The sequence below is a fragment of the Pipistrellus kuhlii genome, unplaced genomic scaffold, assembly GCF_014108245.1.
Source record: "Pipistrellus kuhlii isolate mPipKuh1 unplaced genomic scaffold, mPipKuh1.p scaffold_m20_p_6, whole genome shotgun sequence".
NCBI lineage: Eukaryota > Metazoa > Chordata > Mammalia > Chiroptera > Vespertilionidae > Pipistrellus > Pipistrellus kuhlii.
Window position 1 is genome coordinate 26,445,891 of NW_023425562.1, and position 112,873 is coordinate 26,558,763.

The 112,873-nt window shown below is 38.3% G+C and overlaps 2 protein-coding genes and 1 non-coding gene across 7 annotated transcripts; 1 reads left to right on the top strand and 2 right to left on the bottom strand.

The window, feature by feature from the left end:
- Positions 1-205: 205 nt before the first annotated feature.
- Positions 206-76,944, bottom strand: CEP192 (centrosomal protein 192). 3 transcript variants are annotated; one of them, XM_036419336.2, is made up of 47 exons: positions 76,755-76,944; positions 76,033-76,191; positions 71,202-71,369; positions 70,404-70,532; positions 69,229-69,392; positions 68,096-68,148; positions 65,185-65,305; positions 63,659-63,807; positions 62,483-62,624; positions 61,706-61,839; positions 59,170-59,263; positions 58,728-58,958; positions 55,839-55,982; positions 55,109-55,173; positions 54,215-54,424; positions 51,160-51,286; positions 50,111-50,241; positions 44,164-44,983; positions 43,948-44,074; positions 42,623-42,794; positions 39,303-40,227; positions 38,239-38,387; positions 36,261-36,491; positions 33,722-33,847; positions 33,285-33,428; positions 33,106-33,169; positions 32,540-32,679; positions 32,353-32,445; positions 31,456-31,574; positions 30,426-30,602; positions 28,680-28,770; positions 28,348-28,524; positions 26,169-26,429; positions 25,149-25,264; positions 23,071-23,180; positions 21,385-21,535; positions 17,253-17,422; positions 16,502-16,625; positions 14,861-14,966; positions 14,219-14,426; positions 10,736-10,815; positions 10,061-10,156; positions 6,805-6,924; positions 6,235-6,356; positions 3,320-3,446; positions 2,581-2,639; positions 206-664 (listed from the first exon to the last, which is right to left on the bottom strand). In XM_036419336.2, the coding sequence occupies exons 3-47, from the start codon at positions 71,363-71,365 to the stop codon at positions 523-525; spliced, it is 7,605 nt and encodes a 2,534-aa protein (XP_036275229.1). In that variant the 5' UTR covers positions 71,366-71,369; positions 76,033-76,191; positions 76,755-76,944; the 3' UTR covers positions 206-522. The 3 variants fall into 3 exon arrangements, with proteins under 3 accessions (XP_036275229.1, XP_045430678.1, XP_045430679.1); XM_045574722.1 differs by lacking the exon at positions 59,170-59,263 and having other exon boundaries at positions 3,320-3,449; positions 58,728-58,788; positions 76,755-76,943; XM_045574723.1 differs by lacking the exons at positions 71,202-71,369; positions 76,033-76,191; positions 76,755-76,944 and having other exon boundaries at positions 3,320-3,449; positions 70,400-70,532.
- A 1,900-nt stretch (positions 76,945-78,844) lies between these two features.
- SEH1L (SEH1 like nucleoporin) lies at positions 78,845-102,331 on the bottom strand. 3 transcript variants are annotated; one of them, XM_045574724.1, is made up of 9 exons: positions 102,069-102,331; positions 97,932-97,982; positions 94,066-94,212; positions 91,746-91,957; positions 89,436-89,534; positions 87,337-87,477; positions 84,430-84,587; positions 82,236-82,386; positions 78,845-79,662 (listed from the first exon to the last, which is right to left on the bottom strand). In XM_045574724.1, exons 1-9 carry the CDS (start codon positions 102,177-102,179, stop codon positions 79,449-79,451), a joined length of 1,284 nt encoding a protein of 427 aa, XP_045430680.1. In that variant the 5' UTR covers positions 102,180-102,331; the 3' UTR covers positions 78,845-79,448. The 3 variants fall into 3 exon arrangements, with proteins under 3 accessions (XP_045430680.1, XP_036275264.1, XP_036275265.1); XM_036419371.2 differs by lacking the exon at positions 78,845-79,662 and adding an exon at positions 79,785-81,285 and having other exon boundaries at positions 102,069-102,330; XM_036419372.2 differs by lacking the exons at positions 78,845-79,662; positions 87,337-87,477 and adding an exon at positions 79,785-81,285.
- LOC118708539 lies at positions 85,468-85,727 on the top strand. The gene has a single exon (XR_004984614.1). It is a non-coding gene; the product is annotated as a small Cajal body-specific RNA 13 (non-coding RNA).
- Positions 102,332-112,873: the final 10,542 nt, after the last annotated feature.

The window sequence follows — 112,873 nt, forward strand, 5'->3', positions numbered from 1 at the left end:
GAAAACAATTTCATTAAAAGTAAGTTTCTCTCTTTACTCTGGGAAATGAGCTAAGAGGCAGGAGGAAAACAGAGGGAATTCGTTAGGGGAAAGGAAACTATGCAATGAAAGAGAAAAATCACAGAACCAACCCAGGATCTTGGAAGTAATTAGAATAAAGCGATATTCTGATTTCTGCATGACATCATATAAAAAAAAAGACAAGTTCAGTGAAAATTAACTTTATTTCTAGATATAGCACATTAAAATATATACCATCTTTATTCAGAATATCATAATCAATTCAAAAATAGAATTCCCTTCTCCCGTCAAAAATTAACTATTATACAATACTGTAGGCTAGGTACATGATATTTTAGTCACATCTTCAGTATTAGCTTGTCAAAACAACAAAAAATCTGTTTATACATATCTTTATACATCGAATTTATCATACAAAATATATACAAAAGCATAATTGTAGTGTAGAAAAATGAAGTTACCAAAATATAACTTAGGCATTTACTTTACACAAAATGTATTCTAGTTCATTTTTTCAAGAGCTTCACCCATTAGTCGAATAGCTACACTCTTGCCTTCATCAGTCTGAACAACAAGCAAAGCTTCAAACGTGCCCACGGCCTTTGGTTTGAACTGCACGGGCATGTTGATGTAATGCTGGGCTCTGCAAAGAGAAAGAAAAATGTCAGCAGCTGATGCTGCGGCAACAAACAAATCACATGCATAATGCCTGGCAGAGAGAACTAGTCCAGTTACATTCAACCTGAATTTATTTCTCATTTCTTTGATGTTATTATTTAATGCAAAACTGGCACAGAGAAATCTAAAACCTGATTCAAAAAGTTCTGCATATGTATTCCTGCCTAACTAATAAAAAATAGGAAAGAGGGAATCAGAGGTCTGACCATTGTGTATAAACATTTAGAAATATTTTTAAAAGATAATTTATTGATTTTTTTACAGAAAGGAAGGAAGAGGGATAGAGAGTTAGAAACATCGATGAGAGAGAAACATCGATCAGCTGCCTCCTGTACATCCCCTTCTGGGTATGTGCTCACAACCAAGGTACATGCCCTTGACTGGAATTGAACATAGGCTGATGCTCTATCCACTGAGCCAAACTGGTTTCGGCTAGAAACATTTCAAAGTAATATATTCAAAGAGTACATGTTCAAAGCAAACAAAATTTAAGTTTTGATACTCTTTTAAATGCTACTGTATGTAAATTGCTCAAATTTTACTGAAATTAAAAATATTTCCCCATATTTCTAAGTTCTTTTAGATGCTATTAACATGACTACACAGCTAGGGCTGCACAGAAAAGCAGTGTTTTAATGTATGACAGCTTAAAATTTTCTAGCAATGGAATGGTAAGTACAACCCCTTTGCAGTTCCTAGCTCTATGTGTAAGCTCCGAGTACAGCACTGCTGTCTCAGGGACTCAGTCCTAGAACCTTTGCTGAGTGGTTGGAGTTCTCTTAGAACACAACGTGTATTTCAAAGTCTCCTAATGCTAAAATGAAATACCGTATAATAATTAAGTGGCTTAATTAAAGATGAAGATAAAATTACTCTTCAGTACTAAGTCCAACAGAACTTAAATAACAGGGACAAACAAGTTTGAGATTTCAACTTAAATGTACAACATGTAGAAAAAGAACATTAGCAAGGACAATTAGGAAATGAGGCCCTGATTTAAGAATAATATAGGGAATTTGAAGAATGACAACTGAAAAATACCATAATGAAAGTTTTCCCAATTAATCTGGAATACTAATTTTTGTCCAAAGTAGTGAAAATTTAAATTGCAGATTCTCAGCATAGTAAAAATAATATTTGAAGCAGGAATCATTCTAAAGTTACTCACAAGGTAATTAAGGTTGCATGTATGTGGGTAACAGGAATCATACGTAAAGTCCCAAACACAAAAGGAAGTCTGGGTAGCCACAGTGTGAAGCACACTAGGAGTCAGCCATGAAGTGCTTTCCCTGCAGCCCCTCCCCCTTCTTTTTTTTTTTTACATTTTTTTATTAAATTATTATCTGTGTACATATTTTAACACTGCTCCCCCTCCCATACAGACCCTCTCTCCCCAGAGTTTTGTGTCCATTGGTTGTACTTATATGCATGTATACAAGTCCTTCGGTTGATCTACAATATTATCTCCTCCAGATCTCCCTACCCTACCTGCTGTAATTTGACAGTCTGCTTGTTGCTTTACTGTCTATATATCTATCTTTTGGTTTATTAGTTTATAATGTTCTTTATTATCCATAAATGAGTGAGGTCATGTGGTGTTTCTATTTCATTGACTGGCTTATTTCACTCAGCATGATGTTCTTCAATTCCATCCAGGTTGCTGCAAATGATGAGAATTCCTTCTTTTTTGTGGCAGCATAGTATTCCTCCCCTTTCTATTTAAGAAGACCCGTGTGCTCACTGCTCGCTGTGCTGGGGATGAAGATGAGGGGCTGCCAGAGAGGGTGGCCTCACAAGTCCTCGCTCCCAAGAGAAATCCTGATGTCCTGACAACAAATTCTTGCACTAGGACAGGAACGTTTTGAATTATGATAAACTCACCTCAAAGAATATTTTGAATGCTTGACGTAGAAAGGCTCTCTTGGACTTAAAAACTTCAGCTGCAATTTAATATAAAACACTTTTATAAAGTTATGCAAGTTAGATATTTGAACTTAAATTTACATTTGCAAATTTAAGTATAGCTACAAAATTAGGTAAGACAATAAATGCTCATAAAAACGCAGACATGGAGCCCCGGCCGGTGTGTTAAATGGTTAGAGCACTGCCCGCATACCGAAGGCTCACAGATTCGATTCCCGGTCAAGGGCATGCACCTGGTTGCAGGTTTGATCCCTGGCTCGGGAACAGTTGTGTGTGGGAAGCAACTAATCCATGTGTGTCTCTCACAACGATGTTTCTCTCTCTTTTTCTCCTTTCTACTCTCTCTGAAAATCAATGAAAAAATATCCTTGGGTGAGGATTAACAAAAACGCTTAAAGGGGAATTTTAAAATGTATTTACTCTAGTGTTATCCAGAAATATGTTGGTCTGATGGTACAGAACAAAGAGAAAGTTTTTTTAAAAAGGATGAAAGCAAGTGCTAATTTTTTTATTTTCAGAAAGGGTCATGAACTTTCTGAGTTTCTTTACAAATATGGTATCAAGGCATTTTAAAAAATAACTCATTATTACAATTTAGCTATAATCTAAAACATAAGCTTCTAATTATCAAGAAAATGTTTATCCAATAATCGGATAACTTCTTTTTCTAAAACCCACAATAGTATTTCCAACTTACCACGTGTGTAATAAAAGAATTATTTCGCAAGTTGACTTTTAAAGTCCTTGATTCCCCAACTCTAGTTGGTAGAAACTGATACACATCTTCTGGGGCATAAACTCCACGGCAGGTTGAGTCAAGGTGTCTGCTTTAGAAATAGGTTTAAAAATCACCAATTTAAAATCAAGTTAAACAATTCAGACATATTAAATTATGGAGTAGTACTTTAATTTGTGGTTTCTCCTACAACTCACTTAAAAAATAGTTTTGTAATGGGCATGTAGCTACGTTGTGTAAAGATAAAATGCTGGCAGCAGGCACTCTTACAGAGCTGTTGGGATTAGTTGCTATACAACACAGGATGGCAGCACATCTCTAACCCTCTTTCTCACTTAGCTCTCCACTTAGCTCAAACCCAGCTTATGAAGGTGGCACTCGTCTATTTCACTGACTTCTCACAGTGTAGTCCGCTGATAATCTTTATTTTTACAAGAACACAGACTACTCTAAGAGTATGACAAGCTCTGGCCTCTCACCAACATTTGATGGTAGTGACTTCCTCTTGCCTAGACTTCCAGATTCCACACTGCTGACTTTCATTTCTCTGGCCCCTCATCAGTCTGTGCAAGCTCATCTCTACTGCCGCTGTCCCACAGGCTTGGCCATGAACATCCTGATCTGCTCACATGGACTCTTACTAGACAATCCCAGCTCAGGCCATTCACTGACCTCACAGCTATGACTCCCAGATTTGGTTCTCAGCTCAGATGGAATCTCTGGGCAGCATATCCAAACACCTCATAATTATCTTCTTACTAGAGGCCTGGTGCACAAATTTGTGCACCAGCCGGACTGCCCGATAGGATCAAGCGGTTGGGAGGGCTGGGGGAAGGGGCCATGGGCAGTTGACCAGCCAGCCCCAACCCCTGGTCAAACACCTGGTTAAAAACTCCTGGTCCAAGGGACAATTTGCATATTAGCCTTTTATTATATAGGATGGCTCCATAAATACAGAGTAAATCTGATCCTCCAGATATTTTCTGCTAGGGGAACAGTATCTGGGAGCTGACCTTGACTTCCTTTTTTCTCACGCCTTTGTCAAATTTCCTTCCTATATGCTTAAAAAGTGTCCTTATCGCCAAAACCAGTTTGGCTCAGTGGATAGAGCATCAGCCTGTGGACTGAAAGGTCCCAGGTTCGATTCCGGTCAAGGGCATGTACCTTAGTTGTGGGCACATCCCCAGTAGGGGGTGTGCAAGAGGCAGCTGATCGATGTTTCTCTCTCATCAATGTTCCTAACTCTCTATCCCTCTCTCTTCCTCTCTGTAAAAAAAAAATCAATAAAAAAATATATCTATTTTTTAAAAGTGTCCTTATCTCATCAATTTCCTTGACACTATCTGAGCCCTGGACTGTGTAAGAATACCCTCTGACTTGTTTCACTGCCTGTATTCTTTCCTCCTTCAAGTCAGTCCATACTATACAGCCAAAAGGGTTTTTCTTTTAAGTACTTGAATCTCATCATGTCATTCAATGGTTTCTAGCAGCATTCCAGATAAACACCTGACACTTGAGGCCGTGTGTGGTCTGCGTGCGCTCTGCCCACCTCCCTCTGGCCCTCAGCTCATAGCGCACCCCCTCCTCTGTGCTCGAGGCCTGCGGGCTGCTTCAAGGGCCAACAATCCCGCCCCACTGTTGTTTACACAGTCCTCTTCACCTAGGACGTTTCCATGTATTCTCATCGTAAAGGTCCCGTTTTAGGGAGGTTCTCCTCAGATATATACCCCCGTGTTTCCCATTTATTTCCTTCCAGTCCTTTCCATAGGTTGTACTCAGGCCTGTTAAGTGTGATTATTTGTGATGTGACTCCCCACCAGACGGTGAAGTCTGTGGAGGCAAGAGCTAGGGTAGCTTTGCTCACTGTCTCATCTGCACCACCCAGAATGCAGTGAGCACCCACTCAATAAGCATGAGATGAGCAAATATTATGCTCACATGGACATAAATAGCACATGAAGCATATGAAGCATAAATAGCACAGAGACTGTGATAAGAACACATCCTTTAAAGGATTCTAATTTCTTACAAATTCCATTACTTACTCCTACTAGAAATAAACGACCACATTTATTTAGCAGGTATTTATCATATTCTTACAAGCATCTTCCTGCAGAACTAACTTAGACCTAAATATCAGTTAAGGATTATTAGAAACATTTTCATTAGGTAAAACACTTAAATATTATCTTTCAAGTTGTGTAAGCTGCAGATATAAAATATACATCCTTAAAAGTTTTTAAGAATCTCCTTTTATAGATTTTTAAAAATCTTTTCTGGAAAATGGTACAACCACTTTACAAAAACTACTTGGCAGTTTATTTTAATGTTAAATACATGTTTATCATATGACCCAGCAATTCTATTCTTAGATATTTTTACCTCCACCAAAATGAAAAAATATGTCCACAAAATACACACACAATGATGTTCACAGCACCTTCATTCATAATGGCTCCAAATTAGAAGTCACCCAAATGTCAACAGGAAAATGAATAAATAAATTATGATACGTTCATACAATGGAATACTAAACAAAAAGGACCAAACTACAGATATATGCAACAACACGAACGAATCCCCCCAAATGTATGCTAAGTGAAAGAAGCCAGAAAAGAAGTGGATATGTATATATGAAATTCAACCAACTAACCTATGGCAATAGATTACAACAGGACAAACCTTGGGGTGAGGGTGGAGGTTAACTGCAAAAGGACTCAAAAGAACTTTCCACTGGACAAAAAAATAGTCTCTATGGCAATTGGAGTGGTAGTAACACATGTAAACTCATAGGTAAAGTCACTGAGCATTTTCCTGAATGTAACTGTACCTCTATAGAGTACCGGGAACATTTGTAAGAATGAAAAACGACATACCCAGGTATGGGAGCAGGAGCTTCTGACACAGCTTGTCTTCGGGGCTTAACTAAATTATCTATTTTAATAAGAGTATTTGTAGAAACACATGGATTTTCAGGCTCATTTTCTGCTTTGACACTCTGTATAAAAATAAAGCATGGGGTATGGGAGAAGAAATAATAGTCTAGGAAAATATAAGGACATTTATGTTTTTTAATTCTACTATTACCTTCACAAATTTTTAAAAGGAGACAAGATTTTTAAAGTCCCTAAATCACAAACCCTATATTTTACTTTCCACTGTTCAGATTCTTACACACACACACACATACACACACACACACACACACACACACACGATCTTATCTAATCAAGATAGAGATTTTATAAAGTCAAACCCAGACTTCAAACATGCCAATCAATAAAGATAAATGAAAAAATTAAGATAAGGCTATACAGCAGAATTAATGAAATTAGAGTAATACCAGGAAAATATTCTGCATTTTCAGGCCAGTTTTTCCTGTCTGTTTCACTTATACTTTCAGAATACACACACAATAATTTAATTAAATTTAGTGTAATACTCACTTGTCCAGAAAGTTGAAATCTCAAGGTATGTTTCATGTGAGGCTCTCTAAGGGGGTGACATTCAACATCCCAAAACTGGGCATAATCCCCTTTATCTCTCGGCAAAAATGTAACAGAGACCTACAAAACAATACATCCAGGAGAGAAGTTTAGACACTGAACCTCACACACATGTAGTTAGATTAGCAACTCAAAGTATTGGCATGAAAAATTAAAGGGAAAAAAGGTTGCATTGGCTAGTTTTTCCCATAATTAAAAAAATTTTTTGAATAATTCTGCTTTTAGTAGGCTTTTTACTGTACCAGATCCAAAATATATTATTCTTTAAGGCTTTATGTAACATACTGTAGCCTGGTACACAAAATTTGTGCACATTAAATGGGAATTAGAGGAGCCGAAACCAGTTTGGCTCAGTGGTAAAGCATTGGTCTGTGGTTCGATTCCAGTCAGGGGCATGTACCATATATTGGTTGCGGGCACATCCCTGGTAGGGGGTGTGCAAGAGGCAGCTGGTCAATGTTTCTCTCTTATCGACGTTTCTAGCTCTCTATCCCTCTCTCCTCCTCTCTGTAAAAAAAAAAAAAAAATCAATAAAATATATATATATTTTTTAAATAATAAAAAATGATAATAAAAGGGAATTAGAGGAAATATTTTAATACTGCTATTTGCCCTTTCTCAGTGTCAGAGATGAAAGAAAATTAGTAAAATGTACATGACAATCTTCCTTCTTTCAGAATCTGGGGCGTCTGTGGGACACAGAGTCAAGTCCCCACCCACCCATGCGCACCTCAAAATCACATGAGACCCAGACCTGGCTGTCCCCATCCCCACTGGGCGAGATTCAGACCTGGCCAGCCCCACTCCTGTCGAGCCCTGCTGGGCGGGGGGCACAGTCTCAGGTCCCCTGGCCTGGCGCCAGGGCAGGGGGTGCAGCCTCAGGTCCCCCGCCCCCACCCCAGGTGGAGGGGAGCAGCCTCAGATCCTCCGTCAAGCTCCACCAGGTGGGGGGCACAGCCTCAGGTCCCCCGTCAAGCCCCGCTTAAGGCTGGGTGGAGAATGCAGCCTTAAGTCCCCAGGTGCATGCTGGGCGGGAGGCACAGTCTCGGGTCCCCTGGCCTGGCGCCAGGGCTGGGGGCGGGCCTTGAGATCCTGTCAAGCCCTGCAGGGCGTGAGGGCATGGCCTGAGGTCCCCTGGCCCCGCCTCAAGGTGGGGAACACAGCCTGAGGTCCCCCAGCTCGGAGTGGCCTGAGGTCCCCTGCCCTGGCCCAGGCCGCGCAGCCTCTGCTGGTTGCTCGTTAAGGTTCATTATGGGAACTCGGCCTCCGCTGTGGCTGCTGCCAGCTTTGTGATGGTGTTGACAGTCAATTTGCATATCCCTTCTTTATTAGATAGGTAAGGTTTTCTTTATTTTGTATGTGATCAATAAATACCTTTTAAAGAGAAAAAATTCTAGAGATGTACATCTAAATGAGGAAGGTCCAACTCCAGACACATAACTGTGTTCCACTGTAATGCTTATGAACCCTCTGCTGGCCTAGTGGAAAAGGTCTAAGCCCAACACACAGTCACTAACTAGGGAGGAATGAAAGGAGACAGAAAATGCAAAGGAAAGGTAGGTGCATAACAGGAGGTAGAAAAGACAAGCACCACTATGCTACATGTTAGCAGCTTTTCTTATGATTAACTTCTGAATATCAGTCACATTTACACTGACCATACAACTCAAAGTTAGAGATATGAACTGTATGCATACAATCTGTAAAAAGCTCAATAATGAAAAAGTTGTAATATTTAAAAATGGTGTTTTATGAAGCTTACCAGCATTAACAAGGAACGTTATCAAAGATTTCAGTGTGAAAAATACTGACTACTAGTCAGGGTGACAATGAATCAGTATTTGAGTTTGAACTTAACATTAAAACATTTACATGACCTAATTTCTGTCACTATAGAACATAAGAGACAATGCAGCCAGAAAGCCTGAGAGCATGAAGGCAAAGGCAGAACACTGATCAAAATGAATCAAGATTAGTGAGCTATACTGTTAAAGATGCTTTCGGCCCTGGCTGGTTTTGCTCAGTGGATAGAGCATCAGCTTGTGGACTCAAGGGTCCCAGGTTCGATTCTGGTCAAGAGCATGTACCTTGGTTGTGGGCACATACCCAGTAGGGAGTGTGCAGTAGGCAGCTGATCAATGTTTCTAACTCTCTATCCCTCTCCCTTCCTCACTGTAAAAAAAAAAAAAAAAAAAAAAAAAAAAAAATTTTTTTTAAAGATGCTTTGGACATTTATTATAGAAGATTAAAAAAGAAAACAACCATGTCCTAAATGATGAAAATATACAAATTATCAGGAACTACTGGGGGACAGTACCATCCATGTATTAGACAAATCCCACTTACACCTCCTTCCAACCCCCAAAAATAGAGAAACCTAATATTATTGCATGTCACACAGTGGAAACATAATGGGCGCTTTAACATTCATTAGCTCATTTAACCCATAACAAATTCTGATGCTTCAAGAAATTACTGTATATATCTTCTAAGAATTAGGTTGTAACTAATTTTTCCCTCTTCTGGAACACTATTATATGCTGTACATCAATAATTGTGCTATTTGGTAATGCTTCCATAAGTGGTCCCAGAATGATGTGCCTGGTACCCTGGCCCCACCTTGAATTAAGAAACCAGACTAAAATTCATTACAAATGTGATCTGACAAGACGATATGTGTTGCTCTGGGCCAGGATATACAGTATGAACACAACAAAAATCATGGAGGTTACATTTCTATGTTAAGTACTGTGTGAAGAATTCCTGGGAGACAATCTAATCCTGTACGCTCACTTTTCTTTATTTTTAGTTTTTCTGAGATGTAAATCCACATACCATACAATTCAACCATTTCAACAGGTTTTTAGTATACTGGTACCTCCAGAACTGTTTAACCATCACCACAAATCTATTGTCTAGATTAGCTCTACTTGAAGTAAGTTCTAAGTACCAGTAGCCTGAAGTGCTTATATCAGAATGTGAATCAATCACATAACTAAGCATGGTATTTTGTTTTGCTGTTAAGAGAGCAAGACTTTCTGCTGCAGGAAGCAATCCACTGACTGGTGTGAGCCTCTTCTCCCGTGGCAGCCATGTGAGCAGCACTGGTCTTGGTGAAGCAAAAGGCTCTGGTGGAAACAAAGGAGACACTCCTGGCCAACAACACGAGCTGGCGTAAAACAACATCAAGACTCACCTTTTGGGTGCCATGGCTTTCCATTATTCCCGAAATAGGAGAACATCTGAATGCTGCATAAGTAGCTCTAAAAACATCTCCACTTTCATCGACTGCCTACAAAGTAATCATTTAAACAATCAAAGGAAAAAAGGTTAAAAAAAAAAAAAAAAAAAAAAAAAAGGCTGCGGTGTTCTAAACAATATACATGACAACACTCAGTTCCAGCATTGCCCACTGGCAGAGATTACTTGCAGGACACAGTAGGCTAACACTCAGTGGCAAAGAGCATTCAATTCTGCCTCCTGCACCAGCGCCCACTGGTGGCAAACACACAATGATATGCAGAACCTGGGAGAGAAAAATGTGCGTGCACACGCACACACACAAAGTTCCACTCTATAACAAATGTTTTGTATTTTTCAAAATAAACTTATTTCAGATAAAAATCAGGCTGTTGGAGATAGCATTAAATGGAGCAAGTACATTTTTCACGTACATTCTCTAATTTGACTCTCACACCACCTTGCGAAAAAGACAGGGGCAGGTATTAGCCCAACCTCTAGAGAAAGTCAAGTAAATGAATTAGGAACAGAAAGCCAATAATCTCAACCTACATTCATAATTCAACTTTTAAAACACCCTACCTAAAGTTTAAACAGTAAAACAAATGTAACAGCAGCAATGATTACTGACCTTGACATAAGGTGGAGCTAAAGATGACAGGTACCACTTTACTTCTGTGTTACCATGATTCTGAAGTTCCACATAATTTTCTAAAAGAAGCACATGTACAACAACTCAATCTCTTGGAGCAGTAAGTAAACAAGCAGATTACTGTGATAATTAGTATGATTGCCTCATCATAGAAAAAAAAACATAATCATTAGATCCCTAGAGAAGCCCTACAGGAACTATAGTATTTACTAACAAAATCACGTTTCACAGTATCTTAACTTGGATTTAATCAAGGTGCAATGCCAAGCTACCGAAAGGCTTAATTTTAAGCAAAGGAGCAATAAGGTGACTTCCATGATTAAGAAATGACTGCTGCAGTGAAGGAGAGACAATGCATGAGTATCTTTCTCAGACTTGAACTGCAGCAATGAGAGGAAAAGCAGTGAGCAGATACAAGATTTATTTTGAAGACAGATTGTAAAGGACTAGCTTATGGACTGGACAGGAGGGAGGTAAGGAAAAGATAGCAACTTCCACCCGGCCAGGGCTCAGTGATTGAGTGTCGACCTATAAATCAGGAGGTCAGGGTTCAGTTCCCAGTCACGGCACATGCCCAAGGTTGTGGGCTCAATTCCCAGTGTGGGGCATGCAGGAGGCAGCCAATCAATGATTCTCTCTCATCATTGATATTTCTATCCTTTCTCCTTCTCCCTTTCTCCCTAAAATCAATAAAAATATATTTAAGAAGAAAAGAAAGCAACTTCCAGGAATCTGGCTCAGCAAAATGAGTAGACAGTGGTGCCATTTACTGAGAGACATGGGTATGGTTGAAGCAGAAGCAGGTTTCACGGGTGGAACAAGAGCTGATTTTGTGAGAGCCTCACATGTGGAAGCTGAGCAGGTGCCTGATGTGTACATCTGGGGCTCAGGGAGAGCAGAGAAAAAAGGGAACACAGGCAGGTCCAGGAAAGTTATCAGCAGTGAATAAAGTGTGTGTGAGGCAGGAACAAACCAAAAGAGCTTCCAATGAGGAAGTATTCCAAGGAGGAAAGAGGGTTGACAGTATTGAGAGGTCAAATGAACAAAGTCACGTGGCAGAGACCCTGGATTTGGCCTGGATAGGAGTGTGTTCAGGACACGGTGATAGCACAGCTAAACCACCTGAGGAAGTGAAGGCAGGAACATAATCACTCCTCCAGAAAAGGGTGCTGAGGAAGCAGGCAGCTGCGGCAAGACTGCAGAGGGCACTTCTTAAATAGGTCAAAGTAGAGCGCGTTGTGTGCTAATGGCAACGGATCAGTAAAGAGGGGAAAACTGATGACACGGGAGAGAGAAAGGGCTGGAGGAAGTCCCTGAGGAGGCGAGAATAGATGGACCTAGATTCCTAACAAAAGGGCTCCTCTGTGATGGAAACAGAGGCCTTTCAATGATCTGTGAGGCCAAGTCAAGAGTCAGAAAGAGTGAGAGCAGGAATAGGGAGGATAGCTGGAAGAGGAGCTTTAAGAAAGGAGCTGTCGGTCAGGACTCTATGGTGCTGCTCCCCCTTTCTCCGGGTCCGTGGGTCCGTCCTCCAGGTGTCCAGGTGTCCAGCCTGCCTGGTGTTTACAGCTGGCCTGTCTCCTCTCCTCCTCCCCCCATCTCCAGTAAAAGGTCCTGGTCACGCGGGGCTGCACTTCTGGCAGCAGCCAGCAGAGGGCAAAAGAGAAAGAAAGAGGAAAGAAAGGGAAGGAAGGGAAGGGAGGGAAGGGAGGGAAGGGAGGGAAGGGAAGGAGGGAGAGAGGGAGGGAGGGAGGGAGAGAGGGAGGGAGGGAGGGAGGGAGGGGGAGGGAGGAGGGGAAAGAAAGAAAGAAAGAAGAAGAACGAAAGAAAGAAAGACAAGAAAAAAACGAAAACGAAGAAAGAAAGAAAGAGAGAAAAGAAAGGAAAGAAAGAACGAAAGACAAGACAGCCAAACCATCCAGAAAGAAAGGAAAGAAGAGAAAAAGAAAGAAAGAAAGGAGCTGTTGCCCAGCTGGTTGGTTGAGTGTCAACCTATGAACCAGGAGATCAGGGTTCAATTCCCAGTGGGGCACATTCCTGGGTGCAGACTCGATCCCCACTGGGGGACGTGCGAGAGGCAGCCAATCAATGATTCTCTCATCACTGATGTTTCTGTCTTCTCTCTCTCTCCCTTCATCTCTGAAATCAATAAAAATATATTTTTTAAAGGAGCTGTTAAATACTGTTAGAGATGATGACGGATGCATACTAAGGAGGGCTGGGAAAGAACCTAGTGTTGCTGATCTGAGAGCTGAGCTCCTGAATCAGTCGGCATGTCGTTTTCTCCAGCAATGTTCTGCTGCTAAGGCATGAACATGGATTAGGTAAACTACTGGTTTTAACATGGGTTAGGATTTTGCCAGGTAGGAATGTAGGGGGAGAGGGGCATAAGGAAGTTAAGAATGTGAAGCAGTAATTACAATGCTAGACCACAGAATTCAAGGAGGGTTATCAGAGAAGCGGGATGTGAGCAGGGTGATGGAGAGTGGAAAGGTAGTAGGATCAATAGCCGGGAGGTCTGAATGAGGTCAAATAACTGCTGTAATTTCTGGAGTAAATGAGCTGGAAAGACAGGAGGGTAATGTTCAGAAAATGACAGGCTTGAAACGGAGAGAGAGAAAATATGGCATAGCTATTGGTGATGACAAAATCTAAGAGGGGACTGAAAGTAGGAAACTGAGCTTAAGTGGAAGACAAAATCAATGAAAGAGACCAGGAGCAAGAGGGAAAAGTAACAGATGGTCCCAAATTCTTTCTATAGGTCCCACATATAATCCTAGTCCTTTAGACTGAAGAGAAAGAAAAAGAGAGAGGCACAGACATACACACTGACTCTCAAAGTGATACCAGTAAGTGACAGAGCAAGGCTCTTCCCACTTTCCTCTCTTCTTCAGCTAACTTATTTGCAATTCTAGTAAAAAAAATCTAGTGAGAGTTGGAAAAGGATGCTTCTGACCATAAAAAATCAAATAAAGTCAGCATGTAGTTTCCTCTAGCAATGTAAGACTCCTGGAATACACAGATTTATCAAATGCCTTATAGTGACAATTTTTTTTTAAGTATATTTTATTGATTTTTTACAGAGAGAAAGGGAGAGGGGGGAGAGAGCTAAAACATCAATGAGAGAGAAACATCCATCAGCTGCCTCCTGCACACTCCCCTACTGGAAATGTGCCCACTACCAAGGTACATACCCTTGACCGGAATCGAACCTGGGATCCTTGAGTCCGCAAGCCGACGCTCTCTCCAGTGAGCCAAACCGGTCAGGGCTTATATCAATAGTTACAATTTTTAAGCTCCCCCAAGTCTATCTCATCATTGAAATGGTTGCCAATAGCTACTTATTTTGTCTTGAAGAGGGTAAAATTTTGTACCTATCACTAACATATGGTTAACTAAGAGTATTACACGCACTCAGTAAGTCAGTAGACATTTGAATTAAATAATCTTGTGATACAATACCTGAAGTTTCACCGGGTTCTGTTGTAGGAAAAATAACAGTCTTATTTCTTATCTCAACTTTTGTGGACGGTGGTTTTGTCATTGGTTTTACAAGATGTCTAGTTAAAGGCTCAGTAACTGAAAAAGGGATTCCCAATGGGTTGGAGGCCAAACGAGTGAGAAGTTCTGCTTGAGTCAAGTTTTCTCGAATTTGAACTTTCACAATTTTCTGAAATGAGCCAAATAAAGGGATAAGACACAAATATAGCTGCAACTTTTAAAGAAAACTCTCTTATTTTTAAGTCATGGTAGAGAATAGTGCCATACAAAGTACTTGATGAATTTATAAATTAAAATTTATTCAGATCAAAATAAATATCTAGCTTTATGTCCTGTCTCGAAACTCCTCATTTTTTCAAAGCAAATTTTATAAATTAATAATGGCTTCTAGGCCCTACTCTCCTTTCCTGCCCCCACCCAGGAAAATCATTCAGATCACTAATGGAAAATGTCTGCACTAAACGCTCTATTTGAATAAATTTAGTTGGGCTGAAAGAGCAGACTCCTTCATTTGACTTCTGAAATGTAAGTCCTAATAAGAACTACAACACTTAAGATACAACACAAGAGAAATGTTGCTTCAAAAAGAACTTTAACAAGTACCTTCTGTCCATTGTCACAGTGAACATAGATCAAACCACTCCATGGGAACATTGACTGTTTTGTGGATGAGGAGCAATTAGGACTCACAAGAATCTGTAGCTTACTCCTTAAGAAAAGAATGTAGTAATGAAAACCAAGAATAGCCTATACTTTAATAGTAAGAACAAGAGTTATAAATACTATCCTATCAATAACCAACTATTTCCTTATTGCTCAGAAAGAGCAGATAACAGTGGTGAGCTCCCATACACATCTGATTTCGCATCAACTCCAACTCTGTGACTAACAAAAAGTTAAGTAGCATGAAACCCTGAACCGAAGGGCAAGCTCCCATGAACATAGACCATACCATAGAAATAGCATTTAAAAAGCAATTCAAAATTAAAGTATCTAGAGAAAATAACATATCTAGAGCAAAAAATCAAAACTACAAAGTTCTGAGCCACTTAAAAATAAAGAATGATTCTGTCACAGTACAAAGGAAATGTAATGCAGGTGGGGAGAAAACTGGAAGGGAGAAGACAAAAAGGAATGAAAACAGATTGTTTCTCCCCGCGCCCCCCAGCACTAAAATTTTCCGTGTTCATTGTTCTCTTCAAGAGCTATGGGATGTCAAACAGCAAATATGGACAATATAGCCAGACTTGTGACTTAAAAAAAAAAAATCCCCAGTTTCAAGAGCTATTTTGATATAGGTCAAAAATGGCAAAGGAAAATTATTCCCACTGCTGATAGCTAAACACATGAGACAATGGAAAAAGTTGTTTGTGAACAACCTGTCCTCATTTCTCTAAATTTTCAACCATTAATTAGTAAATGTTTAGTTGACTGCTTTGGTCCTAGGAATGTTTCTCTGAAGTGTCCCTAACCATATCTCACCTCAGGTCTCAGTCAAGATAGTGTATTCTCCACCATTTTTGCAAAGTACATAAACTTCATGTTGTTGTTCTGCAAAGTTGCTATTGCTAAATATGAAGCAACTATCAGATGTGAAGGTTCTGTGCTGACCCACACACAGTCTCTAAAAAGCTACGGAACTATAATGGGCTTTACCTTCTCTTATCAATAATTAAGCTACAAATAGAGGGTAGTTGCTCATCAACATTAGGCCCTCAAAGACTTCCTTCTATCTCAGAATAGTCTTTGCAGAAAACGGCAAGGTAAGTTTGTGGGTCAGACATATTAAGCCAGAAGAAGCTTTGTCTATCACATGCCCTTCAGACAAAACCAGCAGAATGAGTGAAATCCACGGTAATAAAAGGCAGAACATCTGGGCTTTAGAGACCATCACCCCTCGTCATAGCCCCAACTGTATCCCTTGCTTTGTAATTCTGCAGCCAGAGTAACATGCCAGAAAACATTCTCACGTCTTCCCTCCGGAACGCTTTCCCACCTCTCACGTCTTTCTGGACCTTTTAGGCTGTATACCATGTTTGGCTACAGGCATGGTCTTTATTGCACTAAGTAGCATGAGTCTTAAACCCACTCTAAGTCCCACAGAACCACACATGGCACACTGTACAGAGTCAGCATATGGAAAAATTCTACTAATAAGCTGAAACAGCCTATTATTTGATCCTTAAAAGATTACCATGCCAGTATCTGAATAACACACCCAGAGAAAAGAGAAGGCATACTTACTCTGGCTCAATAAATCCATGTTGTGGTGTGACCGTAAGGCAATGTGCTGGCCAGTATAGTTCAAATTTCAGTAACCTAACAGAATTATTTAAAATCTGGAAACATCCAGTTTTTGCCAGGTCACCTATTATATCAGATAAATAAATGTTACTTTCATTTAGCATTAGTGAATAAGACCCCGTTAATAACAGTAAGAATAAGTCCTAAATAAGTACACTAGTAAACCAGCTTATTGTGCTTTCTCAATTGCCCAGTTACAGGAATTTCAAATTCCTGGTAAAGCAAGGCCATCTATCTGTTTACTCTTGGAAACGACAAAGATACTGAATAAAGGGAGAGAGAAAAGGAAATCTGGAGATTGTTATTACAGATTATGTCTTATCTTGGGCACATATACAGGTACCAGATTTATTTCTAATCTGAACCAACTATATCAATGTTAAGGCTAAAAGAGACCAAGTGCCAAATGACTTCCTTGGGGCAGAAGATGTGCTGAAAGGAAGGGACCATGGATCCTAAGTGGCTCTGCCGTACGGGAAACTGGGAGCTTGGGCTGAGGGCCATGGCCTTTGTCAGGATGATGCTGTGGTAGAGTCTGAGCTGGGTCTCTAGTAGGTGAGAGAAGGACCTAGGAAAGCCAGTGGCTGCATGTGCATAAAGTCCACATACATGTCCTGGATGAGCCAAGGGCACCGTGTAGGTACAGGAGGGTTTCAGAGGGCATTCCCAGATGTTGTGCGGACATACTCACACGCAGAAGGGGCTACCAAAATCAAGTGTTCAGGGCGAACAGCCCACATTTCTTCAGAGGGTGATTCATCTTGAGATGGATGAACAACTTGTGAAAGTGGAGAACTTTGAGGACCTTTAACTGGTAAAACATCCAAAGAAACATTGCCACCATGTTTCCCAAGACTGTCACTACGGAAAAAATAAGAACCAAAAATGATAAAAAGCCAGATCGTGTTATGTTTTTATATTAATTCTGCATTTCAAAACATTTAGATAAAGCTGAAATTGCATTACATACTATGTATTTTTCAGTGAATTAGAATCCTTCATATTGTGTATTCTTAAAAGTAATGTAAAAAGAATACAGAATAGCTGAAACCGGTTTGGCTCAGTGGATAGAGCATCAGCCTGTGGACTGAAAGGTCCCAGGTTCGATTCCGATCAAGGGCATGTTCCTTGGTTGCGGGCACATCCCCAGTAAGGGGTGTGCAAGAGGCAGCTGATCGTTGATTCTCTCTCATCAATGTTTTTCTCTCTCTCTCTCTCCCTTCCTCTCTGTAAAAAATCAATAAAATATATATATATTTAAAAATACAGAATAGGTCAAATACTATTATACTAATTTTTACTAAGAATACTCAATGATTTAACTCTTTCTTGCTTTGACTTCTGCATGCCATCTAAGGTCCCTTAAAAGGATTTACTAGAAAATGAACCAATATTAAGAATTAAACACACACACACACACACACACACACACACACAATGAAACACTTAATATATCTGTAACTGTTTTCATGATGCTTACACCAAACACTTTAAAATAAGAAAGTCCTTTGGAAAAAATACCACAGTAAAAAATGCTAATAAAATTTAACAAGTTTTTAGTTAAGTGTTGAAGTGGTGTTTTCAAATAAGCCTTATATTACAAAAAAAGTAATTCAGAATAAATTCTGTAATCACAAAAACACATGGCTTAATTGAAGTTCAACTGTGCAGAATCCAAATTCTCCTGCTCTACAGTGGAACGTCTTTAAGCCAACACTCAGCACAGAGAAATCCACTTTACCTTTGCCCATTGCCCTCTCACCCCTCCTTTTCAAAGCAGGCCTCTACTGCCCTAGGGAGATAATGGAGGCACCTGCCCGATGTCAGAAATAATTTTAAGAATAAAAACATTTATTCTTGGCTTTTTAGCTTCCTAAGAACCAGTACCTTATAATAAGTAATTTTCAAGATAATTTTTCATACATGTAACTATCTTTAATTCGTTCTTTGACTCAATATCTTAGAAGAAAATTAACATTGCAAGTATAGGGGAAAGCAAGCAAGCTGGCTGAACTAGAGGCATTGGGTGATTAAGGTGAGTGCGTGTGTCAGCAGTGAACTTAGTAAATCTGGGACTTGCAGGGAACTCTTGGGCAAAGTGAGTTGGCAACACTGGGCCCAGGGAGACAGCCATATGATGAGAAGATTGGTTAAAAACAGAAGGATTGAGTGAAATGTAAATATACTGAGGGCCAGGATTCTCGGTGTTAGAGAAAAAAAAATATACAATTAGAGAAAGGAAAAAAGAAATACATTGTATTTTGTTAGATTAGAATTGGAGGTATAGTGTATACTCATAGTTTTAACTTATTAACAGACATGGGTACATGTGGATTTATATATAAAAGCTTTTGTCTTTTAGCTCTGTCTACTGAGGAGGCCAAGAAGTAGTGACATCTGAAAAGCAATAGCACACCAATTACCCATATCCTGGTTTCAATTCCATTCTCTACTAAAAGGAACCAAGACTTCTAAGCAAAGTCCCAGCTATTCTAGGGCTTGGACAGAGGAAGTATAAGATGAGCCTAGAATATCCTGTTGTGCCACTGAATAAGCAAGTGCTCAAAGAATGCTGTGGGCACATCAAAAAGATCAAGAAGCCAAATTAAGAGACCAAACAATGACAGTAAAGGATCAATACTGAACCCATGAGTCTGTCCTATATAAGTGAATAAATACATAAAAGAGGGAAAAATAAATCTCTTCCTCATAATGGAAAAACAACTAATAAATGTAGGAAAATGAAATGAGGAAATCACTATTTGGTAAATAAGATAGTAATATGTGATTCAGATAACAATCATTAGTAGGTGCTAAAAGTTTGATGAGGAACTAAGATAATTCATCATCTCCAGGTATTCCCCTACAAGATATTAACTACCTTTACAGTGGAGAAACCTGGCAGAAACCATTTTAACTAAATGATAAAAATATTTCTAATACTGGACCAAATCAGCACTGTTTTACCACTCAGAGAGGATGCACTGTGAAAACAAACTATCATTTCTGTGATGTTTGAAATCTGCAAATTGAGGAATATTTTATAAAATAACTGGCCTATACTCAAAAAAACATCAAGGTTGCTGGTAAGAAAAGGGTTAGTTAGCAGCTGGCCTGCAAATATTTTCTCCTTTTTACGTGGAATGCCCAAGAAAAAAAGAAAAATGTCTTGAAATCCTCTAAATGTCATCTTGCTAATGACATTTGCTAGCAAACACACTAATGTCCTTACCTACAGAATGTCTAACAGTATATTCCTAGTCTGTCTGGAATTGTTTATGGTAAAAAAAAAAACAAAAAAACACCCTGAAACATGAATTTATACAGCATAACTGTTAGCAAAAATATAACGTTATAATTACTTAAATATCAGAGGCTTAGTGAATGACATTCATGCAGTTGGGAGGGGGTGTCACTCAGCCCAGCCTGCGCCCTCTCACAGTCCAGGACCTCCCAAAGGGATATCCACCTACCAGCTTAGGTCTGCTCACTGGAGCGGGCCTAAGCCGGCAGGTGGACATCCCCCAAGGGGTCCTTAGTGCTGCCATGGAGGCAGGAGATGCTCCCACTACCACCGCTGCCCTCACCAGCAGTGAGCCCAGCTTCTGGCTGAGCACACTGTCCACCAAGGGGCAGCTCCTGCGTTGAGTGGCTGCCCCTTGTTGGTTAGTGCGCAACATAGTGACCAGTTGTTCCACAGTTCGGTCAATCTGAATATTGGCTTTTTATTATATAGGATAGCAAGCTTTCATGATTAAGATGGCTCCATTTTCTGTGTTAGTGATGTATCACATGTATACTTTGCATTAAGTTTGAGCCAGAATGGAGAATTAATGTTGTAAAAAAAGACTAGGAGGCAAGATTTGTAATCCAGATTCTTTCATGTTTCACCTAAAATAATTAGTAAAGCTTAATTCTGGCTAATATCTTTGATTCTGTGGATCTGATTTGATAATTCAACCTTCTGTGTTATCTCAATCATGGAAGATAAGGAAAGAGGAACTCTTCTGTATTAAAAGAAATTAGAAATAAGGTAACCAAATGCAAGGTGTGACCTTAAATTCTGAACTAAAGAGGAAGGGAAAAGGAAAAGTTTCTTGTTTATATGCTTGATTTAACTATACATGACATTACTGGGGAACCGGGGAAATTTGAATGGAATCTGTGGACTAGATGGTAGTCCTGATGCTTTCAATGTTACTGTCCTAATTTTGATGGGTTTACCATGGCTATATAAGAAAGTGTTTGTGTTTTTAAGAAACTTAGGGCAAAGCCGAAACCAGTTTGGCTCAGCAAATAGAGCATCAGCCTGTGGACTGAAAGGTACCAGATTTGATTCCGGTCAAGGGCATGTACCTTGGTTGCGGGCACATCTTCAGTGGGGGGTTGTGCAGGAGGCAGCTGATCGATGTTTTCTCTCTCATTGATGTTTCTAACTCTCTATCCCTCTATTTTTCTCTCTGTAAAAAATCAATAAAATATACTTTTTTAAAAAAAGAAAAGAAACTTAGGGCTACTTGGTCATCATCCCTGCAACTTACCCTTAAATGGTTCAGAAAAAAGTTTTGTATACATAAAGAACAATAAAGTAAATGTATTAAATGTTAACAACTGGGGAATCTTAGCAAAGGTAATATATGGGAATTCCTTGAATGATTTTTTAACTTTTCCATGAATTTGGAATTATTCAACTGAAACAAAAACAAAAAACAAAGATGAAATAAACATTTGAGACAAATAAATTAATAAAGTACAGGAAAAAGACCAGTTATACTATGAATCAAGTAATCTTGAAGTCTGTTGTGACAGATGTTTTGTTTTACCTTTTAAATTCTAAGTTAGCTTTGGAAGAAGATGGAAGAAATTCTCTGCTAGAAGTGGAATCTCTGAATTCCCCAATCACTGAAAGCACAATTTTACGCATGTTCCCATAAAAGAGTTGAACATCATTAGGCCGCTGGGGAAGATCATACACTGAAATAGAAATAATGTTTGAAATATATGAATCCACATAACCACACTACAAATACCAGGTAAATTTATGCATATATTTACTAGCCACAAAATATTACTCTGGCTGAAGCCAGTTTGGCTCAGTGGATAGAGCGTCAGCCTGGGGACTGAAAGGTCCCAGGTTCGATTCCGGTCAAGGACATGTACCTTGGTTTTACGCACATCCCCAGTGGGGAGTGTGCAGGAGGCAGCTGATCGCTGTTTCTCTCTCATCGATGTTTCTAACACTATCTCTTTCCCTTCCTCTCTGTAAAAAATCAAAATATATATTTTTTAAAATATCACTCTGTTAGGTTGGGAGTAGGTGACAATTTGATTTTTAATACTACTGATGAGCATGAAATTATAGGCAGCTCAGCATCAATGATTAGCAGCACAGGCTTTGGCCTTAGTTTGAACTAGAACCTTCCCAATCATTAGCTCTGTAACCTTTGGTAACTTAACCTCTCTAAGACTAAGCTTTAGTCTCCTCGTGTACAATACGGAATAACAAACTATCTCAGGGATTGTTGTGACCATTAAAATAAAAATTTTAAAAGATATACCTCTACACAAGCATAAGTATCCTTTTCCTTTATCATTTCATATTTCAGGAGCAATATATAGTTCATCATTTAAAAAACAAAAATGGGGAGGGAGAAGGAATCTACCGACTGAAATTCTACCACCAGAACATAACTACGGTTAATATTTTGGTGTGTATAGTCCTGCAATTTTACCTACATAGCTATATATATTATAAACACTAAATTATTTTTATGCCAAAATTAGATCTTACTATGCAAACTTTAAAAATAAATTTTCTCAATAAAGAGCTTTTCATGTAATTAATACAGAATCACATCACTGTTTTAATAGCTTCAAAATATTATATTGCATAATTAAACAATCCACTATTCTGGGCATCTAAGTTATTTCTAACTTCTTGCTATTGTAACAATATTGTGGTGAAAATCTGTCCATTTTTACAATTTGTATATATGAATACATATCTTTTGTATCAGTAATAAACACCATTAAATCCTTCAAGTGTTTATATCAGACAGATATAAACATCTAAGTTACAGTCACTTCACCACTTATTTTGGATACTGCCATGACCACATTATCCAAAATTGTACAGTAGGCACAAAAGCACAGAAATCTCAAAATGAGCACAAGTTTGTAATCATTAAATCTTAAATAGTAATTAATTTGAGTTTAATAATAATCACTCTCCTCCTCCTTCTTCAAAGTCTACCCACAGAATAGGTGCAATAATACATTAATGACATCTAAAACATACACTACATGGATGAGATGTTAGATATTATTAGTCTCATTTTACAGAGAACACTGAATCTCAGTGATGTAATATTTCCAAGTAATATAGAAGAACTGTGCCTCAAACTCAGCCTAACACCATAATCATACTAATACACTTCCTCCTTATTACATCAATGGATCTAGATAATGCTACAAATAACACAAAAGATTTAAGACGATGGAATTCTTACCTTCAGTTACTAGTAGCTCATCTTGAAATGTTTCAGCAAAATCAATACTCTGAAGCACACTATGCTCTGGAAGTATCTGTTCTAGAATCCCCGGCTTATGCAACAGAGCTCTGGCAGGAGAGATTTTTATTCAGAAGTGGTTTTGCATATGAAGTGACCTTTTTTATCAGTGTGTTTGGCAAATCCAACTAACTGCATGATACATTAGTACACAGACCTCATAAGAAGTTATAGCAGTACAACCATGAGTTCCCGTTAAATACTAACATCAGAACAAGAACTCCCTAAGATAAAAGTACAAAGAAGCATAAGATTATTTTCAGGTCTTACATTTTCATTATTTGTGATGACTTGGTGACAGAAATTTGTCTTGGGAAAAAAAAAAAAGAATATGCCAAGAGATAAAACAAATAAGACATTTAAATTAGCCAAACTGGTCTACAGGGGTGGACAATGGGAAGACTGGCATTTTGGCGTTGGATCCAGAAATCAAGCATTTACCTAAAGTTTTCTCTGTAGTCCTGATCTAAACATCCTTCTCTTTTAACCTCTTTATGATGATTTTATTTTTAATAAAAATAATTATCTTCCTATGCTGATAGGTAAGCACACACACACAATAAATAAATAAATAAATAAATAAATAAATAAATAAATAAATAAATTAGCCGAACTGGTTTGGCTCAGTGGATAGAGCGTTGGCCTGTGGACTGAAAGGTCCCAGGTTCAATTCCAGTCAAGGGCATGTACCTTGGTTGCGGGCACATCCCCAGTAGGGGGTGTGCAAGAGGCAGCTGATCGATCTCTCTCTCTCATCAATGTTTCTAACTCTCTCTCTCTCTCTTCCTCTCTGTAAAAAATCAATAAATATATATATTTAAATTAAAAAAAAATTAGCATGTAACTGTTTTCCTGGCCTCTTCTAGAGAATCTTTAATGTGTGAGAACTGAAATGAAGTTTCTCTGTAATACCCAGATGTTCACAAACAAAACTCGTTATTCTAAATCTGTGGTAAATTGGAGTTCTAAAACAATATCTTTAAAAAAATAAATAAATAAAACAATACCTTGACTTCTATATTCCAGTGGAAAGGAAAAAAAGCTGGGAATCTAATTTCTCCAAATGTAAGTTTCTATCTCTAAAATACTTAATTAAAAAACACCAGGTTCAAAGTTGAGTTCTTCAAATTGGGTCTAACATCATGTAGCAACTTATCACTATGCTCTCTCTTTTTAAACATTCCAATAATCTTTAACAGATTAAAAATAAAACAAAATTTTCTCAATTATGCCCCAGAATAAAACACAGTCCAGAATACAAGAGTTGGAAGAAGAAAAGACAATATATCATATATGCATATACCCCTTCCCTACTGGGTGTTAATGATTTCCTACTAACAGATGAACTTCACATTTTTTTAATATTTAATCTTCTTGCCTAGGAAACAAAATTTTATAAGAACTCTGAATTCAGCCCTGTTTGGCTCAGTGGATAGAGCGTTGGCCTGTGGACTGAATGGTCCCAGGTTCGATTCCAGTCAAGGGCATGTACCTTGGTTGCGGGCACATCCCCAGTAGTGGGTGTGCAGGAGGCAGCTGATCTATGTTTCTAGCTCTCCATCCCTCTCCTTTCCTCTCAGCAAAAATCAATAAAATAAATATATATATTTTAAAAAGAACTCTTTATTCAGCATACAAGAATGTTACCTATGTTAAATCATACCTAAACTTAAGTACCTAAATTTGACATTTCAGCATATGTAAATTATATGTAAAGTAGATATACCAAATTTTCTAGTAATACATACCTCAAGTGGTTAGCCATGTTAAACATCACTCACATTTCTAAAATTCCCTTCAAATAATTCACAACATTGTCAGAAATATTCTAAATAAGTCAGATGTTTTTAAACAATATTGCAAATACATATGAGTTTCCCACAGGCATTTCTTCTTATCAGCTACACAAATTTTACCAAGTGAAACATGTTCTATAAATTCCAAATCCGAAACCATTATTTAAGTCCTCACTATTTCTACTCAATAATCCCCATTACCATCTAAGATAAGTAACCTACCTTCGATACTGCTGTCGTGAAATTTCATCTCCACCAAAGAAGTATATAGTTGACAATTCTGTTGTGGTTTTGTAATTGCTATCTCTCTCTGATGGATGATATATTATAGTAACATCCTAAAGCCAAGAAAAAATTGAACTGAATGTTAAATATTTTTAATAAGTTATTTTATTCTTAATAAACTCTCATGTGAGCCTAATAGTCAATTCAGACAGGAATGTATATGTACATCATTTCCAAGAAGATAAGTACAGTAAACACTAAATTCTGCAAACCTCAATTTAACATACTTCTGATTTAATAGACATTTCCAGTCCATATGTCTGTCATATGTGCAATTTAACACCCTGTTAATTTTAGAAAGTTTTTAACCAAGATTTGCTTTAATTAACAGGTTATTTTTTTTGTTATTAATTTAGTTATTTTTAACAAATAGGCCATATGTTGGAAAAAATACTAATTTCGCCAATATAACTATTACATATCTACAATCTAAGAGGCACCGTTTGTAAACCATGTTTGAATGATCGGCATGTGATCACACCACAAGGCGAGGCAATCGGCTCTGTTGTCAGCGGTATGATTTTCTACACAATTTTAACCCAGGTGTGAAAAGCCACACCCAGGCATGTACATTTGTTTACTTGCAGTGACTGGTGCACGCATTTACTAAATCTATTCAGTATAAATTTAAAATTACAGTATGTATTACATATAGAAAACTTTTCTGTGAAATTAACCTTTTCATACATACTTAATTTTAATTACACAAAGTGTCTATGTAAGTAAAAGCAGGTACACTATTTTTAACATATGCATTCAGAAAACCTACTTTATTATATAGGGACTTTTGGCTTTAACAGACACCCCCTTGCCCAAATTAGTCTATTATATTGAGGCTTTACTGTACTTCATTCATATATATATATTTTTTTTCAACATTTTTTAGTTTTTAGCCATAAAACACACAATTATTAATTTAACCTAAAAGAGAGTTTGTGTTTTTAGTGCAAGACTTACTTGTTGTGTTTTTTCCTTAAGAACAAATTTATCTGGGAAAATCTTTAATACTTTATGGTCCAGGAAAACTTTTTTCTGAGAATCCTTAAAACCGATAGCTTTTACAAAAGCTGCCCGAGAGCCAGTGTTACGAATAGAAAAATCAATTCTCCTCTCTTTGCCAGGAATTAAGTCATTCACTGTTACCATGTAACTGTCAGATAATTTTTTAACGTCTTCCAAAATAAGATTACTTGTTCCTCCATATCCAGACAAAGGTATCTGTAAGTGCAAAAAAATAGTTATACATGTATATGTGTGTGTGTGTTGTGTATGTGTATTTAAAATTATTTTTATGTAAGCAGAAAGCAGATTAAATTATGATCAGAGAAGAAAATACATATATTAGAATTACTACAATTACAATTATTATTCTTCGCATACTTTGGCTAGTAGTTGTCCCACTTCCAATCCAGCATTATATTAAAGATTCTATCTTAAGAGAAAAACATCACAGCGCTACAAAATTATTTGCCTTTTAATATACTAAGAATAATTATTTCATTGTTATAAAAGCAAAAGTTAGATAATAAATAAAAAGGTAGTATAGATATGTTTACTTAGAAATGTTTAGAGTGAAATATATTATTGTTTATAATTTACTTTGAAATGCATTTAAAAATTAAATGGTTAATTATGTAATAAGAAATATAGCAAAACATTAATTACAGCATCTAAGTGGCAAAGGTATGTGGTTCTACTGTATAATTCTTTTAACATTCCAGTATTCTGAATTTTTTAAAAATATATTTTTATTGATTTTTTACAGAGAGGAAGGGAAAGGGATAGAGAATTAGAAACACCGATGAGAGAGAAACATAGATCAGCTGCCTTGTGCACACCTCCTACTGAGGATGTGCCCATAACCAAGGTACATGCCCTTGACCAGAATCAAACCTGGGACCCTTCAGTCCACAGGCCGACACCATCTACTGAGCCAAACTGGTTAGGGCATGAATTTTTTAAATGAAAATTTTTTTGGAAGCCTATTAGTTTTAAAACACTCAATGTAAGCATTCTTCCTGTATTTTCAAAGCCTAAAGAATTACAAATAACTACAGAGTAAAAGTTTAAGAAGAATTTTACCTAATAATAGACAAACATGTAAACTGACCATACCTCCACTACACCCACAGCCAATCAGAATGAGCATGCAAAATAGAAGGCCAAAGATGGCAACCAACCAGCTGCTCCAGGCATGAAGTGGCCAGGCAGGGAGGAGGCCTGCTATGAGAGGGAGGGTGGGGGCAAAGGGATCTACAGGAGCAGAGTGCTGCCACGAAGACAAGACTACAGGCTCCGGAGTCTGCAGCAAAGATGGCAGACTCTAGCTAGAGTCTGCAGCGAAGCAGCAAAGACGAAGATGGAAGACTCCAGCCTGAGTCTGCAGCGAAGACGAAAAAAGCAGACTCCAGAGCGAAGGCCTGGGTCCTGGTGCCAGAGGAAAACTGGTGCTGGAAACCAAGGGAAGGAAGGGATATTGCACAAATCTTTTTGTGCAACGGGCCTCTAGTGATTAAATAAAATGAAATCTAACTAATACTAATAAATCCAAAGATTCAACAGGAAAAACTATTATTGCTCAAGAGCAGAGTTTTTAACCTCAGTACTGCAGACATTTTGATTTGGACCATTCATTATGGTGAGGGCCATCTTGTGCATTATAGGGTGTTCAGCTTCATCCCTAGCCTCTACCCACCAGATGCCAGAAGCACCCCTTCCCACCCAAGTTATGACAACCAAAAATATCTCCAGAAATTGCCAAATGTCCCCTGGAGGTAAAATAGCCTCTGGTTGAGCTTTCCGTTTCAGAAGGCAGTATCAAACAGTTTGATCTGCATTTCCAAAAAAATGTGCCCTTGGAAAGTCAGGAATGGCTCAAAATTCTCAAACTGAAATTAAACTCCAAAGCAAGAGATTATTAGAAGAGATTATTGCTAAGAAGAATGCTATGGTGGCTGCTTTTGTTACCTGACAATTCTAAAAATACATAATTACTCCCTAATTTATAAATCTAGACAATCATAATATTTTGATTTGTAAAAAAAAAAAAGAATGTTTAATTTACTAATATTAAATCAATAGTTATAACATGTTATAAATTCCACAGGAGAGGAAAAAGCAATAAAAATTATCTTACCGTGAACTTAATGCCTGGCTGTGATCGAATTCCCAGTTGTTTAATTTCTAGTTTAGCCAACATACAAGATAATCGAGTAGGTGCAAACAACACAAAGATGGTAATGTCTTCTTTTGGACGAATTTTGATCTCACAGTTACTAGTTAATCGCTCTTCGGAACCAAAAGTGTGCTGAAGCTACAATTTAAAAATAATCACTGCATAAAGCAAAGCAGTAGCACAAATAAAAATACCACTGACACACACTCTTCCGACTACTACACACAATAGTCTGCATAACTGAGTGTTCTGGATCAGACAGAACATAGAACAGAGCCAAGCACTCCACACACCTGAAAGCAGTCTTGGTCTTGTCCTCTAATTAGCAGTCGCAAGTGGTGGGTTGTGGATGTAGAATTACTTCTTAAAACTAGTTTCTGAATCCTGGAAACAATTACAATTTTAAATGTGATTTTCCTCCATGGGTACTGCTACAATTATAAAAAACAAAGCCAAAACCAATGTTTAGAGGTGACTGACTGCACATGCCACTTTAGCAGCCTGGAACTCTCTCTCAGTTCTAGAACTCTTCATTTCTGAAAACTTATCGGAAAAGCTTTTTGGTTTCATCTCTTTCCCATTAGAGCTCCTTGGCTGCCCTTATTATTTGTACTATATGTATAGGTATTGTCTGTCTTATAATACATTAATAAATAACCAGATTAACAAATTCATTAAGTCAATAAATACCATGTTTGGTTCAAATACCTCCCCTTTCAGGTAAACAAGGAGTCCCTTGCCAATTGTCCAAGTTTTTCACTCTAAGAGGCTCATTTGCACAAAAGTCTTTTAAACAGTTCTCTGAATTAACCTTACTTTTAAAAAGTTACAATGCAAGTAGAATGGACATATGACTGGCTGATAGTAAGAAAATTCTTCCATCTTTGAAAGTACATGAATCCTCTTGTTGCTAGAGAATAAACACATGAATCAACCTCTATTTTTCTCAAATTTTAAAGATTGGCAGTTAAATTATTTAAACTGTGATCTATGCCTTGTCCATTTTGTGTTCAAAGGGAAGGTGGCTGAGCTTTATCTCGAAATAAAAACTAAAACCTCTGACTATCAGCACACCCGAGAAAAGCCTTCCTCCACATGTACACTGACTGGGAAAGACTTACCTGGGGGGAAAACATTAAAAAAAAGTTTTAATTTTATTTACTTTTTTTGTTTAAAGAAATGTTATCATTTTCAAGTTGCAGAGCTATTAAGGGGGAGGGTTCAGTGTCTAATTTTTAAAAGGAGCTGTATGAAATCAAAGGGTTAATACCTTTATTATATAAAGATTGCACACAAATAAGAGAAAATAATACTAAAATCCTAGCCAATAAATAGCTAAATATGTAAACAGACTTATGTGAAACTAGAATGAGGGAATAAAATATGGAAAACTATAGAACTTTAGAAATCTGAAATATCAAGTTGGAATGAAATATCAAGTTGGACCACTTTACCCACAGAAAATATAATTTTAATTTATTCATTATCATTATTTGCAACTGAGGCAAAAACCCATGAACTCAATGTAAATATTACCCCCCCAAATTATATATTAATTTTTTTCTATTCTTTGATAAAGAGCTCACTTCAAATCTCCCTTTTCCAACAAGCACATTCTTCTGCAAGGCAGGGCAGGGAGTGGGCAAGTATCTATTCTATTAGAGACCCCTTCTACCCTTCACTCTACAGTACAAAGTATTCACCATCTAGTTTGTAAATTCCTTAAACAGAATGTCTTCCTAACTTTTCATAGTGCTTTCCAGAGAAGGAACAAAGATACTCTTAATTGCCTAAATTTGGAAATCAGCAAGGAATTTGCCAAAAAGCATAAGAAAATTTAAACCTAAGTTTATAGATTGCATTTAAAAACAGGTGAAAATTTAAATTAAAAATTTTGAATTCATGATAGGAAGATTAAGGATTATAAGACAGCTTTATTCAATTCTAAAAATATTAACATGATCATAACTAACACAGCGGAGAATCGCATTGGGAGATAACAGCAAGATCTCAGCAGAGGCTGCTATGTGCATACTTACTGTGTTCTGCCCAGAGGGACACCTCCCCAAGCCAAAAACTGCTTGTTGGATAAAATAGACGGAATGTCTGAGCAGCCAGATCCAGATGCTAGAGGTTTATTTTCTGAGGAAACCACTTCACCTTGTAACACTACTTCATACTGAGGTCCAAATGGCTGCACAAATATTTTCAAGATCCTGACAGAGAAAACCAACCAAGTTGAATGTCCAGAATTCTTTTGGCAGCTATTTCCTACATGTTTCCTTTGTCCATGAGACTGAGCTGGATACAATGGCCTTCCCACCATTAGAGCTTATTTTACAGAGGTGACTACAGGTAAGGACAGAGACTATCACAATGCCATCAACGAGGTGGTCACAAGCTAACTAAATAGCAACACTACAACATACTACTTATGAGGACTTTGGAAAGAGCCGAGGAAGCTTCGAGATGAAAGAGTTAACCCAGTGAAGTTGGGGCCAAGTGCTTCAGGCCACAGTAGCAGACTGAGCCCTCTAAGGCTTCTGGAACCCAGGCAGGAGATAGGTCATGTGTCTCAGGACACCGTGCTAAGTACTGCACTAGGTTTATCAAGCAAGTTCAAATACTAAAAGCAATGGCGTTATCACCATTGTACGTGATGTTCACCCATTTATGGCTTGGGTGCCAAAAAGTCACTGTCACTGAGAAGGGGTGAAGAAAAGTATTTTAAACTAACGACAGACAAGGTCAACCAATGGTTTCCTTGGAGAGAGAGAAAAAGTTAACGAGAAACAGCAAGACTAAAATTCTATTATTTACTTTTGTCAAAATATACTTGGAAATAGGACTTTTAGATTTCTAGTCAATAGGCTTAAAAGGAGGTTGTTGTTTTTTAGTAAACAAAAGAAGAAACTCTAAGGTTAAATGAAAGAGGTAAAACAGAGCTATCATCTGATATGAGGTAAAACATGTATTCTATAATTCAGGCTGTGAACTGAAGCATATCTAAGTGAGTAGGAACTTGAGAAGTGAATAAAAAACTTTTCATTATAAACAATTGTGTATTACCTTTCCTCAGTGGTTTGGGGATCCTTTGGAGTAAATGAAACAACAACTTCGTGTTCTTCTCCAGGTTTAAGGAATAGAGTCTCTGGAACCACTGAAAAGTGACTTCCTTGATCTGGGATCTAAATATTTATATAATTATAACTGAATGCTGATTTATACAAATATGGCTTTTACTCAGTTTCTCTCTTTGTCTTATATGTCTTTCTCATTTACTATGACAGGTTATTTCTCCCTTCCTCCTTATCCATCACTGTCCCACCTTGTCTTATTATCTTGGAAAGGATATTTCCTTCTCCATCTCCCATAGCAAACTTTATCTTCCACCCTATCCTTAATTCCTGGTCACTAAAACCCTATCCTTTTACTCAACCCCATGATTCAGAATTAATGTCTATGAATGTAGATCACTCTTCTCCAATTCTATCTAGCCAAAGGAGAACACACATTTTTCAGGAACTAATCAAAAACTTGGTTCTTGCCAAAACCGGTTTGGCTCAGTGGTAGAGCATCGGTCTGTGGACTGAAAGGTCCCGGGTTCGATTCCAGTCAAGGGCACGTACCTTGGTTGGGGGCACATTCCCAGTAGGGGGTGTGCAAAAGGCAGCTGATCGATGATTCTCTCTCATCGATGTTTCCAACTCTCTATCCCTCTCTCTTCCTCTCTGTAAAAAATCAATAAAAAATAAAAAAATAAAAAAAATAAAAACTTGGTTCTTATATATGAAACATTATATAAGTTCCTCATCGTCTACTTTATACCAGTGTAACACCCAGCATTTAAAGCATTTGCAGACTCTCCCATTTGACTCCATACACTCTGACAAGGGAGGTAGCACAATACTTTCAGTCTCACAGTCTGAGGAAATACTATGTCATAGCACTGATATAAATTCTTACCTTGATATCTAAGTAAACGTCAATATTCCCAGCATTTTTCAAAGGTAAGTGCTGTTTTGTTGAGGAAGCTACAGTGGCAAACAAATGCATAGTCTAGAGGATGGGGTAAAACAGGCATTTTAAAAAATTGTCACAATTACAATTAAACCAAACTGAACATAAAATAATGGCAAAGAGTTTCGAGTACCTGTAAGTCTTTTGGGGCGTGTATCCTAGCAATTCCTATTCTGGCTCGAAGACCAATGCTTTTAATGACTGGTGTAGGGTTTGGGCTATCAACTTCTACATCAATTCTTGCCAAAAATTCTTCTGCTGGATCCAGAATCTCTATAAAAGTTCATTCTTTTAGTTCAGATACCAGAGTTATTTAATTCTAAATGCCATGATTGGTCAAACATTATGCCCTCAGGGGTCACAAGAAATCTTAACCAAGATACTTTTTTTAAAGAATGAAGAGAAATAAAAATAAGTAGAGGAGAGGAAGGAGAAAAGGGAAAACATCCATTTGGTAGAAGTGATCAAATCAATCAGCAGAAAAGATCCCAAAAAGTTTTCAGTGATACTTGCTTGAGTTACCCACAATTACAAGGATTTGACCACAAAGTGCATGATCTCTGCCCCATTTTTAAAACATAAAATTATTTGACAAGTTACTCAAACTATTCATATTTACTGACAAAGGAAACAAGCCTCAACTTTTTAATTTATTCAGGTACAGAGTAAAGCAATTCTGACAAAACGTAAACATGATACCTGAAGAAGTGACGTGTCTCTTTGGACTATGGAAAAGCACCCAAATTATAAAAAATTCAGGGTCCTGTAAAATAAAATTAAAAAATTAAATGAATATTGGCATTAAGATTAAAATTTTAATGAAAGAAAAGTAGTTTGGAAACTTACCTTGCCTTTTAATTCTAAAACAGCTAGCTTACCTGTCCATCGTAACTGGCTGGCATCACATGAGTGATCACAGAAGGAGCTGCCAGTTGAGCAATCACATCAGCATAAGGAGCAGCTCTCAGAGAAGCATGGACAGGTTCCTTGGAAAATGTGAAGCAACGCCAGGCTATGGCATTCTGCACAGAAGTAGAAGAATCATTTTCAATAAAGGCACAGTTGGTAAAACATTAAACTTGTTGAAAGAATCCTACACAAAAACATTTACTTTCGGGGGCAAGTGTGGGCTATAAGGGGTCAGTGGGAGGGAAAAAAGGGGGACATTTGTACAATAGTAATACTTTCAACAATAAAGATTTTTTAAAATTTACTTTCATAAAAGAAAAATTAACGAAGAATAATATTAGCAGTGTCTAGAATTCAAAATCAATGTGCTCTGTAAACCGGTTTCTTACTGTATGTTAGTACTTACAGCATTGATAATAAGCCTGATTGGCACAATGGCATGTGTCCTGTTTATCAATTTTAATGGGAGAGCTTTCCAGCCACCATAAGTTAAATCACCAAAATCAAGAACATCTTTCTTTTCTGTTTCTACCTAATTAAGAAAAAAAACAGCAGATGATTGGATCAAAAAACTATGGTACATCTACACAATGGAATACTATGCTGCCATAAAAAAAGAAGGAATTCTTATCATATGCAGCAACCTGGATGAAATTGGAGAATATCATGCTAAGTGAAATAAGCCAGTCAATGAAAGAGAAACACTGCATGACCTCACTCATTTATGGATAAAGTACATTATAAACTGATGAACCAAAAGATAGATATAGAGACAGTAAAGCAACAAGCACACTGTCAAATTACAGTGGGGAGGGGAGGGAGATCTGGGGGAGATAAGAGATCAACCTAAGGGCTTGTATGCATGCATATAAGTATAACCAATGGACACAAAACTCTGGGGAAGGAGGCATGTATGGCAGTGGGGCAGGGGGCCAATGGTAAGATATAATAATTTAATTTAAAATAATTTAAAATTTTTTAAAAAGAAAAAAGGGACTAATTTGCAAAAAGTAATGTATAAATAAATTATCACAACATATGTTCTTATCATTGCCCTTTCAGCCACAAGAGTCAGCATTAAAGGTAAACTTACCTAAGTTTCCCCAGGCTATTTTACCATTGCTATTTCTAAAAAAATTAATGTTAAATTCTTTTTGTTAGTCCATTACTCAAATATTGTACAGAACAAAGCAACATTTAGTTGCTGTTACTTTGAAAAGTCTTAGATCTTAAGATAATCTAACACAAGAATAAACTCAAAATGGATAAAAGACTTAAATGTAAGCCATGAAACCAGAAAAATCCTAGAAGAAAACATAGGCAGTAAAGTCTCAGATATTTCTGGTAGCAATATTTTTGCCGATATATCTCCTAGGGCAAGGGAAACAAAGAAAAAATAAACAAACTACATCAAACTAAAAAGCTTCTGCATCAACAAAGTGAAAAGGGAACCCACTGAATGAGAGAACATGTTTGCCAATGATATACCTGATAAGGAGTTAATTTCCAAAAGATATACAGAACTTACACAACTCAATACCAGGAAGACAAACAACCCAATTTAAAAATGGGTAAACCTGAATACTTTTACAGAGGACATACAGATGGCCAATAGACACATGATAAACTGCTTAACATCACTAATCATCAGACAGATGCAAATTAAAACCACAATGAGATATCACCTAAACCATTAACTCGAAAGAATATATCTACCCCTATGTTCACTGCAGCATTGTTTACAATAGCCAAGAACTGGAAATAGTCAAGTGCTCATCAGTAGATGAGTGGATAAAAAAGCTATGGTACTTTTACGTAGGGGAATACTACTTGGCCAGAAAATAAAGAAAATCTTACCTTTTGTGACAGCATGAATGGACCTGGAGATTATTACGCTACTCAAAATAACCCAGTTAGAGAAAGATAAATACCACATGATCTCATTTATATGTGGGATATAATTAATAAAATAAACTGACAAAATAGAAATGGAGGAATGGAACATACTGATAGTTATCAGATGGGAGGGAGTTTTGGGGGACCGGATGAAAAAAGATGAAGGGATTAAGAGAGGGGAAAAAGAAGAAAAAATATATATAACTAAAAGATATAGAAAACAGTGTGGTGATAACTAGAGGGAAAGGGAGTGGAAATGGCTAGAGGTGGGTAAAGGGGGCAAAAATGGGGACAGAAAGAGACTATGCTTGGGGAGAAGGGTGCACAAATAGTGTACAAATGATATTTTGTTGCGTTGTACACTTGAAACCTGTACCCCAATAAATTCAATTTTTAAAAAAGCACCAGTGAAGCCTGGCCCAGAGTGGCTCAGGGGTTGAGAGTGGGCCTATGAACCACGAAGTCATGGTTCGATTTCTGTTCAGCACACATACAGGGGTTGCAGGCACAATCCCCAATGTGCAGAAGGCAGCTGATCAAGGATTCTCTCTCCCTCTCCCTTCCTCTCTGAAATGAATAAAAATAAACAAACACCAGTGGTATTCTAACGTGCAGTCAAAGTTGAGTGCCACTGTCCTAAAGAGGCATATAATACAGTAACTGACCCACTGTCTCAACCAGGCTAGACCTTATTTCTAGAAAACAGAGGCCTACAGAAGAGAAATTTCTTCAACTAGCAAATAATCTTCAAGTAAAAAGAAAGAATAATATGAACATAGCACTTTCCTAAGTGAATCAAATTATAAAATGAATATAATGTTTGAAAATATGGTTTAATGCTACATTTTGCTTTATAAACATCTGAGCAAATATATCCATGTTTCTACAAAACAACAGAAATAATTTTAAATTTTGGGATAAGAAGGTAAGAACTAATGTTTAGCTGAAGTTAACTTTGTGGCACATTTACTCACAAATTCATTTCCCCCCCAAATATTACTTTTAAGGTTATATGGTCATCATTAAAAGATCCGCTTACAAATAATTACCTCGATCATAGGGGTCTCGGCAACAGCGGTGAGAATGACTCTGCTTGCCAAGGCTTCTGCTTGGATTATTGTCTCAGCATCTGCTGTAAATGGCCAAGAAGCAACACTGAAAATACATCTGAAAATCCCAGGATCGGATGGTATGAAAAGTACTTTTATCTCTTCTGTGGCATGAGGTCTTACGATGACTTTATTCTTGAAAACTAAACAAGGATATGCTAAAAGATCCACCTAACAAAAAACAAACAAACAAACAAAAAAAAAGCCACATGGTTTGTTAAAAAATGGCTTCACAATGAAAATCAAGTAGAATCAGTTAGTTTAAAATCCTATTCCCCAGTCACTTGAACTACCAAACCTAGACATTCAATACATCTTCAAAACCACAATTATCTGTAGAGTACAATTAGTCAAACTCATAAAGCCTTATGAAGATAGGTTGAATTCATGGCCCATAGTCTATTTTAAAGCAAACAGTTTTTGATACCCACACTTTCCTTGAAAAGGAAACTGAAAATTGCAGCACTGCACAGCCCTGTACCTGGCCCAGGACCTAGTTTCTAGTTCAATGCAGGGTGGTTAGACTGATCTCTAATACTCCTTGTCACACCTGCAAGTCTGAGATTGTAATTCACTCCAAACTTCTCACTCACTGTAAATGAAATCATCTTTTCTACCTCCACTTGCAGAGACAACACTGCTTCCTGAGAAGGCCTTCAAGCTTACCACCTTTTATCCTCAACCGTTTCCTTCAACTATCTGCTTTTTCTCTAACCTCAGGATATGAAAGCAGAGGGTATAAGCTAGGAAAATAGGAGAGTAGGGTAGAGACCATCTTATTTTACCAGAAAAAGGCCATTACTAGGATGTAATAGGGGAGAGTAGACCACCAATGCTGGTCTGCAAGTAGCAGTTGCAAAATCAGGGTATTTTATATATTTTACTGATTTTTTTTTAATATATTTTATTGATTTTTTACAGAGAGGAAGAGAGAGGAATAGAGAGTTAGAAACATCGATGAGAGAGAAACATCCATCAGCTGCCTCTTGCACACCCCCTACTGGAGATGTGCCCACAACCCAGGTACATGCCCTTGACCGGAATCGAACCCGGGACCTTTCAGTCCGCAGACCGATGCTCTACCACTGAGCCAAACCGGTTTCGGCAAAATCAGGGTATTTTAGAATAGGAGCTGCTGTCCATATTTCCCACCCTCCCTACTCACTGATATTCAATCATAAAAGAAGACTTCCATTCTAGAACTGTAACAGCTGTTATTGATCATGTGAGAGATCCTCACTATGAGTTAATGTTAAAATTATATTTCCAAAGATCATGTAAAAATATAATAAATTAGTTTTTTTTTAATAAATGACAGTAACTTATATTCAATCACATTTAGCAAAACTAGAAACGCAAGAGCTTTCAGTGGTTTAAATAATAGCACTAAAAGAACATATACATGATTTCATAAATAAATAATGAAATATAATGATTAGCCGAAACCGGTTTGGCTCAATGGATAGAGCATCGGCCTGCGGACTGAAAGGTCCCAGGTTCGATTCCGGTCAAGGGCACATACCTTGGTTGCAGGCACATCCCCAGTGGGGGTTGTGCAAGAGGCAGCTGGTCGATGTATCTCTCTCATCGACGTTTCTAACTCTCTATCCCTCTCAATTCCTCTCTGTGTAAAAATCAATAAAATATATTTTTAAAAAGAAAAAAAAAAAAAGAAATATAATGATTAATTAATAATAATAACTGGTAGAAAATAAGAAACATATTCAGATTTCACTTCTTACACCAGAAGTATTACAACAAAAGAGTGACCAAGAAAGATACTATTCCAATAATTTTGTGCAAGGTTTAAGAGGAGGGACATATTCCCAGTAAAAAAGGACATATTAGACAAAAAAGAAATCCATCATTAATCATAATGCAATTGTTAAGTCAAAAGAGAAAGTTAATGAAAACTTACCTTTTCACCATTAACACTAACATTGAGAACTCCTATGCTGACCTGCAGCCAGTGGGTGGTTGGATTAAGTACACTAATGTGGGTTTGTGAAGCAATGCCAACACAGCAAGCATGAGGAAACTTCACTTCCTCAGGTACTTTCACATTCCCTGGGTAAAGATAAAGCAGAGTCATAAATGCAAGTCATAGTGAATACCTGATTAAATGCACAGCTAGTTAAATGGAAAGTTTATAGAAGACTACTTGTTTACCCAGAGCTTTGGTATAAAGTGCTCCAGGTCTTCAGGCTCCTTGATATTCTTTCTCTAAACCTCAGAATAGGTTGGCCAACAATTATTTCCTGCTGAGTCCAACCAAGGAATAAGAACAATTAAAATTGATCAAGCTCACAACTTAAAGCTGATCAACTCTCAGATGTTACTACCTAGTATAATTTCTTCCTTTTTTCTCCCACAAATATAAGCCACTGCCTAACCTAATAAGAAATGATAGAGGTTCTAACTTGCATTTTTAATACAACTGGTCTTTTCACCACCCTTATGCAGTTACGCGGGAATTTCCTTCAAGACAAGCACTCCAGTGGCTGTGTGTACTGGGTCAGAAAAAGCACGGCACCCAGCTCTGCTTAGCAGAGTGACCATCAACAAGAGGATCAGGGCAGTTCAGCTACTACAGTCAGAAGTGGGAGGGTGCCCCCTCTCACTACCAAGACTTGAAAGCTAGAAGGAGACTCACTCCTTCAGGAAGGTGACGCTAAACACTGAACATTTCCTAGTTGAAAGACTAACAGAACACGAGTGCAGAACACAACAGACAGGAAGACAAAGGTATTAGGAGTTTCAGCTACCTAAGTTTTCATATTCTTCTTAGGTCACCTCAAGAACCCATGCCCAGAAATACGTAGTCTGTATTCCAAATTCAGGACAAAGAAAAAAACTTATGAGAAACTCCGGCCCATCATTATCTCCTTGAAACAAAACTAGTTTTTATGGTGTCATTTGAGAAAACTCAATTTTAAGTAATATAATAGCAAGCAACAGGCAATAACAGCAAAAGCATCTCACCAAATCCTGGCATCATTCCCGAATCCCATGGTTCAATTCCATAATTTGCACCAACAGACTGCACAGGAAAGGATTTTGCTGTAGTTAGAAGATTCTGATGTGTGGTATTGGAATATGGGTTATAAAGGGAAGAAGCACCCATCAATCCAGAGCTGATATTTTGTCCTAGACAAAGGTCCACAGCCACAGAGTTCTGAACATGCTCGCCTGTGACGACAGCAGGGTAAGGACAGCTTCCTGAGAACCCGGAGACGGTGGTGCTGCCTGGATAGCACGGCGGCAGCGCCACATTTCCAACTGCAGGTAGTGACCCCAAGTACTGCTGGGCAAAGGGAGCTGTGGCTAAAGAATGCCGAGTCAACAGCGCAGGAACTGAGGTGGGAATGCTCTGCACGTCGAAAGCAGAGCCACAAGTCACAGAGCTGGGAACTGAGGCACACTGGCTTCCAGAGGCCATCTGATGAGGAGCCGGGCCACTCAGGGCACTGTTGGTAGTTGACGTATCTTCTGAAGTTACTCTCTCACTTTCTTTCACAGATGCCTGGAGTGTCACAGGCAGGCGTGGCACTGCTGACACGATCGGGTGCCTGGGACCTGACTTGCTCAGATGAGCCAGGCTGATCTGGTCCGATTCGCTGGAGTTTGTAGTCAAACCGGTGGTAGTGGTTTCCGATAGATCTTCACTTTTGGAGGAAAGATCTTTACTAAATTTAAAGTTAGGTTTTATATCTTCAGGTTTGCTACTCAGAGAAGCAGTTTCAGTCATTTTTTCTGTATCTGACTTTTTCTGGATAATATATGATAATGTTTCTTTTCCTCTACCTTGAAATGAATCTTTTTCTCTCAACTTTTCCACAGCCTGCTCCTCTGGTGGAATTGGACTGGATCGAATAATTGTGGTGCTCAACTCACTGGTGATATCACTCTGGGTGACAAAAAAATTTTTGGAATAATTCATAGATTATTATAAATTCAAATAACATAATAAAGAGACTTAAACAATGTTAACGCTGGGGGAAAAAAGTTGATTTACACACAAAAGAAAGTAGTTTTGCAGCTATGAAATGCAGGATTAAATTTAAAATTTTTTTGCATTATTTTATAGAAATAATTATGAGGAGATTAAAGAGGTGTATACCATTTCTATTTCTGAAAAAAATTACATAATGAACAAGAGACAACTAATTTTGTAAAATTTAAGGAATATTTTCCTTCTAAAATTTACAATAAAAATCTAAGTAAATTAGTTAACAAAGGAATGGGGTAAACAGGGCAGTGAGCAAGCTTTCAAATGACATCAACATGAAGTTAAGAATCAACACAAAGCCAGTTCAAAGACTCTCTCCCATCCACATTATTTGTCTACTAGAGGCCCAGCGCACAAAATTCATGCATGGGTAGAGTCCCTAGGCCTGGCCTGTGATCAGGATTGATCTTCCCTGGCAGCCAGCCCTGCCCCCTGCTGCCGCCTGTCACCCTCAGTGTGTGTGTGTGTGGGGGGGTGGGGGTGTGCAAATGGTGAGGCGATCGGGGCCCCAGTGCTGCCCATTTCCGTCGCCACCCACCTCCGGTTCCTCATTCCCCATCAGGCGACCACACCCTCTGGCTGGGATGAAGGACCAAAAGGTTGGCCAGTAGGCACCGATCAGGCCATCGGAGCCTGCGGGCTGGGGGCAGCTCCCGTGTTGAGCATCTGTCCCCTGGTTGTCAGTGTGTGTCATAGCTCACTGGTCGTTCTGCTGTTCAGTCAATTTGCATATTATGCTTTTATATATAGATAGATAGTGCTGACATATTTGAAAATGCTAATTTTTATGAGCACCAAAGTCTTTTCAAATATCTAAGTTATGTGGCTCTGTTTTCTTAAATATAAAGTAATAGCCCTAGTCAATGTTAATATATTCATTTCTTTATAATGCATCACCATAAGGGTAACATCTGCAACTGTTACACACAACTTAAGATGCACTTAACCTCACTGTTTATTTTTGGTACTTGGTCTGAAAATTTCTTCTGGATCAAAGCTTTAGAAATAAAGACACTGCTAACAGATTATTTGCCAGTCATCCATCCATCCATCCATCACTTAATCAATCAATAAATAAAAATAACAAGAGTCTGTGTGTATTCAGTGGTTCATTCTTGCTGCCAAGACCTGTCCTCACATCACTGTCCCTCCTTTCAGATGAAGAAACAGCTTGTGGAGATTGTATCCATCTGAAAGTAGCAGAAAAGCCATCTGACTATATAATTCAGCTCTTAACCACTATGCTAAGAACATAGAGACCCAACATCTAAAAGCATCATCTAAAAGACAACTTTCATGAACAACATAAACTGATGAACAAAAATAGATCCAGAGACATAGAAGTACGGAACAGACCATCAAACCTCAGAGGGAAGGCAGGGGTGGGGGGGTAAGAGATCAACCAAAGGACCTGTATGCATGCATATAAGCATAACCAATGATCACAGACAGTAGGGGGGTGAGGGCATGTGCTGGGAGTGGGAGCGGCCGGGGAGAGGTCAATGGGGGGGGGGGGGGGGGGAGGAGGGGACATATATACTATTGTACTTTAAAAAATAAAGAACTTAAATTTAAAAAAATAATAAATAAAAAATTTTAAAAGACAGCTTTCAGTGAAATGTTCCTTATCTTGCCCCTCTCAATGACTCCTCCACTGATACTGCAATGAGCTTTAAAAACATCAACACAGATCATGTCAGTGTTCTGCTTAAGAACCTTCAAACTCACAAATTTTACATCTAAGGTGCTTCTTGGTTTGGCCTCTCCTCTTTGCCCCAAGTACATGATTCACTAGAGCCATTCCAAACTTCTTGTAGTCCCTCAAATGCAGTCTGTATTTACAATTCCATGTCTTCCCCCATTTGTTTGTCTGCTTCTTCCATGCCTAAGTCCACATAGTCCTGAAAAAGATGGCTTCAATACTAGTACATTATTATCCCTCCTATCAACACCCTACTCATATTTTTTTGTTATCTCCTGAATACCGAGAGCATAGGTCCACCACAGTGCATTTCACTACAGAGTGTGTCTTGCTTGTATCTTCCACCAGACTGAGTGTTTAAGGGAAGATACTAAAATATTTGTACCTCTAGTGCCCACCCAACTTGAGAAATTGTTTGATTCTCCTCTCTTTCTCCCTCCCCTCTTCCTTCCTTGTACCCCTGCCGACCCCCATTTTAAAGATAAAAATGGCAACAGAAAGTATACAGGCAGGAACTTCAGTCTGAACCCTACTTCAGTAACACTTAAGAGCCAGAGGTCTTATTAAAGAAATAATAAAAGTGCTACCCACCTTGCAGTCCTCAAGGCCATGATCTGAGGCCGTGGTGGGACAGGTGCTCTCTTGTTCAGACACGTAAGTGAGCCTACTCAAACTAGCCTCTGGACACATCAATCGAGACAACTCACTCTCACAGCGGGGCTTCTGATGATGAGCTGCTGAGCCAAATGATTCTGAAGCACACCTGAAAGAGAAAACACCTCATGACTGGAGTTGTCCATTCCCTTATTTAATATTATCTACACTAGCAAAAGCCAATCCTGTTTTGCCTAAAACCCTACTAATCTTCAGCTTCTGCAATATACAGGGGTGAGTTTACAGTTGTGAGTACACAAAAGTATATTCTTATATTATGGGTTAATAACTGCATTATTTATTTTACTACAGCTGTAAATCTAATTTTGTCTATCTATAAATATATATATATTTGATAAAGCAATAAATTTACACTGTCAAAATTATATATACATACATACATACATAGGTGTCCATAATTTTTTAATGTTAACTTATACCTTTTCAAAAATTAAACTTTAGAAAGTTCTTATAACTTGGTTAAGTTAGTTTACACCTACCCTCTTAAACTTGTCCTAAAATCTGTGAAGTAAGTTTCTTATTCCAACTCTTAAAAAAGTATTTACCCATCTTACTACTGTTAAAAATACAAATCCTATATAATAAAACTCTAAAATGCAAATCGACCAATCATCTTATGAACTAGCAGAATCACTGGTCACTATGACGCACACTGACCACCAAGGGGCAGATGCTCAGCCAGAAGCTAGGCTCACAGCTGGTGAGTGCAGCAGTGATGGCGGGAACTTCTCCCTTGCATGTGTGCAGTCAGGAGCGGGGGTCCAGGACTGCAAAAGCCCCAGACTGTGAGAGAGATGTCTGACTACCAGCTTAGGCCTGATCCCCCCGGAGGGATCCCAGACTGCGAGAGGGCGCAGGCCAGGCTGAGGGCTTACTCCCAACCTGGTAATTTCATTTCTAGATATCTATCCTAAGGAAATCAGTGAAATCACAGAAAAAATTTTATGAGCAAATTTGTTCATCTCAATATCACTAAAATGGCAGAAATAATGTAGTGACCATCCACCAGGAACATGTAAACCATGACATTTTCATTACACAATCTGTAACATAACTAATTTTCTTTTAAATACAGGGGATTATTGTAAGTGGAAAGAACAAAAACATAGCAATTTGCACAAAAAATGGCTTGAATAAAATTCACAAAATATTTACAATGGTTACCATTAATTTTCTTTTATATACTTTTTTCTTATATTGAGCATGTATTTTTATTATTGAAAAAAAAGGTAAGCACCTACCCTGATAAACTTGTTCCAGAAGCTTCACTAGGAGAAGAATGACTCAGTGGAGTGGTGGAAGGTCTGAAGCTATCCTGATCATCTTCTGAACTATGTCCACCATGCTCAGGAGAAGCATTTATCAAATCTACCAGAAAGGTATAGTTTCTATGAGAACAGGAAACAACCTTACTCTGTATAATTTTGTGAAATGTGATCAATTACTCTGATACTTACCAACATTTTTAGGTGAGATCAAGAAATGTGTTCCAAAAGTCACATGCTTTTCACTGCTACTTGTTTCACTAACATATTCATTTTGCCTCTGATTTCCTCCATTAGTTTTCATTTCTTCACGCTCTTCTGACAGCCAAAAGGGACTCTTTACTAATGAATAACTATTAGATGTTGGAATGGATATTGAGGTAGCTTTTTCACTATTACCAGTATCTAGTAATTTGTCATCAATGGAATATGTCTTCACATCAACTATTGCACTCTCACTCTTTCTTATAGTTGTAATAACTGAATTTGAAGAGTCTGTTGTTCTAAATGATTCCTGGTTTTCACTCTCTCTGTTTTCACCACAATAAACAGCTGGTGTATTTTCTTCTGATTCCCTTATACTTATACTAGTAGCATCTAAGTCCACTGTATGGATGTCTTGTGTAGTGCGTTCTTTTGGCAAAGATAAATCCCAAATGTTAGACACGCCAGTTCTTGAAAAGTTTCCCAGTCCACCTTCGCATCTACTAACTTCCGTTTTTCTAAGGTATTTCTCCATATCAAATGCACTGGATCCATTACTTTTTTCTAAATCATTAGATATTAAATGAGACACAATGGAAACGTTCTGTTGTTCACCATCTTCCTGAAAAGTCTTCTTTCTGGTTTTATTTGAAAGTGCCTTGATCATGGCAGCAAGTTGGGAAGGATCAGTACTCACTGATGCATCTGCAATAGCTGAAGCAATGGTGCTTATCCTAAGTACAGAATCATCACCATCAGGTAGGTCGCCTTTACATCTTTGGGGTTTGCTATTTATGAAGAAAGTGTCCTAGAAATGAGAAATTTTATACCAGATAAATTTACCTCAGTAAATAACAGGTACATATTAATCTTTATTTATAAACTAAAGGCGTGGTACATGAATTCATACACGGATGGGGTCCCTCGACATGGCCAGTGATGGGGGCCAATCAGGGCTGTCTCACCCAATCCTGATCAGGGCTGATTGGGGCCAACCAGCAGGGAGGAGGGACGGTGGGAGGTTGGCCAGGCCACTGAAGGTTGGCTGTGGGAGCGCACAGACTACCAGGGGGCAGCTCCTGCATTGAGCGTCTGTCCCCTCAGGGTCAGTGCGCATCATAGCGACCAGTTGATCAGTCATAACAGTCGCTTAGGCTTCTATATATAGAGATGCTAGATAAGACTTAAGAGCAGCTGAGACCGGTTTGGCTCAATGGATAGAGTGTCGGCTTGGGGACTGAAGGGACCCGGGTTCGATTCTGGTCAAGGGCATGTACCTTGGTTGCGGGCATATCCCCAGTAGGGGGTGTGCAAGAGGCAGCTGATCGATGACTCTCTCTCATCGATGTTTCTAGCTCTCTATCTCTCTCCCTTCCTCTCTGTACAAAATCAATAAAAGATATTTAAAAAAAAAAAAAAAAAAAGACTTAAGAGCAGCTAGATAAGACATGTTAGATAATAACTTAAGGGTATAGCAGTGAAATATCTAAAAAACAAAATAGACAGCTGCTATCAACTTCAATTGTTAAATACTGAATTACTTATCTAATCAGATTATCATTTGACAAAAAAATCTTCAGGAGTAAAAGATGCTAAAATGGAATCAGAAAAATAATTTAAAATAAAAAAATTAAGAAAATAAGACTGAGAAGCCATTGTAACTGCCAAGTATAGTTCCTGGTAATTTCATTCAATTGTTAGAAATACTTATAGGCGATACAGAGAAAGACAAGTGCCATGTGATTTCACTCATATGAGGATCTAATGAGCAAAATGAACTAACAAGCAAAACAGAGACAGACTCATAGATAGTGAACAGGCTGACATCAGGGGGTGGAGGGCTAGATGGAAGGCTGGAGAAATAGAGTAACAAAGAAAATAAGAGAAAGACTCGTGGATATGGACAACAATGTGGTGATTGCAAGCAGGGCAGGAGATGGAGGGTTTAGGGAGAAAAATGGTGATGGACAGAGATTGACTTGGGGTGGTGAACTCACAATACAGTGTACAAATGATGTGTCAAATTGTGCACCTGAAACCTGTATAATTTGTTAACCAGTGTCACCTCAATAAATTCAACTTTTTATAAAAGAATTTATAGGCAAGACATAAATAGGAATCATGGATAAAAAACTAAAAAGGAACCAATAAATAGCAACAAACACATTCAATATTCAAAAATGCAAGTTAAAAACTTCTACCTCCAGTAATAACAAACTAAGTAGAACAAAACAATTCTTGCTGAGAGCAATTAGAACTGGAGAGCATATTCAAAGACTTCCCTTCAATTGCATTGGAAAGCTTTTTTAAAAAAAATTAAAAATTATGAGGCCAAAATTTAAAAGAAAGAATCCCAAACAGGTGAGTCCATTAATGGAGATTCTTTCCCTAGGGAATCTGCTGTTTCAAGAGGCAGCTAATTAAATTTTAAGAAGGAGACAGCAAAGCTGTTCTTATGGGAGTAAAAGTGTAAAACCACAAGTTCAGTATTTGCCTATTATGGCAGGCAGTAACCCTGATAAGCATCATACTTTAGGAAGAGACCACAAAGAACTACACCCTAGGAGTTAAGGTAAACCAAAATTAGACTGGCTGTCCTTCAGACTGAGGCTCAGTTCTAATGACCTCAATCTCAGAAACCAAATTAAAGTAATCTGAGATTGCTGGAGTTCTTTGCTCCCTTTCAGAAGCAAACATAAATCCTGTCTGGAAGATATAATCCCCCATGACCTCCAATTATTTCAACAACTTTTCCTGTAAAAGTCCACTTCTCAATCAATGACACATGAAGTTTCAAGATAATGTGGCCCAAGTACAAAAGAAACAGACCTGTGGGGGAATCCAGAAACTAGTCATCAAAATGGAAAACACATCTGAATCTAAAATCTAAAACATAAAATCTAGCATAAACTCTAAAACATAACTAAAAGACAACATTGAGACTCTAGCAGAGGGCTAGGAATTATAAAGAAATAACTAAATGTAAATTTTGTAACTGAGAAATACAGTAACAAATTAAGAACCCAATGGATCGACAAAAACTAACTGGACACAACTGGAAAAAAAAAATGAGACTTGGAAGAGAATTCTGAAGAAAATATCCAGAATGAACTGTGAAAGAGAAAGTTAATGGAAACTACAAAAAAAGAACAGAAAAATAGTAAAAAAAAAATAAAAAATAAAATAAAAAAAAGTATACTCTGTAAAAGTCCAACAAAGTTGTAACTGAACTCTCTAAATGGAATAAAGTTCTATTTAATGAGACATTGGCAGAGAATTTTCTACAACTTGTGAAAGTCAACAAACAAGAATTAAGAAGGCTCTGAGCAGGATAAAACAAGATACCTAAGCACATCATAGTAAAACAGACACACACAAAAAAAATTTAAAGCAGTCAGAGATAAGATACATTACCTTTAGAGACGTTAACAATAATTCTGAAAGAAAACATTTAAAATGAAAAGATGTAAAATCATGTATTCAAATTGCTAAAAGTTGTTCCATGCCCTGGCCAGATGGCTTGGTTGAAATTCTGTCCCTATCACCAAAAGGCTGTGGGTTCAATTACCAGTCAGAGCATAGACCTAAGTTGCAGGTTTGATCCCCAATCGGAGCGTTCGAAAGGCAACCAATTGATGTTTCTCTCCCTCTCCCTCTCTCCCTCCCTCCTTCCCTCTCTCTTCCTCTTTTTTTCTCTCCCCTGCTTTCTATCCTATATATAATAAAAGCTTAATATGCTAAGTGTCTGACCATTCGTTCAACCATTTGACCAGTCACTATGACGCACACTGACCAACAGGGGGTAGACACTCCAACCGGTAGGTTAGCTTGCTGCTGAGGTCCGGTTGATTGGGACTGGACAAGAAGGGCTGGACACACCCAAGACTTTTCAGAAATATGACCATGGTGGTTTGCTTGGTTTGTTTCTTCTTTCCATCACAGATCTGCTTTTAAGCAGATAATGCACTATAATCATTTCTCTCTATTAATGAAAACCTTTTGGTGTTGGGGTCCATATTTTCAAACTTTATAAGGAGCTTACTGAAGTCTGTGAAAGCTTCTATTAAACCCTTCACTGTGAATTTTCTTAGGGTTTCTTCTTTTTCTTCTGCAGTTTCCTTTCTCTTGCCTCTTCCTCAGCTATACATTCCTGTTCCAGTTCCAACAACTCATTAGTCAATTCCTCAGGAACCAACTCTAGAGGCTTCTCCATGTCATCCTCATCCACACCCATGTTAAAGTTGTTTGTCATCTCAACCTCAGACTCATTGGTTTTTGCAACCTCCTCGGCCTTGAGAAAATTCTTCGAAGTCATAAATGAACTTCTTGTCTTTTTCCAAATGGCATTCACACATTCCTTGGTGACGTCACACCAAGCCCAAGCAAGGTCTGGATGTTCTAATACTTCCATAATTGCATCATATCTACCCAGGGTCTTCCTCACTTGCAGCAAGAGCCTCAGCAAAGGTCCTCCTCCAGTAGTGGGCCTTAAAAGCTGTTGTAACTCCTTGGTCCATTGGTTGGATCAAAGAGGTAGTGTTTGGACAGAGAAACACCACTTTGATTTTGGGATGAAGAACACCAATAAAAGGTTGAGCGAATTATCCACAATAAGCAAAATCTTGAAAAGTTATGTTATTCTCCAATCTGTACTTCTCCATTTCACTGGTATCACAATTCAGGAGGGCATCTTGGAAGAGGAGCTGGGTCATCCATGACTTCTTATTGCTCCTAGTGCACTGCCAGGGTGTGCTTACTGATATACTTGAAGGCTCTGGGGTTCTCACTGTGCCAGATCACAAAGGGCTTCAATTTGTAGCCAGCAACACTGACCCAGAGCAAGACTGTTGTCCTGTCCTTATAAGCCCTAAAACCTGACAATGACTTGGCCTCTTTATGGATCAAAGTCCTTTCAGGTATCTGCTTCCAGATTAGGAAGGTTTCATTCATACTATCGATAAATATTTGCTCTGGAAAGTAATTTTCCTCCACAATCTGCTTACCTAGGGTTTCCAAATATTCCTCAGTTGCCTTCTCATCAGCACTCACAGACTCACTACTCACTTTTAGATTATGTAATAAAATGTTTCTTGAATTGTTAAATGACCCAGAGCTAGTAGTAAATTCAACAGTATAGTTCAGTCCAACCTTGTCTTTCACCATTGCAAACAAACCTTTTGCTCTGGCCATGGTGCTGAAAGGGATATGCTTCTAAGTCTGGTCTTCAATCCAGGTAATTTAATATTCAAAAACCAATTAATGTAATTTACACATTACCATGGGAGAAAGCGCATGCTCCTACTTGATACAAAAAAAAAAAAAAAAAAAAAAAAAAAAAAAAAAAAAAAAAAAACACAGAAAACCACATTTTACAAGATTCAATCTCCTTACGAGTTAAAAACAAAACTAGCGCCCTGGCTGGGTAGCTCAGTTGGTTAGAGCATACACCAAGGTTGCAGGTTTGATCCCCAGTCAGGGCACATACAAGAAAATCAATAAATGCATAAATAAGTGGAATAACAAATAGATGTTTCTCTCTTCTTTAAAATCAATCAGTAAATTGTTTTTCAAATGGTGGTAAAATATTTAAAAGACACATAACATTGAATTTTTTTAAAAAGGCAACTATGTTATATTAATACTCCGTATTTTTCACATCTGAACTTATTTTTTAAATGTTTTTATTGATTTTTACAGAGAGAGGAAGAGAGAGAGAGAAACCTCGATAAGCTGCCTCTTGTACACACCCTGACTGGGGACTGAACCTGCAACCTGGGCATGTGCCCTGATCTGGAATCGAACCAGCAACCCGTTATGGCATGAAAGGACGTTCAATAGATTGAGCTACATGGACCAGGGCCACATGTGACCTTAACTTGATCTTAGACAAGAACTGACATGGTTTTAGCTTTCCTTCATGAAATGCTTATGATACCTCTGTTTTGCCTTTATTGGCAGTTAATGTCACATCATTTTCATCCACTTGTGAAATACTGTCCAGTTCTTCCGCCTGAAGTGTAACTGATCCTTCACTTGGTTGTGCATTGGAGTGTTCATTTAAATCTCCTGTAGGAAATATACAATATTCAATTTACATCTATACACTATCTCACAGAAACAATCTGTGGGATAAGGATCACTAACATAATTGCCAAGAAAAAATCCTTTTACCCAAATATCAGTCAATCTCACAAAAACTGAATAAAGGTATAGTCACTAAGACAAAGGCCATACCATTGTTAATTTAGCTAAATTCTGCAAACAAAATTGTGATTTTAATTTCCCTTCTTATAAATTCATTTAATATTTTTCAGATTTAAATATTTCACAAATGCACAAATTGAATTAAAAAATAATTATTTCTTTACAATAGTGGAAACTCAACTATATATATATATATATATATATATATATATATATATATATATATATTTATATATTGCCTCTTTATTCCAACTCCCCTTATTGTAAAACAGGCTCTCTAAGGACTGGGGCATACCTTATACAATTGTATATGACATGCAGCAGCAGACATTATACTCGCAAAAAACAGCTGTTTGCTCATTAGATGTTAACCAAAATAGTTTTATTTTAAATATTTATTTAAATATTTATATATATATATATATACTATCACAGTCTCAATCTCAAAATGCCTCTTTAATTAAAAGTCTACCTAAATAGTAAATATAAGTTATAACTCATTAACTCAGTTGTCTAATAGGACAAAGTTAACTAAACCATTTGAACAAATTATACTTAATTTACTTTGACTTTAACAAAAGTATTTAGGTGGATTTTGGATGACTTGTTTCCAATTTAGATTTAAAAGGCAATGTGGAACTATATAAAAATCAAATGAGTAACTAATATTGAAAAAAATGTAATTCATACATTTTCACTCATTAAGAACATAATCACACAATCACTTAATTTACAGGTTAAAAAAAGAGTTACTAAAAATTCTTTCTTTTAATCTATTACCTGAAGACGAATCATGGTTAAGATGAGCCATTTCTTTGTCCAAATCACTTTGTGATAAATCAGATTTTCTTATTAAGGCAACAGGTTCTCTCTCTTCTGGTGATCTAATAAAATAACCAAATGATGGCTACAAAATAAACATGTGGATTATTTCCTTCATTTTCAACTGCTTTGAGAAATTCTATACTATTTTATCTTAATATTAGTAACCTAACTAAATGATTTCAACAAATATTTTTTCTTTCTATTTAAACTTAAATGACTAGAGATGAACTTTAAAAGTATGCCTACATCAAACCTTTTATTTCCTTATTGCCAGCTATCTTTAATCATCAGAACTAATATGGTCAAGTAACTTGCCCTCACTAAGAAATCCAAGTTAAATAACCCAGAAGTGACACTTTGTTTTTTCCTTCAGTAATTATTTTTTAATATCTACTGTGTGTCAGACACTGTTAATAAACATCAGTGAGAAAGGAAAAAAAAAAAAAAAAAGAATTCCTGCTTTCCTGGAACTTAAAGTATATAATTTTATACAAAAATCTTTATGAAGAGTAGATTTCTTCCTACTGAGTTGGATGAAAGGTTCAGAAAGGTTTATTATTTAATATATTCAAGGGGCTTGCTAAAAGGCAAGAACATAACTTTTATTTTCTCACAGAACTTTCACATGATAGATCTAAAATGTGAATTCATTAAATACACTCAATTTTTAGTTGATCTTCACTTGGAAATTTCTTCCCTTGACCCAGCAACTTGCATGCAAGTAACATTTCACAATTAATACCAAAATATAAATTCCAAATGACAGATCCATTTTTCATGATCCAGTGCTTTAAAATTCATCTGTTTATAAGGAATTCAATTACTCTTTAACTTTACTCCTAATGTAAAAGATTCCAATCGATCCTGGTGGAAAAAATCTGCCTCACTGAAGTATTAATTCTCATTTTTTAATTCACTGAAGACAGAATTCATAGTTCAGTTTCAAATGTAAGTTCTGTAAATCAACTGTGAGATCTAACACCTTAGCTATTATTTTAAATTATATTCTTAGTGAAATTCAGTTTTAATAAACACTCTGTCCGCCCTGGCCAGTATGGCTCAGTTGGCTGGAACAATGACCCCATACACCCAAAGGTCACAGGTTCAATTCTCAGTTAGGACACATATGGTAGGCAACTTATCAATGTCTATCTCTCTCTCCCCCTCTCTCTAAAGTCAACTAAAAAATATATCCTCAGGTGAGGGTGAAAAATAAATTTAAAAAATAAACACTGGCCCTGACCGGTTTGGCTCAGTGGATAGAGCGTTGGCCTGCAGACTCAAAGGTCCCAGGTTCAATTCTGGTGAGGGACATGTACCTTGGTTGCAGGCACATCCCCAGTAGGGTGTGTTCAGGAGGCAGCTGATTGATGTTTCTTTCTCATCGATGTTTCTAACTCTCTCTCCCTCTCCCTTCCTCTCTGTGAAAAATCAATAAAATATATTTTAAAAAATAAAAAAACACTGTCCAATAATGCCAACTCCCTGTAGAGAATTTATTTACAAGCCTTTTGACTCTATCTCTGAAGGAAATCTTGAGTCCCTGAATTTTCCTTTTCTGTAATATCATTCTAGCACTCAGCTTTCATCAAATCTCTTCCTATGTACCTTTCTGCCTGTTTCTGCTCTTCCTCTGCAGTTGACTGACTTTTCCACACAGGCTCCTAACAAATATGGTGGCATACTGTCACACTTAAGTGATGGGCCCAGACACCACAACAAAGTTGCTCCCTGGCTCCAAGAATTTCTTCCCAGTAAATGTGAGATGAATCCAAATCCTGCAAGGACCCTTCATAATCTGGCCCTTGTCGTCTTCTACCACTTAACCTATCATACTCTCCCACCCCACAGTTCAGTTTCAAATTTAAGTTCTGTAAATTCACATTAGCTCCATTAGCATATTTCTGTTCCTCCAATATGCCACTCTACCTCCTATAAATCACATAAATGGTCATATAAATCAGGGGAACACTGGCCCAAGGGCCATATAAGGCCTGCAAAATCATTTAGTTTGGCCCTGCCAAGGGATTAGGGGTGAGTTAATTACATGTTTGACCAAATAAAGTAGGCTTATTTTTTAAAAAATATATTTTATTGATTTCAGAGAAGGAAGAGGGAGAGAGATAGAAACATCAATGATGAGAATCATTGATAGGCTGCCTCCTGCACATTCCCTACTAGTGATTGGGACTACAACCTGGGCATGTGCCCTTGACTGGAATCGAACCTGAGATCCTTCAGTCTGCAGGCCAACACTCTATTCACTGCACCAAACCGGCCAGGCTAGCAGACTAGTTTTTAAGTTGGTAATTTTGTAGGGCCTGTGAATGTTATAGTGTCCAAATGGCCCTTGGCAGAAAAAAAGGTTCCACACCCCTGATACAAATACTCTCCATTTCCTGGGAAGAACCTCCCTCCAGATCTTTTGATGACTGCCTCCTCCTCTCTCATCATTTAGGTCCCAGATGTCACCCTGACTACCACAGCTAAAGCATGATCTTGTCCTTACTCATTCTTCACAGGACCTTCCATTATTGTTTGCATTTTTAAGTTTTTACATCTTATTAAATTGAAACATTCCTATATTTCAAAACATGTTTTTAGACAACAGGTTAAAAAATGAATCTTTAAGTTCTTCCCACCAACCAATGATATAACCATAGTAACTAACAGATAATAATATTACCACATGTTAGGTTTGGTGCTAAATACTTTACATGACATTTAATTCTTCCAAAACCCTGTAAGATGGCATTCCATTTTAGAAATTGGAAAATTAAGGCATAGAGAAGTTAAATAAATTGTTCCATGTCATTGAACTAGTTAAAAGGCAGAGATAGGACTGGGTCAAAGTCTGACCAAGTAATAAATCTAAACTTTTATCCACTATTTTAACATGTTCCTATTCTGTCTCTGCTTTAAAGATACTACTATGCTGTCAATAAGCATTATAACATTCAAAATATAACAGCTGGTCAATTGAACCAGTTCCAGCACATATCATACTTACTCTTTTCACACTATAACCACCACCAAGGCAACCAAGAGCTTCAGATCTTTGAGCAAAGAACTCTCCCAAAGATAGACGTAAATAATTGGCATCATCTTTGTTCAAATCTGATGTGCTAAGTGATTTCCTCAACAAATTGTAATTAATTGAAATTCTCCACGACGTATCTCCTAGTCCAACTGAAGTATCCTGGGCATCTATATTTTCTTCCTAGGAAGAAAGTTATTATTTCACTTTATTTCCCCAGCAAGCCTTTTTTCTGTTTTTCTCATATTAAATAAAAAAAAATTAAAAAAAGTTAAGAAAATTAAAATTTTTAAAAATGTGGACAAATTCAAGCTTAAGGAGCTAATACAGATAATGAAATCCAGAAGAAGAGACCTTCATTTTACATACTTTGAATTATAATATACACTGTTTTGATATGTTGTTTAATCAAACACCAACTTTCATTAATATAAATCTTTAGAAAGGAGCATATTTTCAATAAAAACAAATAGCATTACCTCATTTTAAACTATGATTAAAAACTAGAAATATCTTTGAAGACTATTAAGTTGATTTTAAGCAAATTAAATATTATTTCAGTATGCCAGTTATTTTTTCAATCAATAATTTTGAGTGTGAAGAAAAAAGCAGAAATTGTCTAAATATAAGGAAAGCAAGATAAAATTCTATACTAACCATATATCTACTCAGATAGAAATAAAGATTTTGCAGGATGGACAGAAAACTCTGGGGAGGGAGGGCATATATGGGGGGGCAATGGTAACATATGTACACATATAATACCTTAATAAAAAAATAAAAATAAATTCTAAAAATTAATTAATTAATTAATTAATTAATACAGGAAAAATTTTAAACTTTGGTTAATGCCAATAAAATACATACCTGCATAAATTGGTGCTCTTTATTAAATTCTTCTTCATCTTGTGCAATCAATTCCAATGCCTCAGCTTAAAAAATAGATACATAATATTATATTAATGCCAATTAGATACTAGCATATAAATAAAAGTTAACTAGTTAGGAAAAAGAAATACTAAAGAAATAAAAAATTTCTCATCCCCAATTTAGAGGTGTTCAGAGACCAGAGCCTCAGCAGCATAGCAACATCTCCAGAGATAAGACAAAATGCCATGCATTCTGCAGACCTCCAGTTTTCCTTTCACTGTCAGAGGTTCTGCTAATCAACAAACCTAATTTATGTTCCTAATATGTTCATCCTTTGAGATTTTACTTACCTCCTTCATCACTTTTCTTCCATCATTTCTACCACACTTCTTAGCTTTTACTACAAAATGGATTAACTTTTGTAACTGCTCATTTATCAGTATAGTACTTTTGTTCACAATAGACTTTAAAAAGAAAGTAAAGCCTCCTAATTTTGCAATACTGTAAAGGTTCTAAATTGAAGTAAGAGACTGCTGGTCTAATTCACTGTCTTTAAGAAAAAGGCTCAGCTCACTCTGCAATGATTAGCACTTTTTCAAGCCTTTGTTCCAATAATAACTCACTAAGTGAAGAACTAAGTAATATATATTCCAAAAAGGATCCGATGTGACCAACCATCATAAACAATGAAAATGGTATGATACTGTGGTTAGCGATATTCACTTACAACCAGTTCTGAATTCTTCATTCATTTCATCCATTGGAGGCATATTTAAATCTTGTTCTTCATTAAAAGATGTATAATATGCAAGGTCAGTGACCCATCTACCGTCTTCATTTTGATAAACCACATTCTGTGTTAGATCAGCTTCTAAAAAATAAAATTCCAAAAATATCCAATGATACATAAAACAAATAAAATTATATAATATTCTTAAATAATGTTATTTAGTTGCCTTACATTAGTTATCAACAGTCCTAAAATTTGCCCAAAACTAGATAGAAAAAGGAAAATTCATTTCCCCCACAGAAAAGTATCTCTCTGATAAGCCAGGCTTAATTACAGTAAAAGTATCTAATAGAGAATTGGGGGGAAAGGAAAAGAAGACTTAGAAAGGTATTCTTTTACCAGATCTGTGAATAAGATACCATTTTATGCTATTTATTTACTTACAGTAAAAAAATTTTATATTTAGAATTAGCTAGTGGGACTCACTTTATTTTTATATATTTATTTAAAGAAAGGACATTTCATTTTTAATCATTAAGAAAAAAAAAGTTCTAGACAATGTCAAATTCCACCTACAATAAAGTTATGATTACACATTAAATATATCTACACATATACAAAAATATAAAGTTCTATTATAGAACCCATATTAAAATTAAGCAGAACTTATCAACTTATATGTGAGGTGTAAATCCTTTCTATAGGTTCCTTTAAAGGTTTTAAAGTAAAATCAAAACCTAAAAACAATGACCTCTTTATGCTACTTAAACAAAAACTGATAGTTCAGTTACATACTCCTTTTATATTGTTCAGATATTTCTAAAATCTCCCACTTTTTTAAAGTATAGAAACAGAACTCAAAATATTTTACAATATAATACTAAACATATAGACTAGGAAAGACATGTCAGATGACATATTGTTTTATTCAATACGTTTTTTAATAAGTATGAGAGTTTTGTTTTCCTAAAAGACCAAGATTATCATTAAGATACAATTTGGTAAGATTTCAGAGTGGAAAATAACCTCAATATTTTATCACAAAAGTAACACTGGTAACAATTTATAAAAGAAGCCAGTAGTCTGAGATATATCCAGGGATTAAATCTCATGATAGAAAGAAGCAGTCAGCCGTACTCTGTGGCTTCACTAGCAAGAAACAAGTCCTGGTTCTCCAGAATCTCTGCTTCAGAGAGCTTTCTGTCACTATGCACATCCATTTCATCAATGAGATGAAGAGTTTCTTCCTGACCAATGCCCCGATTATTGGGTACTATCAAAGATAACAGATCTTGAGGATCCAGCCTGCTATTGGTATCTTGTCATAAGCATTTAGGAATCTACTATTATCTTTCTCAACAGGATCCACTCTGTATCTTCATTTACTGAATCCTGCCTATAGTCACCAAAAAATTCTTCCAGCCCTGACAGGGTACCTCATTTGGTGAGAGTGCTATCCAGATAGGCCAAGGTTGCAAGTTTGATCTTGATCAGAGTACATACAAGAATCAACCAATGAATGCATAAATAATGAAACAAACCCATGTTTCTCTCTCTCTCTCTCCCTCCCTCCCTCCCTCCCTCCCTCCCTCCCTCCCTCCCTTCCTCCCTCCCTCTCTCTGCCCCCAAGTCTAAAATCAATTAAATTTTTAAAAATTCTTCCAAACTAACAAATCCATCACCATTTGTTCTTCTAAAGTTTCTTGAATGACAAATTCCATCAGATAATCAACTTCTCCAGGATGCTCAAAAGCAATAAATTCTTCAAGATTCAAACCATCCTGGTTAACTTTTTATAATCCTTTCTTGTCCTTTAAATGAAGCTGCCTAAGACTCCTCTTCTGCAACAGCCAGAGCTGTGCTCTCATCAAAGTCAATCACACAACCATACATCTGAATGTTGCACTCATCCCCTGACTCACTGACATCACTGTTTTTATCATTGTCAACAAACTATCGTTTTGCTTCTTGCACAGCATAATGTTTTAAAGACAACTGAATCCATGAACTGAGTTCACTTTTGGTGAGAAAGCCGTCTGAGTCTAAGTCAGTGTTCTTTATGATTGACTTCAGTCTTTGGTGTTGCCCTTCCAGGGAGAGTTGTCAACTTTTTCCTGGCTGCCCAGCAGTGCCTCAGTTATAGTCCCTGCATGGCCCTAGAATGCAGCAGCCCCAGCTTTCAGGCCCAGTCACACTGTGCTAGTGGCCATGGGCACAGGGCAGAGGAGGGGGGAGGGAAGCAGTGCTGATTGGCAAATGAACAGAATCTCAAGCCCCAAACTCACAGCTGGGACACAGCTTAGATTACCCCAATTTTCTTGGCAACATGCATAGTAGGAAGCCACTCGGACATGTATATGCCATATACTCTCCATCAGGCCTGATCAGGGTGTTGACTGTGGCTACATCAATGTAACAAAACTTCTTCACAGCATGTTTATCTGGTGCTTGTTGGCCTTGACATCCAAAATGAACACAAGAGTCTTGTTGTTTTCTATCTTCATCATGGCTGACTTGGTAGTCAGGGGAACTTGATGATGGCACAGTTGTCAGGGGAACTTGATGATGGCACAGTGGTCAAGCTTGTTTCTCCTGGGGGGACTCTTCCGGGTATATCTGGGTTGCCACACCAGCCGGGCAGGATCTCCATCTTTCTGTGTGGCTGTGGACACCTTTCAGCACTGCTCTCTGCCCCTGAATCCTGAACATGCTGCCCTTCTTCACTGTGAGGCTCCATCTTCATTTTAAAGATACCATTTTTTAAATTCATAAAACATAAATATTTTAGTATGAAAGATTAGGCAAGTTCCACTTAGAAATATATTCTATTCAAAATATGCACAAAATATTTTATATATTCTTTATAAAAGAAAAAAATCCACTTACGGTCTTTCTCCTTTTCAATGGACTCGTAAGATTCACATGATCGTCTTTCGCTAGTTGGTGACTGGAGAATATCAGAATTAATGCTATTGTTATTAATGGGCTTCAACGATGCTATGTTCATATTTTTTTGAATGGATACTTTAGGAATCTCAGTGTTTGAATCTGATGCTAATTGCTTATTTTGATGAGACCCTGCCTCCAATTTTAGAAGATTTATCAGGTCAAAATCACTTCTATTGTAAGGTGACCAGACATCCCGCATTTGGCAGGACAGTCCCGATTTTTAACAATTTGTCCCCGTCCTGAGGCATTTTTTAAAAAGTCCCTATTTTTTGAAAGAATGCACGACAAGCTAGGGAACAGCTCCATATAGACCAAATTTTTAATCAAGAACACCCTCCCCCCATCCCCGCTTTACCAATGTTAAAATCTGGTCACCTTACTCTATTGACATTTGTATCATGAAAATAAACAGGGTTAAATTTTGCATTAGCAGTCCTGATAGTCTTCACCAAATCTTGTTCCCTTGTGCTTTCCTTTAAAAAGCAATAAAAGAGCAACAGTAAGTTTTGTTCTTCCTAATTCAATCCAAAATTTTATGGTCAAAAATTAGGTAGCTGACATAAATGTTTATTAAGTATATAAGAGAACAGACTATACAGTATTCACTATATTCTTCTAGATTATGTAAAACCCAATGTTAAGCAATTGACAAAAGCCTAAATTCATAATGTGGTCATCCCAAACACACAACAACAGATCCAGGTACCAAAAGTGGATCCAACATATTCATTACATTTACAGAATGTTAGAAATGTCAATTTAATTTCTATCATTAGAAATGTCAATTTAATTTCTATCATTACCATTAAAAGTTTCTACAGGATGGTAAGCCCATTAGTGTGACCAGCCTCATAAAAATAATAGACATTAATATGTTTTAATAGAAGTAAAACAGCAAATACTACTATATTCCTGAGAGTCTAAAGACAATTGCATCAGACAGAGCAAATTAAGTCAATGCTTCAAAGCCAAGCAAGAGGCAGCCAATCAATGATTCTCTCTCATCATTGGTGTTTCTGCCTCTAACTTTCCTCTCTGAAATCAATAAAAATATATTTTAAAACTATGCTGAAACCAGTTTGGCTCAGTGTATATACAGAGCGTTGGCCTGCGGACTGAAGGGTCCCCGGTTTGATTCTGGTCAAGGTCATGTACCTTGGTTGCGGGTACATCCCCAGTAGGGGGTGTGCAGGAGGCGGCTGATAGATGTTTCTCTCCCATCGATGTTTCTAGCTCTCTATCCCTCTCTCTTCCTCTCTGTAAAAAATCAATAAAATATATATTTTTTAAAAATATATATATTTTTTTAAACTAGATAACTATTTTTCATATATAACATTAGCACAGATTATAAAGAACCAGAATGTGGGGAACAAACTCTCTCCTCAATAAACTGACTTAAAACAATCTTGAATATAGAAAGTAGCCCACCCTCCCCTGAAATCACCGTGCTCCCTCCAATGAAATGCACTTGAACCCTTAGGGGTGTCGAACTCAGTCAGAGAAGGGGCCAAAATCTAAAATCCAGCCTAAATCGCGGGCCGAATGGTTTACTGAACAGTCATAAACTGACAATGTTAACCAGAAATGTGAATTTAAAATGAGTGGAACAATCTTTTCCTTAACAGTGCTGTTAACCAACTCACATGCTATCAAGGATTTGGCCCGCGGGCCTTGTGTTTGACACGTGTGCTTTAGGTGCTTAGTTGAGGAGCCAATTGGGTGAAGCTACCACCTATGGGACAACTGAACACCTCCAAGACAGAACACCACCCAGGCAGAATGACAGGGTAGCAGTATGGGGCTTTAGATAGCCACTCACTCTCCTCAAACCAAAGAAGCCATTGGTGGGAAAATGGGTGCTCAACCATTTGTAGATGACTGCTTCTGGGATGGGGTTTTCTGTGATCTTTTAAAATTCAGCCCAAGCCGAAACCGGTTTGGCTCAATGGATAGAGCGTCGGCTCGGGGGACTGAAGGGTCCCGGGTTCAATTCCGGTCAAGGGCATGTACCTTGGTTGCAGGCATATCCCCAGTAGGGGGTGTGCAAGAGGCAGCTGATCGATGACTCTCTCTCAACAATGTTTCTAACTCTGTATCTCTCTCCCTTCCTCTCTGTACAAAATCAATAAAATATATATTAAAAAAAAAAAAAAAGTCAGCCCAAGACACAGGGTTTGTTGAAAAAATAAATAACAAAAAAGAGGAATGCAGTTTCTCTGACAGTTTTTTTTAAATATATTTTTATTGATTTGTTACAGAGAGGAAGGAAGAAGGATAGAGAGTTAGAAACATCGATGAGAGAGAAACATCGATCAGCTGCCTCCTACACACCCCCCACTGGGGATGTGCCCGCAACCAAGATACATGCCCTTGACCCCGGGACCTTACAATCCACAGGCTGACGCTCTATCCACCGAGCCAAACTGGTTTCGGCCTCTCTGACAGTTTTTAAGCTTAAACACAAAGTAGGTCTTTGTTTACACTTTGAAAGTTTAACTCTAAAAAAAAAACTTAATAATTAGAAAATGTAAGAAAGGAAAAAATAAAAACACTCCACACATTTCTTAGGGGTTTCATGAGGAGGTAATGATAGTACAGTTGACACTTAGGATGTTAGGGGCACTGACCACATTTGGATCGCAAGCCACAGTTTGCCGACCACAAACATAGGGAATATAGCTAATAATATTGTAATAAGTATATGTGGTGCCAGATGGGTACTAGATTTACAGGGGTGATCACTCATAAGTTATATAAATGTGTAAGCAATAGGTTGTATACCTGAAACTAATGTAATATTGTACATCAACCATAACTGAAAAATAAAAATTATTTTAAAATAAATTAATAAAAATGCTATCATAAAGACTCTGTTTTCACAGAACACTTAAAGAAAATGCAAATAAACTTACTCTGTCACAATGTAGAACAATACTCTTAGAACTTTCTTCCCCTTCTTTCTCTTTTTCAATTCTCAAAGAATTAGAGGAAAATTGTAACACATCATCTACATGCCTTCTACTATTTCCATTATCTATAGAATTACCTAAAACATAAGAAAAATAATGAAGCAATGTCAAAGTTTCAGTAATCTAATGTAATAACTCTTTTTGCTGTTCAAATTACTTTATGTAAACCTAATACTAAAGCTTTCATATAAAAATATAGCAATTTGCATGAGAGAGGAAATAACCAACAGTATGAGGCAACAGTAAATGTGCCAAACTGCTACCATACAGAGAATTCATTTCTAATTCTCTAGCATCTGAATGGAGCACAGTCATCTGTAATCTACAACCTACAGTATCCCCAATAATACCAGTGCACTCGGGCTTTATTGAAAGCTCTTCCGAGCATGACCCCTCATGCCCGCCCTTTCTCTTCTTTCCAGCCCCGTTATCTACGCCTTCTCTCTCCTAAGCTCCAGGTGCTCTTCTCCTGCCTCTGTATCCTGTTTCCTGAGCCTAAGCAGCCAGCTGGCTCACCTCTACCACCTCTGTAACTTTTTAAATAAACTTCCTCTTTTAAATTATTTTTTTAAAGGCTCTTGTGAAAAGTTTCAGACTTTCAATATTTGGGGGGATACAAGAGTAAATACATATTAAATCAATACCAAAGAAATGAGATTTTTTTGCAAAAATTCAAAGTCAAACAGAATTTAAAAACAAAGGAATCATATCAATACTTACTGATCCCAGGGAGACAAACATGACCTTGTTCAGACTCTCTGTGGGTTGTTTCAGAATTTCCTGAAGAGTGTGAGCCATGGGAAATCAGAGAGCTGTTATTTTCTGACTGAAATTTACAGTTTAAAGTACCGTTTCCATTTGCCTGTTGAAAGAGTATCTTAGTTTTATGAATTTTTAAAATTAAAAACAAACATTTTGAGGAATAAAATATGGAGAGCAGACAATGTCTTCTTCATAGAAGGATGACAAGGTAGCTGTAAAATGTAAAATTTGTTTCTGAGAGGTCTCAGCAATGATATTAAATCCAGATCATAAAAGGCTGTTCAGGAATCAGAATGTTCACATGACCTTGAAGTTCACCCCAGAGGACTTTGTGATAACAAATGGATAGGAGCTATCTGGCTGACACATTAACCTAGATAATCAGACACAGCATCACTAATAGGACAAACAGATTCATATGTCCCCTGAGTGATGCATAAAGATGTACACATCACCCACGTTTAACCTTATCTGTTCATGAGAAAAATGTTTAACCTGAATTCTTGCCAAATGTTTAACATAATTAGAAGGGGGGAAATTTGGTCATTTTACAAAACAAGTCTAAATTTTACAAAATAGTTTATCAACATAAAAGAACTACCGTACTCCAGACTGAAAGAATAGAGATAAATGACAACCAAAATGTAAGTGTAATCCTTGATTAAATCTGGATCAAAAATAATAAAAATAAAGGACATTTTGGAGACAACTAGGTAAATCTGAGAATGGACTGTACATTAATTTAGATTATTATATTGGATAATTTAGATAACAGATTTGAAATTATTGAGATAAATGCTGAAGTATTAGGGTGAAATGTCATATCTGCAACTTACTTTTAAATGATTCAGAAATAACATGTTATGGAGGAACAAAGGAAATGCAAAAATGGCAAGTTATTAACAATTGGTTGCTTTGAATGGGAGGTATTTACAAGTTGACTGTACTGTACTATTCTTTTAATTTTCTGTGTAATGGAAAGAGGACGCAGGAAAAGTGTTTCTCATCAGTTTATATTGAGGAAAAATAGAGTGCCAAGAAAACCAAAAGCTTAAGTTTTATGTTAGTATCCAATAAGACCAATAATAGTTTTCTAATGTTGAATTCCTAAAAAAGATAATAATTGGAACATACCTGAATGAGATCACCTATAGGTAACCTAAAAGCTTTTTCTGGAAGTTCCTGTCCTTCTAGGTCTTCATATAACATTCCTGGAATTGCCAGTTGCTCAAAATAAGCCTCCAAATGATCATCATAAAATTCTTCATCATCAATATCATCATCTATTAGTAAATGGAGAAAAAATAGAATAGGCTTTAAAGTAGTGAATGAACTATAATTTAACCAAAAAGATTCATAAGACATATTAATCAATGATGATTTTAATATTTGACATAGAAAAACTTATCATTTTTGTCTATAAATTATTATGAGAATTCCAATATAACTAAATATTAACTTTCTTTGATAGGATAGCACAGAAATAAATCCTGGCATAAACCAAATGTTAGGGCAGTGGGCGGGAAACTCATTAGTCAACAGAGCCAAATATCAACAGTTCAACGATTAAAATTTCTTTTGAGAGCTGAAAACCGACTTCTGCGCATGGACCACGAAGTTTCAATCGCACTGTACGTGCGCCCACACATGGTATATAGAAGAGGCACACAAAAAAGGGCCAAAGAGCCGCCCGCGTGTGGCTTGCGAGCCACAGTTGGCCGACCACTGTGTTAAGGTATAATAAATGTGGCATTGAAGATCAGTTGGAAAAAGGGCAAATAATTCAGAAAATGGAGTGGCAAATGAGTAACTATCAAAAAAAGGATGGATAAGCCTATCATAAAAAAATAAATTCTAGATGAATAATAATTAAGTATGAAACCTCAAACAATATCTGATATTGAGAAAGAAGGAGTTAAGAAAAAATAATGTAACAAAATTGAACCCTAATAGGCATGATTAAAAACATTCAACCTCTACCAAACCAGAAATTTGCAAATAAACAAATCAAAGGACACTGGGGCAGTGCTTTTGTTTGCCTTGCGGTGACTTTTTAATGTTTCAACAACCAGCCCAGCAGGGGCAAGAATGGTACTGTAATTATCACTGCCTTTTCAAGAGGATAATTTTGCAATTAAGAGCCTTAAAAGTACTCATAACCTTTGACTTAGTTATTCTACCTCTAAGGAGGAGGAAAAATTGTGTCCTTTCAGTAAAGCTTCACAGATAGCTTCTTCAATCAGAATTAATTTGTCACCCTCCCATGATTCCTGAACAATTTGTACTGAGGTACACATAATACATATAATACAGTTGAATGTTTAGCTATGTATCTCTTCCCTACTTGGCAGGTCTTTCAGAAAGCAGAGGCCAAATATAAAATATTTCATGGTTCCCCCAATTTCTTACTGCTTTATACTGAAGTGGAACCTAGGGTTACTACTTTGTACCTCAGGGATAAGCACAATCATATCAGGACTGATACATAGAAATGCTTCAGAAGTCCATCATTTAACAGAAGAAGCCAGAGTGCTGGAAGATAGGAAGAAAGGAGAAAGCAAAGAAACAAAAATCTGGCATAGGAATGACTGCAACCAAGAGGCAGAAAGACACAGAATGGCAACGTAAGAGCTAGGAAAACACAAATTACATTACGGTACCAGAAGAGTCATCCAAGCTTGTCAGTGACATAAGTTTTTCATTTTCTATTAAACTAGTATGGCTTAAGTCATTGTTTAAATTCTTGTCTTCAAAATGTTTTCCAGCATCAGGAACAACAGTCTATAAGAAATAAAATGCATGTAAGAGAAGCACACTCACAGCTTTGAAGACCATAGTATAAGGCTGCAAAAAGGAACACCAATGTGCTCAGTATTTATAATTCACAATTTAGGCAATGAAAGCCTAGTTGTTTTATATGTATAACTTTCTTCCTACCTTGATGCCACCTCCCTTCCCCTGACTCATCCAATAAGACATCCTTAAAATTTAATATTTCAAAATGTTAAATGCTTAGAAGACCTAGAAATATAGTTGGTATACTAATATACAATTGAATTTGAGCAAAAGAGGCTTGCAATAGAAAGTAAAAATAGCAAAGTGGCTCCACAACCTACAATGGAACGATCGATTTCTCTGCTCCTCAACCCAGGAACCATGTAACCCTAAGGACACTAAGGCCCAGAATAAAATGTAACTTTTCCTTCTAAGTGCTGATTTTATTTCATAATCATATTATATATCATATTATATATTAAGAATTAGCTTGCCGGTTTGGCTCAGTGGTAGAGCGTTGGTCTGTGGACTGAAAGGTCCCAGGTTCAATTCCGGTCAAGGGCATGTACATTGGTTGCGGGCACATCCCCGGTAGGGGGTGTGTGCAAGAGGCAGCTGGTCGATGTTTCTCTCTCATTAATGTTTCTAGCTCTCTATCTCTCTCCTTTCCTCTCTGTAAAAAAATCAATAAAATATATATAAAAAAAAAGAAAGAAAGAATTAGCTTGCAAAATGTACACTGATTTTTAAGATTAAACGCATGGGCTCTCAATGCAACTGCACACTTGCAGAGGGCAGCACAACATCATGCTCATAAAGATCTAAGGCACCAAGGACGACTACTGTGGAATATAAATTCTGTGTGTTGAAATTTTTTGTAATAAAAATTAGGGGAAAAGCTGTATGAGAAAGAACAATATGGAAAACACCTCTGCCTTTTTGGTCATGCATCCTATTGAGAACTCGATCCATTCTGCCATATGTGGTGTCTTACATAAGGGCCAACTGAACTAGAGAGGCCCTGGAAAACTTCCTTATTTTGCTAAAGTGGTGTAGTTCTTAGTTTAGACGATAAGATCTATCAAAACATATTTCTTTCACTGCCCTGGAAACCAGGACAGTCAAAGCCAAAACAAAAATCAAATACAGTAGTAGCTCCCTGTGGTCCATGCTTTTGAATACACTTATTTTCCTCCTGCTCTCACTTTTTCATTTTCTTTTTATTAAATATCTCATGTTTCATACTTGTTTTCCTGCTTTCAAGTTTTATGGTCCCCTTTTATCATCAATGATATCAAATGTTTTTAGTAAATCAATTCTTCAACCATCCTAAGAAAATAAATTACATATTGAATGGCAAAGGTATGTTCTCTCTTCTCAGAAAGCACTGTTTCTAAATATCCAAAGAAATGTGCTTTCTGATTCAATTTTAATTTGACCACACCTGAACTTTTTATAAGAAGCACCTCTCACACTTTGAAGCTATCAGTGGTTACATACAGGAAGTAGGCTTATGGAGCAGGAGTCAACAAATACTTTCTGTAAAGGACCAGATAGTAAATATTTCGGGTTTTGCTAGCATAGTCTCTGTCACAACTTCTCAACTCAGCTGTTGTAGCCATAAACAATACAAAACAAACGAGCATGGCTGAGTTCCAATAGACCTTTACACACACAGGCAGCACATTGGATTTAGACAATGAGTTACAGTTTGCCAACCCCCGAAGAGGAAAATTACTTACTTTCTTTTTAATTCTTTATTGTTTAAAGTATTACATATAGTACTACATGTCTCCTTTTTCCCCCCACTGACCTCTCCCAATTACTCTTACTTCAAGCCCTTTTGTAATCATTTTATAAAAACTATCTTAAAAATTCTTATGAAAGTAAAACAAAACTTGCATCTCCTTTTTATAAGTTTTAAAAGTACTTAGTTTACATTTTGTAAACAAGTCTCATAAATACTAGACTATAGGCTTAAAATCCAAGCTCACTGTTTATGCTGAATGTAAACTACTTATCCGCTCAACACCCCTTCCTTTGAGGAGCCCACATCTTTTTACTTCATATGATCCTGGTATGGTTGTCAGTCACATTCTTCTATCTGTGTATGTACGATGCACTCGTACACACATACACAAACACACTGACGTGAACATAAGGTTCACCTCATAAATCAGACTTTATCTCAACCCACCCCTTGGCCCATCAGTCTACACAGGGGAAGATATATGACCCAAGTGAGCTCATCAGAATAGTCCTCTCCTTGTATAAACACTGTGAATTGAAAGGAAAAAAAAGAATAGTCCTCTACTTTTTAAATTTACCCCACAGGAAGATCATGCTCTTCTTTTTTATCACAAATGTTAAGAGGATAGGCCTGAGTAAACTACACAGAAAATGGCTTTCTTCTCATTCAACAAATTATTGAGTATGCGAGAACTATGTGCCAGGCACACAGGATACACTAAACAAAACAAAGAGAAACCCTTACCCTGATGGAGCCAACATTCTAGACTCTATAGAATATAGACTCTATAGAATATAGAGGAACCAGCACAGAATGAAGAAGAGCAGAGGGACAGCCAGTCCATATGGCACAAGGAGCCCAGGAATAGAGCCCTGAGTCTAACATTACTTCAACTTCCCAGCTACTTAAAGCAGTACCTTGGATTTTTGCTATTTACAAGTAGAAGACTTCCAGTATTAGTACCACTTAGCACTCATACATGTGAAATAGGACCTTGCACTCGCCTAATAACTCCAGATATTAAAAACAAACATTAAAAAGATTACCTTGTTCTCCTCATTATTCATCCACGATCTTAAACAAAAATCAGTAGGTGTGTCTATTTAAGAAAACAAAAATAAAAACTGAGAGACCAAGTTACTTTATCAACCAAATATCTAATAATATTTAAAGATAGCAAATTAATCAACTGAACACTTTTTCCTTTAAGTAGAACACAGCACTTTTTTTTTTAATCCTCACTCAAGGATATTTTTGCCATTTATTTTTCAGACAGAATGGAAAAGAGGAAATGAGGGAAAGAGAGAAAAAGAAGGGGAGAAAGAGAGACAGACAGACAGACATCCATGTAAGAGAGACGCAATGATCGGTTGCCCATGACCAAAATCAAACCTGGGATCCTTCATTCAGTCTGAAGGCCGGTGCTCCATCCACTGAGCGTCAGCCTGAGGACTGTAGGGTCCCAGGTATGTACCTTGGGCATGTTCCTTGGTTGCGGGCACATCCCCGTAGGGGGTATGCAAGAGGCAGCTTATCGATGTTTCTCTCTCATCAATGTTTCTAACACTCTAGCTCCCTCCCTTCCTCTCTGTAAAAAAATCAATAAAATATATTTAAAAAAAAAAAAAAAGATTAAGAGGCCTTTTCCTATACAGTATTACAGACATGATATTAATAGGTAAAAGTCAAACCAAAACATTTCCAGTTGAAAGTATTATAGCTTAGGATAAAATACCAGGCCATCGTGGGGGCTAAATGGAGGGGGGAGAATGGAGGACATCTGAAATACTGTCAACAATGTAAATAAATAAATATCGGTCCAAAGACCGAGAAATGAGAAAGGAAAATAAAATATATACATTAGCCAAGACCGGTTTGGTTCAATGGATAGAGCGTCAGCTTGGGGACTGAAGGGTTCCAGGTCCGATTCCGGTCGGGGACATGTACCTTGGTTGCGGGCATATCCCCAGTAGGGGGTGTGCAAGAGGCAGCTGATCGATGACTCTCTCTCATCGATGTTTCTAACTCTCTATCTCTCTCCCTTCCTCTCTGTACAAAATCAATAAAAATATATTTTATATATATATGTGTGTGTGTGTGTGTGTGTGTGTGTGTATATACACACACACACACACATACATATATATATACACATTAATAATTTCTTCTACTTCAGTACCTTGCACTTGGTCCAGTGGTAAAATCTTTACACAAGGATCTTGCCTGTGAAAGGATTCCGCAGTGTTAGCCTCCTCCTCTTCAGTTTTTGCTAGATTTTTGGGGAAAACTGACTCTTTGAGGACAGCATCTGACAAATGTTGACTTTCTATATGGCTCTTTCTCCTAGAAACAGAAATTTTTTTTAATTAGGGAACAGATGATAATGAAATGTTAGTTACCTTAAATAAATCTATAAGATACCCATGAATCAGTTATGTATTTTGTCCCTCATAAAGAAAAATTAAATACCATGAAAAGAAACATTTCTGGGACCAGCCAGAAACTACACCTGGAAACATTGTGGGTATTCCTAGGAACTGTATCACCGTTTTGGGTCCAGTGATGGACAGTCTACTAAAATCAAATACATTACCATACTGCTACTATGTTTCTCAAGTGATAAAATGAGGGTGTTTTTTTTTTTCTGCCTTAAAGAAGTATCTCTGAACCTAGCATATCTAGAGAAGGTCAGCTTTCTAAAAACAAGACAGACTTAAAGGATACTGGTATATCTGCCAAATTGCCGATTTTCTGAATTATTGAATGCTTTAAAAGTGTTACTGTTAGTCCCTGCCACTGTTCTTATCCCCATCTTTTTATCTACCTCTGTTGTTTAATGTACGAATGAAAATGTTTTTCCTTAAAGGTAGTTTTCCTCCCAATCTACTGCAAAAGCTTTTGGGTCTGTGCAGCTCATTCAGCCATTCCGCCAGCAGGAGGGCAGGGATGGAACTGCAAGAAGCAGCCTCAGTGGTTCCCAATGTTGGGCACATGCCCCATAGGGGAGCAATGTGATTTTTAAGGGGGCAATTCGAGAATAAGTTAACAGTGATTATTTTGCATTTCTTATGGTTCTAGGGGCCTCATATACAGTGTGTGTTTGTGTGTGTGTGTATGTATGTGTGTGTGTGTGTATATATATATATATATATATATATATGTGTGTGTGTGTGTGTGTGTGTGTGCATAAATGCATAAATGCATAAAATATGTCCATATATATATATATATATATATATATATATATATGGACATATTTTATGCATTTCAGTCCCCTATTAAGTCACGTCTCCAGAAGAGCGAGACTTATAATATTTTTAACACAATGAAAGCAACATGGAGGCACAAACTTACTCATCATCATCCTGGAAACTAAGCTGTAACTTCTCTCTTGGTTCAGCTTCACTCTGGCTACCAGGAGATGACTCAGATGGAACTGAAGGCCTCTCTTCTACTAAGTAAGATGCCTGAATATCAGAATACCTACACACAAAAATACCTATTTAATTGTTAATAATTAAATTATGCACATTTAAAATTCATCGTGACATAGGTCAGCATGATTGTGAAACCAACCAGGTGGTAAAACAAATAGAGCCCCAGTGTTGTAAACCATCATCCTATGAGCAAAACACTGAAATAGTTCAGCAATGGAGCGTGTATGTATTTTACAACAGTCAGAAATCTTAAAGAGACTTCATAGGGTTAGTCCAAGCCCTTCATTCCAAAGGTAAAGATGATACTCTTTACCAATGTGAAGAAGGAAAAGTGGTTAGATATTTAAGTATGAACAAACTTTACACATTATACAAGATGGGCAAACTGTACACATCATATTTAGAGATATAATTCAAATTACCAGCCACCATTGAGGCTGAACTAACACAAAGCCAAAATACTATGGACAGAAAAATAAATAGATCAAAGGTCACTGGTACTCAAACCCAATCATGCCCACCGCCACTGATAAGGCAATGGAATAGGGAAAGAGACAGTAAGTTTTATCTTGTTCTAAATTAATTTTATATATATATGTGGCCATTTACCTCAGATATAGCAAAAGCGAAAACTTGGCTGGGAAATTTTACAGTGGTACCAGTATACTGAAGGCTTTATAGGTCTAAAAAAAAAAATCATCCATTCAATTCTTACCTATTATCAGTGCTGGATCTATTTCTAGCAAGTGTTGAAACAGCAACAGGCAAGCCAAGATTTGAAGAAAGTGTTACATTTTCCAAAATCTCGCTATTACCAAGTAATGAATTGGTTAAAAAGCTTGGAAATGACTCTTCAGTTATACCTCGAAAATCTTCCATCTCCCTGCAACAATATAAGTTTCTATAAATCAAGTATTACTATAAAACTTTTTTAAATGATTAAGAATGCAGGTCTCAAATCTTAGAAAACTGCTAGATCTTAAGAAAAATCCACCTGACTGGCGTGGCGCAGTGGTTGAACATTGACCTAGGTTGCAGGCTCGATCTCAGGTGTGGGGTGTGCAGGAGGCAGCCCATCAATGATTGTCTCTCATCACTGATGTTTCTATATCTCTCTCCCCCTTTCCCTTCCTCTCTTGAAATCAATAAAAATATTGTTAAATATATTTTATTGATATTTTACAGAGAGGAATGGAAAGGGATAGAGAGCCAGAAACATCGATGAGAGAGAAACATTGACCAGCTGCCTCCTGTACACTTCCTACTGGGGATGTGCCTGCAACCAGGGTACATGCCCTTGACCAGAATCAAACCCGGGACCATTCAGTCCACAGGCTGACGCTCTATCCTATTCACCGGTTAGGGAAATATTTTTTTTAATCCTATTTTTGGAACAGCACTAAAAAGGGAAGTCTTCAGAAGTAAATTCTCAGAATACTTTATTACTTTATAGCTGAGGGTGTAAAATTCAAACTATCACCTTAGTGATAGTTTAGCCAGTTTGGGTCAGTGGATAGAGCATCAGCCTGAAGACTAAACGATCCCGGATTCAATTCCAGTCAAGGGTGGGTTGTGGACTAGATCCCCAATGGGGGGCATGTAGGAGACAGCCAATCAATCATTCTCTCTCATCACTGATGTTTCTATCTCTCTCTCTCTCTCTCCTTGCCTCTCTGAAATCAATAAAAAAATACATTAAAAAATCAAACTATCTTATAATTAACATAATAATGAAATACAACACAGCTTAACATATTCTTGGATTGCTATAGCAAAATATACGAATTACCACAAACTAATCCAGTAAAGAAGCAAAGAAGGGACAACACTGCTGGCATAGACAGATGATATTAGGATATACTTAAAAGTTTACTAGTTGGGTACCCATTCTAACATGGAATAGAAAAAACAACTACCAAACTCTAAAATCTAGTTCCTGATTTCAGAGATTATCATTAAAAAGTGAGACATTAGATATAAGCCCCCTGAAGGCAGAATACACCCTCAATAAATTTGTTAAATGAATGTTTTCAAACTGTGTCAATACACAGGAAACTTATCACCAATCTACACTAATAAAAGAGTATGATGCAAATTGACCATACCTTCCTGATGCTCACCAGCCAATCAGGAGTGAATATGCACATTAACCCAAACAAAGTTGGTGAACTAATTTGCATATGCAGGTGCAGAGCACTCCAGCCACTCCTGGCCTCTGGGCAGCATGGGAAGGCAGAAAGGCAGCTCTGGCCGGGGCGAAGGCAGTGCCGGCAGCCAGGGAAGGCCCATTCTTGCACAAATCTTTGTGCATTGGGCCACTAGTTATCATAGAAGTATCCTCCTCTCAGATCATGCCCCAGCAGTTTCCTGTGTTGGATATTTCTATTTCCTCTTCTTGATTTATATAAACATGTTCAAAATTCTTCCGTCCTTTATTTTCACTTCCTGCCACTAACTCTCACCTTCCCTTCACAACTAAGAGTTTTAGGAAAATCATCAAGTACTACTTCTACATCTGTCCTCTTCTGTTAGGGATACCCAGGATTCTGATCCCATATTTTATGTCATGCAATGTATATCTTATACATTAGGGATCTCAAGCTCAAATGCCTGCAGGCATAAATACTGTTAGATAATAGGGCTCTAAAAATGGAGCTCAACTGGAAATTACAGGCCCCTCACAAACACATCTAAATTCAATTAAAAAAAAACTATTGCCAAACATATCTATTAGTGAAGTCCATACTAAGGGCAAAACATGTTCATAACACACCTTTAAACATTCTACATCTTTCTGTCTTTGCTATTACCACCCTGCCTTACGGAAAAGCCTTCTAACCAATCTACATTCTCCTATTCTTGCCACCCTACAATTAATATCCTACTCAGAAATCAAAAGAAACATTAAATATAAATCATGACCATATTCCTACTGAAAATTTCAGTGGCCACCTTATTTTCTATCCCACTGGGCTCACTCACCATATACTGGCTTTTCTGTTCCTATAAAACCCAAGCTCTTGGGTCTCAAAAGAACTGGTGGCCCAGAAAGAAACTCTCTACGGACTGATTCATATGCCTTTCAGCATAATGATTATTGCTTGTCTCGGTTTTTATTCTTATATTTCCAATAGGACATGATCTCACTCATCTAGGGGAAATGGTATCCTAAAATCTACACTCATATTACCAACATAGACTAATGAACAAAAACAGACCCAGAGCGAAGGAGCCATGGGTCAGACTGTTGGACCTCAAAGTGGGGGTGAAGATAAAAGGGAGAGATCAACCAAAGGACTTATGTGCATACATATGAGCCTAACCAATGTCTGGGAGGGGTGGGGGATTGGAATGGAGGGTTGATTAAAGACAAATATGTGATACCTTAATCAATAAAGAAATTTTTAAAAAATTAAAAATAAAACAAACCCAAGCTCATCCCTACCTTAGAACCTACAATATTCTTCTAGATCTCTGGACAGCTAGGCCCTTCTTCCAGACATTCACCTCAATTTGAATGTCACTTTATCATTAAGTCAAATGTAGCCCCACAGTCTATCACAATCATTTTAATTTCTTCCTGCACTTATCATTCTTTATTTTTGTATTTGTCTATCTTCTTCCACTAAAAAGATTATTCCACAAGAGCAGGGACCTTGTCTATCTATCACTCTTTCCTAACACCTATAACAATGCCTAGCACATAGCAGGTGCTCAAATATTTGTAAAATGAATAAATGATTAGCAGTAGGTAGTCCTCCTTTGACTTTAGTTTCTTGGGGACATGTCTATCTTGTTCATCCATAGAGTCCCAGTACCTGGCACAGTGGTGAGAATGAGTTGAAAAAAGTAATCTGTATTCTTTAGTTATCCCTACTATTGAAGAAACTGAAGCTAAGAAAGGGAATTCAGAGACTTTTCCAGGCCACACAGTGCAAGTGGAAGCAGAGGATTCACAACCAGGCAAATCTGGTTCCAGAGTATTCTTTCTTCTGAACTAATACCATCATCCTCATCTTTAAATCACCTCAGCTCAGACCTCTGTCCTAAAATATACACTCATATTACCAAAGGCTCTTTATAGCTACATTACCTCAATGCCTCCCAAGAAGTGCAAAGCCAACAAATATAAGACCAAATCCACTACTTCTCCCCAACCCACTCTTCCCGTTATCCTTTGTTTTGACATATGTTATCCATATCCTCTTGCTATACAAGTCAGACAGAAACCTGGGACCATCTGATCCTTCTTGCACTCTCAATTAGTTACCAAATTCTAATTCTTCTAACTCCAAATATATTTGTGGAGCTGAGACCCATTTCTATATTCCCAATGCCTGTCGACCGTCTTTTTTTTAATTTATTGTAAATTCTTTATTGTTTAGCCGAAGCCGGTTTGGCTCAGTGGTAGAACATCGGTCTGCGGACTGAAAGGTCCCGGGTTCGATTCCGGGCAAGGGCATGTACATTGGTTGCGGGCACATCCTCAGTAGGGGGTGTGCAAGAGGCAGCTGGTCAATGTTTCTCTCTCATCGACATTCCTAGCTCTCTCCTTTCCTTTCTGTAAAAAATCAATAAAAATATATTTTTTTAATTCTTTATTGTTTAAATAAAGTATTACATAAGTTTCCTTCTTCCCCCATTGACCTCTCCCCAGCCGCCCCCACCCCCCAGCACATTTCATCACCCTCCACTCCTGACTGTGACAAATGGTTATGTTCATATGCATGCATACAAGTCCTTTGGTTGATCTCTTACACCTCCGCCCATCACTTTTTAATCTAACTGTTATTACATAAGGCTTCCAAATAGCCTCCCAGGCCTAATCTTTTCATTACTAAGTTATTCTTTTACAGATATATAAACCACATTAAAGAACATACCAAGCTCTTTAAAGATTATCCCTATTAGGAATCAAATCTAAGGAAATTTAGATATTAAGCAAAGATCATTGGTGCAACTATCATTATCAAACACAAATCATGAAAGACACTCTCATGGGCATCGGCAATGCAAAAATAAATAAGGCGGTTCTCATTGCAGACTACCCCTATTAATTATGATATAGTGTTAAGTGCCTGGATGGAGCTTTGCTATTGGTGCAAGGGTAACAGAAGCCAGTGGAAGATTCCTAATCTAACACCTATTCTCCTGTTTCCAGAAAGGATTATGCTTGTTTTATACCAGCCGTGGACATACCAGATTCCTAACTTCCCTCTGTATTGCATTCCCACTTCTCCTCCATCACTTCAAGTGAAGACAATATCATGTTATCTTTAAACTAAGTAGCCATCTTTGCTATTTCCTTAAAGTGGTAACCTCAAAATTTTGCACTTGAGTTAATACTTAATTGCTTTAATCACACTTCTGGATATATAAGATATCATTTACTGTACTCATTAATTATAGGTCTACATATACAATTAACACATGTAACGATACATACTGTGGGAAAAAGCAAAGTTCCCCTATATTCATCATTTACTCTTGGCATTTAACACATTTCTTATAATTAGACATTTAGTATATTACTTTTCAAAGCTCACCGCAAACTTTTCCCACAAAACTGAAATCGGAGAAAAGGGGGATGATCCTGGAGCAGTCGAATAACCTCAAAATGGTAACAGCAAATGGAAATATTGTCATAAAAACAGGTGTCCTCCAGATTACTTCCTCAAAAAGGAGCTCATGTTTTACTAAACAGTCTAAGAATTAAGAGAAAGCAAAAGTAGAGTGATTTTAAACACTGTCTTAAACATTGTTCTTTTATTTTTTGTTTTTTCATAAAGAAATCAGACACACACAAAAAATGTAGGAATGGTATTAAGTGGTAAGTAGCTCTAGGGTGAAGACCGCCTAGCAGAAACCAAAACAAAAGTGAACAATGGGTGACAGGACAGACCCCTCTGCTTGTAGTTAACAATGTGAGTTCCTGGGTCCCATCAGCCACATGCAAGCCCCGCCCACCCACAGAGCACTGTGCAGAGCGTGTGTGCAGAGCGGGTGTGCGGCTCAGGAGCTGGAAGTCACCCAGTGGGAAGAAGACACAAGACGGTGGACCCAGATGCCAAAGCCCGTTTCTTTCGAAGCCGCTCTGTCGCGGTTGGCCAGGAGCCTCCGGTACAGGGGCGTCCAATTAAACTCCCTGCGCGGAATTTACTGCGGGGCCTGGCGGTGCAATGGTGGAGGTAGCCCGGCGCCCCGACCCCGGCTCGTGCCGGCAGCCCCCGCCCCGCAGCCTGCGCCCCCTTCCCGACCCCGGTCTAACCGTCACCGCCCCGCCGCCCCGGCAGCCAAAACGCCGGCCAACAGTGGATTTGCCTGCCTCCCGCCGAGCCGCATGTCAAGACACGGGAGATGCCTCCTCACGGAGCCCGCGATAGCAGATCCGGGGTAGCATGAGAAGAAATCGCCGCCGCAGGTTTCGAGGAGAGGAGGGGGGGGGTCCAGGAGGCGCTACAAAAGCGCGTGCGCGCACCAAGGCCGCCCGCGCGCCCTTCGGGTTTACGTCTGTTGGCCGCACGAGCGGAAGCCGGTGGACTCAGGAGCTGCTCAGGATTGGGCAGCGCGCAGGGCCGGGGCGGGCGCGAGTTTGGTGATTGGGCCGCGCGAAGAGCCGGGGCGGGCACGAGCCCGGTGATTGGGCGGGGCGGCGGCCAGCCCTGTGATTGGGCAGGGCGGCGGCGAGCTGGTGATTGGGCGAGGCGGCGCGCCCTGGATTTGAAGCGGGGAAGCCGCGCTCCGCAGCTCCGGAGGAGGAGCTCAGCACTGCACGCACCCGCCCGAGGAAGGCTTTCACACTGTAACTAAGCCACAGGCGCCGCCTTGGAAGCCTTGGCCCACTTGGAAGTAATTCGGTTTGGAACCCCAAAGGGCCGTCAACCACCTTATACACAGAAATGTGTTTTTTTTAATTTTTTGTTGTTTAAAGTATTACATATGTCTCCTTTTTCCCCCATTGCCTCTCCCCAGCTGCTCCCATCCCCCATCCCACACCTGCCCTCACCGCCCTTTTTATTCTTTACAGAGAGGAAGGGAGAGGGACAGAGAATCATCGATCAGCTGCCTCTTAACACACCCACACACCCACTCCTGGGAATGTGCCCGCAACCAAGGTACATGCCCGACTGGAATCAAACCTGGGACCCCTCAGTCCACAGACCAACGGCTCTGGCCGCCCTGTCTTGTGTCGTTGGTTATGTTCTTAGTTTGCATACAAGTCCTTTGGCTGATCTCTTACCCCCACCCCTCCCCTGCCTTCTCTCTGAGGTTTGACGGTCTATTCCATGCTTCCATGTCTCAGGATCTATTTTTGTTCATCAGTTTATGTTCATTATCCTATACTAGAATTCCAACACACAAAATGTGTGCGTGGGTATGGCCCCTAGGCCTGGCCTGCGATCAGGGCCATCTTCCCTGGGTGCCGGCCCTGCTACCCCACCCCCACCCACACCTGGTTCCCTGTTCACTATCTGCGGACCAGAGCCTGCCAGCCAGGGAAAGGGACCAGAGGTGGTCAGTGTACTTCATAGTGTCTGGTCAAGCAGTCATTCTGCCACTAGGGTCAATTTGCATATTATAGGGTAATATGCAAATAGACCCAGCGGCAGAACAACTGGTCACTATCAGGTGTATTGGCCATCAGGGGGCAGACGCTCAACACAGGAGCTGCCCCCTGGTCAGTGCGCTCCCACAGGAGGAACACTGCTCAGCCAGAAGCTGGGCCCATAGCAAGCCCAGTGGTAATGGTAGGAGCCTCTCCTGCCTCTGAGGCAGGTGGGTGACAAAGTCCCAGACTGCGAAAGGGCACAGGGACTTCTTACACTCCCCCCCAAACCCCCCACCCCCAGTGCACGAGATTGGGCCTCTAGTATTCCTGAAATACTAGATCACCCCCACCTGCCCTCCCTTGCAGGTCTGGTCCCTCCCAACTGCCCTCCCCTGCTGGCCAACTTGTGTCCACATGGGGACAGGATCTTAAGACTCCATGGGGGCAACCAGCTTGTGTTGGGGTGATGGTCAATTTGCATATTACTCTTTTATTATATAGATTGCTTTTAAATTTTGAAAGTATCATTTTAGGAAATAATCTAACCTCTGAAACATAATTTTATTAACCAATTTCACCAATAAATTCACTAATAAAATATTAAAGGGAAAGAAAATAATCTAATGTATAATTAGATTGAAAGTCAGTATGTGTCATTTCTACATGTTAGTCTACATATTGACTTTCTACCTTTTAAATGTCATACCCATCCTCTAATTTTTTATTATTTAGATTATATTTTTTTTTAGCAACAAGCTTTACCAACTATCAAAAAGAATACATTTTATTTTTATAAGGCAACAGATTCATATACTTAAAATATATTTTATTAAATAATCTACTTGGAGAATAATTACAATAGCTTTAAACAGCAATTATATGTAATAAAAACAAATTCCTTTGTTTAATAAAAAGACCAAACAGTCCATATTATGTTTTGCTGCTTTATACACAGGAATGATTTATTTTACAAACTGGTCAGTTTCAATATTAACCTATAAAATTAAAAGCATATTTCTTAATATGTATCAAAGGCAGAGTGAACTTTATAATGATATGCTTTCACATTAAACAATATGATAAACCATAAGAAACTTAACACCATGGTAGCAGTTCAAAGTAAAATTTACAGAACAGGCACTTTCAAGTCAGTTAGTGGATGTAATTCTCACAGTTGAATGTTACTTATACATATCTCATTTCATCAAAGGATATCAACCAATGAAGAAATATTCCTTTGATGCAGAAGCACAAACATGTTTAGGTTCCAAACACTGTGTTCTGGTAGTAATACATGCAAGACAGACCCCATATTAGAAAAATCTGAAAGAAAAGAGAAGAAAAACAAAAAGCAACTAGAATGAAAGCATCTACAAGCACTGAAATAAAGTCTTTAAGGGTTAAGCCCGTGTTTTAAACCTCTTCATTCTCAGTTAAGGGATTAAGAGGCCTAGACAGAGATTGTCTGCATGGGTGAGGATACTGGAGGTTAGCAGTGTCAGCATCGCAAGAGTTCTCAACCAGAACAGGAGGAAGAGAGGGAGGAGGAGAAGGAGAAGGAAGAAGCTGGGCATAATTGCACCATCTCGATCGAGCCTGTGGGGAATCCAGAAGGGGAAAGAAATACCTGAAAAAATGAAGACAGGAACAAGACACACACACACACAAAAAAAAAAACAGAAAAAGAAAAAGAGAAAGAGAAAAGTAGTAAATACAAAAGGAACCAAAGAGGAAAAATCAAATGCTAGCGGGAAATAGCTTTAATAGATTCATGCCAACCTAGCAAAACACAATATTATGCAAAAATCAAGACCCTTACTCAAATCATGCTTGCCTAAGCAAGTATAGAAACTTGAAAGAAAAAACTACAATCTGTTAAACTTAAAATATTAAAAAAGAAAATTACCAGCATGAATGTTAAAAAAAAAAGACAATTACATAATTTAAAACATTTTCTAACCTCTCAGAAACATTTGATGCAATCCTATAAATTTACAAATATAATAAGCTCTTAATTTAAGTAACGCTTCATTTGTAGTAGCAGCTGGCACATATTTCACATTTCTTAATGCAAACATGATACTGAAAACCAATTCAAATATACTTTCACAAAGTATAGCCAGTTATTGCAACATACTTTCAAAGAAATACAATCTGTGAATACACTTGGTTGGTTTCCTGCAAATCCTTACAATAGTACAAAATTTTGATAACTAAAAGAATATGACCTATTGCTGTTATTCTGACATTTAATTATAACTTACTCATAATAATTATGCACTTTAGCAAACAAAAATTTATGGCTTTGTCTTCAAGGTCAGAGCTCTATAAGATATTAACTACATGAAGCAGTCAACTAAATTAAGCAAATTCAGGGACAAGGAATGTGGAAGTTAATGTGCATGCACAATTTTAGCAAAACTTCAATTGCTTCTCTTACAGTATGTTTCCAAATTTTGACTTGAAGGAAATTTAAACCATAAAATCACACCATAAATATATACAAGCACACAAAAGAAACATTTATCTCTTTAGTGAATATGAATAAAAAACTTACAAAGGTGTTTTAATTGTACTAACAAATTATAAATGATGCAATACCAAATATTTAACTTGGCTACAAACTGTACAGTTCCATTTTACTGCTACTATTCTCCACCTTTACTAATATTTTTTAAATATTACAAAGAAATGACAGTTGTATTGAATATCATGTTTAAACCAATTCTACAAAAGGTAAACAGATTAGCACTCAAAACAATCTTTATGAAAAATATTTATTCAATCTTCAAATTAAAATTATAAAAATTCATCATTTTACTGTTTTAGAAAAAAAAAGAAATAAACCTTCATTCTCCAAATGGAATAAAGTTATATTTTCCCTCCTCCCAACTACTTATAAGGGTGATAATAAATCCTTTTCATTTTAAAAACCCATGTTAATTTCAGGAACATTTCCAAAAATTGTTTTGGTGACAATATCTCAACAAAAAGCCTCTCTATTTATATTTAAAAGTTTCAAATAGTGTCAATAAACTGGCTAATACAAAAAAAAAAAAAAAGATATATACTGTATTTTTAGAAGCTTTTTGGATTGCAGTTTAGTAGTAAGCAGGCTGCTGGTGTATCTTGGAAGAGGTCAAATGGCGCTGGGGAAGGGGGAAAGGAGCTCGCTTTCCATTCCTGTGTGCATGCAACAAGCAGCAAAACAGCAAAGTTACTCCAGTTAGCTGGTACTCAGCTGTGCTTTCTGTTAAAGGACATAATACAATTGGAGAAGGGAAAATGCATCACAGATCTAAGACACATGGGTATTAGCACAGTAAGAACCAATTTCAAAATTTCAAAGCTCTTTACAAAAGAAAATATGCAATACAAGCAACAACCTAAAACTAGATTTTGTGTTTTTTTCCTTTTAATTTATACTATTGATACAATAGTATTGTTTGCTTCTGGAATCATCTTTATAATTTGCTACCTTCTATGGTAACCTAAAATTGTTTCTATGCAAATACTTAAACCTCAAAATCAAATAACAGGACTTCTTTATAAAAATACAACAATATAAAAATAGTTGACAAATTTTTTAATAAAATTCTTTTATTTAAGATGACAACAGGATAACCACAGGACAGTTTTTTAAGGCTGTGCTTTAAAGTTCCTGAATATTCCAAAGGCATATTAAAATAATTTTACAATACAAATTCACATATTTAAAATTTGAATACAAAAACAACAGTATGACTCTTTAGATCACATCAAATATTCCTTAAGATCAATAATAATCTAAAATGTTAAAAATTCTAAAAAAAATTAAGTACTTAGAATTTTTCTCAGTCTCCATTAACATTTTAAACAACAAAAAATTAACTTACTCTCTTCTACAAAGCCTTAATTAATTCATTTTATTTAAGATTTCAGTTTGACCCGACTCAAAGGCTACACTGCCAGCAGTACTAGTACACTAATAATCTATGGCTAAAATCCTCAGTATTATCCATATTTCCTCTTTATCTAAATTGCATAATATAATTTTGTTTGTATGGCCTCACAACCTACCTGTAAATATTATCACTAAATAATATTATGAATAGGTAAATTTCTTCAGTCTTAAAATCCATAAAATAACATGCCTTTAGTATGGCCACGAGAATGATTGAAAAATAAAATAATTTCTAGTTTTACCATAAAACAGCCTACCTGCCAGCAGAAGATCCATTTAATGAACTTTGAAGATTTGGGATATTTGAACCTAGTGAAGGACTTGGGTTTCCCTGCTGAGCACTCCCACTGACAGGGCTCCCGTTACCTTTCAAAATACCAGTACACTTCCAATTGTCCATATAATTAGCTGAAAGGGAAATGGTCAAATACATTAATACCTATGCTCAAGGGCACAAATCTATGTTCATGTCCTTAAACTACAGGCTACATGTCAGTCAGAATAAATGTTAAAGACATTTTAAAATACAAAACACTTATCTTAATTTTAATAATTATTTTTAAAGTCTTAAAAGAATTACTAATTTAACAAATAAATCTTTCACCTCCCATTTCCCTTCCTCGAAGATAATTCTCTAAGATGTCACATATTACAGTAAGTTAATATCAAGATAAATCATTTATCTTCATTATAACAAGTTTCAATTACATGTATATGTAGGATAATGGAACTGTCAAATGATTATGCAAGTATAAGTCAAATGGGTACCCAATGTCCTCAGAGATGGATGTAGGAAACAAAACCTTTGGGTTTGAGTGGCTTATCCAAAATGGCTTAATTCTTTGCATGCAAAATTGGTCACTGGAGACATTGAACCCAAGGAAACCCAAGTTAGGGAGCCTGCTGAAGTTAGTGGTCTCACTAAAGCCCAGAGGCAGAAAAGGGCATCAAAGCCTGTGAAATCAAATTAATCTTTTGAAAGAGAAGTCTGGGCTACTTCTACCACAGCCTAAAACTGACATAGCCAAACTGCATTTTTGGGAAACAATAACTGTTCAAGATAAATGAACTAACTTACAATTTTGGATCCAAGGTATGGGAAGACACTGACTAGAGTGGTGCACAAATCAAAGACACCTCTGCCCAGTGGATAAATTACTGTGCGAACGTGCACACCACACTACCGCAACCACAGAGTCAACTAATCAGACCACAGTCTCTCTCAGGTTGGCATTTGTAAGAAACCTTAGAATCAGTGGATCATTCTTGAACTTTTGGGAGTTGCAGGGTGGAAGTGAGGAACGTGTTGGATTTTCTCCTATTAATAGCTGATTGGCTAAAGCAATTATTTAATAAAGTAAGAGATGACTCTAATCCTATCCTGAATTTACACAAGTTACACATATAGCAAACAGTATTTTAGAGATACCGCATATTTCTGTGGCAGTTACTTTCAGTTTTAAAAGTTGCTTTGTTGCCCGACCCGTGTTGCTTAGTGCTTGAGCATCAACCAATGAAACAGATCACAGTTTGATTCCCAAATAGGACATATGCCCAGATGGTGGGTTAGATCCCCATGGGGGGTGTGCAGGAGGAAGTCAATCAATGACTCTCTTTCATCACTGATGTTTCTAAATCTCTCTCTCTCTCTCCCTCTTCCTCTCTGAAATCAATAAAATATCTATACTAATAAAAGGGTAATATGCTAATTAGGCCAGGAGAACTTCAGGACAAAGCCTCAGGGATTGGGTCTAAATTAGCAGTCGGACATCCCCCAAGGGGTCCCAGACTGGACAGGGTGCAGGCCAAGCTGAGGGACACCACCACACCGTGCACCCACTAGTCTACATATATATAAAAGCCTAAGTGACTGTTCAACTTATTGACCATTTGGTCACTATGATGTGCACCGACCACCAGGGGGCAGATGCTCAACGTAGAAGCTGATCTGTGGTGGTCAGTGCATTCCCATAGCAGAAGTGCTGCTCAGCTGACCTATGAGTGCCAGATGCAGGGTTCATGGCTGGCCGCCGCCGCAGCCCACAGACCGCAGCAGAGTGGCAGCGAGCCTACCAGGTGGCGGCAGCAGGTGTAGTGGGGCCGGGATGAGCAAAAGCGACAGGCAAGAGTGGCAGGCTGCACTGGACTGCCGGTTTTGGCTTGATCCCCGGAGGCCACGCTGAGGGACCCCACCAGTGCACGAATCTGTGCACCGGGCCTCTAGTACATATATAAAAAGTTGCTTTATTCCACACAGAGTCTTAAAAACAATTCAATTAGTCTTTAACTACTATGAACTAGGTAAAATGATAAAGGTTCAAAATAAATTATATAAGACATAATTTAAAAGTAGCTATGGAAAGATAATTTTTTTCAAAATACTTAGTTTACATTTCTAAGTGAAAATTCTAAAGCAGCAACATAAGGCAATAATTCTTATCAAAATCTTACCTTTCCATAATCTTACACAGCCATCATCCCCTGAAGATGCTAGCACTGTTCCTGTTATATTCCAACTCACTCGCCAAACCTGAGAATTATGATTATCAAACTGAGCCACTATATGGATTTCAAATTTTGTTGGTCCACCAGAGGAAGTAAGTTCTTTCCTGTTAACAAAAAAATTTCCTGAGTAATTCTGCAAACAGGTTCACACACACACACATACTCACACAAAAACACACCTATCTAAACAAAAAAATATATATAAATGGCCTCACCTACTTAACATATCCTATATAATATGCTAAGTGTCTGACCATTCGTTCAACTATTCCACCAGTTGCTATGATGTGCATTGACCACCAGGGGGTAGACACTCCTATCAGGTTAGCTTGATGCTGGAGTCCGACTGATTGGGACTGGTTAAGATGGACTGAACACACCGGGCCTCCCAAGGTCCCTCCCAGGCCATGATTGGGTCCCTTGGCCTGGCCTGCGCTCTCTTGCAATCTGGGACCCCTCTGGCATGTCGAAGAGCCGGTATTGGCTTGACCCCTGCAGTGAAGGACCCCACTGGTGCACGCATCTCGTTATTTTCTAGTAAGAAGAAAATAACTGGGCCTCTAGTTATTTTATAACAATGTGCATATCCATACTCTCCCCCGATTAGCTCATTGAGTTGTGTAATGTTCAACTGACTCTAATACCTGGCGTGATCCCACCACATAAAAGATAATGAAAGACTATTTCATAGAAAATACAATGAAAGAGGATTTTATTCCCCCAAAGTACAGGAATAAAATAGATGAAATAATTCATTTTAAAAGAAAAGTAGTAGAAGCCCAGCCAGAAGGCTCAGATGGCTGGGTCATTGACCACACACCAAAAGGTTCCTGGTTCAATTCCCCATCAGGGCATATAGATACCCAGGTAGTGGGTTGAATACCCAGTCAGGACTCCTGTCTGGGAGGCAACCAATCAGTTATTCTTTCACATAGATATTTCTCTCTTCCCCCCTCCCCTCTTCTCTCTCTAAACTCAATAAACAGTCTGCAGTCTTGGAGCCGCACTGAGTTGGTGGTACCCGAGGGCACACCAGACTTGCAGGAAAAGCATACCCCGGAGGAAGCTGAGGCATGACTGCTCTAGAACCAGCCTTCCATGTGCAAGTTCCTGGGCACTGTTGCCATGGTGATAGTGACTGTCTGTGTCATTATCTATCCACCAACAGTAAGAGAAGCTTTGCAGTCGAGATATTGCTTGACAGATGCAGTGGTTTCTGTTGGACACTAAGTACTATTTTATTTATTTTTTACTACAAATGATAGTAAAAAATAAATAAATAAATAATAAATATTAAAAATAAAATAAAATAAAATCAATAAACAGCCCTAACCGGTTTGGCTTAGTGGACAGAGCATCAGCCTGCGGACTGAAAAGTCCCAGGTTTGATTCCGGTCAAGGGCATGTACCTTGGTTGTGGGCGTATCCCCAGTAGGGGGTGTGCAAGAGGCAGCTGATCGATGTTTCTCTCTCATTGATGTTTTTAACACTCTCCCCCCCCCCCTACTTCCTCTCTGTAAAAAAAAAAAAAAAAAATCAATATATTTTTTTAAAAAGTCAATAAACATAACCTTGAGTGAGGATGAAAAGAAAATAAAGCAATAGGAAGAGAATAGAAGGAGGAAAAAAATTACAAACTTAAAGCTAAAAGGTTATTCACAAGAATGTCTCATTGTTAATTTAATTTTCCCTTAGACAACTACCTTCATTCAAACATTTATAGAATATCAATTATATTCAGAGGATCTAATTCATTGTTAGTATCAGTCTAAATAAAACATACAGTGAAACCCCGGTTCTTGAACTTAATTCATTCTTGAAAGCTGTTCAAAAACCAAATCATTTTTTCCTATTAGAAATAATGTAAGCTGAAACCGGTTTGGCTCAATGGATAGAGCATCGGCTTGGGGACTGAAGGGTCCCGGGTTCGATTCTGGTCAAGGGCATGTACCTTGGTTGCGGGCGTATCCCCAGTAGGGGGTGTGCAAGAGGCAGCTGATCGATGACTCTCTCTCATCGATGTTTCTAACTCTCTCTCTCTCTCTCCCTTCCTCTCTGTACAAAATCAATAAAATATATTTTTAAAAAAATAATAATAATGTAAATTGAATTAATCTACTCTACACCCACAAATGATTCCGTTTTAACCTTTCTTATATGCAGTATATGTCTAATGTACTGTTTAATCTATAAACACTTTAAAAGAAAAAGAACATGAAATGTAAGTGAAAATTTATAAAAAGAAAATGCGCAGTAAAAAATTACAATTTAGCCAAAACCGGTTTGGCTCAGTGGATAGAGCGTCGATCTGTGGATGAAAGGTCCCAGGTTCGATTCTGGTCAAGGGCATGTACCTTGATTGTGGGCACATACCCGGTGGGGGGTGTGCAGGAGGCAGCTGGTCAATGATTCTCTCTCATCGACGTTTCTAGCTCTCTATCCCTCTTCCTTCCACTCTGTGAAAATCAATAAAATATATATTTTTTTAAAAATTACAATTTAATAAGTAGCAACAAAAGCCATAAAACACAGAAGTATTCACAGCACAATTTCCTGAGATATTAATAATGTGAAATTTAGCAATAAACTGATGTATACTCGCACACACTCTTTTGTAGTCTGAGTGGGGGATGACTGATCATACAGGTATCAGCATGAAAGGGTTGTTGGGTTGAGAAATGAATTGTTCAAGATGGGAGATGTTCAAGAATCAAGGTTGGACTGTAATTAAAATGCAATGTTCATTAAAGAATACATTCTTCAGATCACAGTTGCCTCTACACTCTCCTCCACAAATGAAAATAACTAAGAGTTAAGAACACTTTTAAATTAGTAATTGTTTCAAAAACTCACCTCACAGGCTTTAATGTAAAAATTCTCACATCTTTGGTTGCAATGGCCAGAATGTGGTAAGACCTTCCCAAATTTGGAGCAAATGCAATATCATGGACAGGATCAGTAACTGTCATGAGGGTTTCAGCTTTTGCATACTTCCTAATGAAAAAACAAACAATTTTACATTAAAAATTCCAAAAATAAAAAATTCTTAAATCTACATGTTGACATACCTCTATTTTTATATTGCTCACAATAAATGTATATATCTGCAGTATGTAGTAAGTATGTCCAAGTCCTAAACACTTATATTGTGCATGTGACCCAATTTGGAAAAAGGGTCTTTGCAGATATAACTAAGAATCTGGGGATGAGAGCATCACCTAAATCCAATGTTGAATGTCCTTATAAAGAACAGAGAGGAAAGACATATAAAGAATATGAACATATGAAGAGAGGCAGAGATTGGAGTTAGTGGCCACACACCAAGGACTCCTGCAGCCACTAGAAGCTTGAAGACACAAGGAAGGATTTTAGAAGAAGCAGTCCTGACAACCCCTGGATTTCAGACTTCTGGACTCCAGAAATCTAAGAATAAATGTTTTAAGCCACACTTTGTAGTGATGTGTTATTGTAGCCCTAAGAAACTTATAAAACTTCTCAGGTTTCTTCTGTTGATTTTTTTAAATTTAATTTAAAACACTTTTAAGAAAAACTTAATTAAAATGAGATCTTGGCCGAAACCGGTTTGGCTCAGTGGTAGAGCGTTGACATGCGGACTGAAGGGTCCCAGGTTTGATTCCGGTCAAGGGCATGTACATTGATTGGTTGCGGGCACATCCCCGGTGGGGGGTGTGCAAGAGGCAGCTGGTCGATGTTTCTCTCTCATCGACGTTTCTAGCTCTCTCTCTCCCTTCCTCTCTGTAAAAAATCAATAAAAATATATTAAAATGAGTGAATTATTTTTTAAAAGGATAATTGAATTTCTTAAATATTTGAGTGTAAATAAAAAAGCAAAGCTGATAACAGGAATTGAGTGGGGGTTTATTAAGTGGTGATAAAGGAAGCTATTACATTATCCTTTCTATTCTATTTTTATATCTGCAAATAAAGAACAAGACAATGAAGGAGACAGCATATCGGATTTTTCTATTACTTCTTTCTGTCTTCAAATGGCTATCAGGGATAGAACTGAAGTAGTGTGTTAGAGAGGAGGTTATCTTCCACCACTCACCTCTGAAATACAGGGTGTGGCAACAGTAGGCTTACTGTTGTTTGTATGGAAAATAATAAAACAATTAGTAAATACAAGAATAAACTCTGTTTTCCATAATTACAACTGTAAACCTATTTTTACGTCACTGTATTGGTGTTTCCAGTATTCTCTACTTGGCCTTCTTTTCATCACAACATTCTTTCTGAAATATCTCCAAGCTAGTATGCACTTTGAGGTTCCTTCCTTGACCTCTTTTCACCCTATACTGATCACCTTGAACAATCTTACATATACCCTAGCTTTACTATGTGGTCCTGACTCCTCTTTTTGACCTTGGACTAGACATTTTACTTTATTGGTCTCACTTTCTACATTTGGAAAATGGTGCTAATATAAAAGCTACCTCCACTACCTACAAGATTAAAGTACTCTGTAACCTGCCGAGAGCTAGGGCGAGGGACCCCACCAGTGCACAATCAGGGTCTGGGAAGAACCAAAGAAGGGCTCCAACGCATGTCCTGCCCGTCTCACCTAGTTCCGATTAGCCAGACCCAGCAGCAAGCTAACATACCAGTCGAGTATCTGCCCCCTGGTGGTCAGTGCACATCATAGTGATTGGTGGTCATCTTCCACCACTCACCTCTGAAATACAGGGTGTGGCAACAGTAGGCTTACAGTTGTTTGTATAGAAAATGAATGGTTAGACACTTAGCCTATTAGGCTTTTATTATATAGGATAGTCTTATCACTGAACATGGCATTTCATAGGAAATTAATGTAATAAATAATACATAATTCAGCTAATAAATAAAGGAATAACACTTTTAAAAATTAAACATTTTTAAAAGCTAACGTTATTAAAATGCAATTTGGAACAACACTTAATGAAACCAGTACTGACCTGGTGTTTTCATTATATTCAAAAATCTGAACTTTGGCCATTGCATTTGGACTACTGTCATCACTTCCTACAGCTATCATGGGAGAATGAGCACGAGAGCTAGAAATGAAAAGCAAAAAATATTTCACATAATGATTAAATTATTATATTTAATCCAGCAGCTCTAGAACCTGCAAGTAAGCAAGACTGTGATTAAATCCCTGCCATATATTCAACACAGCCACACCTTGGGAGTGTGTCCTTGAGATTGCTCAGGGTAGGGATCATGGCTACCATCCTGTAGCATTGTATTTACCACATTTTATTACTGCTAAAAAAATAAAATAAAAATAATAAAGTAGCTTCTTTTTCCACAAAAGAAAATGTTTCAGGCATTCAGTAGATCAAAAACAAAACACCTAAAAGGTCTTCAAATTTTTCTTCCTAAAAGATTTTGTCATTAACTACGGAAAGAAAAGTACCCTTATGGTGATTAAATTCATGACAAAAAGATTTTAAGTTGCTTAAACAAAAAGAAGAAACTCCTCAAGAAGGCATGCTCTCATGCTCCCAAACGGCATTTTCTTCTCTAAACTAATTTTAAAAAGCAAAAAGATAAGCAATAAGAGAATGAACTCTACTAAATTCTAGGCTAAATTATTTATTTCTATTCAATAAAATATCTAATTACCTATATATTGATTTCCTTTGCCTCCCTAGGAGGAAACAAAAAAACACCCAACCAGAAAAACAAAAAGAAAAAATAATCCAAAAATATGAAGACAGTGTAAGGAGCTTCTGGGAAAACTTTAAGCGTACCAACATCTGAATTTTTGGGGTGCCAGAAGAGAGCGAGCAAAATACTGAAAACCTATTAGAAGAAATAATGACAGAAAACTGTCCCTACGTGGTGAAAGAAATAGACTTAGAAGTTCAGGAAGCGCACAGAACCCCAAACAAGAGGAATCCAAAGAGGACCACCCCAAGTCACATCATAATTAAAATGCCAAGGGCAAAAGACAAAGAGAGAATCTTGAAAGCAGCAAGAGAAAAAGTCAATTATGTACAAGGGAGTACCCATAGGAATGTCAGCTGATTTCTCAACAGAAACTATACAGGCCAGAAGGGAGTGGCAAGAAATATTCAAAGTGATGAACAGCAAGAACCTACAAGCAAGATAACTCTACCCAGCAAAGCTATCATTCAGAATTGAAGGTCAGATAAAGAGCTTCACAGATAAGAAAAAGCTAAAGGAGTTCATCAACACCAAACCAGGATTATATGAAATGCTAATGGGTATTCTTTAGGAAGAGGAAGAAGAAAAAGGTAAAGATAAAAATTATGAACAACAATCAAATACATATCTACCAACAAGTAAATCTAAAAATCAAGTGAATAGCCGAAACTGGTTTGGCTCAGTGGATAGAGTGTCGGCCTGCAGACTGAAGAGTCCCAAGTTCGATTCCGGTTAAGGGCATGTATGTTGGTTGTGGGCACATCCTCAGTGGAGGGTGTGCAGGAGGCAGCTGATGGATGTCTCTCTCTCATCGATGTTTCTCCTCTCTGTAAAAAATCAATAAAATATATTTAAAAATAAAATAAAATAAAAATCAAGTGAATAAAAAATCTGAAGAACAGAATGGACTGGTGAATATAATAGAATCAGGGGCATAGAAAGGGAGTGGACTGACAATTCTCAGGGGGAAGTGCCTATCAGTATTTGCTGATAAAAATGCTGTGGTATGCCCTGACTAGTATGGTTCAGTAGATTAGGTATTGTCTTCTGCACTGAGAAGTTGCTAGTTCAATTCCTGGTAAGGACACCTACCCAGGTTACAAGCTTAATCCCCAGTAGAGGGTGTTGCAGAAGACCTCAGATCAATGTTATGCTCTCACATGATGTTTCTCTCTTCCACCTTCTTCTTTCAAAAAAAAAAAATCAACACTATTCTTTAAAAAAAATAAAATTAAAAACCTATAATACGTTTACACAATGGAATATATACAGCTATAAAAAAGAAGGATCTCTTGCCCTGCCCAGTGTATGTCAGTGGTTAGAGCATTGGCCCAGGCACTGAGGGTTACAGATTCTAATCCCAATCAAGGGCACATACAGTTTATGAGTTTGATCCTAAGTCAGGGCATGTACAAGAGACAACAGATCAATGTTTTTCTCTCCCATCAATGTTTATTTCTCTTTCTCAGTCTGTCTATCCCTTCCTCTCTCTAAAAGTCATTAAAAGCATTTCCTTGGGTGAGGATTTTTAAAAATTTACAATATGCTTTACTAGGATTAAATTATCAGAAGTTTGCTGTGCTACTGTAGCTTACCTTGAAGGGTTCCAAGAAATACAACTACAGCTTAGTTTGCATGAGATCTCATGCTGCAGAGACCACTGACTGAGATTCATGACATCTGGTGCCTCATATATTCTTACTATGCCATCCGCTGAACAGGTTGCTAACATAAGACCCATATGCTTAGGAGCAAATTTCACATCAGTAACAGACGTTCTGCTGTCCACTAGTGTTGTCCTCTTAACCTGAAAAAAAAATTTTTTTAATTAACAATTTAAATTATATACAATAGTTCCCTCCTTATCTGTGATTTCCTATTCTGTGGTTTCAGTTACTGGATGTCAAACACGGTCCGAAAATATTAAATGGACAATTCCAAAAATAAACAATAAGTTTTTAATTGGGTGCCATTCTGAGTATCAGAATAAAATCTCTCACCATCCAACTAGGGTCAGGAATCATCTCTTTATCCAGCATATCCTGAGCCCATTTCTACAGTTCACGTCTACTTCTGTAACTTGCTAAATAAACTTTCTCTTATAGTCTAGCCTTTGAATTCTTTCTTAGTCAGAACTCAAATACTGAGGTTGCTGACCAAGTCTGGTCTGACCCAACCCACCTTGTACCATTCTTTTTATGTCTTTTATATATGTGTGTGTATATACACACATACATATGTATATGTATACACACACACAAATATATGTGTGTGTGTGTATATACATATATATATATATATATATATATATATATATATATATATATATATTATTGATTTCAGAGAGGAAGAGAGAGAAAAAGAGAGAAACATCAATGATGAGAGGGAATTATTGATTTGCTGCCTCCCGCACACCCCCTACTGGGGACCGAGCCCACAACCTGGGCATGTACTCCTTACCGGAATTGAACCCAGGACCCCTGAGTCCAAGGCCAACACTCTATCCTCTAAGCCACATGTGTCAAACACAAGGCCCGCGGGCCAAATCCGTCCCGCCAGGCCTTGCAATGTGGCCCGCACCGCGCAGTCATCACTGCACTCCGCTGCGTTTCCATCACAATGACAGTTTATGACTGTTCAGTAAACCATTCGGCCCACGATTTAGGCTGGATTTTAGATTTTGGCCCCTTCTCTGATTGAGTTCGACGCCCCTACGAGTCTAAGCCAAACTGGCTAGGGCTTTTATATCCTTATAAAGACATGAAATATATCCAGAAGGATACACAAAAAATCTGTAATATTGACTGCCTCTAGAAAGAAAACTGTATGACCAGAGAAGAGGACATTCCTACTGTATACACTTGTCTGTACCTTTTTTTTTTTTTTAATATATTTTATTAATGTTTTTACAGAGAGCTAGAAACATCGATGAGAGATAAATATCGATCAGACAGGTGCCCGGCTAGCTCAGTCGGTAGAGCATGAGACTCTTAAATATCGATCAGCTGCCTCCTGCACACTCCCAACTGTGGATGTGCCCGCAACCAAGGTACATGCCCTTGACCAGAATCAAACCCGGAATCTCTGAGTCCGCAGGCCGACGCTCAATCCACTGAGCCAAACCTGTTTCGGCTGTCTGTATCTTTTGAATTTTATACTTATACCTCAATATCTATTATGAAAAATAAAGAGGGAGGGAGAAAACACTGGAATGGGTCTTCAAGGCAATCGAGTTCAATTCTCTCCTTTACAGACAGGAAACTTGAATAGCAAACACATTATGCTCTTATCTAAATTCAAATACTCAATCAAAGAAGAACTAGAGCCGGGACCGGTTTAGCTCAATGGATAGAACGTCAGCTTGGGGACTGAAGGGACCCGGGTTCGATTCCGGTCAAGGGCATGTACCTTGGTTGCGGGCATATCCCCGGTAGGGGGTGTGCAAGAGGCAACTGATCGATGACTCTCATTGATGTTTCTAACTCTCTATCTCTCTCCCTTCCTCTCTGTACAAAATCAATAAAATATATTAAAAAAATAAAGAAAGAAAGAACTAGAGTTACAGCAGAAACAGATTATAAAAAAAGGAGGGAGGGAGTATAAGAGAGTATATTTTGTAAGAAGGAAAAAAACAATTTTTAAAGAATTTTAGAGTGTATTATATGGCAAAGCAAATATTCTGGATTCACCATTAAAGTTATACTTCAACAATGCCATGAATACTCCTAAGTACCACTTCAGGCCCAAAACAAAATGAGGTAAACAGGAGAAAAACATGGAAGAAAGAACAATGACACTGATAAACACAGAGGGGAGTGAGAACATCTTACACAAGTGCCTGAAGTGTCCATGGAAAGACTGATGCTCCTTGGATGCGCATGCCCCGCATTTCTCAAAAACTAACAAATGTCTTACCCAATGACTCTGTCCTCGCAGTTTGTCATTTGATTCTCCTACTATTTCCTCCCAAACAGCAGCTGTTCGGTCAAAAGAGCAGGAAGCCAAAACCTGTCCAAATTCAGGATGAGCCCATGTCACACGCCACACGGATCCACTATGTGTCTGATGAATTAAAAACAAAAAAATGAGTTTACTCATATTTCACACATTTAAGGTTTTACTTAAAGAAACAGAATACAGTTATTTTCACTTCAGTAAAAGAAGAAAGCTATTCAATTTAACATTAATAGAAAAATTTAAATTTTAAAACTTTTTAACTTAAGGATATTTAGAATTGTAGCCTTTTTGGAGTCAAGTTCTTCTAACATTTTACTAATAAAAAAAAATCCACTGGATAAAGCTAATCTCTTCAAGTGCTAATAGAGACCTGCTTCAGAGTTTAGCCTAAACAAAGTTTTAGAGATCCTACTAGTCCACTAACTTTGCAAATTATATCTTCAGGAACCATCCACTTAATAAATATTGTAAGATTAATCAAAATTATTTGCTTCAAAGCCTAACAGTTTATAGAAACTACAGCAACAAAATATTTAAATGACTCTGATGTCTGTTTAGAGCACATGGGTCAAACACAAGGCCCGCGGGCCAAATCCGTCCCGCCAGGCCTTGCAATGTGGCCCGCACCGCGCTGTCATCACTGCACTCCGCTGCGTTTCCATCACAATGACAGTTTATGACTGTTCAGTAAACCATTCGGCCCGCGATTTAGGCTGGATTTTAGATTTTGGCCCCTTCTCTGATTGAGTTCGACACCCCTAGTCTAGAGAATGGACTCTTCTAGTAAAAGAGGCAATGAGTGAACAAATATAGAGAAACCCAAATTCTTGTATTCTGAGAAAATAAGTTAAATCTCAAAAGCAGTATCTTTATTTAGGAAAAATGTCAAATTACTGTTCTTCAACTCTTCCCATTGACCAAAGGAAAAAAAGGTCTGAAAGGTCTTCACGGCAGAATTTCATTTCTGCTTGCCAGTAAAAATGCTATCTAATAAGCATCAGTCCACCAATTATGTTTATAAAATTTGTTTTTTGCTTCTGCATATCTAACTCTTTAACACTCAATAATCTCAGAATACTTTCATAATCTGACCATGATAACAATATCATCATCCAAAAGCAAACCTTACATCTTTAGTATTTATTCTTTGTTTCGTCCAGTCCTTTTTTTTTTTCTTTATTGGTTTTTTTTACAGAGAGGATGAGAGAGGTATAGAGAGTTAGAAACATCGATGAGAGAGAAACATCCATCAGCTGCCTCCTGCACACCCCCTACTGGGGATGTGCCCGCAACCAAGGCACATGCCCTTGACCGGAATTGAACCCGGGACCTTTCAGTCCGCAGGCCAACGCTCTATCCACTGAGCCAAACCGGCTCGTCCAGTCTTATTCTTGTTTCACCTTTAATTCTTATTTATACAGGCTATTAAATAAAAAGATGTACTAAGGGCAGTGAGATTTTATTAAATGTCAGATTCCAGGTAAAGCACAATCTAGCTAAAGAATAAATATTGCACAAAGATGTTCATCACAATAAAAAGAAACAACTTTAATATCCATTGGTTAAGCAAAAAAAGGTATAGTATTTATTGGTATGTTTATATTTATAAAAGCCTTTGAAAACACTCTGTACTTATGGAAGTAGTTGTAAAATTGAAAAGCAAAAAATGGGGTTTCCTTTTGGGATGATTAAGCTTTGGAACTTGACAGAAGTGATAGCTGTACACTGTCAATGGAATAAATGCCACTGAATTGTTTTCTTTAGGATAATTAATTTTATGTTGTGTGAATCTCATCTCAATTTCAAAAAGGGAAGAGGGCAAAAGATTTGAATAGACACTTCACCAAAGGAGTATGAATGGCAAATAGGCACATAAAAACTTAAATCAACATCCTAGTCGTTAAGAGAATACAAATCAAAACCCAATGAGATAGCAATTCACTCCAACCAAGATGGCTATAATAAAAATAAAAGTGAGAAAATACCAACTGTATGCGAGGATGTACACAAACTGGAACCCTCATATATTTCTTGGTGGGAATATAAAATGGCACAGGCACTTTGGAAAACAGTTTGGCAGTTTCTTAGAAAATTAAAACATATACAACCCAGCCATTCCACTCCTCGGTATTTACCTAAGAGAAATAAAAATGTATGTACACACAAAGACTTATATGGCATGTCAATGATAGAATTATTCATAATTATGAAGAACTAAAAATAATCCAAATGTCTATCAACTAGTGAATGAATAAACAAAACATGGCTTTCTCTATACAATGGAATACTCCTCAGCATTACAAAAACTCAAACTACTTACACATGCCACAACATGGGTAAGCCTTAAAAACATGCTAAGAGAAAGTAGTCAGAAACAAAGAACTACATATTATAGAATACCATTTATCTAAAAAGTGTATTTTAAAAAAAGTAAAGCTATAAGAGAAAATAGTTCAGTTGTTGCCTGGAGCTTGAGAGAGAAAAAATAAGCAGAAGGGAAATTTCAGGGCTGAGGAAGATGTTCTAAAACTAGATTTGAGGCTCTATCAGGGGTCCTCAAACTTTTTAAAGTGGGGGCCAGATCACGGTCCCTCAGAGAGCTGGAGGGCCGGACTATATGAACTACTAATTCCTACTGTAACACCTCGGCTGCGCTCACTGCCCAAAAAACCTGGCGGGCCGGATCAGACTCCTCTGCGGGCCGCATGTGGCCCTCGGGCCGTAGTTTGAAGATGCCTGCGTGACTGGTTTGACTCAGTGGATGAGCATAGGCCTGCGGACTGAAAGGTCGGTCCAGGTTCAATTCCGGTCAGGGGCATGTACCTTGGTTGCGGACACTTCCCCAGTAGGAGGTGTGCAGGAGGCAGGTGATCAAGGTTTCTCTGGGATCGATGTTTTAAACTTCTCTATTCCCTCCTCTCTTAAAAAATCAATAAAATGTATTAAAAAAAAAAAAAACTGGATTGTGGGGATGTTTGCACAATTTTACTAAAACTCACTGAACTATACACTTAAAATTGATGACTCTTAAGGTATGTAAAATCCTGAGTGAAGTGATTTTTTTTAAAAATTAATAAAAGTGCCAAAACCAGCCGAAACCGGTTTGGCTCAGTGGATAGAGCATCGGCCTGGGGACTGAAAGTTCCCGGGTTCGATTCCGGTCAAGGGCATGTGCCTTGGTTGCGGGCACATCCCCAGTAGGGGTTATGCAAGAGGCAGCTGATTGATGATTCTTTCTCATCGATGTTTCTAACTCTCTATCCCTCTCTCTTCCTCTCTGTAAAAAAAAAAATCAATAAAATATATTAAAAAAAAAAAAAGTGCCGAAACCAGTTTGGCACAGTGGATAGAGCGTCAGCCTGCAGACTGAAAGGTCCCAGGTTCGATTCCGGTCAAGGGCATGTACCTTGGTTGCGGGCACATCCCAGTAGGGGGTGTGCAGGAGGCAGCTGATCAATGTTTCTAACTATCTACCCCTCTCCCTTTCTATTAAAAAAAAAAAAATCAATAAAATATATATATATTTTAAAAAGTATCCTAATATATGAAACATCATAGCTATTGAAAATATGTAAATAGAAAAGTAATACTAACATGCTAAATATAATTATGTTAGAATGCTATAGAACTACAAATTCTCTTATTCTCAAATTTTCTAAAGTGTATTCTATTACTTTTATACTGAAAAATGTAAAATCCCTTTTTAGGAAAAGAAGAATAAATTTTATAATTCTCCCAAAGCTGAACAGCAAAGTCACTGATACTTCCAAATAGATATTAAACAATTCAATTTTTTTTAAATTATTGTAAAAATAAATACTAACCTTCCAGCTAGCAGTACAATGCCAATCTCCACTTTCACTTTTATCCCAGACCTATAAAAAAATTAAAAGACATATATTTCATTCAAAGAACTCAAAAAAATTAATATGAAAAACATTAAGACTAAATTAATATTAGGGCAAAGGAGGTGAACATGAATTCACAAGAGAATAAGCAAACATTCATTCTTTCATCCAAATATTTATTGAGAACCTTGGATGTCAGGCCCCGGGCTAATAAGCACTGGGTGGGATCAAGGCACCTTGAGCTCTAATAGGAAATAGACACAATTACAATTACAGTCAAGTCTTATTCAAGGTAGTTAGGGTTTCTATGTTGACATAAACACCAAGTTAGTGAATACTGAACCATTGCTCCTAGGGGAAATGCAAAAAGAAATGAATGAGACTACATCAAATTAAAGAGTTTCTGCACAGAAAAAGAAATCAACAAAACAAAAAAAGCAACAAACCGAATGGGTGAAGATAATGTGCAAACGATACCTCCAAAAACAGGGCTAATATCCAAAATATATAAAGAACTCAAACAACCCCACAACAAAACAATCCAATTTAAAAAATGGGCAGAGGACCTGAACACGTTTCCCAATAAGACATACAGACAGCCAATAGATACAAGAACAGATGCTCAACTTTAAGGGAAAAGCAAGTCAAAACCACAATGAAATACCACCTGTTTGAATACCTACTAGCAAAGACAAGAAATAACAAATGTTGGAGATGATGTGATGTGACAAAAAGGGAACCCTCATTCTCTGCTGGTGGGAATGTAAACTGGTGGAGCCTCTATGGAAAACAGTATGAAGGTTCCTCAAAAAATTAAGAATAGAGCTAACCGTATGACCCAGCAATCCCTCTTCTGGGTATCTACTCAAAAATTTTGAAAACATTTATTTGTAAAGATATATGTACCTCTATGTTCACAGCAGCATTATTCACAGTAGCCAAGGCATGGAAACAATGTAAAAGTGTCCTTCAACAGATGGCTGGATAAAGATATGGTACATATGCCGGGACCGGTTTGGCTCAATGGATAGAGCGTCAGCTTGGGGACTGAAAGGTCCCGGGTTCGATTCCGATCAAGGGCATGTACCTTGGTTTCGGGCATATCCCCAGTAGGGGGTGTGCAAGAGGCAGCTGATCGATGACTCTCTCTCATCGATGTTTCTAACTCTCTATCTCTCTCCCTTCCTCTCTGTACAAAATCAATAAAATATATTTTTAAAAAAAGATATGGTACATATATACAATGAAATATTACTCAGCTGTAAGAAAAAAAATGAAATACTGCCATTTGCAAAAACATGAATGGATCTTGAGAGTATCATGCTAAGTGAAATAAGTCAGACGAAAAGGACAAGAAACATGATTTCACTCGTATGTGGAATATAAAAAAGAAGCAACAAATGAACAAACTGAAAGACATGGAACAATAGTAGTAGTATGGTGGTTACCAGAGGGAAGGGCTGGTAAGGGAAAGATAAAGAGAGTAAAGTTGGGGGGGTTGAGGACAAATATGTGATACCTTAATCAATAAAGAAATTTAAAAAAAAAAAAGAGAGAAAGAGAAAAGTAGATCAAATATATGATGACAGGAGACTTTGGGTCGTGAACACACAATGCAAAACACAGATGATGTTTTACAGCATTGTACACCTGAAACTTACATAATATTATTAACCAATGTTACACTAATAAAATTAATTTAAAAGACAAATAATAAAATTCAGAGTCTCAAGGAGCTATCTGTACACCACATTCATAGCAACATTTTTCACAATAGCTAAAATGTAAAAGCCCAAGTCCATGGGCAGATGAGTAAGTAAAATGTGGTATATACAATACATATGGACTATTCAGCCTTAAAAAGAAAATTCTGACACATGCTACAACATTCAAAGGCACTTCACTAAGTGAAATAATCCAGTTACAAAAAATACAACTGTATGATTCCACTTATTATATGAGGTCGTCAAATTCACAGAAGCAAAAAGGTGGTTTCTGGGGGTTGGGGAATGGGGAGCTATTATTTAATAGGTACAGAATTTCAGTTTTGCAAAACCAAAAAGTTCCTGAGGTAGATGGTTGCAGAAAGATATGAATGTACCTGATATTACTTACTATACACTTAAAAATGGACAAGATGGTAAGTTTTATTTTATGTAAAGTGGCAAATTGGATTTTACCACATAAAAACATTTAAATGGCCGGGACCGGTTTGGCTCAGTGGATAGAGCATCGGCCTGCGGACTGAAAGGTCCTGGGTTCGACTCCGGGCAAGAGCATGTACCTTGGTTGCGGGCACATCCCCAGTAGGGGGTGTGCAAGAGGCAGCTGATCGATGACTCTCTCTCATGGATGTTTCTAACTCTCTGTCTCTCTCCCTTCCTCTCTGTACAAAATCAATAAAAATATATTTAAAAAACAAAAAAACATTTAAATGGAAAAAAAAAAACATAATTATAATGCCTGACATGGAAAATGATCCTATCAAATCAATACTCTCACTGGCAATTTGCCAATTATTTTCAAATGCTTTTAAAATATTTACTAATTTCTCAACTGGAATGAACCTAAGGAAACTATCCAAAATATATAAAAAGCTAAAATAATGAAGATCTTCACTGCACACTAACAGACAAAACCTCCAATTTGAGTGATCTATTAGATAATTCAGTAATAAGTGGATAAGAAAAAAAAAGTACCTACTCACTTAACAGACATGAATGCAATATTCACAATAGCCAAAAGGTAGATGAACAAACCTTCATCTCTACCTATTGGCTATTGTATACATACAAAATATTACATACAAAATATTACTCAATCTTAAAAATGAAATTCTGATACATGCCATAAATACGAATGAACCTTGAAAACATCACAATAAGGTAAATAAGCCAGACACAAAAGGACAAATGGTGTATGCCATTTATATGAAGTACGAGAAAGAGCACTAGAGGTGACCAGGTGCTAGGTGGAGAACGGAAGAGGGAGTTACTACGTAGAGTTTCTGTTTAGGATGAAGAAAAAGTAGTACTCGAGATGTACAGTGGCGATGGGCTGCTCAATGAAAATGTTGTCCTTAACACCACAGAACTGTCATGTACAATTTAAAATGATTAGTGTAGCCTAATACTCCCCAGGTCCATCCATCCTGTCTCAAAGGGTAAGATCAACACTCCCAAGTGCTAGATGGTAAGTAGAAGTGGATTTGCCTTTTTTTTTTTTTTTTTTTTTTACACAGAAGGTGGTATAGCAAAGGTGGAAATTTATTAAAGAACAAGTACAGCCGAAACCGGTTTGGCTCAGTGGATAGGGCGTCAGCCTACAGACTGAAAAGTCCCAGGTTCGATTCCGGTCAAGGGCATGTACCTTGGTTGCGGGCACATCCCCAGTAGGAGGTGTGCAGGAGGCAGCTGATCGATGTTTCTCTCTCATCGATGTTTCTCTCTATCCCTCTTCCTTCCTCTTTGTAAAAATCAATAAACTATATTAAAAAAAGAAGAACAACAAGTACAGACTCCCACGTGGGGAGGAGGAAACAGTCCCCTAGATTTGCATTTTTCTTTCAACGCGAAATAAGGTGAGCCTCCTATCTGAACACAAGGCAAGAATCATCTCCCCAGGTGAGGCGCCCAGAACTTGGGAACACACCGCGAACTGACTCCCCTACAGGTTGCACGGCACAGTCCCCGCACTGAGCAAGCTTCGTATTACGACCATCGTACAAACCACGACTGGAGACTAAGCTCCGGAAGCTCCCTGGCTCCCTGACTCCCACCCATAGGGACCAGGACGAGGGTTCGCGGGAAACCCGCGGGCTCCCAGCGGCTCCAGGGGCGGGAGCGCGCACGTGGCCAGGACGCCCGCCCGCCCGCCCAGCACTGGCGCACCAAGCACTCCGTGGCGGCCGTATACCCCGCTGAAGGGGGCGAGGATGGCCGGGCGCGGCTGGCCTGCCTCCCTTGCGGTTCCAGGCCTGGGGCCCGGCGGCGCGCCCCCATATCGGAAGCCGTCCCCCTTTCTACGCGCGGGAGCCTCCGCTCCACCAGCGGATCACGCGCACCCCACGCTCCTCCTTCCGGAATCGGCCGCGCCCGAAGGCTCCGCGCGCACCTTGACGCTCTGGTCGCTGGAGCAGGTCGCCATCCGCCGCCCGTGGAAATCGAAAGAGACATCGTGGATGAGGTCCTTGTGGTCCGCCGCGATGCTGCGTGCCACAAACATGGCTCCCGCCGGGCCCGAGCCTTTCTCCGTCCGCCCCTCCCGCGTCGGAGGAGGGCAGCCGCGGCCGCGCGCGGACCACGGCCCACCTGGACCCCGCGGCCCGGACGTGCGCGGTGCGTGCGGCCTGCGCGCCCCCGGCCCCGCCCCTCGTCCCGGCATGCCCCTGGCGGCGGCAAACGGCGGCGAGTGCGCCTGCGTCTCCTGAAGGCGACCAATGGTCAACAGCCGCGGAACGCAGGGGGCGGGCTTTGCGGTGCTTCAATGAAAGTGACAAGTTTACATTGTTGAAGTTTGAGAATGAACAACAATGGGAAAGTTAAAAATACCGTCCACAGCCCGAGACGTTGGGTGGGTTTCGGTCAACGTTCCAATTTGTTTCCACCGAAATGGGGGCCGAGTGTTCCGAGCGAGTGGAGAAGACGGGCTTGGATTTGGCGAGGAATGGGGCTTGGCGGCGACAATTATAAAGAGCGGGAAAGAATGTAGAGATGCCTGGAGATCGGATCCCCGGGCTCAGTAGCGGATAAATGAAGGCAGGAGGGATGAAGTTGAGAAGGAGAAAGTGAGTGATGATGGAGGTCTGAGAGCAGGTGTGCTGAGGGAGAGAGGAGATGGAGAGGGTCAGAAGTCGCCAAAATGTTTAAACATTCCACAAGTAGAACAGTCAGGAAGCCGAAACATTGGTGTATGGGGATGATATTCTACCCAACTGAACTACTCTGCCAAGGCCTTTATCTCTCTCTTGAAGGTGGAAGGGAATCTTAGGGTTTCCCCAGAATATCCATCCCTTTTCCATCTGTGCCCCTTCAGGGTCCCAGTTTCTCCTGAATGGTGAGCACCAGAGCTGGGGGTCATATAAGTCATTGCAGGTAGTCCTGATTTTGCTGCTTTTCTTGGCCTGGAGCTGAAATATTATACAACTGAGGCCTAGATGTTATCTTTAGGGAGGTGACCTTCTGTATCTTGGCTGTAAATTGCTCAGCCAGTTTGTTCAACTATCTCTCTCAGTTTCCCATTCTACTCGCCAAGGAATTTTTCCTAGCTTCTTACTATCCTGCCTGTCTTACTTTATCCCCCCACCATTCTGGAGCAGAAGTCTTGATTGAATGGTGGAATGGCTTTCTGAAAGACTCAGCTATAATGCTGGTCAGAGGACAATACACTGTTCTCCAGGAGGCTGTATAAGCTCTAAATCAGTGTCCAATATATGGTGCTGTTTTTCCCATAACAAGAATCAATTGAGTGGAAGGGAGCTATGGTGGGGGAGGAGGGGGAGAGGAACACCTGTAATAATCTGAACAATAAATATTATATATTAAAAAAAGAATTGAAACCAATATAATACCTTAATTAAAAAAATGAAGGGAAAAAATCAATGGGGGAGGGGGCACAGGTAGGGCAGAGGGAAACTAAATGAGCATTACTCAATATTAACCAACTAGTAAAATGTTTGCTTCCTGTCCCATCACTTATGTGCTGCTGGTTTCTAAGGAAATCTTTGTTTCAAAAGAAGGTATGACACTACAATATTTTATGCTAAGAACTTAAGCAACAGAGACACAGCAATCCCATTGAAATTGAAGTTAAGACTGCTGTCCACCCACTTTGGGCTCCTCACATCTCTGAATTAGCAGGAAAAGAAGGTAGTCACTCTACTGTCTGGGGTAATTGCTCCTCACTACTAAGGAAAAAATGAGCTGCTATTCCACAATGGAGGTAAGGAATAGTATGTTTGGAATATAGGTGATCCTAGTGTTACAGAAAACCGAAGAACAAAGCAATACTTAGAGAGATGGAGTTACATTTATTACACGTGCAAGTCCAGAGGAAAATGTCTCTCAAATTCTGGAACCCAACATGCAGGAATTTTCCCTATTTATATCTTTTTACCTTCTTTGTTTCCCAAATATGGAGTGTTTCTGGCCCCTTTTTCAAGTTCTTAAAGAGCCCATATGTACTGGGGCCTTGAGACCTCAACCAGAGACCTGGCCTGGCGCCAGCACTGATAACCTTGTCTGGGGAAGGTTTAATGACTACTCTGAAGTGGAAGTAGTCTTAGCAAGCAAGAATTTACAGAAGTCAAACAGCAGGGTTAAAATTTCAAACAGCAGTTTTTATATAAGATAGATGCTTCACTAGGATGCCTATTTGTATTAACATGCCCTGGCATTAAGATCGGTGGAAAACTTCAACAATCCAGTCAGGTCTACTAATGCCAGGAATGAAGGTTTGGGTCACACATCAGGCAAAGAACCACTTTCCAGCTAAAATGGCTTGCTAAGACAAAGGGAATGTAGAGTAGGTAGTAGAAGGTAGCAATAAATACCAGCTACAACCTCATGACCAGTTCCAGAAATAAGGACAGTAATTGTTAGCGTGTGTGTGTGTGTGTGTGTGTGTGTGTGTGTGTGGTAAATATCTTTGTCTTCCCCTCATTCCCTTATTATGTGACATAAGATCTATTAACTTTTACATGCTGCTATTTATTGTTAATTTTGCATTATGATACTTAAGTCATGGAACATCAAGGTGAAGAGTAAACATCACTCAAGGGCTTTGCACCTCTCCTGGTGAAAGGGTTAAGAAGGTATGTAAAAGTGCCAAGTTGTGTGTCAACTTGGCTAGGTTATAGTGCCCAATCTAGATGTTGCTGTGAAAGTATTTTGTAGGTGTGATTTTTAAAAATATTTTTTATTGATTTCAGAGAGGAAGGGAGGAGGAGAGAGAGAAATACCAATGATGAGAGAATTATTGATCAGCTGCCTTCTATATATGTCCCTGACTGGGGACCAAGCCCACAACCCAGGCATTTGGCCTGACCTGGAATCAAACTGTGACCTCCTACTTCACAGATTGATACTCAACTAGAGCCACACCAGCTGGGCTATAGATGTTATTAACATCTATAATCAGCTGACTTTAAGTAAAGGGGATCACCTTCAATAGAGCGGATAGACCTCATCTATTCATTTGAAAGCATAAAGAGCAAAGGCTAAAGTTTTCCAAAGGTAGAATAGAAAATCTGCCTCAAGACTGTAACATAAAAGTTCTGCCTGAGCCGAAACCGGTTTGGCTCAGTGGATAGAGCATCGGCCTGCAGACTGAGGGGTCCCCGGGTTGGATTTTGGTCAGGGGCATGTACCTTGGTTGTGAGCATATCCCCAGTGGGGGGTGTACAGGAGGCGGCTGATCGATGTTTCTGGCTCTCTCTCCCTTTCTCTCTGTAAAAAAAAAAAATCAATAAAATATATATATTTTTTAAAGTCCTGTCTGAGCCGAAACCAATTTGGCTCAGTGGTAGAGCATCGGTCTGCGGACTAAGAGGTCCCGGGTTCAGTTCCTGTCAAGGGCATGTACCTTGGTTTCGGGCACATCCCCGGTAGGGGGTGTGCAAGAGGAGGCAGCTGATCGATGACTCTCTCTCATCGATGTTTCTAACTCTCTCTATCCCTCTCCCTCTCTGTAAAAAAATCAATAAAATATATATTTTAAAAAATAATGTTTAAAAAAAGTCCTGTCTGAGATTCTATCTACCAGCCTTACCTACCTACAGATTTTAGATTTGCCAGTCCTAGCAATCACATGAACTGATTCCTTAAAATTAATCCTTTTAAATAAATACTTACATGTATATCTTTTTAAGTAATGCATTTATATGTATGAATACATATTTATAAAATTATCTTTATATAAAGATATTTAAACATATAAATAAATTTATTTTAAGGGATTTAAATACATGTTCTATTGGTTCTGTTTCTCTGGAAAAGTCTGATACAATTAATTTCACCTGGTTTTGTACTTTCTATAAATGATACAATATATACTTTCTCCATCTTGCTTCTTTTGTTCCTCATTATATTTGTAAGATTCACCCCTACTTTGCATGGCTCACTCCCCTGTCTGTGCTGTCTAGAGCTCTTCATTAGACAGTAGCCTGTAGGTGGCACTAAAACATCTGATATGGAACTTGGAAATGTCCTGTAACTGCAGATTCCAAGTATCAACATCTGAAATTTTCCGTGGTCTATAATAGAGCAGAAAACATATCAGCAAATTGGAAATGAGATATTTTTAATACATTATTTATTTCAGAGAGGAAGGGAGAGGGAAATTGAAATAGAAACATCAATAATGAGAGAGAATCATTGATGGGCTGCCTCCTGCGCACCCCCTACTGGGGATCGAGCCTGCAACCAGGGCATTTGCCCTTGACAACAATCAAAACTGAGGCCCTCCAGTCCGCAGGCCAATGCTCTATCCACTGAGCCAAACCAGCTAGGGCAAGGAAATGAAATCTTTTTGCTTCCAAATTCGGTGCTAATTGGTTCAGTAAACTTGAAGGGCTCAGGACTCAGAGGCCTTGACAGAGTAAAGTGGAGTGGTTTGCTCTGAGTCCAGCACTAGAGAGTGTCTGTGACAGAGAATTCACCCACTTGCAAGCTAGCATGTTAGGATGACACAGTCTATCATGGACACATGGTTATTACTTACAACCATAGCAGTAGCGAGAACACCCATATTTTCTTGAGCCAATTCCTTGACCCGGCCCCCTCAAGCCCCCCAGAATAACCAGGCCAGGTAACACCAACACTCTGGGGACTGGTACTTCAGAAGGATGTCAGCATAGAGACCCTGAACATTTGATAATCGGCTATAAACCTTCCTGTTCCTTTGTTCTGCTAGGAGACATTCTATCTTCCAAGGGTATAAACAAACTGTCCTTTGGTCTGGAAAAAAACACTTAATCCTTCTTCTAAGGCTGTTCACTGAACAAATATTCTTGAAAAGATAATCCAGGACACACTAAAGCCACTTCCTTACAAGACGTGCAGAAAGTGAGAGATCCATGGAGAATATCTTGCACCAAGAGGAGTGTGGGAGGTTCTCTCCCATCTGAAGGTTTGGCGAAGGAGAAAGGGGCGCACCTCTAAAATTGGAAAAATGGTTGCAGAGTTGCATCTCTGTCTTCTAAGCACTGACATCAGTCCTTGGGGCCAAAAGGCTGTAATTTTGGAAGTGAGGGATGAGCCTGTGGTCTGCAGCCCCTCTGAGGCATCGATTCCCGCACATTTGAGAAGGTGGTATTCTCCCTCTTATCTCCCTGCAGCAGGTTATGGAGAAGGTGATCATCCAGACTTCTTTTGCTTCTCTGCTCCTGAGCTTTGAAAGAGGCAGCCTACCTAAGAGCCCACAGCAAGATGGTGCATTGTGGGGGGGTTTTTTGTTTGTTTGTTTTTAATATTTTATTGATTTTTTTACAGAGAGAAAGGGAGAGGGATAGAGAGCTAGAAACATCGATGAGAGAGAAACATCAACCAGGTCCTCTTACACCCCTCCCCACACACACACTGGGGAAGTGCCCATAACCAGCCTCTCTCTCAGTGAATAAGCAACAGCATTCAGGGCTCGAATGGAGAACCTAATCTCTTTCCTGTCAAGGTTTAGCGTGCAGTTTTGGATTGCAATGCCAAGACTCTGGGTTCCAGTACCAGGATGCCTATAGTTTTTGAGTATATGGGAAGGATAGTAAGTCATCCATGGTTACTTTCCTAGGATCTTTACTTCCTGCTACAATTTGTATTATATATTAAAAAGTCACAACAGGGGCAAAAATGATAGAATAGTGGACTTTTATTTGTTAAAAGGACCTCTGAAAGAAATGCGATTCTGCAGCCAGATGACCCAGTCCAATAGTTTCTTAACTGAAATTCTGGGACTGTTCACACTTCCATGAATAAGCTCCAATGGCCCAACCTTCTCCTAGAACCATGGTCGGCAAACTGCGGCTCTTTGGCCCCTTGAGTGTGGCTCTTCCACAAAATACCACAGCCTGGGCGAGTCTATTTTGAAGTATTAATAGTGGCATTAGAAGTTTAAGTTTTAAAAATTTGGCTCTCAAAAGAAATTTCAATCTTTGTACTGTTGATATTTGGCTCTGTTGACTAGTGAGTTTGCCAACAATGACTGTCCTAGAATGACGTTTGACCCTCTGGGTGATTGTCATTTGACCAGGGATCTAACAGAACAAACCAGTCTTGGAGTTTGGATAAAATGAGGAAGATGTGGCATGGTATAGCCGAACTGAGTGGGAGATAGTGGCCTTGAGCAGGATGAGAGAGAAGGCTCTGCGCAATGTGGGTGTCCAGGAGTGACTAGCAGCCTCGGTGTCCTCAGTTGTGACACTGTTGTATTGTAACCCCCATCTTCCAAACGACGCCTCAAGAAGTTGAATTTTAGAGTCATTTATTAAAGCAGCATACGAGGGGCTAAAGCGCTCCAGAACTCGCAGCCCCGAACAGCTTGCCACATCTGGTTTATATTGGCAGAATATCTCAAAAGTATCTATTATATCTTTGTGTCTGGAATGAGGAACCTGTTTCATGAAAAGCATTTTTACAGAAGCGAGATGAGCAAGTTAGTTATCTAAAGTATCTACGAATCACTGAATCAACAGAAACACATTATCTGGGACCACTGAGGCAATTTAGAATAATTGTGCTGTCCAGATTCCGGGACACTGAGTCAACTGAAACTCCTTATCTGTAGCTACTGAGACCATTTAGGATAATTGAATTGTCCTGGTTCCCAGAAGAATGTGCTTCGATGACCAGTGAGATCACAATCAATAGGATATTCAAAACCACCATCAATGGAGTATTCAATCATATATAAGTTCAGAAAATCAAAATAACTTTATCTGTTTTATCAAACAAGTAAGTACAAAACCCAAATAGCAGGGATAGCAATTTTTACCCAGGCATGGTTGCTAAGAATTTAAGCAACAAAGTAGAAAACAGTTAAGTGTCTCTATTTAGATTAGTTTGGCTAGAATTTGAGGTTTATGTTGTGAGTCATGGGGGGAGGGAGGGAATTTGCATAGACAAGACAGGACCCCAAGTGACAGAGGGAAATAATATAGAAAAGGGGTATTTTAGGAATATTCATCTGGAGGAAATTGGAAGAATGGGAGAGAGTAGGAAAGGAAGAACACTTTATGCTCTGAAATAAAATAAACCCTCACAAAATAAACCCTCAAAAAAAACATCTAGGGGGGTAGGGTAGGGGGCAGGGAGGAAGAGAGAGAAAAAGAGAGAGAATGCCACCATAAGGGCATTACAATGGATCCTGTCAACACACGTTGTTCTAAGAATGAGTGGTGATCACTTCCAATTCTTCTGTAAAAGGAGAGCTGAGAATGCATGCCTCCGCAGATATTCTTCTCTGCTTCTTTGAGTGATGTTTGCACTTCCTCTTCTCCTTATAACAGAGGGCAGTTACTGTTCTTAAATTCTCACGTTTTAATGGGGCTTGTAGTACTGGGACCTGAGGAAGGAAATTGAGTTTTCAGTTAATTTGATCACTACCCTAGGGCCTGGTTATTTGGGACAGCTGACGTGTAATGCTACAGTCTAGAGAGATACAAAATATTTTTTGCAGGTCACTTTTAAGAAATAGCTTGAGATAGCTGTGGAAATCTGCTAAGCCTTCTGGGTTTCAGTATTCTAGGTGAGGAGTCAGTCTTCTCTCTGACTTCCAAAAATTGCATTTTAAACAGCATAGTGTGGCAGGCCCTTCAAATATGTCCACAACCTAATCCCTAGATCCCGTGAATAAATTTCTGTTCATGGTAAAGGTACTGGGTAGCTGTGATTAAGTTTAAGGTCTTAAGAAGGGGAGATTATCTTGGATAATCCAGGTGAGCCCAATGTCATCACAACGGTCCATATTAGGGAGATGCAAGAGGGTAAGGGACAGAGGAAATGTGATGTACTGAGAAGCAGAGATCAGAGTGAATTGCACCCAAGACAGGGAATGTGGATGGCCTCTAAAACTGGAAGAGACAGGTAACAGGCTCTTGGATCCTCCAGTAGAAATATGGCTCTTATGACATCTTGATTTTAGCCCTTAAGACTCATTTTGAACTTCTGACCTCTAGAACTATAAGAGAATAAACTTGGGTTATTTTTGTTTTTTTAAAATATATTTTATTGATTTTTTTTTTTTTTACAGAGAAGAAGAGAGAGGGATAGAGAGTGACCCCCCTGGTTCATAGGTCAACATTCAACCACTGAGCCACACCAGCTGGGCAGACTTATTGTACTTTGAATGGGTATGGCCAGGCCTGAGAATCACCACCTGGATATTTTGAGGGGGTTTTACACCCTCTTCACCCCTCCAGGCTGTGCCTAGAAACTGCCTCTGCCAGGTTCACATGTGCAGAACAATGCACCCTTCCTGTCTGTTCACCACAGGCCCAGGAGTCCAGATCCTAGGAATCCCGAGGGCCCATCCCACCAGAGTGTGCCAGTGTGTCAGAGGTGTGCTGTGTTCCTGTCTCTCTTTTTCACATTCTTATCTGGCACTTTTCATTTCTCCTGCCAGCTTCCTTGAGGCTCCTCCTGTTCTGTTATTTGTCCAGATCAGAACACTGCTTCCCCATTTCCTAGGCCATGTCTTCTGAAGTGTTCTAGCTACTCTTTTGTACATGGAAATGCAATCAAAGAGCCGAATGAATGGAGGCTTAGGAAGGCGAATCAGGGTTTCATCAGAACTGATCGTTAGCTGGGAAGCTCCAGTTCAGTCTGTTGACAGGAGTCGATCTGTTCTCACTTGCTATCCTGGCCCTTCCATATTTGTAATATCTCCCCTAGGCTTGGGAGTGCAGAAGTGCAAGCAGCTCCTGTGTAAAATTAGGGAGATAGTGCTGAACACTGGCTTTACAGATACAATAGTACTAAAACTTAGGATGCCCCTGCAGCTTGGTGCTCCGCTCCCCACCTGCTTCTCTTTGTCTGTATCTAGGCTGCACGTGAGGGCACAAGCTCTGAGTGCAGCAGAGAGATGGGAGCAGATGGAGAGCCAGGATGGCTAAACTGAGCTAATTTAGCATCTAAATGTGCCAAGAGTAAGGAGTCTGGGCATCTTTAGAGCACAGAGTTGCTTATCTAATCCCCTGAGGTTTTCCTCTGTCAAGATGCTCCTAATATGACAAGAATAGCATTGGGCCATCAGGGGATAACTTGCCAGGCAATTATCAAGTGTTTTCCGAAAGTGATGTTGCTTTGCAAAATGTTTTAAAATAGATTGAATGTGCACTTCCCCTTAGAGATAAAGAAAAGCACAGCATTTGGTTTCATTTAATAATGATTCAGATTATGGTAATAAGAGCAGGTAAGTTTAAATTACATTATTGATTTTCATGATTATAGGTTAGAACTCCAACAAGGATAAATGATAGATATTTTTGTCCGGCCAGCGTGGCTCAGTCGTTGAGCATCGACCTATGAACCTATGAACTAGGAGGTCATGGTTCAATTCCCAGTCGGAGCACATGCCTGGGTTGTGGGCTTGATCCCCTGTGTAAGGCGTTCAGGAAGCAGCTGACCAATGAACCTCTCTCGCCTCTTTAATGTTTCTACATCTCTGTCCCTCTCTCTTCCTCTCTGAAATCAATAAAAATATATTTTTAAATATATTTTTTTAAAAATTATAGATATTTTATTTCTATCTGAATAAGTTCTAATTCTTGGAAAGTTTCATGAAAAATATTCTATTAGCCACTATCTGTAATACATGATTATGCTGACATTGTTATTTATAAAGCCCTTGTAGGGTACAGGCCTTTGCAATGAATTACCATTAGTAATTTTTCTCTAGTGATGCTCAGGACGCGGTAGTGGGTTCTTCCACACAGAATCTACTCCTGCCGATTAGTGGCTGCACCACACAGTGATGGATGCTTTCCAGGCATCTGATAGAACTTGCTAATAATAACTCAATGTTCATTGAGTAATCTGCGATAACAATCAAATAAATTCAGAAATAAACTTCTGCATATATTTTTGTGATTCATCCATCATCATATTGATTTCATTTCTCACATGTCATCTGCATCAACAGTGTGGTTTTTTTATAATGTGGGAGGCTTATTTATGTATGGGTGGAAGACAGGGGTGAGAAGGGAAATTGTGTCATCCACTAAAGTTTACTTCCAGTCAGAGGTTTAGAATAAGGAACTCCCATCTAGAAACAATTTTCCCATCTCTGGGAAACTTGAAGACAATCACTGCCAATGTTTTTCATTACTCACTGTACCTAGATCATTGTTGTGTCTAACTAGAATGCATGGTTAATACATTTTGGCAAATGCGTTTGTTCAAATCATAAATGAATGAAAGTCAGCTTCATTCTTTTTTTAAATTATATTTTTATTTATTTCAGAGAGGGAAAGAGAGAGAGAAACATCAATGATGAGAGAGAATCATTGATCGGCTGCCTCCTGCAAGCCCCCTACTTGGGCATATGCCCTTGATCACAATTAAATCTGAGACTCTTCAGTCCTCAGGCCGAGACTCTATCCACTGAGCCAAACCAGCTAGGGTTTCATATATTCTTTCATGTTAAAATTTTAAATTGTATTCATATATGTGGGACAATTTATACAGTTTGTACCTCTAAGACAGACTTATAAGACTTACAATCTTTCTCCCAATTTTTTTTTTTTTTGGGGGGGGGGGGCGCAACCAAAATTTTTGGTGGCCTTGTTTCTGCAAGGTTTGAATAAAATAAGAAGACTTATGGAAAGTCTTTCTTTACTAAAAATATTCCTGGTATTCTCATTAACTAAATAACTCCCCCAACACCGAAACCGGTTTGGCTCAGGGGATAGAGCGTCGGCCTGTAGACTGAGA

Excerpts from the sequence above, each read along its gene's own strand:
- CEP192 (XM_036419336.2), bottom strand. The coding sequence starts at position 71,365 with ATGGAAGATTTTCGAGGTATAACTGAAGAGTCATTTCCAAGCTTTTTA. Across the intron at positions 50,242-51,159 it reads TAACCATGATTCGTCTTCAG|GAGATTTAAATGAACACTCC; the intron begins GTAATAGATTAA and ends TATTTCCTACAG. Across the intron at positions 32,680-33,105 it reads GAGACACGTCACTTCTTCAG|AGATTCTGGATCCAGCAGAA; the intron begins GTATCATGTTTA and ends GAACTTTTATAG.
- SEH1L (XM_045574724.1), bottom strand. The coding sequence starts at position 102,179 with ATGTTTGTGGCACGCAGCATCGCGGCGGACCACAAGGACCTCATCCAC. Across the intron at positions 84,588-87,336 it reads TTTACATTAAAGCCTGTGAG|GAAAGAACTTACTTCCTCTG; the intron begins GTGAGTTTTTGA and ends TTTTGTTAACAG. Across the intron at positions 82,387-84,429 it reads CTGTGTAAGATTATGGAAAG|CTAATTATATGGACAATTGG; the intron begins GTAAGATTTTGA and ends TTTCCCTTTCAG.